Source organism: Salvelinus alpinus, chromosome 21 (genome assembly GCF_045679555.1).
Source record: "Salvelinus alpinus chromosome 21, SLU_Salpinus.1, whole genome shotgun sequence".
In the NCBI taxonomy this organism is placed as follows: domain Eukaryota; kingdom Metazoa; phylum Chordata; class Actinopteri; order Salmoniformes; family Salmonidae; genus Salvelinus; species Salvelinus alpinus.
In genome coordinates this window covers 27,142,490-27,271,643 of record NC_092106.1, presented here as the reverse complement: position 1 = coordinate 27,271,643, position 129,154 = coordinate 27,142,490, and the positions used below count along the sequence as shown (strand labels likewise).

The 129,154-nt window shown below is 42.6% G+C and overlaps 5 protein-coding genes and 1 pseudogene across 8 annotated transcripts in view; 4 read left to right on the top strand and 2 right to left on the bottom strand.

Annotated features, from left to right (window-relative positions):
• The window catches only part of LOC139548158 (collagenase 3-like), a 4,926-nt gene extending 4,883 nt beyond the window's left edge, over positions 1-43 (bottom strand). The window contains exon 1 of the mRNA XM_071357608.1: positions 1-43. This exon is cut by the window's left edge and continues 91 nt beyond it. Coding sequence (XP_071213709.1) covers positions 1-8 — 8 coding nt within the window. The 5' untranslated portion in view covers positions 9-43.
• Positions 44-27,858: 27,815 nt separating this feature from the next.
• On the top strand, positions 27,859-34,537 carry mmp20b (matrix metallopeptidase 20b (enamelysin)). Its single transcript, XM_071357607.1, has 10 exons — positions 27,859-28,048; positions 31,151-31,395; positions 32,067-32,215; positions 32,453-32,578; positions 32,707-32,868; positions 33,032-33,203; positions 33,303-33,436; positions 33,873-34,029; positions 34,148-34,251; positions 34,354-34,537. The coding sequence occupies exons 1-10, from the start codon at positions 27,908-27,910 to the stop codon at positions 34,452-34,454; spliced, it is 1,491 nt and encodes a 496-aa protein (XP_071213708.1). The 5' UTR covers positions 27,859-27,907; the 3' UTR covers positions 34,455-34,537.
• A 9,519-nt stretch (positions 34,538-44,056) lies between these two features.
• Positions 44,057-50,542, top strand: LOC139548475 (collagenase 3-like; annotated as a pseudogene).
• Positions 50,543-51,329: 787 nt separating this feature from the next.
• Positions 51,330-56,927, top strand: tbrg1 (transforming growth factor beta regulator 1). Of its 4 annotated transcripts, none has more exons than XM_071357604.1 (15): positions 51,330-51,614; positions 51,870-52,042; positions 52,250-52,307; positions 52,432-52,514; positions 52,706-52,742; positions 53,226-53,288; positions 53,637-53,873; positions 54,065-54,135; positions 54,252-54,475; positions 54,589-54,728; positions 55,002-55,148; positions 55,282-55,379; positions 55,474-55,584; positions 55,785-55,929; positions 56,123-56,927. In XM_071357604.1, the coding sequence occupies exons 1-15, from the start codon at positions 51,537-51,539 to the stop codon at positions 56,126-56,128; spliced, it is 1,671 nt and encodes a 556-aa protein (XP_071213705.1). In that variant the 5' UTR covers positions 51,330-51,536; the 3' UTR covers positions 56,129-56,927. The 4 variants fall into 4 exon arrangements, with proteins under 4 accessions (XP_071213705.1, XP_071213702.1, XP_071213703.1 ...); XM_071357601.1 differs by having other exon boundaries at positions 55,785-55,933; XM_071357602.1 differs by having other exon boundaries at positions 51,799-52,042; positions 55,785-55,933.
• Positions 56,928-58,135: 1,208 nt separating this feature from the next.
• On the bottom strand, positions 58,136-75,075 carry siae (sialic acid acetylesterase). Its single transcript, XM_071357606.1, has 10 exons — positions 74,738-75,075; positions 64,746-64,910; positions 63,856-64,013; positions 63,640-63,778; positions 63,349-63,529; positions 62,967-63,085; positions 62,736-62,869; positions 59,606-59,760; positions 59,198-59,384; positions 58,136-58,779 (listed from the first exon to the last, which is right to left on the bottom strand). The coding sequence occupies exons 1-10, from the start codon at positions 74,793-74,795 to the stop codon at positions 58,534-58,536; spliced, it is 1,542 nt and encodes a 513-aa protein (XP_071213707.1). The 5' UTR covers positions 74,796-75,075; the 3' UTR covers positions 58,136-58,533.
• Positions 75,076-96,891: 21,816 nt separating this feature from the next.
• Positions 96,892-117,661, top strand: LOC139548474 (putative per-hexamer repeat protein 5). The gene is made up of 2 exons (XM_071358179.1): positions 96,892-97,321; positions 117,651-117,661. The coding sequence occupies exons 1-2, from the start codon at positions 96,892-96,894 to the stop codon at positions 117,659-117,661; spliced, it is 441 nt and encodes a 146-aa protein (XP_071214280.1).
• The last annotated feature ends 11,493 nt before the right edge of the window (positions 117,662-129,154 follow it).

Here is a 129,154-nt window from a genome sequence, read left to right as displayed (position 1 = left end):
ATTTCCATCTTGTCTTGGTGGCGTCCAGCTCAGTGACTGACTGGGGTCCAGGAGCCAAGTCTGTATTTATACTGTGTGTTTGAGTGTTTTCTTTCCTAAGTGTCTGTGATTCATGTAAATGTACCTATCCACTTCCTCCTCAGACTGCCTAAAACTGCTGGTAGTTCAGAAAACGGAGTGCTTGTGGTTTAGTAAACTGCTTTGAACACACCTGAATAAGCAGTGATGTCACATTTTTTGACCAAATGTTCATGGCAATTTTTTTTAAAGATTCAATCAATACATATGGCAAGTGACCAGATCTCGGAACTTTTGTGACACTATTTTATGTTCTTCAAAAGATAAATATATCTCTTAATTCCTCTATAATGAAAAAAGTATATTGGGCTTTACGTAAGAAAGTTAATTAAATACTGTATCTTTAAATGGTAATGTACATACATGTCGATGAATACACATGCTATTTATAAAACTTTCAGACACCCATGACTGTGATACACTTCCATGTTATTTTGAGCAAGACAGAGGATGACAGTTGGTGGCCATAGAGAAATCAGTTAAAGGGATAATCCACTCGAAATACAACCTAACATGATTTACCACAGACCTTGGCAGAACAGGATGTGCGTACCTAGAACAGGATATGTCTTTCACATTTGGTCACTGATATAAATGTATATATTTGATTATATTGGATAAGGCTAGCCTGTGTCCCAATTTATAGCAGCAGAGTTTAAGTACTGGGGGCAGGGCAGGTCAAGGCATGCCCTGTCACTTGTATGTCTGCTGCTTCTGTGTGTCTGCATGTGTCTGTGTTGCCACATGTGGTTATCAGTCTGCTATAACAATGGAATTCCTGATCCAAGACTCCGAGCCAAGAGGGGTATTTTATGGCAATTCACAAATAACATGACAAGCAGCCTTACAACAGGCATGTAAATAACACTCTTAACTGCAATTAACTTGATGTTTCTGACAGAGTTAATGGGGATTAAAAGCTCGCCAAACATACAAAGTGCACCTCATGCAGATGCTGTTAAGATCTAATATAGGTATTTATGAACATTGGCTGACGCTATTATACCTACGGTATATCACTGTTTATCAGAGACATATGACTATGTTGAGATAGAGCATTAGCTAAACTGTTTTAGACTGTGGAAACAGAGCCACTGAGCTGAGTCATATTGAGGGGAAGTTGGCTGGGGGATTTTTGCAACTGACTAAGATGGTCACCCACATTCACAAACACAACTAACTAGAACATAAATAATACATCCAATTAAAACTGTAACATATAAAATAATATGTTTGTCACTGATGGTAGAATGATACAAAAGAGTAATTTTGCCTTTAAAAATGCTTCTTTATTGGTTAGAGGGGAACATTGGAGGCTTTAGCCCCAGAACTGCTCCCATCAGTAAGCATCATTACCTCACAAGGGCCCGATTCCGACCCGAGTTAAGCACATGTAAATGGAATGTAATTCCATTTTTATGCACTTTTCTCTCTACGCATATTATGATCTTGAACTTAAGCATGAGAATAGTGTGCTATTCACCTGCTATACGTTTTGGGTGGAGATCTAAGAAATGTAGGTGTGCTGGTGTAACCAATGTGAAATGGCTAGCTAGTTAGCGGTGGTGCGCGCTAATAGTGTTTCAATCGGTGACGTCACTCGCTCTGAGACCTTGAAGTAGTTGTTCCCCTTGCTCTGCAAAGGCCGTGGATTTTGTGGCGCGATGGGTAACGATGCTTTGAGGGTGGCTGTTGTTGATGTGTCAGAGGGTCCCTGGTTCTCCCAGCCCAGGTAGGGGCGAGGAGAGGGACGGAAGCAATACCGTTACACCGGTGGAGGTGTCTTCTGACCTTGACTTAATTGTAAGCATTTCACTGTATCGCTCAGAAAGATGGCAGGAATATGAGCATTTGTGATTTCAGACTTTTTTGTTATGATACCTGTTGTATTCGGTGCACGTGACCGAATACATTTCAACATATCAACTTTCTCACAGTAAAGATTATGAAATGCTGTGCCATTATGCAGAATTTAAATTGTACAGCCTTTTACGGATGGGCACTCTCAAATATCTTAACTTTAGGTTACCCCGACTTTCACTGTTTCTTATTTCTATCATGTTAAATACTGTATTACCCTGTTATTTCCCTTCAGTTGGTATAGCCTACATTATCATTACATTAAATTTAAAGAACTGAATGTGCCAATTTTCAGAATAAATCAAACCACCATTTTCTTTCTTTTGTGAGTAAAGGCTCTCCTGTCACGGATGTCGTTGTGGAACTGACCGGACCAAGTTGCAGCGTAGTAAGCGTACATTTTCCTTTATTTATGTAAATGTCGCCAACAAAACAAGAAACAAAGAAACGACCGTGAAGCTTACTAGGGCTATAGTGCCACTAACAAAGATAACTACCCACAAAATACAAAGGAAAAAAGGCTGCCTAAGTATGATTCCCAATCAGAGACAACGATAGACAGCTGTCCCTGATTGAGAACCATACCCGGCCAAAACATAGAAACAAACATAGAATGCCCACCCCAAATCACACCCTGGCCTAACCAAATAGAGAAATAAAACGGCTCTCTAAGGTCAGGGCGTGACATCTCCAAACAATTTTCTTCATAAATACTTTCCTAACCCTAAATAATCTACAATATGAGAGTATTTTTAAATCTACCAAATGGTGCTGAAACATAGACTAATATGCCTATATTTAGATGGCTTTCTTTAATTGATTCCTAATATTCCGTTCTCGAACTAAAAGGTACACCGTATTTAATGGGATGGCATAAGATAAATGTACTGAAAACCCTATTGAATGGAAATTCCACAAGAACGTCTCTTGGCCAGCAAGTGGGAGGTATTTTTCAGCAGTTGAATTACATTTATTCAGCAATAGCAAGGGAACCACGCCTGCAAAGCGAGGTACGCACCTTCATAAGGTATGTCTGAATATCAACTACTGAGAAGTGTGTAGGAAAGGCATTGGTAAGAAAGGCGTAATTTCCTAAGTCTGAATCAGGCCCACAGGGAAGAGCAGGAAGCTACTGTGTTGATTAGAGTGGTCAGTACCTGTAGTTGGGTTGTAGGCTATGCTGATGTTGGTGAAGACGGTCTTGTACGTAGACCAGTTGAGTATCAGCATGGGAAATTCCTATAAAACCGTTTCCTACCATAAAAAAAAATTACTTGTCTTTTCCCACTAGCACTTACTTTGCTGATACATATTTTGTTGCAGGAAAATGTACTTTATACGATTATGATGTGTTGTTTCAACTAGCTATCTTAAGATGAATGCACTAAGTCGCTCTGGATAATAATATATTTTAAATGACAAAAATGTAAAATACATGTTTTTTGGTTAGGTCATGATTCAATATGTGTTATTTCATAGTTTGGACGTCTTCACTTTTATTCTATAATGTAGAAAATAGTACAAATAAGGAAAAACCCTTGAATGAATAGGTGTGTCCAAACTTTTGACTGGTACAGTAGTTCAAGAGAAATGCAAGATTTCCATTCCTAATACAACTCCCCAACCCTTGACTATTGTTGTTACTTATTATCCCATTTGTGACAATTTTGATAATTTGTTTATGATGTTATAGAATTCCATTTCCAAAGTACACTTTGTCAATATGTACATTGTTACATCATGTATGGCGTTGAATGAGCTTCAACGCCATACAACACTCCTTACGTGGCCTCCAGCTGTTTTTAAATGCTATAAAACTAAGTGCATGCTCTTCAACCGATTGCTGCCCGCACCCTCCTGCCCGACTAGCATCACTACTCTGGACGGTTCTGACATAGAATATGTGAACAACTACAAATACCTAGGTGTCTGGTTTGACTGTAAAATCTCCTTCCAGACTCACATTAAGCATCTCCAATCCAAAATTAAATCTAGAATTGGCTTCCAATTTCGCAACAAAGCCTCCTTCACTCATGTCGCCAAACATACTCTCGGAAAACTGACTATCCTACCGATCCTTGACTTCGGCGATGTCATTTACAAAATAGCCCCCAACACTCTACTCAGCAAACTGGATGTAGTCTATCACAGTGCAATCCATTTTATCACCAAATCCCCATATACTACCCACCACTGCGACCAGTATGCTCTCGTTGGCTGGCCCTCACTACATATCCGTCGACAAACACACTGGCTCAAGGTCATCTATAAGTCTTTGCTAGGTAAAGCCCTGCCTTATCTCAGCTCACTGGTCACCATAGCAACACCCACCCGTAGCACGCGCTCCAGCAGGTATATTGCACTGGTCATCCCCAAAGCCAACAATTACTTTGGCCGCCTTTCCTTCCAGTTCTCTGCTGCCAATAACTGGAACGAATTGCAAAAATCTCTGAAGCTGGAGTCTTATATCTCCCTCCCTAACTTTAAGCATCAGCTGTCTGAGCAGTTTACTGATCACCATACTTTTTTTTTTTTGTGTGTGTTATTCACTGTACATTTGTTTATGTGTAACTCTGTTTTGTTGTTTTTGTCGCACTGCTTTGTTTTATCTTGGCCAACTTGTTCTCAACTGGCCTATCTGGTTAAACAAAGGTGAAATAATTGTTTTTAATGAAAATGTCGGTGAATTGAAATTGAGAGAGAGGGAGCACAAGACAAAGAGAGGCAGAAGACAAGAGAAGTGAAGCGAAAGAATAAGACAAGAAGTGGAGAGATAAAGAGAAAGAAAGAGACCAAAAGAGACAATTGGATTACAAGTCACTAGCTATGTCATATTACATCTTCTCTTTCCATCATAAAGAGACTCATCTATACAGAGATCAGATGACATGACCCACCACTGAATTGTAGGAAGTGGCTCCATGGTTCTCCTAGCCTTCTGATAGGCTTATGAGCTTTCACCATACTGTTTCCACCGAGCCCCACATTTCAGATCTGCAGACTATAGCAAACTAAGTCCTGCACCAGGGGAAGATTACGAGATCGCGATTAAGAGGGTGCTTTGGGGTTGTTTTGGGGTCTAGGGGAAGGAGTAGAGGGCTAGGTGGAGGGGGTAGAGGTTGTTTTGAGGTTTAGGGAAAGGGGGTAGGAGTAGAGCGCTGGGTGGAGGGGGTCTTACCTCCCAGTTGTAGGGGTAGAGGGTGTCTAGCATCCGGAGTGTAGGGGTGTGTAATCTATCTATAATGTGGAGTGTAGGGGTGTGTAATCTATCTATAATGTGGAGTGTAGGGGTGTGTAATCTATCTATAATGTGGAGTGTAGTGGTGTGTAATCTATCTATAATGTGGAGTGTAGGGGTGTGTAATCTATCTATAATGTGGAGTGTAGGGGTGTGTAATCTATCTATAATGTGGAGTGTAGGGGTGTGTAATCTATCTATAATGTGGAGTGTAGGGGTGTGTAATCTATCTATAATGTGGAATGTAGGGGTGTGTAATCTATCTATAATGTGGAGTGTAGTGGTGTGTAATCTATCTATAATGTGGAGTGTAGGGGTGTGTAATCTATCTATAATGTGGAGTGTAGGGGTGTGTAATCTATCTATAATGTGGAGTGTAGGGGTGTGTAATCTATCTATAATGTGGAGTGTAGGGGTGTGTAATCTATCTATAATGTGGAGTGTAGGGGTGTGTAATCTATCTATAATGTGGAGTGTAGGGGGGGTGTAATCTATCTATAATGTGGAGTGTAGGGGGTGTGTAATATATCTATAATGTGGAGTGTAGGGGTGTGTAATCTATCTATAATGTGGAGTGTAGGGGTGTGTAATCTATCTATAATGTGGAGTGTAGGGGTGTGTAATCTATCTATAATGTGGAGTGTAGAGGTGTGTAATCTATCTATAATGTGGAGTGTAGGGGTGTGTAATCTATTTTTAATGTGGAGTGTAGGGGTGTGAAATCTATCTATAATGTAGAGTGTAGGGGTGTGTAATCTATCTATAATGTGGAGTGTAGGGGTGTGTAATCTATCTATAATGTGGAGTGTAGAGGTGTGTAATCTATCTATAATGTGGAGTGTAGGGGTGTGTAATCTATTTTTAATGTGGAGTGTAGTGGGGGGTGTAATATATCTATAATGTGGAGTGTAGGGGTGTGTAATCTATCTATAATGTGGAGTGTAGGGGTGTGTAATATATCTATAATGTGGAGTGTAGGGGTGTGTCATCTATCTATAATGTGGAGTGTAGGGGTGTGTAATCTATCTATAATGTGGAGTGTAGGGGTGTGTCATCTATCTATAATGTGGAGTGTAGGGGTGTGTAATCTATCTATAATGTGGAGTTTAGGGGTGTGTAATATATCTATAATGTGGAATGTAGGGGTGTGTAATCTATCTTTAATGTGGAGCGTAGGGGTGTGTAATCTATCTTTAATGTGGAGTGTAGGGGTGTGTAATCTATCTTTAATGTGGAGCGTAGGGGTGTGTAATCTATCTATAATGTGGAGTGTAGGAGTGTGTAATCTATCTTTAATGTGGAGCGTAGGGGTGTGTAATCTATCTTTAATGTGGAGCGTAGGGGTGTGTAATCTATCTATAATGTGGAGTGTAGGAGTGTGTAATCTATCTTTAATGTGGAGCGTAGGGGTGTGTAATCTATCTATAATGTGGAGTGTAGGGGTGTGTAATCTATCTTTAATGTGGAGCGTAGGGGTGTGTAATCTATCTCTAATGTGGAGCGTAGGGGTGTGTAATCTATCTTTAATGTGGAGCGTAGGGGTGTGTAATCTATCTTTAATGTGGAGCGTAGGGGTGTGTAATCTATCTCTAATGTGGAGCGTAGGGGTGTGTAATCTATCTTTAATGTGGAGCGTAGGGGTGTGTAATCTATCTTTAATGTGGAGCGTAGGGGTGTGTAATCTATCTTTAATGTGGAGCGTAGGGGTGTGTAATCTATCTTTAATGTGGAGCGTAGGGGTGTGTAATCTATCTTTAATGTGGAGCGTAGGGGTGTGTAATTATCTTTAATGTGGAGCGTAGGGGTGTGTAATCTATCTTTAATGTGGAGCGTAGGGGTGTGTAATATATCTATAATGTGGAGTGTAGGGGTGTGTAATCTATTTTTAATGTGGAGTGTAGGGGGGGTGTAATATATCTATAATGTGGAGTGTAGGGGTGTGTAATCTATCTATAATGTGGAGTGTAGGGGTGTGTAATATATCTATAATGTGGAGTGTAGGGGTGTGTCATCTATCTATAATGTGGAGTGTAGGGGTGTGTAATCTATCTATAATGTGGAGTGTAGGGGTGTGTAATCTATCTATAATGTGGAGTGTAGGGGTGTGTAATCTATTTTTAATGTGGAGTGTAGGGGGGGTGTAATATATCTATAATGTGGAGTGTAGGGGTGTGTAATCTATCTATAATGTGGAGTGTAGGGGTGTGTAATATATCTATAATGTGGAGTGTAGGGGTGTGTCATCTATCTATAATGTGGAGTGTAGGGGTGTGTAATCTATCTATAATGTGGAGTGTAGGGGTGTGTCATCTATCTATAATGTGGAGTGTAGGGGTGTGTAATATATCTATAATGTGGAATGTAGGGGTGTGTAATCTATCTTTAATGTGGAGCGTAGGGGTGTGTAATCTATCTTTAATGTGGAGTGTAGGGGTGTGTAATCTATCTTTAATGTGGAGCGTAGGGGTGTGTAATCTATCTATAATGTGGAGTGTAGGAGTGTGTAATCTATCTTTAATGTGGAGCGTAGGGGTGTGTAATCTATCTTTAATGTGGAGCGTAGGGGTGTGTAATCTATCTATAATGTGGAGTGTAGGGGTGTGTAATCTATCTTTAATGTGGAGCGTAGGGGTGTGTAATCTATCTCTAATGTGGAGCGTAGGGGTGTGTAATCTATCTATAATGTGGAGTGTAGGGGTGTGTAATCTATCTATAATGTGGAGTGTAGGGGTGTGTAATCTATCTTTAATGTGGAGCGTAGGGGTGTGTAATCTATCTATAATTTGGAGTGTAGGAGTGTGTAATCTATCTTTAATGTGGAGCGTAGGGGTGTGTAATCTATCTCTAATGTGGAGCGTAGGGGTGTGTAATCTATCTTTAATGTGGAGCGTAGGGGTGTGTAATCTATCTTTAATGTGGAGCGTAGGGGTGTGTAATCTATCTTTAATGTGGAGCGTAGGGGTGTGTAATCTATCTTTAATGTGGAGCGTAGGGGTGTGTAATCTATCTTTAATGTGGAGCGTAGGGGTGTGTAATCTATCTTTAATGTGGAGCGTAGGGGTGTGTAATCTATCTTTAATGTGGAGCGTAGGGGTGTGTAATCTATCTTTAATGTGGAGCGTAGGGGTGTGTAATTATCTTTAATGTGGAGCGTAGGGGTGTGTAATCTATCTTTAATGTGGAGCGTAGGGGTGTGTAATATATCTATAATGTGGAGTGTAGGGGTGTGTAATATATCTTTAATGTGGAGCGTAGGGGTGTGTAATCTATCTATAATGTAGAGTGTAGGGGTGTGTAATCTATCTTTAATGTGGAGCGTAGGGGTGTGTAATCTATCTATAATGTGGAGTGTAGGAGTGTGTAATCTATCTATAATGTGGAGTGTAGGGGTGTGTAATATATCTTTAATGTGGAGCGTAGGGGTGTGTAATCTATCTATAATGTAGAGTGTAGGGGTGTGTAATCTATCTTTAATGTGGAGCGTAGGGGTGTGTAATCTATCTATAATGTGGAGCGTAGGAGTGTGTAATCTATCTATAATGTGGAGTGTAGGGGTGTGTAATCTATCTTTAATGTGGAGCGTAGGGGTGTGTAATCTATCTATAATGTGGAGTGTAGGGGTGTGTAATCTATCTATAATGTGGAGCGTAGGAGTGTGTAATCTATCTATAATGTGGAGTGTAGGGGTGTGAAATCTATCTATAATGTAGAGTGTAGGGGTGTGTAATATATCTATAATGTGGAGTGTAGGGGTGTGTAATCTATCTATAATGTGGAGTGTAGAGGTGTGTAATCTATCTATAATGTGGAGTGTAGGGGTGTGTAATCTATTTTTAATGTGGAGTGTAGTGGGGGGTGTAATATATCTATAATGTGGAGTGTAGGGGTGTGTAATCTATCTATAATGTGGAGTGTAGGGGTGTGTAATATATCTATAATGTGGAGTGTAGGGGTGTGTCATCTATCTATAATGTGGAGTGTAGGGGTGTGTAATCTATCTATAATGTGGAGTGTAGGGGTGTGTCATCTATCTATAATGTGGAGTGTAGGGGTGTGTAATCTATCTATAATGTGGAGTTTAGGGGTGTGTAATATATCTATAATGTGGAATGTAGGGGTGTGTAATCTATCTTTAATGTGGAGCGTAGGGGTGTGTAATCTATCTTTAATGTGGAGTGTAGGGGTGTGTAATCTATCTTTAATGTGGAGCGTAGGGGTGTGTAATCTATCTATAATGTGGAGTGTAGGAGTGTGTAATCTATCTTTAATGTGGAGCGTAGGGGTGTGTAATCTATCTTTAATGTGGAGCGTAGGGGTGTGTAATCTATCTATAATGTGGAGTGTAGGAGTGTGTAATCTATCTTTAATGTGGAGCGTAGGGGTGTGTAATCTATCTATAATGTGGAGTGTAGGGGTGTGTAATCTATCTTTAATGTGGAGCGTAGGGGTGTGTAATCTATCTCTAATGTGGAGCGTAGGGGTGTGTAATCTATCTTTAATGTGGAGCGTAGGGGTGTGTAATCTATCTTTAATGTGGAGCGTAGAGGTGTGTAATCTATCTCTAATGTGGAGCGTAGGGGTGTGTAATCTATCTTTAATGTGGAGCGTAGGGGTGTGTAATCTATCTTTAATGTGGAGCGTAGGGGTGTGTAATCTATCTTTAATGTGGAGCGTAGGGGTGTGTAATCTATCTTTAATGTGGAGCGTAGGGGTGTGTAATCTATCTTTAATGTGGAGCGTAGGGGTGTGTAATTATCTTTAATGTGGAGCGTAGGGGTGTGTAATCTATCTTTAATGTGGAGCGTAGGGGTGTGTAATATATCTATAATGTGGAGTGTAGGGGTGTGTAATCTATTTTTAATGTGGAGTGTAGGGGGGGTGTAATATATCTATAATGTGGAGTGTAGGGGTGTGTAATCTATCTATAATGTGGAGTGTAGGGGTGTGTAATATATCTATAATGTGGAGTGTAGGGGTGTGTCATCTATCTATAATGTGGAGTGTAGGGGTGTGTAATCTATCTATAATGTGGAGTGTAGGGGTGTGTAATCTATCTATAATGTGGAGTGTAGGGGTGTGTAATCTATTTTTAATGTGGAGTGTAGGGGGGGTGTAATATATCTATAATGTGGAGTGTAGGGGTGTGTAATCTATCTATAATGTGGAGTGTAGGGGTGTGTAATATATCTATAATGTGGAGTGTAGGGGTGTGTCATCTATCTATAATGTGGAGTGTAGGGGTGTGTAATCTATCTATAATGTGGAGTGTAGGGGTGTGTCATCTATCTATAATGTGGAGTGTAGGGGTGTGTAATATATCTATAATGTGGAATGTAGGGGTGTGTAATCTATCTTTAATGTGGAGCGTAGGGGTGTGTAATCTATCTTTAATGTGGAGTGTAGGGGTGTGTAATCTATCTTTAATGTGGAGCGTAGGGGTGTGTAATCTATCTATAATGTGGAGTGTAGGAGTGTGTAATCTATCTTTAATGTGGAGCGTAGGGGTGTGTAATCTATCTTTAATGTGGAGCGTAGGGGTGTGTAATCTATCTATAATGTGGAGTGTAGGGGTGTGTAATCTATCTTTAATGTGGAGCGTAGGGGTGTGTAATCTATCTCTAATGTGGAGCGTAGGGGTGTGTAATCTATCTATAATGTGGAGTGTAGGGGTGTGTAATCTATCTATAATGTGGAGTGTAGGGGTGTGTAATCTATCTTTAATGTGGAGCGTAGGGGTGTGTAATCTATCTATAATTTGGAGTGTAGGAGTGTGTAATCTATCTTTAATGTGGAGCGTAGGGGTGTGTAATCTATCTCTAATGTGGAGCGTAGGGGTGTGTAATCTATCTTTAATGTGGAGCGTAGGGGTGTGTAATCTATCTTTAATGTGGAGCGTAGGGGTGTGTAATCTATCTTTAATGTGGAGCGTAGGGGTGTGTAATCTATCTTTAATGTGGAGCGTAGGGGTGTGTAATCTATCTTTAATGTGGAGCGTAGGGGTGTGTAATCTATCTTTAATGTGGAGCGTAGGGGTGTGTAATCTATCTTTAATGTGGAGCGTAGGGGTGTGTAATCTATCTTTAATGTGGAGCGTAGGGGTGTGTAATTATCTTTAATGTGGAGCGTAGGGGTGTGTAATCTATCTTTAATGTGGAGCGTAGGGGTGTGTAATATATCTATAATGTGGAGTGTAGGGGTGTGTAATATATCTTTAATGTGGAGCGTAGGGGTGTGTAATCTATCTATAATGTAGAGTGTAGGGGTGTGTAATCTATCTTTAATGTGGAGCGTAGGGGTGTGTAATCTATCTATAATGTGGAGTGTAGGAGTGTGTAATCTATCTATAATGTGGAGTGTAGGGGTGTGTAATATATCTTTAATGTGGAGCGTAGGGGTGTGTAATCTATCTATAATGTAGAGTGTAGGGGTGTGTAATCTATCTTTAATGTGGAGCGTAGGGGTGTGTAATCTATCTATAATGTGGAGCGTAGGAGTGTGTAATCTATCTATAATGTGGAGTGTAGGGGTGTGTAATCTATCTTTAATGTGGAGCGTAGGGGTGTGTAATCTATCTATAATGTGGAGTGTAGGGGTGTGTAATCTATCTATAATGTGGAGCGTAGGAGTGTGTAATCTATCTATAATGTAGAGTGTAGGGGTGTGTAATCTATCTTTAATGTGGAGCGTAGGGGTGTGTAATCTATCTATAATGTGGAGTGTAGGGGTGTGTAATCTATCTATAATGTGGAGTGTAGGAGTGTGTAATCTATCTATAATGTGGAGTGTAGGGGTGTGTAATCTATCTATAATGTGGAGTGTAGGAGTGTGTAATCTATCTTTAATGTGGAGCGTAGGGGTGTGTAATCTATCTATAATGTGGAGCGTAGGGGTGTGTAATCTATCTATAATGTGGAGTGTAGGAGTGTGTAATCTATCTATAATGTGGAGTGTAGGAGTGTGTAATCTATCTTTAATGTGGAGCGTAGGGGTGTGTAATCTATCTATAATGTGGAGCGTAGGGGTGTGTAATCTATCTTTAATGTGGAGCGTAGGAGTGTGTAATCTATCTATAATGTAGAGTGTAGGGGTGTGTAATCTATCTATAATGTAGAGTGTAGGGGTGTGTAATCTATCTTTAATGTGGAGCGTAGGGGTGTGTAATCTATCTATAATGTGGAGTGTAGGAGTGTGTAATCTATCTATAATGTGGAGCGTAGGGGTGTGTAATCTATCTTTAATGTGGAGCGTAGGGGTGTGTAGAAGGTCAGTGAGGTATGAGGGTGCCAGTACACACGGTCTGTGGTGTGGGAGGAGCTTTTACTGTATTCAAAGTCTGTCCAGTATTTTGGCATATTTTAAGTGTTGACTGTTTCAGAACACTCAGGTATAGTAGAGGTTTATGTAGAACAGTTATCTTATTATGTTGTTCTGTTAAGAGCAGTCTGCTAGTCTAGTCCACATGATAACCATTCATTTTCTATTTCTTTCTACTAGCTGGCAGCAGTGCATAATGTAGCTGGGACAGTTGTTGCTGGCTGGTATTTCCACAACACAGTGTAAAAACATGGAGCCTATTACCACAGATAGAAGAATCTTTGCTATTACATTGACATACATAACACATAACTTTTAAATAACCATAATACTTCCTCAAATTAAGAAATGATGATGCTTTTTTTAATGTTATGTTATTTTAGTAAATCAAAGTTTTTCCCAGTTGTTAACACACGTTTGCTGAAACTACATCTCAGGTACTCAGAACTCTAAACAGAAAACAGTTAGCCAATTTTCCCAAACCGCAGACATCTTGCAAAATGAAACACAGAAATCAAAATCATCTACTCACTGCTTAAAATGAAACTCTGCTTACAAATGAGACACACAAACACACATCAAATGAGTGACAACCGAGATCTCACTAATGTGACATATTCAAAACACTACTATCAGAACCTATTTCAGTGTAAAGACTAAGATTTTGATGTAATACTGTAAATTGTTTGTGTGTACTACTTCAAAATTACTCAATACATGTCAAAGAGCATACTGTAAGCATGCATACAGTAAAATTGAAAACATACAGTAAATATAATTTGCATATGCAAAGGAAGAAAAATAGGCATATTTGTACTACTGTACGTTAGATTAATTGTACGGAATAGTTAAAGAAACTGTCAAAATACAGTAAAATCGAAATCCTGAGTCAAGAATCAAATTCTCTATTGCAAAAACAAAATCTGTCAGATGTGTTGTTTTGGTCCGGCCACAGATTTTCATCAACATCACAAGCGATATTCTCCTTGGCCAGACAGGCGGGGAAATATCTTCTGGCATGACACATCCACCCCCGACAAGACTGGAATGTCACCACAGGCCTCCTCCATTGCCTGGAGAACGGCCATACGTTCATGGGGTTTGCAATCATACACCTTCCACCACCATGCAGAAAACAACTCCTCAATGTGTCAGGATTTGGCCAGGATTGTTCCGGTTTTGGCCACTAGATGCCCCCATTGTGCTTTTTTGACCCTTTTGTTTTCCCTTGTTTCCAGTTATTATTTGCACCTGTGCCTCATTTCCCTTGAATGTATTTAAACCCTTAGTTTTCCTCAGTTCTTTGCTCTGTGTTTGTATGTTAGCACCCAGCCCCAGCGATGCTGTAAACATTTGTTACTCCTGTTGGATTCTCTTGAGGTACTCTGTTTTTGTTCTTGTTTATTTATTTTCGATTATTCTTTTGAGGTTTTTTCCCTGCGGTATCTACCACCTTGTGGATTTACCTTTTGTCTTGGAGGATTACCTTTTTTCTCTTGGAATTACTTTTGACGTTGTGGATTTATATTTTTGCCTGAAGTACTTTCCTTTTTACTTTATTAAAACACCGTCTCAAGTACTGCTGTGTCTGCCTCATCTTCTGGGTTCTGCCGACTATTAGTGGCTCAGTTTGCTAAGTGACTGTTTCTCACACCGGAGACCCGAGTTCGTAACCGGGTCCTGGCACAATGGGATTGAGAATTGAGGAATATGGTGGGAGATAGAGAATTGTAAACCTGGGATGGTCATGGAAGCAGTTGCGGACCTGACAGGCCGTTGGAAACTCACGTTGTCCCAAATTAGAACATACATTTTCTGGTCAGCATCAACTGGCCCTCTCTGCTCTGGCTGATAAAGATTATCATGTAAGGTGTTCAGGAAATGAAGGCAATGGGCAGTGTTGTATGGTCCAAGCTGCGCATATGGTGACATTTCCCCCGTGCTGTCCAGGAACCTCAATGATGGCACGTTGACCAATGATGTTCCTTCCTCTCCTCCTTGTCTTTGCTAAATTGAATCCAGCCTCATCTACGAATATAAGTTCCTGGGAGATGGGACTTACATCCAACTCCATGATTCTCTGAAATGACAGTAAATACTGTAATTGCTGTATAGTAAAGTTCACTGGCAACATCAATGAGTCTTTAATGTTTCAACAGTGTAATACTACTGCATTGCTTACTTGAACATATTCGTACCGTTTATCCTTTCAAATGGTACTCTGTAGATTTGATTCATCCGGAGATGGTGTTTCTTAAAGATGCGGGCTATGGTTAATAAGCTCACTCTGATGTTAAGGAAGATGGAAGGCCTTTCAATAAACAGTTGTTGGATTTCCCGCAGTCATATGGCATTATTTTCAACTACCATTTGTACAATGGCAGCCTCCTGTTGGTCTGTAAATAGAAGCGTTCTACCACCAAGTGGTGGTCATCTTTCAGTTCTACAAAAACAAAATAGCATGCAGTACTGTACTCTGTATTACTATGAATTTGGGAGGTAAACTACTTTGTAACATGTTTATCTTGTATACTGTATACTGTATTACTGCTAATGCATTTTCTACATTTACAAACGTACTAACACATTCTCAACTCAGTTAGTAAATATACATCATTCCCTCCTCTGGTACAATGAACACCCTCATGTTCCACGAAACCTAAAAACATATTGACTTGAAAAGAAAAGAGAAACAAAGTACATGTTTAATAACTTTGCACCACTCATTGATGCGATGTAACATAAAAGCTCTGAATGCAAGGTAAAAAAAAAAAAATGTCATGGTTGTCCTATGCTGTCATCCAGTGATTCCCCCAAACAAATTACCTACCTTCACGATGACACTTAGAGATAGTTTCTGGAAACTCTCTCGGCCACATAAATATTAGCAGCGCATCTACCCTTCATCGTGCTTTAGCAAATCTTTCTCGCTGTATCCCAATCACAACAAATACATTTTATAAATTATTAAAACCGAATTTAGAATGACTGACCCCAGGTCTTACTTTGAGTCTAGGGCTCAAATTCCAGTTTGCCAACCTAGCACAGATCATCCCTGTTAGAACACACATTTATAAACAACCTTTTATTGCCGGTCATGACTCTGGCCTGGTAAAGAAAGATCAGTATCTCAATGCATTTTCAGTTTAAATAGTTAGCAGGGCATATACCCCCCCCCCCCCCCCCTGTCCTTCACCAGGCACTTATTATTCTAGCGTGTCTTCTTCAGATATCGTTTACAGTTCATTTTCCCAACGGCACATGTAACTTTTGCTTCACATTTCATGGCCCTTGATAATGTCCCAATTTTAATATCCAAGTAGATACTTCCGTTTCCCCAACCTACACGAGTCTCTCACCTGAGCTTGTTCTCTCTCCACGCTCACTCCACACGCGCTCTCAGCACTCTGGCCCTGTTTTATGGCTCGGACTCAGATAGGAGTGGTAAAAGTCACTGTCTCTTATAGCACACCTTCGTCGCTCTTTCTTCAGCCGGTTAGGGAGAGTTTTGAGGTTGACACACACTGTCTATGGTCAAATTATTTCCACCATGCATTGAAACACGATCTGACATCACCTTCCATGATAACCTCAAAAAAACACAGATCATAACAACAGTTGAGTTCATTACATTTCTGTGCCAGGAAACTAGATAAACATTGACTATATGACGAATTATGACATGAACCTTTTCTTAATAACATCTCTAAGACAAATGTCAAATAGCATAAAATATTGTTACTGCTAAAAACATTTTCTAAATTAGTCAATACTCCCTTATTCTACTGGCGACCTCTAGGAAGAGTTAGCAGATCATGAAGATAGCAATACATATATCACAGTCCATTTGAAGTTACTGTCATCCCTAATTAACATATATTTTCCTTTCTATATGCAGCCTGAACACAGTACCACTGTATAGGTACCCCAAAAACCAGGACCTTAGGGAACTGGTAATTTACCCCTTTCAAACACGTGATTAATTTAAAAAAAACATGTTAAATCAAAAATAAACAATTTACAATTACAACTCTTTATAACTCCCTACAGAAATAATAATAATCTCCTAAAGTAATGGTACAATTTGGATAGAGAATGGTGTTTCTCATGAATTTTATGCTGAAACCCCCCTTCTATTTAATTCCCAATGAAGTTAATCATTCTTCATTAGGAATTTTAAATATTCAGGGCTTTCGTCACCATTAAAATGTTTCCTCTCCCTTTCTTCCCCTGTCCTTCGGAAACCATTTAAATACCTCTTCAAAACAATTTCATCCTCCTGCAAACCCATTTTAACTGAATTGAAAAGACTCCTTCCAATAAATCCCACAACACGGCGATAGTATCTCTCCACCGAGTCTAACGATTCACTGGTCTCCTTTTCCCCATGATTCTCCATAACCATCATACCATATCAAAAAATGTAAAGTTAATTTTAGGCTTGGTACCCCAATGCTACTTCCGCGTGATCCTTCCACCCTTTCGTCCATTCTAGAATCCCATTCCAGAATAAGACGACATCAAACGTAAATGTATTTAAAAAATAAAACCACATAAAATGTCTAAAGATTTAGACAAATCCTAAGGCCTTCTGCATTTGCAATAACTGTGTTACCTTTAGAATCCATTCCCCTGGCATTTTGCATAGAATCCTCATCCCAAAATACGTTTTCCTGTGGCAAATTTAGCCAATGTCTCATCGTAAGGAATCCGCAATATATACATGTGGTTCCATAACACTTTCTCTCACCAAGGCAGCCGCCTTAGCCATTTCATCTGCTTTACGATTACCTATGGCGATTTTATCTGTACGACTTGTATGAGCTTCACATTTCACCACTGCTAATTTACTGGTTAACTGACATTCTAATAATACATCTACCTCCAGACCATTTTTATTTGTGTTTCTGTCGCTGCTAACATGCCCCATGGTGACCACAATGTACCAAAATCATGAATTACTCCAAATGCTTACCACACACAGCGTACCCCTTTACTCTATTCCCTTCTGTGTTCACGTAACTAGAGCCATCTGTATACTATACTTTTCCTGATTCCAATGCTGTCTCTTGCAAATCAGGCCTAGGTTTTGGAGTAATCTGATCTGGGTCACATGTATGTGATTCACCCTCCCCAGGCAACGGCATTAACAACGCAGGATTCAAAGCACAAATCTTATGAAATTGTAGATTTTCCCCATTTAACGTTAACTCCCAGTTTGTCCATCTTGCACTAGTACATGTTGTGCTTTGTCAAACATGCTTTATGACCCTGTTCTGCCAAATTGTCTACCAATGTGGTGCGGTCTCGCATATGAGTTTCATCGTCTATTGACGGTAATAACAAATCCTCCTCCGGGTTCTGTACCAACACAGAACCTACAATTGGCACCCTTTTAACGATTGTTTCAATGCTAAATGATACCATGTGGGACTATTTGTAAATCCCATCGGTACTCTAATAAAAGTTAGGTAAAACGTGATCTAATACGTCTTCCATCACATAGAACCCGTAATCTCTATGAACCACAGAATTATACACAACTATGTGAAGGTTCCATTCTTGCTAACCTCAAAACAAGTAGTTGTTGCTCTTTTGAAAAAGATGCAAACTCTTGTATAGCTGCATCTCCTGCTAATGCACTAGGTTGCAGTATCTCTTTACACTCATTATCCAATGCCCGATAGTCCCACATCTAAAACAGGGAGCCATCTCCTTACGCTTTGATGTTTTTTTTCGCTACGGTTCTTAGTTTTATCCTGGCCATAGTTAGTGATTTTCTCTATGGCCCTATTAATCCCTTGCACGTCTGCGAGGTGAGCGGAGTCATATTCCACTCTCAAAACATTGTCTCGAATTAAATCTACTACCCCGCAATTACCGTTTTGATCACAGGGTTCATCCCCGTCATCAAAGCAGAAGCGCAAATTTTATCAATACACTCCTGTTCCCAGGCCTTCTGTAGTAAAGTACTGGTGTTACACTTTATGGGTTTATCGTTATGCATTTTCTGTTGATAGAATGCTTACATCAAAACGCTGGTATATTGAGCTTTTGATTCTGGTTTTATGTCCTTGTGTCAAGTCATAATTGCCTCCCTGAATTCTTTATTTGATTTGAATTCACCGTCTGCAGGAAAATGTTGTCCAATTTTATCTAATTTGCTAAATTATCTAATTTCCCATATTCCAGCCGAATTGGTAGAATGCTTGTGCGCTTTTTTTAGGGCCTCCATGGCTTTATTAAATTCCGCTATCTCTATATTACAGGGAGAAACGGGTCCGTTTATCGCCTTATCAATAGTTATTATTCCCTAAACACTCCCGACGGTGTTCAGGGTATCTTAGATTCCTTAATTCCCGTCAATTATACACAACTTCTATTAACTATTTTCTAAGATAGCACTACACACTTCCCCAGATAATAATTAATTGGACACGGCACTTAATACCTTGTATTAAAACCGATACCATAAAAGTCTGCAAATCTATTACTGGAGAATACGGATTTCTTAATGTCTTTGTGCCGTATCTCCTCCAATATCCCTATTATTGATAGCACATCAACAAAATTATTCACACTTGTCTTCCTATTTCCACATAATCTGCCATGGTTCACCACCCCAACAGGGCACACAACTAACCTTCCATTCACACTTTTATGGCCAATACAACTAGGCTCTCACCCTGTTATAGCTATGCAGGGAACCAACCCCGCTGGTATTTACCCCCCAGGACTCACCCTTCGCAGGTTGCGCGAGCTTACCTTCCGGGACTCACCCTATATTAATAGTAATCACAGGTATTAATCCACTGGGATTTACTATTGACTTTATAGTACTAGCAGGAACCAACCTACTAGGCAGTTACCCACTAGGACTTACCCTACAGGTACCAGCCTGTATGAGTTTACCTTCCGGGCCTTACCATTTACCATAAAGCTATGACCGGTCGTTACATAATGGGCCTATAGAAATAAACTTAGGCTCTCCAGGTCCGTATCCCATAATTAGTTCAGCAAACAATTCTCATCTCCCCAAGATGTCAAAATGAGTGGAAACAGATATAGGAACTAAGCCTACCTTGTTTGTTGCCAGCTCTGCTCCACTAATCTGGACTCCATGGCTTGACTATACATCGTGGTGAACCCTGCTCGCAGCGCCATCTGTTAGGTTCTTTTTTTTCAGAGTAAATAACCCACGGACACTAGAGAAGCTTTAACCAAGTTTAATTCTTCCCAAAGGTTCTGTACAGCTGTAATTCAGACATCAAAACATTTCTCACATCACAGTTATATATATCCCACTTCAGACACTCCTCCTTTTCTCCAATCCTTACATCTTATGGCTCTACAGGAAGCTAATTAAGAGGGTAACAGGATTACAAACATTTATTATTTTAAGAGAATCTGTCCTCACCTCCTGACCTCAACCCCTCTTTCATCTAATACACAGATGTCCATCTTTTCGAACAAAACATAATTGTATTGTATAACCTGATGTTATAAGACTGTCATCTGATGAAGTTGTTCAAGGTTAGTGATTAATTTTATATCTTTTGCTGGTTTTTGCGATAGCTACCTTTTGCGGTGAATAAATGCATTTGTGTGTTTGGCTATTGTGGTAAGCTAATATAATTCTATATTGTGTTTTCGCTGTAAAACACTTAAAAAATCGGAAATATTGGCCGGATTCACAAGATGTTTATCTTTCATTTGCTGTACACCATGTATTTGTTTTGTGATGAGTATTTATGTATTTCACGTTGCTCTCTGTAATTATTCTGGCTGCTTCGGTGCTATTTGTGATTGTAGCTGCAATGTAAAACTATGATTTATACCTCAAATATGCACATTTCTCGAACAAAACATAAATGTATTGTATAACATGTTATAAGACTGTCATCTGATGAAGTTGTTTCTTGGTTAGTGACTAATTCTATCTCTATTTGGTCGGTTTTGTGATAGCTACCTATGCGGTAGAAACATGGTGAAAATATGCGGTTGAGTCTTTGGCTATTGTGGTTAACTAATATAAATACATATTGTGTTTTCGCTGTAAAACATTTTAAAAATCGGAAATGATGGCTGGATTCACAAGATGTTTATCTTTCATTTGCTGTATTGGACTTGTGATTTCATGAAAATTATATTATATGATATCCCTGTCCCGTTAGGCTAGGCTATGCTAGTCAGCTTTTTTGATGAGGATGCTCCCGGATCCGGGATGGGTATCACTGAAAGGTTATTAAGACACTCCCCCTTCTCTCCAATCCTTACATCTTATGCTCAACAGGAAGAAGGTAACCAGATACTAAACCCTGATTACTCCCTTAAGGGGAACTGACCTCACCTCCTGACCTCAACCGTTCCTTCCCCTAGTCCACAGATGTCCATCTGTCTCCCCTATCTCAACCGTTACTCTACTCCCTTCCCCAACTCATTCCACAGCTATCTATCTTTCTACAGAGGCCCAGTCTCTTTGTCCTTTAAATCTATACTTCTTTCTTATCATTTATTTAATATATCAAGGCTCAAAATGTTGAATCCAAAAGCTCAGAAGTCACATAATTAGTTAAATAAAGTCCACCTGTGTGCAATCTAAGTGTCACATGATCTGTCACATGATCCCAGTAGACATACACCTGTTCTGAAAGGCCCCAGAGTCTGCAACACCACTAAGCAAGGGGCACCACCAAGCAAGCGGCACCATGAAGACCAAGGAGGTCTCCAAACAGGTCTGGAACAAAGTTGTGGAGCTGTACAGATCAGGGTTGGGTTATAAAATATCCGAAACTTTGAACATCCCACGGAGCACCATTAAATCCATTATAAGAAAATTGAAAGAATATTGCACGACAACAAACCTGCCAAGAGAGGGCCGCCCACCAAAACTCATGGACCAGGCAGGGAGGGCATTCATCAGAGAGGCAAGAAAGAGACCAAAGATAACCCTGAAGGAGCTGCAGAGCACCACAGCGGACATTGGAGTATCTGTCCATAAGACCACTATTAGCCGTACACTCCACAGAGCTGGGCTTTACGGAAGAGTGTCCAGAAAAAAAGCCATTGCTTAAACAAAAAAATAAGCAAACACGTTTGGTGTTCGCCAAAAGGCATGTGGGAGACTCCCCAAACATATGGAAGAAGGTACTCTGGTCAGATGAGACTAAAGTTGAGCTTCTTGGCCATCAAGGAAATCGCTATGTCTGTTGCAAACCCAACACCTCTCATCACTCCGAGAACACCATCCCCACAGTGAAGCATGGTGGTGGCAGCATCATGCTGTGGGTTTGGTTTTCATCGGCAGGGACTGAAAAACTGGTCAGAATTGAAGGAATGATGGATGGCGCTAAATACAGGGGAATTCTTGAGGGAAACCTTTTTTTCAGTCTTCAAGAGATTTGAGACTGGGACAGAGGTTCACCTTCCAGCAGGATAATGACCCTAAGCATACTGCTAAAGCAACACTTGAGTGGTTTCAGGGGAAACATTTAAATGTATTGGAATGGCCTAGTCAAAGCCCAGACCTCAATCCAATTGAGAATCTGTGGTATGACTTAAAGATTGCTGTAAACCAGCGGAACCAATCTAATTTATGTTTGAGCAAGTTTGCCTTGAAGAATGGGCAAAAATCCCAGTGGCTAGATGTGCCAAGCTTATAGAGATATACCCCAAGAGACTTGCAGGTGCAATTGCTGCAAAAGGTGGCTCTACAAATAATTAACTTTGTGAATAGTTATGCACGCTCAAGTTTAAATTTTTTTTGTCTTATTTCTTGTTTGTTTCACACACAAAAAACATTTTGCATCTTCAAAGTGGTAGGCATGTTGTGTAAATCAAATGATACAAACCCCCCCAAAAATTAATTTTAATTCCAGGTTATAAGGCAACAAAATAGGAAAATGCTAAGGGGGTGAGTACTTTCCCAAGCCACTGTATGGTGTTATTACTGTGTAGGCTTATCATATATTGGTCCCAGATTAAGCCTAGTCTTGGACTAAAATGTACCTTTAGTGAAGATAACTTCTTAGTCCAGGACTAGGCTTAATCACTGTCTGGAAACCAGCACATAGTGTATAGGCTTGCTTATCACATTTACTGTAAACTCCAAACATCCTGTATCACTGATACACCTGCAGCTTAGATCATTGATGTAAACATTATGAAGAGGTTCACTGGTGATCTACTAATTACTGTAGGACTATATCATGGTAAAGTTGCCAATTAACACAAACAACACACAAAAAAACACTATACTGTATATACAAAAGTATGTGGATTCGGCTATTTCAGCCACACCCGTTGCTGACAGGTGTATCAAATCGAGCACACAGCCATGCAATCTCTATTGGCGAACACTGGCAGTAGAATAGCCTTACTGAAGAGCTCAGTGACTTTCAACGTGGCACCGTCATAGGATGACACCTTTCCAACAAGTCAGTTCATCAAATTTCTGCCCTGCTAGAGCTGCCCAGGTCAACTGTAAGCACTGTTATTGTGAAGTGGAAACGTCTAGGAGCAACAAAGGCTCAGCCGCGAAGTGGTAGAACACACAAGCTCACAGGACCGGACTGTCCTCCGTTGCAACGAGTTCCAAACTGCCTCTGGAAGCAACTTCAGCACAATAACTGTTAGTCAGGTGCTTCATGAAATGGGTTTCCATGGCCGAGCAGCCGCACACAAGCCTAAGATCACCATGCGCAATGCCAATCATCGGCTGGAGTGGTGTAAAGCTTTCTGCCATTGGACTGGAGCAGTCGAAACGCATTCTCTGGAGTGATGAATCAAGCTTCACCATCTGAAAGTCCGATGGACAAATCTGGGTTTGCCAGGAGAACGCTACCTGCCCCAATGCATAGTGCCAACTGTAAAGTTTGATGGAGGAGGAATAATAGTTTGGGCTGTTTTTCATGGTTCGGGCCTCTTAGTTCCAGTGAAGGGAAATCTTAATGCTACAGCATACAATGACATTCTAGACAATTCTGTGCTTCCAACTTTGTGGCAACAGTTTGGGGAAGGCCCTTCCCTGTTTCAGCATGACAATGTCCCTGTGTACAGAGTGAGGTCCATATAGAAATGGTTTGTCAAGATCGGTGTGGAAGAACTTGACTGGCCTGTCTAGAACCCTGACCTCAACCCCATCAAATACCTTTGGGATGAATTGGAACATCGACTGTGAGCCAGGTCTAATTGCCCAACATCAGTGCCCGACCTCACAAATGCTCTTGTGGCTGAATGGAAGCAAGTCCACGCAGCAATGTTCCAACAACTAGTGGAAAGCCTTCCCAGAATAGTGGAGGCTGTTATAGCAGCAAAGGGGGGATCAACTCCATATTAATGGCCATGATTTTGGAATGAGATGTTCAACGAGCAATTGTCCACATACTTTTGGTCATGTAGTGTACAATAACACCTAACGTTTTGGGAAAGGGAAAGGGGTATACCTAGTCAGTTGTCCAACTGAAATGTGTCCTCCGCATTTAACCCAACCCCTCTGGTTTGGTGGCATTTACCTGTATTTGGAGCAGTTCATAGATCATTATACGTAAGGGAATGATCGTTGCTTTTGAAAATAACTGACTCATCAGTAATCCATTCCATTCAAAAGGTTATTTAAAACAATCTTACAATTACAATGGAGCAGCTGAGCACACAACATAACGGTATTCTGATTTAGCATTAGGCCTTCCCTTTGGAGGCAGGCACAGGGCACAGACAGAGGCACCAGGGGAGGGCAGCAAAGCACTGCTGAACAATGACAACACTGTCTGAGACATGTTCTTGTTCCAGGGTGGCCCAAACAGAATGTGTGAGGTGACAGGTGAGTCAGATGTTTTTTTGTGTCACAAAATATCATATGAAACATAATTCGTGATCAGATTATATTTGGATTAGACATGAATTTTAGTGCACCAAGACCAAGTTACACAAGACATGTAACATGTGGTTTTCAGATGTCAGATTAAAATCCCCAAATATAACAAAAGTAAATATTGTACATCTGCAATGGATATGGTTATGAAGCTACTGAGAATGGTTTGTTAGTTAATAGTCTTTTTATAAATTGTTGACATTTTGTGCCTTTGGTGTAGTTTATTGTGTTGACATTTTTGTTTTGGTGATTAAGTGGTTTTCAGTGGTTAAAAGCAAGCTCCTGTGAGTCTGGGTTGTGCAATGCAAGCAGTGTGCTTAGGGCGCCTGCATATCCTCTATGGCTCATCTGCTTTAGGCTATGGATTGTGAAAGCCCTTAGTGGCAGAAAACATTCTGATTGTGAAGACATCAGAGGCACGACTGTTTTGCTTTGTTCTTAGTTCTTACACATAAACACTACACACACACTACAGTTTAAGGTCAATGATATGCCTATAACACTGGCTTTAGAAACATAGTCATTTTATATCTGCCATCTCTCTGACAGACCATAAGAGAACTTTTACCCCTAGGGATAGATTTCCAACCTGAGAGGACTCAACATCGCTAAGAACCAGAATTCAATACAGGAACAAAGCCCCAAGAAGCCTGATGGGAGGGGCACAACATAATGAGTAATAGTTTTATGATCTTGCCTTACATTCCCTCATTAAATATAAAAAGAGATACGATTTGGAATAGAATATTTCTCATAAGGGATTTTGAATAATTTCCAATGTTTTACTCAGAGCAAATCTGGCAATGGTTTTGTTCTGGCAAACATGACTATGGGAAAGGAAAGACACTGCTCCTGCTTGTTTAATTACCCTCCTCACTCTCTCAGCGCATTTCCTCTCGACCCCAATCTGGGGGCCCACAAATGACTTCAAGCCCTCAAATGTTCCCACACAAAATGACACTTAACAGCCTAATAAACTATAAACATCAGCTTTCATTACCGTAACTCTCAAAAATAAAGATATATAGTACCAGTAAAAAGTTTGGACACACCTACTCATCCAAAAGTGTTTCTTTATTTTTACTATTTTCTACATTGTAGAATAATAGTAAAGACATTAAAACTATGAAATAACACATGTGGAATCATGTACTAAAAAAACAAGTGTTAAACAAATCAGAATATATTTTATATTTTATATTCTTGAAAGTAGCAAACCTTTGCCTTGATGACAGCTTTGCACACTCTTGGCATTCTCTCAACCAGCTTCACCTGGAACACTTTTCTAACAGTCTTGAAGGAGTTTCCACATATGCTGTGCACTTGTTGGCTGCTTTTCCTTCACTCTGAGGTCCAACTCATCCCAAACCATCTCAATTGGGTTAAGGTCGGGTGATTGTGGAGGCCAGGTCATCTGGTGCAGCACTCCAACACTCTCCTTCTTCATCAAATAGCCCTTACACAGACTGGAGGTGTGTTGTGTCATTGTCCTGTTGAAAAACAAATGATAAGTTCAAACTACATGGGACGGAGTATTGCTGCAGAATGCTGTGGTAGCCATGCTGGTTAAGTGGGCCTTGAATTCTAAATAAATCACTGACAGTGTCAACAGCAAAGCACCATCACACCTCCTCCTCAATGCATCCCAGTGGGAACCACACATGTGGAGATCATCCGTTCACCTACTCAGCGTCTCACAAAGACACGACAGTTCGAACCAAAAATCTCAAATTTGGACTCATCACAGATTTCCACCAGCCTAATGTCCATTGCTTTTGTTTCTTGGTCCAAGCAAGTCTCTTCTTCTTATTGGTGTCCTTTAGTAGTGGTTTCTTTGCAACAATTTGACCATGAAGGCCTGATTCACGCAGTCTCCTCTGAACAGTTGATGTTGAGCTGTGTCTGTTACTTGAACTCTGTGAGGTGCTATCTGAGGTGCAGTTAATTACCAAATTCTGAGGCTGGTAACTCTAATGAACGTATTCTTTGCAGCAGAGGTAACTCTGGGTCTTCCTTTCCATTGGCGGTCCTCTGAGAGCCAGTTTCATCATAGCACTTGATGGTTTTTGTGACTGCACTTGAATAAACTTTCAAAGTTCTTGAAATTTTCAGTATTGACTGACCTTGATGGACTGTCGTTTCTCTTTGCTTATTTGAGCTGTTCTTGCCATAATATGGACTTGGTCTTTTACCAAATAGGACTATATTCTGTATATCACCCCTACCTTGTCACAACACAACTGATTGGCTCAAACGCATTAAGAAGGAAATAAATTACACACAAAAGAGTATCTAAAGCTGTCATAAAGGCAAAGGGTGGCTGCTTTCAAGAATCTCACATATAAAATATATTTTGATTTGTTTAACACTTGTTTTGCTTACTACATGTGTTATTTCATAGTTTTTATGTCTTCACTATTATTCTACAATGTAGAAAATTAAAAAAAATAAAGAAAAACCCTTGAATGAGTAGGTGTGTCCAAACTTTTGGCTAGCACTGTATATATTTTAAAGTGTATGTTTCAGAACTATGAAATTCAATCATAACACAAATCATGCACTAATGCATTCTGCAGTCCTGCTACGGAGGGCAGAGAAAAATCCATGTAGAATGAGGATGCTGCCAAGCAGTGGAATGTTGCTGATGCTATAAATCTCAGCTCAGAAGCACCCAATCAGGCCTAATTGTAGCCTGAATTTGCCATGGAACCACCAGGCCTACTGCAGGCATCCTGGCTGGCAGCCATTGTCTTTATCTAAGGCCCAAAGCCAACCACAGTTGCAACAGTTACAATTACAGCCAGTTTGAGTTCCTTTTTAGATGCTCTTCATAGAAACGAGTTACATGGATTTGCTAAATTAGGACAACAGTTAACTTTTAAATGTATTTCAGGAGACACTGGAATGCGTCAGTGGACAACATAGCTATATTGGTTCTGTCAGTTCACATGCAATACAAAGTGAAGGTAGCTATCAGAAATGATGAAATTACAAATGTTTATCATTTGATTTTGGAAGAAAATAATTATTTCCGTCTACTGACAAATATATTTTGCAGATCATAGGCTAATTGTGAAAACAAAATCTGTTTCCCTCACTACTGCATCAGTTTCATAATTTCTCTGGGGTTATCTCTGGGTTAGCAACTTATTTCACTAACTGTCGACAGAAACTTGGGTCTTAGGGACTTATCCACGTCACAACATCAGCACAGAGTCATGGACATAGCTTGACAGAGAATATCATTAAGATATATCCTTTTAATATCAATTTCAGTAGTCAAAGGGAAACATATCATACAGTATTATCATACTATATAAAAACGTCAATGAAATATTACATTTGATATGATTTTTTATGCATTTTGTCTCTCCCTTTGCTCTAACTAAACCCCTCCCTATTTCCATACTGCTGTTTGAGGCTTCCATGGCTTTGGCGGAGTGAGTATGACTCATAATAACCAGTTAAAAGGCTTTCCCATTAACCAGGACTTGCTACTCTATGCAAACTAGCCCCACTTCAATCCTGTGTGGTTACCATTAGAAATGCATCTTCTGTTCTGTTGGACCTGTGTTCTGGTCTTGGTTCTGCCTGGTCCATGTTCTACAGCTCCTACATCTATTCCTGAAGAAGAGGTCACGGCACTCCTCACAGGACAGACCCAAGAGGACCTAAAGCTGGCCACAGTAAGTGTATAATTGAATGAGTTAAATTACAAAATTACAGACATTTGACAAGGACTGCATGTTACATTGTTTACTGTACGTAAAAATGCACTTTTTAAATAACATGTTAACGTTTGACTGCGGATGACTGCGGATGTGGAAAAACTATATCATCCACATGTATTGATCACATTTTTACAAATACTTTAGAACTTTGTTCTAAAGATGTATCTGTACCCATTGGATGCAGTGATCACAATATAGTGGCTATATCACAGAAAGTAAAGGCTCCAAAAGCTAGTGTATAAAATTGTGTATAAGATTTTTCAATTATTGATAAACATACACCTGTTAAGAAACTGACTCTTAGAACTGTTAAGGCTCCATGGATTGATAAGGAATTGAAAAACGTTTGGTTGAAATAAATGAGGCAAATGGAGTGGCTAAGGAGTCTGGCTGCACATCTGACAGGCTGACTTACTGCAAATTGAGAAATGTTGTGACTAAACTCAAAAATAATAATAATCTGTATTATGAAGCCAAGATCAATGATATAAACAATGACAGAAAATCATTTTGTGCAGAAAGATACATTCACCTCATACTTTCATCGAATCAGATCATCGAATCAAATCACTTCAACTTAGATGGAAAGCTACTGAGGATGGTAACTGAATCTATAGCCAGTATTAGCCACTCCTATCTGTCATATCTTTAATCTGAGCCTACAGAAAAGTGTCAGGCCTGGAGGGAAGCCAAAGTCATTCCTCTACCCAAGAATGGTAAAGCTGCCTTTACTGGTTCTAATAGCTGACATATCAGTTTGCTGCCAGCTCTTAGCAAATTGTGTTTGACCAAATACAATACTATTTCTATCTAAACAAATTAACAACAGCCTTTCAGCATGCTTATTAAGAAGGGCACTCAACATGTACTACACTCAAACAAATTACTTATTATTGGTTGAAAGAAAGTGATAACAAGAAGATTGTGGTAGCTGTACTGTTAGTTTTTAGTGCAACCTTTGATATTATTGACCATGACCTGTTGTTGAAAAAACATACGTGTTATTGCTTTTCAACCTCTGCCATATTGTGGATTCAGATCTATCTATCTATCTATCTATCTATCTATCTATCTATCTATCTATCTATCTATCTATCTATCTATCTATCTATCTATCTATCTATCTATCTATCTATCTATCTATCTATCTATCTATCTATCTATCTATCTATCTATCTATCTATATAATAGAAGAGAGAGGGTGTTCTTTAATGGAAGCTTCTCTAATTTTGAACATGTAAAATGTCGTGTTCCGCAGGGCAGCTCTCTTGGGCCTCTACTCTTTTCTATTTTTACCAATGACCTGCCACTGGCATTAAACAAAGCCTGTGTGTCCATGTATACTGAAAATTCAACCCTATACTTGTCAGCAATGACAGCTAGTGAAATCACTGCAACCCTAAACAAAGAGTTGCAGTCAGTTTTAGAATGGGTGGCCATTAATAAACTGGTCCTGAACATCTCTAAAACTAAGAGCAATGTATTTGGTATAAATCATTCCCTAGACCTCAGCTGAATCTCTCAATGAATGGTGTGGCTGTTGAGCAAGTTGAGGAGACTAAATTACTTGGTGTTACCTTAGATTGTAAACTGTCATGGTCAAAACATATTGATTCAATGGTTGTAAAGATTTCTGTCTAATGTGCTGGGGGTGTGTTGATATTATGTAACACATAATATCCTATCTCACAGTTTTGATGCATGAACCTGCAAATATTTCCTAAATGTTATCCTTACAGGCAACCTAATACATTGGACTACATTCAACATGTTATAATTAGTAAGTAAAAGTCCTGCAGGCTCTAGTTTTATCTTATCTTGATTATTGTCCAGTCATATGGTCAAGTTCTGCAAAAAAGTACCTAGTTAATCTACAGTTGGCCCAGAAGAGAGCGGTACGTTTTGCTCTTCAAAGTATTCAGAGGGCTAATATCAATACTATGCATGCCAGTCTCTCTTAGCTAAGAATTGAGGGAAGATTTACTGCATTGTTTCTTGTGTTTTTAAGAAACAATGTGTTGGAAATTCCAAATTGATTGAATATTGAACTTACACAGCACTGACACACACACTTACCCCATCAGACATGCCACCAGGGATCTGTTCACAGTACCCAGATCCAAAACAAATTCAAGGAAACGTACAATATTATACAGAACCATGATTGCATGGAACTCCCTTCCATCTCATATAGTGAGAGCAACAGCAAACCTGGTTTCAAAAAACTAATAAAGCAACACCTCAGGCACAATGCCTCTCCCCCATGTGACCTACTTTTTGTGTGTATGTACTGACGTGTAACTGATAGATGCACACACACACACACATGCACACATGTCAGCGTTTTTAAATGCATGTAAATTGTAAAGTCTTTTGTATTTTTCGTTATGTGTCGGACCCCAGTAAGACTAGCTGTCACCATTGCGGTTGGCTAATGGTGATCCTAATAAAATCCCCCCCAAAATACTGTAAAGACAATGTGTGAGATATTGAGATAATCTTTTTTTATCCTTTTTTGTTGTCGTGGGTGGGAGGCGGAGCTAAACACAATTACCTCAGAATGTACATGCCCTCACAATCAAGCACAGTATATGTTCCAAGATTGGGAAGGCAAGGCTCCAAAATAAATCTGTTTTTAATTTAGAATGTAAATGTGATATGCACTGTGGGACCATTAAACTGCAGGATAATTGTGATTATTTCAAGGTTGCGTCTGAACAAATCCTATATTTATTTTATGGATTTGAGCAAACTATACATTATTGCTGAACCACAGACGTAAAATGATGTTTGAGCATTAATGGTTCTGCTATGCCAAGTCTCACGCAACAGTTGTGCTAGAATATCAGAACTAGAAAGAATGGGGAAAATAATATGAACCCTTTGCGTCCAATTCCCTATAAAGTTTGTCCTTGGTACAGTGTTTCCACATGTCTAGTGTTTACAACAAGAAGTTGTAACAAAGTGTTTGAGTCCTTACTCAGTCAGCACAATATTGATTTAAGATGTTACGCTATATGATAGTGAGACACTACAGAAGCTTTCATCTGTTCTCAGGAGTACCTCCGGCATTATTACAACCTGAAGAAAGAGCAACCTTTGGCTCGGATCAAGAGGTACCTGCCCTCGTTCACCTCCAAGGTGAAGGACATGCAGAGCTTCTTTGGCCTCAACACCACAGGCAGTCTGGACTCTGACACCCTGGAGGTGATGAGGACCCCTCGCTGTGGGGTCTCTGATGTGGAGGACTACAGTCACAACAACCGAGTCAACCGCTGGAACAACAACGTCATCACCTACAGGTAACAGTTAGCGGTTGGGTAAAATGTGGAACAACAACGTCATCACCTACAGGTAACAGTTAGCGGTTGGGTAAAATGCGGAACAACAACGTCATCACCTACAGGTAACAGTTAGCGGTTGGGTAAAATGCGGAACAACAACGTCATCACCTACAGGTAACAGTTAGCGGTTGGGTAAAATGCGGAACAACAACGTCATCACCTACAGGTAACAGTTAGCGGTTGGGTAAAATGCGGAACAACAACGTCATCACCTACAGGTAACAGTTAGCGTTTGGGTAAAATGCGGAACAACAACGTCATCACCTACAGGTAACAGTTAGCGGTTGGGTAAAATGCGGAAGACACATTTCAGTTGAATCCATTCAGATGTACTACTGACTAGGTATCCCCCTTTCCCTATTCTTCTGAAATTAGATCCATGGCAACTGGAAGGCATGATATTATCACAGGATTTGTCTATTAGCTCACTGGAGGCTGTAGCAGGTAGACTAGTGGTTAAGAGCATTGGGCCAGTAATCAAAAGGTTGCTGGTTCAAGTCCTGAGCCGACTAGGTAAAACATCTGCCAATGTGCCTTTGAGCAAGGCACTTAACTCTAATTGCTCCTGTAAGTGGCACTGGATAAGAGTGTCTTCTACATTTTTTAAATGTAATTGTTTGATCTTGTAGCATTGGCAGGTACACCAGTGATTTGCCTCACAGCACGGTGGACTCTCTGATCGAGTCGGCGCTCAGCGTCTGGGCCAGTGCCAGCACTCTGACCTTTGTCAGGTCACGCACACAGAGGGCCGACATCATGGTGGAGTTTGCTACCTTTGGTGGGTAACACCTATAGTGATCTTTCTAGATAACACTTTACATGAAGATATACTTTATAAAGGGTTTATATACTTTGACTATTTATAGATTTACAGATACTTTATGAATCAATAATAAACATTTAACTTGCTGTTTGATGCTTCTAATACTCAGCTCCAAAACAAGGGAGTAGCAAAAACAATTGCTTTGACTCTGACATTTTGTTGTGTGTTTTCTCTAACCTCTGGGACATAAAGAGCACGGTGATGCTTACCCGTTTGATGGGTCTAAGGGCACTTTGGCACATGCCTTTGGCCCTGGAGAGGGAATTGGAGGCGATGCCCACTTTGACGATGATGAAACTTGGACGGCAGGGTCAAAGGGTATCCATTTTTATTTTACAGAATCATTTGAATTTTCTTCGATGTACTGATCAGTAGTTTACTTTTTTTTTAAACGAGAGAATGACCAAATAAACTGATTGTGCATGTTCCTGTTTGTGTGATTTCAGGGTTCAACCTGTATCTAGTGGCAGCCCATGAGTTTGGTCATTCCTTAGGCTTAAGGCACTCCCAAAACCCAGAGTCACTGATGTATCCTACATACAAATCCAGTCGCAGTTCACACAACCTGCTCTCCAAAGAGGACATAGCAATAATCAACTCACTTTACGGTAAGGAGACCATTCAACAAATTCAAATTCTGAATCTAAGATTAGATCATACAGTAATGGCCCTTTGGCACTTGTTTAAAAGTAGTGCACTATAGTGCATAGTGTATACATAGGGAATAGCAATTTCGGACACAGTCTAAATGTTTATTTTGGTGTGCCTTAGGTCCAAAAAACAGTCAGCCATATTACTACTCCAGACATGGCTGGAATCCACTTTACAACCCCTGGTTCCTGGGTTCCCACTTCCCTCTGATGATGCAGAACAAATGTTCAGCTGACCTGTCCTTTGATGCTGTCTCTACCCTGGGGGATGCCACCTTCTTTTTCAAAGACAAGTATGTCCATCCACCCTGTTGAAATGCCAATAGTATTGATGAATGAAAAGCAAACAAATCTGGGGTTCCAAATGTATTGTTTTTTCCCCCCTTCTGGAGGTATCTATGGATCAAGCACAACCAGCAATATGATATAAAAGAAGGTCCTATCAACAACTTCATGCCAAAGATTGAATCCAAAATTGATGCTGCCTTCTGGGTCCCTCGGCGATCCACTGCTTACCTGATTCATGGTACAGATATCGCCTACCATACTACCCCATCGTGGTTAACAGTGTGTAACAAATGTATAGGACTCATTTTCAGAAAATAAAGTGTATCAATCACACCTACCTTATTTGGCGGCCTATTTCAGCTGACCGGTTCTGCTCAGACACCCTGCTGCCGCTTGCTGCTACTGCTAGTATGTGTATCCTTCTTTTGCTCCCACCACCACCCCAGGCTCCACCTGTTAGGTTCTGTTTCCTACTGGGGGATTGGTATAGTCTACCGCGCTTCACTGCTTGTAAGTCCTTTTATATATTGACGCTTTGCTTGGGCAGTGAGCTACCCTGAAGGAGGAGAGCCTATATCGCCAAGACTTGCATTATTAATAATTGAATAAAAGGTTAAACATATTTCTACATGGTGTTTCCTTTCTAACTATGAGCCATCCTCTGTTTGTTCCAGAATCCATGTACTGGACGGTGAAGGGTTCCATTGTGAAAGGCAAACCTAAACCCATCGGCAACTTTGGCTTCCCACCATGGGTTCAGAAAGTAGATGCAGCGGTACACATCGTAAAAACAGGACGCACGCTGTTCTTCATTCACGACATTTACTACAGGTGAGCCTGGCATTCTGAAACATCACCAGTGTACAGTCATTAGCCTACAGTACAAAATATCATCATAGCATATTGAATATATTGCAGAGAAACTGTATTGTGGACGTTGTTTTTTCAGTTATAATGAAAACCGAAGAGTGATGGATGCTGGATACCCACAGTACATCAGTGATGATTTCCAAGGGCTCAATACTACTATCGATGCAGCTGTCTACAAAGATGGTTAGCTACTGTTACATCACGACAACAAAGACCATGCCAGCTCAATTTGAACATTTAATTTTGTAAAACTCTTTCTAATGGTTACATTTTTGTTCATCCTAGGCGTCATCTACTTCTTCGTTGGACCACACGTGTACAAGTACGATTATACCCAGAAACAAGTTGTTGGAACTGAGAAAGCAAATACTTGGCTCGGATGCTAGTGAATTCATGGGAATTTAAATGTTTTTGTCCAAAATGCAATAAAGGTTATGCAAAACTGTATGCATAATTATAACATGTTGAATTAAGTCCAATGTATTAGGTTGCCTGTAAGGATAACATTTAGTTAATATGTTCATGAATAAACTGTGAGACAAGAATGTGTTACATAATACCAACATACATTACATTAGACAGAAATGAATGGGTAAGTTTATATGGCTCATTTCATAAACATTGACTAGATCATATATTTCAGATCACACATCAGCAAGTGTGTTTGAGATTGTAATGACGATATGAAACCAGTCCAAATACATTTAAACTACGTTTTCACAATTCCTGAAATGTAATCCTAGTAAAAATTCCCTGTCTTAGGTCAATTAGGATCACTACTTTATTTTAAGAATGTGAAATGTCAGAATAATAGTAGAGAGAAGGATTTATTTCAGCTTTTATTTCTTTCATCACATTCCCAGTGGGTCAGAAGTTTACATACACTCAATTAGTATTTGGTAGCATTGCCTTTAAATTGTTTAACTTGGGTGTAACGATCGTCTGTTGAAGAAGGTGTGGACCAAAGCGCAGCGTGGTAAGTGTTCATGCTTTTTTTATTAAAACTGAACACTGAGACAAAATAACAAAAATAGTACAACACGAAACAGTTCTGTCTGGTGCAGACACAAAACAGATAACTACCCACACAAACCATGTGGGGAAAAACCTACTTACGTATGGTTCTCAATCAGAGAGAACGATAGACAGGTGCCTCTGATTGAGAACCACACCCGGCCAAACAACAAAGAAATACAAAACTTAGAAAATGAACATAGAATGCCCACCCAAATCACACCCTGACCAAACCAAAATAGAGACATAAAAAGCTCTCTACGGTCAGGGCGTGACATTGGGTCAAACGTTTCAGGTAGCCTTCCACAAACTTCCCACAATAAGTTGGGTGAATTTTGGCCTATTCCTCCTGACAGAGCTGGTGTAACCGAGTCAAGTTTGTAGGCTTCCTTGCTCTCACATGCTTTTTCAGTTCTGCCCACAATTGTTCTATAGAATTGAGGTTAGGGCTTTGTGATGGCGTCTCCAATACCTTGACTTTTTTGTCCTTAAGCCATTTTTCCACAACTTTGGAAGTATGCTTGGGGTCATTGTCCAGTTGGAAGACCCATTTGCGACCAAGCTTTAACTTCCTGACTGATGTCTTGAGATGTTGCTTCAATATATCCACATAATTTTACCTCCTCATGATGCCATCTATTTTGTGAAGTGCACCAGTCCCTAATGCAGCAAAGCACCCCCACAACATGATGTTGCCACCCCCGTGTTTCACGGTTGGGATGATGTTCTTCAGCTTGCAAGCCTCCCCCTTTTTCCTTCAAACATAATGATGGTCATTATGGCCAAACAGTTCTATTTTTGTTTCATCAGACCAGAGGACATTTCTCCAAAAAGTACAATCTTTGTCCCCATGTGCAGTTGCAAACCGTAGTCTGGCTTTTTTATGGCGGTTTTGGAGCAGTGGCTTCTTCCTTGCTGAGCGGCCTTTCAGGTTATGTCGATATAGGACTCGTTTTACTGTGGATATAGATACTTTTGTGCCTGTTTTCTCCAGCATCTTCACAAGGTCCTTTGCTGTTATTCTGGGATTGATTTGCACTAATCGCACCAAAGTCTCCTTCCTGAGCAGTATGACGGCTGCGTGTTCACATGGTGTTAATACTTGCATACTATTGTTTGTACAGATGAACGTGGTACCTTCAGGTGTATGGAAATTGCTCCCAAGGATGAACCAGACTTGTGGAGGTCTACCATTTTTTTCTGAGGTCTTGTCTGATTTCTTTTGATTTTCCCATGATGTCAAGCAAAGAGGCACTGAGTTTGAAGGTAGGCCTTGAAATACTTCCACAGGGCCACCTCCAATTGACTCAAACGATGTCAATTAGCCTATCAGAAGCTTCTAAAGCCATGACATCATTTTCTGGAATTTTCCAAGCTGTTTAAAGGCACAGTCAACTTAGTGTATGTAAACTTCTGACCCACTGGAATTGTGATACAGTGAAATAATCTGTCTGTAAACAATTGTTGAAAGAATTACTTGAGTCATGCCCAAAGTAGATGTCCTAACTGACTTGCCAAAACTATAGTTTGTTAACAAGAAATTTGTGGAGTGGTTGAAAAACTAGTTTTAATGACTCCAACCTAAGTGTATGTAAACTTCTGACTTCAACTGTACTTGATAACCAAAGTAACAATCCCAGCATTGGCAGATAGGGCCATAAGACACCCTTTAAGTCCTGTTTCATACTCTTAAGACCTATATATAGTTCAGGGCTTTCTATAGAAAAATTATTCCTACCACACACCTCATGGTAATAGTGGCAGCAACTGCAGGATTGAAGGCTTTGAAACCACGTGATTCACCACAGACCTTAAGCATGCTCCTATCTATAAAGCCATGGGCTAAAATGTAAAGAGCTTGTTCATTTAAAGATGGAGCGGCTGTGGCTCTGGATCCATGTGCTGTGTATTCTAGTGCTCACAGACCTGGTGTGGACTTTACCCATCTTTATGGAACAATGGTCAAGGCCTGAGGACATGGAACTGGCTGAGTTTTGTGTCTTCATCCACTCTTTTGAAAATCTTCTGGAAAATAGTTAAAAAACTGTATTGGAGTACATTGATTGTTTTGACTAATTCCTCAGGTATTGCAATTCTAGTTATTTTCTGTTTTTCAATGGTAAAAGTTGAGTATACTTACAGTAGGAGGTGCACTTTAGGACAACTAAAAGTTATGGCTACTTTTGATCAAGCAAAAGCTGTTTTCTGGATAGGGATGGTGCCAGGTTTCCTCCAGACGTGACGCTTGTCATTCAGGCCAAAGAGTTCAATCTTCAAATCAAATCAAATTTTATTTGTCACATACACATGGTTAGCAGATGTAGATGCGAGTGTAGCGAAATGCTTGTGCTTCTAGTTCCGACAATGCAGTAATAACCAACGAGTAATCTAACCTAACAATTCCACAACTACTACCTTATACACACAAGTGTAAAGGGATAAAGAATATGTACATAAAGATATATGAATGAGTGATGGTACAGAACGGCATAGGCAAGATGCAGTAGATGGTATAGAGTACAGTATATACATATGAGATGAGTAATGTAGGGTATATAAACATAAAGTGGCATAGTTCAAAGTGGCTAGTGATACATGTATTACATAAAGATGGCAAGATGCAGTAGATGATATAGAGTACAGTATATACATATACATATGAGATGAGTAGTGTAGGGTATGTAAACATTATATTAAGTGGCATTGTTTAAAGTGGCTAGTGATACATTTTTACATACATTTCCATCAATTCCCATTATTAAAGTGGCTGGAGTTGAGTCAGTGTGTTGGCAGCGGCCACTAAATGTTAGTGGTGGCTGTTTAACAGTCTGATGGCCTTGAGATAGAAGCTGTTTTTCAGTCTCTCGGTCCCTGCTTTGATGCACCTGTACTGACCTTGCCTTCTCGATGATAGCGGGGTGAACAGGCAGTGGCTCGGGTGGTTGTTGTCCTTGATGATCTTTATGGCCTTCCTGTGACATCGGGTGGTGTAGGTGTCCTGGAGGGCAGGTAGTTTGCCCCCGGTGATGCGTTGTGCAGACCTCACTACCCTCTGGAGAGCCTTACGGTTGTGGGCGGAGCAGTTGCCGTACCAGGCGGTGATACAGCCCGACAGGATGCTCTCGATTGTGCATCTGTAGAAGTTTGTGAGTGCTTTTGGTGACAAGCCAAATTTCTTCAGCCTCCTGAGGTTGAATAGGCGCTGCTGCGCCTTCTTCACAACGCTGTCTGTGTGGGTGGACCAATTCAGTTTGTCCGTGATGTGTACACCGAGGAACTTAAAACGTACTACCCTCTCCACTACTGTCCCGTCGATGTGGATAGGGGGGTGCTCCCTCTGCTGTTTCCTGAAGTCCACAATCATCTCCTTTGTTTTGTTGACGTTGAGTGTGAGGTTATTTTCCTGACACCACACTCCGAGGGCCCTCACCTCCTCCCTGTAGGCCGTCTCGTCGTTGTTGGTAATCAAGCCTACCACTGTAGTGTCGTCCGCAAACTTGATGATTGAGTTGGAGGCATGCATGGCCACGCAGTCGTGGGTGAACAGGCAGTACAGGAGAGGGCTCAGAACGCACCCTTGTGGGGCCCCAGTGTTGAGGATCAGCGGGGTGGAGATGTTGTTACCTACCCTCACCACCTGGGGGCGGCCCTTCAGGAAGTCCAGTACCCAGTTGCACAGGGCGGGGTTGAGACCCAGGGTCTCGAGCTTGATTACGAGTTTGGAGGGTACTATGGTGTTAAATGCTGAGCTGTAGTCGATGAACAGCATTCTCACATAGGCATTCCTCTTGTCCAGATGGGTTAGGGCAGTGTGCAGTGTGGTTGCGATTGCGTCGTCTGTGGACCTATTGGGTCGGTAAGCAAATAGGAGTGGGTCTAGGGTGTCAGGTAGGGTGGAGGTGATATGGTCCTTGACTAGTCTCTCAAAGCACTTCATGATGACGGAAGTGAGTGCTACGGGGCGGTAGTCGTTTAGCTCAGTTACCTTAACTTTTTTGGGAACAGGAACAATGGTGGCCCTCTTGAAGCATGTGGGAACAGCAGACTGGGATAAGGATTGATTGAATATGTCCTTAAACACACCAGCCAGCTGGTCTGCGCATGCTCTGAGGACGCGGCTGGGAATGCCGTCTGGGTCTGCAGCCTTGCGAGGGTTAACACGTTTAAATGTTTTACTCACCTCGGCTGCAGTGAAGGAGCCCGCAGGTTTTGGTAGCGGGCCTTGTCAGTGGCACTGTATTGTCCTCAACGCGAGCAAAAAAGTTATTTAGTCTGTCTGGGAGCAAGACATCCTGGTCTGCGACGGGGCTGGTTTTCTTTTTGTAATCCGTGATTGACTGTAGACCCTGCTACATACCTCTTGTGTCTGAGCTGTTGAATTGCGACTCTACTTTGTCTCTATACTGGCACTTAGCTTGTTTGATTGCCTTGCGGAGGGAATAGCTACACTGTTTGTATTCGGTCATGTTTCCGGTCACCTTGCCCTGGTTAAAAGCAGTGGTTCGAGCTTTCAGTTTCACGCGAATGCTGCCATCAATCCACGGCCATCAATCCATCAATCTTGGTTTCATCAGACCAGAGAATCTTGTTTCTCATGGTCTGAGAGTCTTTAGGTGCCTTTGGGCAAACTCAGAGCGGGCTGTCATGTGCCTTTTACAGAGGAGTGGCTTCCGTCTGGCCACTCTACCATAAAGGCCTGATTGGTGGAGTGCTTCAGAGATGGTTGTCCTTCTGGAAGGTTCTCCCATCTCCACAGAGGAACTCTAGAGCTCTGTCAGAGTGACCATCGGGTTCTTGGTCACCTCCCTCACCAAGGTCCTTCTCCCCTGATTGCTCAGTTTGGCCAGGTGGCCAGCTCTAGGAAGAGTCTTGGTGGTTCCAAACTTCTTCCATTGAAGAATGATGGAGGCCACTGTGTTCTTGGGGACCTTAAATGCTGTAGAACTTTTTTGGTACCCTTCACCAGATCTGTGCCTCGACGCAATCCTGCGGACAATTCCTTCAACTTCATGGCTTGGTTTTTGCTCTGACATGCACTGTCAACTGTGGGAACTTATATAGACAGGTATGTGCCTTTCCAAATAATGTCCAAACATTTTAATTTACCACATCTCAAGGATGGTAAATGGAAACAGGATGCACCTGAGCTCAATGTCGAGTCTCATAGCAAAGGGTCTGAATACTTATGTAAAAAAGCTATTTCTGTTTTTTAATTGTAATACATTTGCATAACTTTCTAAAAACCTGTTTTCACTTTGTCATTTTGGGGTATTGTGTGTAGATTGCTGAGGATAAATTTTTTTTAAATACATTTTAGAATAAGGCTGTAACGTAACAAAATGTGGAAAAAGTCAAGGTGTCTGAATACTTTCCGAAAGCACTGTCACTTCCCAAAACAGACTTTCATATGTTTTAACTGCAGGGAATTACACTGAGTGTACAAATCATTAGGATCATGACATAGACTGACCAGGTGAATCCAGGTGAAAGCTATGATCCCTTATTGATGTCACTTGTTAAATCCACTTCAATCAGTGTAGATGAATGGGAGGAAACAGGTAATGAAGGATTTTTAAACCTTGAGACAATTGAGACATGGATTGTGTATGTGTGCCATTCAGAGGGTGAATGGGCAAGACTAAAGATTTAAGTGCCTTTGAACGGGGTATGGTAGTAGGTGCCAGGCGCACCGGTTTGAGTGTGTCAAGAACTGCATCGCTTCTGGATTTTTCACGCTCAACAGTTTCCCGTGTGTATCAAGAATGGTCCACCACCCAAAGGACATCCAGCCAACTTGACACAACTGTGGGAAGCGTTGGAGTCAACATGGGCCAGCATCCCTGTGGAATTCTTTCGACACCATGTAGAGTCCACGCCCCGATAAATTGAGGCTGTTCTGAGGGTAAAGGGGGTGCAACTCAATATTAGGAATCTGTTCCTAATGTTTTGTACATTCAGTGTATAAGAGGAATTACATAACACACAAAATTAACAAAGTTATCATAACTTCACAGTTTTGTTTCATCACTGAATTGCAACAATCAATACCTGCCAATAGATGACCAACTCACTGGATATAACTAGTCATATTTCGTTCAGGTTGCTTCATGCTTTTCTGTGTTTTCTGTGTGCCAATGACCAGCAGGATTGCTCAGTACACCCCTGACCTTACAAGGGAAGAGGTGGATACCTCATTCCGTTTGGCCCTGAAAATCTGGAGTGACGCGGCCCCACTGAAATTCATCAATGTCAACCACGACAAGGCAGACATTGTCCTCTCCTTCGCAAGAAAGAGTATTCTGACCCTAAATCAGTCTCTGTTCAGTTCAGTGTAGTTTCTAATAGAGGTGGTAGAGAATGTGTGTGGCTGCATGTGAGATTTTAATTGCGCTATAATTATATACTTACTGGAGCCAGTTTCCAGGTACATGACTGTTAGTACATCTCTCTCCATCTATCCATCGTAGCTCATGGAAACTTCTTTCCCTTTGATGGCCCAACAGGTGTTCTGGCTCACGCCTTCAAGCCAAGGGAGTGCATGGGTGGAGACGTGCACTTTGACAAGGATGAAATCTGGACAATGGGGCATTGCAACCTAGGTAGGGCCACTGCTCCAAGCATAACATGAGGATCTGAATTGTTTTTATAAAACACAATAATATAGGATTTCAAATATGATTATAGACAAATAAACATTTTCTCATTGGATGTTGTTTTAGGTTACAACCTGTTCACCATGAGTCAGGCCACTACCTTGGTCTCTCCCATTCCAAAGACCCCTCATCTCTCATGTACCCCAACTACAAGTATTACAATGGAGCACAGTACACACTGCCATGAGGTGACGCGCTGGGACTCCAGCAGTTGAGTTGAAATCACCATAGTTATCACATGGTCCATTTTTGGTGGATTTCTATCTAAACATGGGAGACTTTGATTTTATTTCCAAGGCAAGACAGTCAGAAAACAGGATCCACCTAACCTTCCTAAGAAGTGCGATCCCAACTTCTCTGTTGATGCAGTGGCAGTGTTCGGGAAGGAGATAGTTCTCTTTAAAAAACATGTAAAGGAGTTTTGAATTATGCAATATGATTTCTGTAGTATAAATTCTTATTTGCCCCAACACAGCGGTTTGTTTCCCTCCAGGTACATGTGGTTGAGGACAACATGGAAGACATACTGGAACTGTCTGAGAGAGGGCCCCAGCAGCACATACCTTCCCAGCATCAACTCTCCTGTGGGTGCGGCCGATGACATCTCTGCCAAAGGCGTTGCATATGTCTTCACTGGTAATGTGCAGTCGGATCGCCTCAAAGGCCTCACTTAGGCCTCGCAGCATGACAAGGCTAGATTTGAAACAGAAAACTGTTTCAAAGAACAACTGGACCTAAATTATAGCCCTATGTCAAAAATGTCGCACCTCATGCAAGAAACTCACAAAGCTTATTGCCATCTGGCAGTTCTTGTGGTATGGTTCTCATCGTGTTCCAAAGGCAGTGGCGGTGCTCTGTGTTTCAGGTCCTAAGTACTGGGTGGTTTGACAGCTTAAGATGAAAAGCCACTTTGGCTCCATATATGACTATGGATTCCCAGTCAGAGTAAGGAACATTGACGCTGCTGTTCATATCAGTGAATATGGAAAAAACGTATTCTTCATAGGACACGATTACTACAGGTAAACACAGTCTCTAACAAAATGTTTTTGGGTAAATGACAAACATAAAGTGAATGGTAATTACAGTATAATACAGTATTCTGGTGCAGAAAATATAATGTTTCCAAACGTCCACTGTTTTGGTAAGAGCAGTATGTCTTGACTGTTGCAGTGTTTGATGAATAGGCATTCCAGCTCCTGAGAGGCAAAGACTGCCATCTAGTGTTTAACAATGAGACATGTTAGAAAGCAACTGCACATAAGCAATCCATCATTTATAAGTTCAATGTTTATTTTTTATACAATGTATAGATACGATGAACACAGACGTTCATCAGACTGGCCAGGTATTGGGAGGAGTGTTGATGCTGCATTTGAGTTACAAGGTAGCCTATAAAACAGTTTGCCATGTCATCTTGCCTTCAATTGCATACATTTTGATATCATGACACATTTGTGTTATTTTGATTACTAGGCCCACTTTAACAAAACATTATCATGTTTTCTCATCAACAGGTACTATCTACCTCTTCAGTGGAAAAAAAGCATACAACTATGACTGCAGACAGAACCGGGAGCTGAGTCGAATCCTAGCAAATGCATGGCTGGGCTGCTAACATATCTGTCAAAGACACTAGACGTAACCCTACACTCCTTCATGAAAAGGAATACTACTTACAGACATTTTACATTTAAGTCATTTAGCAGACGCTCTTATCCAGAGCACCTCACCTTGCATGAACCAAGATAACTCATCAGTTGAATGTTGATGACAGTGTTGCAAGATGTTAAATTACATCATCAAGCAACCATCTTCAAGGCCAGTTCACTTAAATCCCAGTGGTATCTTTCTGTATGTGTACAGAACATAAAATACAAATGTATTAATTGTATTATAATGTAGTAATATGTTACAATTTTGAATTGTATTTCAATAAAAAAGGTATTTAGAAGTTTGAATGTTAATAGATGTGCTTCCATTGACTGATCAAAGATATTCAAACTAACCACTGTATTATCCTGACAATGTGTACCTACAGTATGCCTAAACCTCACCCTAACAATCACCCCAAACTCTACGCACCACCTCCAAAAATGTTATCAGGAGGACGATCCCTCTTCCTTGAGAATAGGGGCTTGTCCTAACGTTTACAGCAATGTTCAACAGCACAAAGCCGACTTTGGCATCTCACTCATGTTCTGATTGGAACCATGTACACCACAGGTTGTTAGGGATCATATAAAAGAGAGTGTGGACAGGGCAGGGTGATAGAGAAAGAGAGGGTCTCCCCTCTCTGCATTACCACAGGTTTGTAAATTATGGGTCTTCCTATGGGTTCCGCGGTCCTGTTTCTGGCCTGTTTGGGTCTGTGTCAGGCTGCCCTCACCAGCACTCCAGAGGTCCAAACATCACCAGAGGACGACGAGACAGTTGCTGGGGTAATTTAGCATCACATGGCTCAGTGTGTTGCTACCCGTATTGTCAGTATTATCTCAGAATGAGGCGAGAAAATACTTGTTAGCCTACTTGTTATGCTTGTACTGTTTTGCATGAGAGTCCTAATAGGCATGATAGTTTAAAATGTTGTCTCTAATCCTCCTCCTACAACAGGTCTCAATACTACACAGATGTGGGGTTGACGAAATCAACTTCCCGGATTATTATCAAGCCTGACATTCACAAGAGCCTGGAGGCCATGTAGGCGTTCTTTGCCTGGAAGCCACTGGGGTTCTGGACAAAAACACTCTGGAGGTGATGAAAGAGTCCAGGTGTGGAGTGTCTGACATCAGCAGATATGGACACTTCCACAGGAAACCAAAATGGGAGAAGAGCACTGTCACCTACAGGTATAGTAAAAGCTCTTTAAGTGCATTAAGTTTGACAGCTAAAATCAAGGAAAATAATATGGTATTCATGGATAATTGTTGATCATCTGCTGAAATGTCAAATCCGTTGTTACCCAGCCTGGGTCATTGTGCAGTGCCTAGGTTGCACTGCACTGCAGGAGTAAAATGGGTCCCTTTAACTTGTCAGGTAATGTCAATGAGTGAGTGCTGAATGACTTGTGTTTAACAGAATCACTCAGTATACACCAGACCTGAGGCAGAGTGATGTAGATGCAACTATAGCCCAGGCCTTCCAAATCTACAGTGATGTAATCCCTCAAGACTTCAAACAGATCTACACTGCCGACATCATGATCCTCTTCAAGGGTTGATGTGAGTATGGACTATCACAATGGTATGGATTCAATACCATCTCTATACACTACTGACAAAATATCTTAAATCTCGCTTCTCCAAACACAGATCATGGGGACTTCTATCCTTTTGATGGCCGAATGGTGTCTTAGCCCTTGCCAACTCCCCTGGACGGGACACACACTTTGATGATGACGAAACCTGGACAATGAGCTAGAGGGGTGACCATCTGAACACACAACAATATTTAAAACATAGTGTTGCCCGATTCACTTATTCAACAGACTCACGTGTAATGTTGTCCTCAGGAGTGAATCTGCAGTTGGTGGCGGCCCATGAGTTTGGTCACGCTCTGGGACTTGACCACTCCAGGGACAGGAGAGCTCTGATGTTCCCCACCTATCAGTATGTAAATACCAATGGATACACACTGCCTGGTGATGACAGACGTGGGGTCCAAGCCCTCAATGGTAATCAATCAATTTCTATAGAATAATTATGTTCACTACATGTGTTTTTTATTACTATCTTTATGGATTTTGTGCGGTGTGTGTTATCTTAAAGGTACCCGTACACCTCATATCAAGCCTACACCCAAGCCCGAACCCAAACCAGGACCAGAGCCAGAACCCGAGGAGCCAACAGAGAACCCCAAGCCAGACTCCAGACCCAAACCCAAAGACGAGCAGTGCAACCGGGACCTGGTGTTTGACGCAGCCTCCTCGATCAGGGGAGAACTGTACTTCTTCAAAAATGAGTGAGTTGGATCCTTGCAAACATTTCCAATGCAAGACAATTTTATCATTATCTTGTAAGAAAAGGCCTGTATGATTGCAACCTGTGTTTCAAGCTGATTCTCTGTCATTATAGGTACTACTGGCTGAAGAGCACGGCTGTCCAAGGAATTAGGCTGACTAAAGTGAGCTCGAGATGGGCTCAGATGAATGAAGTCCCAGCTAAATGCTGCCTATGAAGTCCCAGCTAAATATGTGGTATATCTGTTTGAAGGTACAGTAATGACAGGAATGTCAAAAGCACCAAAAAATTACAGCTAAATTTGATTTGTGTACTCCCACTCCCAAACTCTCTCTTCTACAAACAGTATTTCCTTCCTCCTCCATTCCTGCCATTATTGAAAGAGATCGTGATACCTCACATCTCAAAATAGGGCTACTTAATGTTAGATCCCTCACTTCAAAGGCAGTTATAGTCAATGAACTTGTCACGTTCTGACCATAGTTCTTGTGTGTTTTGCTTGTTTTAGTGTTGGTCAGGACGTGAGCTGGGTGGGCATTCTATGTTGTGTGTCTAGTTTGTCTGTTTCTATGTTTGGCCTAATATGGTTCTCAATCAGAGGCAGGTGTTTTGTGTTGTCTCTGATTGGGAATCATATATAGGTGGCTTGTTTTGTGTTGGGGTTTGTGGGTGGTTGTTTCCTGTCTTTGTGTTTTCTCTGCACCAGATAGGGCTGTATCGGTTTGCCACATTTGTTATTTTGTATCGTGTTTATCGTTTTATTAAACATGTTGAGCACTGGCTACGCTGCGTGTTGGTCCGATCCCTGATCCCTCTTCTCGTGAAGAGAGGGAAGGCTGCCGTTACAGAACTAATCACTAATCATAATCTTGATGTGATTGGCCTGACTGAAACATGGCTTAAGCCTGATGAATTTACTGTGTTAAATGAGGCCTCACCTCCTGGTTACACTAGTGACCATATCCCCCGTGCATCCCGCAAAGGCGGAGGTGTTGCTAACATTTACGATAGCAAAATTCAATTTACAAAACGTTTTTGTCTTTTGAGAAAAAGTCATGAAATCTATGAAGCCTACTCAATCCCTTTTTATAGCTACTGTTTACAGGCCTCCTGGGCCATATACAGCGTTCCTCACTGAGTTCCCTGAATTCCTATCGGACCTTGTAGTCATAGCAGATAATATTCAAATTTTGGGTGATTTTAATATTCATATGGAAAAGTCCAAAAGGCTTTCGGAGCCATCATTGACTCAGTGGGTTTTGTCCAACATGTCTCTGGACCTACTTACTCACTGTCACAGTCATACTCTGAACCTAGTTTTGTCCCATGGAATAAATGTTGTAGATCTTTTTTCCTCATAATCCTGGACTATCGGACCACCATTTTATTACGTTTGCAATCGCAACAAATAATCTGCTCAGACCCTAACCAAGGAGCATCAGAAGTCGTGCTATAAATTCTCAGACAACACAAAGATTCCTTGATGCCCTTCCAGACTCCCTCTGCCTACCCAAGGACGTCAGAGGACAAAAATCAGTTAACCACCTAACTGAGGAACTCAATTTAACCTTGCTCAATACCCTAGATGCAGTTGCACCCCTAAAAACTAAAAACATTTGTCATAAGAAACTAGCTCCCTGGTATACAGAAAATACCCGAGCTCTGAAGCAAGCTTCCAGAAAATTGGAACGGAAATGGCGCCACACCAAACTGAAAGTCTTCCGACTAGCTTGGAAAGACAGTACTGTGCAGTATCGAAGAGCCCTCATTGCTGCTCGATCATCCAATTTTTCCAACTTAATTGAGGAAAATAAAAACAATCCGCTATTTATTTTTGATACTGTCGCAAAGCTAACTAAAAAGCAGCATTCCCCAAGTGAGGATGGCTTTCACTTCAGCAGTAATAAATTCATGAACTTCTTTGAGGAAAAGATCATGATCATTAGAAAGCAAATTACGGACTCCTCTTTAAATCTGCGTATTTCTCCAAAGCTCAGCTGTCCTGAGTCTGCACAACTCTAGGATCAAGAGAGACACTCAAGTGTTTAAGTACTATATCTCTTGACACAATGATGAAAATTATCATGGCCTCTAAACCTTCAAGCTGCATACTGGACCCTATTCCAACTAAACTACTGAAAGAGCTGCTTCCTGTGCTTGGCCCTCCTATGTTGAACATAATAAACGGCTCTCTATCCACCGGATGTGTACCAAACTCACTAAAACTGGCAGTAATAAAGCCTCTTTTGAAAAAGCCAAACCTTGACCCAGAAAATATAAACAACTATCGGCCTATATCGAATCTTCCATTCCTCTCAATTTCTTTTGAAAAAGCTGTTGCGCAGCAACTCACTGCCTTCCTGAAGACAAACAATGTATACGAAATGCTTCAGTCTGGTTTTAGACCCCATCATAGCACTGAGACTGCACTTTTGAAGGTGGTAAATGACCTTTTAATGGCGTCAGACCGAGGCTCTGCATCTGTCCTCGTGCACCTAGACCTTAGTGCTGCCTTTGATACCATCGATCACCACATTCTTTTGGAGAGATTGGAAACCCAAATTGGTCTACACGGACAAGTTCTGGCCTGGTTTAGATCTTATCTGTCGGAAAGATATCAGTTTGTCTCTGTGAATGGTTTGTCCTCTGACAAATCAACTGTACATTTCGGTGTTCCTCAAGGTTCCGTTTTAGGACCACTATTGTTTTCACTATATATTTTACCTCTTGGGGATGTCATTCGAAAACATAATGTTAACTTTCACTGCTACGCGGATGACACACAGCTGTACATTTCAATGAAACATGGTGAAGCCCCAAAATTGCCCTCGCTAGAAGCCTGTGTTTCAGACATAAGGAAGTGGATGGCTGCAAACTTTCTACTTTTAAACTCGGACAAAACAGAGATGCCAGAATTTCTAAGCAAACAGCTGGAGGCAGGGCTTTCTCCTATAGAGCTCCATTTTTATGGAATGGTCTGCCTACCCATGTGAGAGACGCAGACTCGGTCTCAACTTTTAAGTCTTTACTGAAGACTCATCTCTTCAGTGGGTCATATGATTGAGTGTAGTCTGGCCCAGGAGTGTGAAGGTGAACGGAAAGGCTCTGGAGCAACGAACCACCCTTGCTGTCTCTCCCCTCTCTCCACTGGGATTCTCTGCCTCTAACCCTATTACAGGGGCTGAGTCACTGGCTTACTGGTGCTCTTTCATGCCATCCCTAGGAGGGGTGCGTCAATTGAGTGGGTTGAGTCACTGACGTGATCTTCCTGTCTGGGTTGGCGCCCCCCCTTGGGTTGTGCCGTGGCGGAGATCTTTGTGGGCTATACTCGGCCTTGTCTCAGGATGGTAAGTTGGTGGTTGAAGATATCCCTCTAGTGGTGTGGGGGCTGTGCTTTGGCAAAGTGGGTGGGGTTATATCCTTCCTGTTTGGCCCTGTCCGGGGCTATCATCTGATGGGGCCACAGTGTCTCCTCACCCCTCCTGTCTCAGCCTCCAGTATTTATGCTGCAGTAGTTTATGTGTCGGGGTGCTAGGGTCAGTTTGTTATATCTGGAGTACTTCTCCTGTCTTATACGGTGTCCTGTGTGAATTTAAGTATGCTCTCTCTAATTCTCTCTTTCTTTCGCTCTCTCGGAGGACCTGAGCCCTAGGACCATGCCTCAGGACTACCTGGCATGATGACTCCTTGCTGTCCACCTGGCCGTGCTGCTGCTCCAGTTTCAACTGTTTTGCCTGCGGCTATGGAACCCTGACCTGTTCACCGGACGTGCTACCTGTCCCAGACCTGCTGTTTTCAACTCTCTAGAGACAGCAGGAGGGGTAGAGATACTCTTAATGATCGGCTATGAAAAGCCAACTGACATTTACTCCTGAGGTGCTGACTTGCTGCACCCTCGACAACTATTGTGATTATTATTATTTGACCATGCTGGTCATCTATGAACATTTGAACATCTTGGCCATGTGCTGTTATAATCTCCACCCGGCACAGCCAGAAGAGGACTGGCCACCCCTTTTAGCCTGGTTCCTCTCTAGGTTTTTTCCTAGGTTTTGGCTTTTCTAGGGAGTTTTTCCTAGCCACCGTGCTTCTACACCTGCATTGCTTTGCTGTTTGGGGTTTTAGGCTGGGTCTCTGTACAGCACTTTGAGTTATCAGCTGATGTAAGAAGGGCTATATAAATAAATTTGATTTGATTTGGTCTCATATTTCCACATGTGACAAATACAGTGCCTTGCAAAAGTATTCATCCCCCTTGGCATTTTTTCCGATGTTGTTGCATTACAACCTGTAATTTAAATGGATTTATATTTGATTTTCATGTAATGGACATACACAAAATAGTCCAAATTAGTGAAGGAAAAGTGGTGCGTGCATATGTATTCACCCCTTTGCTATGAAGCCCCTAAATAAGATCTGGTGCAACCAATTACCTTCAGAAGTCACATTATTAATTAAATAAAATCCACCTGTGTGGATTATAAAATGCAAATGCAAATTAATTACTTAAAAATCATACAATGTGATTTTCTGGATTTTTGTTTTAGGTTCCGTCTCTCACAGTTGAAGTGTACTTATGATAAAAATTACAGACCTCTACATGCTTTGTAAGTAGGAAAACCTGCAAAATCGGCAGTGTATTAAATACTTGTTCTCCCCACTGTACATGAGTTTATAAAGCCTTCAGCACAACATTTGCTCTGGACAAAACTTTTGCTGATGAAGCCAATGTTTCTTCCTATAGGTTACCTTTATTTCTCAGATGGTCCAAGGCAGAGTGAGTACTATCTGGCGTACAAACGGGTGATTGGTGTTCTTCTGAACTACGGCTGGCTGGATTTCTACTAAGATACTACTACTACTACTAACTATTGATAATACGATTTAGTTAATACGATTTAGTTATGAACATTCTATATGTTCCTGCAAAAAAATTACAAACTGCAGTATTTCGCTAATTTTCTATCTCTGTAAATAATTGCAAAACTGTTGTAGGCTTACTACTATGTTTCTTGCTTGTCTATCACTACAAAACAAGGGAAAGCTATTATAGAGTGTATGTCTACTTTGATATTCATCCATAAATATGAATATGTGTATGGGCTCATGTATGGGCTCATCTCTAATTTTGACTCCCTGTCAAAATAAAATTGAAATGCAATAAATAAGTGATTGCTGTATTTGATTTATATCAAATGACGTGCATATAACTGTTGGGTATGTGTATAATAGATCAAGGGTTGTTCGTCTATTTCTTCATTATTGTCAAACTCCTGTCAGCATAGCCTAGGGATTCAAATAAAAGTCAGATGTTGTATAAGTCGACATGTTTACTGTACCTTCTGGCATTGGCAGGACTGCTGGCACTTGTTTGTTTCTCATTTGATCATATCTGCTGTCAGAGAGCAAGATTCGAGACGTTCATTGATAAAACAGTTATCATTAAATAAATGCAATTGATACAAATATTGTTTAGTATTATTGTGAACGTAGCTCATACTCAGTTCCAACTACAGATACAGCATACTTGAGCACATCAGCTGTTGACAACAGGCTGCATTAAGAACTACATTTCCCCAAAAAAAAAAAAAGCAATCTAATGACAGGAAAGGCATGGTGCTCGTTTTAATTCCTCCGAAGCGTAGTTTCCGTCAGTTTTCTGAAATAGTTCAGGCGATAAAAACAAGTCGACTGCACAACGCGTTGTTGGATTTTTTCAAATCTTTCATCATAGTAATTGTTGAGATTAGAAACAAACATTAACAAACATACTCTCCGGAAAACGTGTTTGTTTGCTAGCGTCAAGCTTTTGCTGCAACGTGTAAGTTATGTAAACAATGCAATGGAGACAAGCGAAGAAGTGCTTCAGGGTTCTCCGATGATTCACGGAAAAGAGCAAGCACGAATTGACAGGAGTGGGGTAAGTTTTTGCAAAATATAACGAATACTCGTACAGACGTTCATTCGCGTAAACTGCCGCGTTATCTACGCGTTATCTGCGATCATTGATAGCTAACTCGCTGGTAGTAGCTGCTCATGCGCCGTCGCCGATCTATGACGAGCTCATTTCCAAAACATCCTCATGCCTCTTCTTATTTTCCCAGGGAGTAACTATGTTCTACAAAATCATCTAGATGACCAGAGTTCTTGGATGTGTGTTTTCGTTTCGTTCCAGCCCTCAACGAGCAGAAACCAGACCACAGGAACTCCTCTCTCACCTATGGACCCACTGAACACACTGTCCAACTTTGAGTCAGAGATGGAGCCAGACGGACAGGGAAACTACTCTCTCTTCCCTGCCTTGGACAACATGGCCAGCCTGGCAGGAGCTGCCGAGGCTCTAGAGAGGTAAACAATACCAAATTAACAGCATCTACACACACACGTCCTTATTCTGTTGTATGTGGGAGGACAAATAGGCTGCCACTACACAGGAAAGATAATGTTGGGTCTTTCTGCTAGTATTATATGAGGATAAGTCTCTTACATTAATATTTATTTGCTTTGTCTTAAACTGTCTACCTAAATATGAATGTCTATTCATTCTTTTTCCAGTGAACCAGCTAATGATGTTGCAGACAAGCCCAATCTCACATGGCTTGATGCTGCGCAGGTATAGTATTTTTTTTAACACAGCACTGTCTGTAGGCTACTGTATGTACCATGTTGACATTTAAAATCAGATTGCTGTCTGTCAGTGAAATGCAGCAGCAATACAACAGTCTGCTCTTTCCCAGATTGTACTGGAGGCAGCTGGACGCCCAATGCACATCAAGGAGATCAAACAGCAAATCATTGACAGGGGATTGGTTCAGTCCAAGTACAGTACAACATTATCAATTCTATAGATATAGAATGCATTTTAAAGAAAGACAAAATGCGTCAACTGCATCCATTTAAACAAATGTATTTTAAACTTTAAAAAACATTCCTGATAGATCAACAGCATGATATTCCCAGTAATCATTCCTCAACTGCCCATAACCACATTTATATTCTATTTCTGGACAGTGCGAAGTCGAGCCTTGAGGCTGTCATGTACCGTGAGGTAAGACTAATGAGACACTTCAATGGCCGTGATAGGTCCAAAGCTTATAGCATCTCCATTTTCTTTGCTGTATTTCAATGGACTCCACACCAAGGCCACTATAAATGAAGTAGTTCACTTTATTTTCGTTATTTGTGCTGTACATTATCGAAGTGGATATTTCAGTATTAAAACATTTTTTTTTTTTTTGCTTTCTGCATATCATTTCACTCTGTTGCTTTTCCCTTCCTTTTGTTATTGAAAGAAAGGCCGTTAGTTGAACGTAGGACAGGTTTGCACATCAATGGCCTGTGCCTTGAACCAGAGAGAATGCAATGGTGCTCTAGTGTGCCAGGATTAGAACATTCATCATGATGCTCTTAAGTAGCAGATAACACAGGCTAGATCTTAGTCATTCAAGGTTACAACAGTGAGACCTACCCTTAAGACAATTGTCAGTTCCCCAACACCTAGCCCTGGCCTTAGTATCCCACTATGTTGCAGACACAGAAAGGCAGCAGGAGATTCAAGAGGATTGAGAACAGAAATGGAGTCTTTGCACTGTTGGTAAGTTATCATTATGCAAAGGATGTCAGAAGAAATCCCTTTAGTTCAATTCTATCACTGCTGATCTGACAAATATAGACATTTAGGAGAGTGCAGTGGAAGATCAATGTGTTTGGATAATTAACATTATAATTTGTTCCCTTTATATAGTCATTGTAGCCATGTTACTTTGCTCTGTCACAGTTTTCATTTTGCGTTGTATAAGTTACTGTTCCAGATATACCTCATCTACATAACATTGTCATTGTATGCACAATCATATGTGGATCGTGGCCTACATTGCCACTAGTATTTGAATGTGGCGTTATGATGCAATGCCCACTGAGTTTGGTCTCTCTCCATCCACAGACAGATGATGAGGGGCAGCAGGCTCTACAGTCCTTCACCACCCAGTCTTTCATGGGGTCTCCCCCCCAGTCAACCTTCTCCAGCTCTGGCTCTGCAGCCTCTCTGCCTCCCTTCCCCTCCCCCACGGGTCTCTCTGAGACCAGGCCCAAGACCAAGAAAGGCCCACGCAAGAACCAGAACGAAAAGTACAGACTAAAGTACCTCAGACTACGCAAAGCAGCACTGTCCATGATTTTTGTGAGTACTCTACATACTAAAGACAATCACTTGAATGAGTATTATTCAAGTTATTTCTGTAACACAATGTGTTCAGATGCTACATGTGTCCCCCATAACACTTAGATGTATGGAAGAGAAATGTTGGAGATGTGTAGTAGACTATGGTATTATAGGCTGAGGGCTGAAGTCACTAACTGAATATCCCACAGGAGAATGCGGCTCTCTGTGATGAAGTTGCACACTTAGAGGAGAAGTTTGTGCGAGCAAAAGAGGAGCGCAGGTGAATTTAACTGTGTTATATTGATGCATTTAAAAAAAAAAAAATTGGACACTGATAGGTACTTTGAAAACAGTTTTTGTTGTCTAATCGGGCATCTCTTGTGCTTTGTTTTCCAGGTTCTTACTGAAATCGCTGTTGCAGTACCAGTCTGTGTCAGAGGGGGAGCTGCTCACCGCTGCTACTACCAGCTCTCACACCCCTGTGACCTTCAGTTCCGTCCCAACGGGGGCGTCAGTCCTGCCTGTGGGTCATAACCTGGCCTCTGGGACCTCTGGGGCAGAGGAGGGCCTTCCTAAGAAGCCTAAGAAGGAACGAGGCAGGGAGAATGGAAAAGAGGATGGTGGGTAGAGCCATGTTCGTATCAGCCTACCTGTAGATAAGACAGATTCTTATGTCTAGTAATGATGGGTAGCACAGTATTTTCTTTGACTCCATAAAATACATTTCCCTCAGGTCCAAAAAGAATGTCAAAAAAGCGTAAGCTTGCTGACGCGGGGTCTCGTAAGCTGGTTCAGCCCATCGCTCTGGACTCCTCAGGACGTCCTGTCTTCCCCATAGTACTGGGGGGTCTGACTGTGTACAGTCTAGGGGAGGTCTGTGTCTCAACTCATACTTATGACTCACATTTGCTCTTTATAAAAACTGTCCAACTTATCTTACATTGTTCTCCTTTCCTTGTCTCCTCACTTGCATAACCATTCTGTTGAAAGTACTGAACAGATTTCCACCATATTGCCCTCCCTTATCATGTTGGTCAGGATCAGTGTCCATGAAAGGAGACCAGGAGAGGCTATTTAAGACTGTTGGGACACAGCCCATGACTTCTCAGATCAGTGGCTAGAGAATGATGTCCTTCTCTGTTCCAGATTATCACAGACAGGATGCTGTTCCATGACCAGTGTGCCATCTACCCAGTGGGTTTCTGTAGCACACGCTTCTTCGCCAGCATGAAGAGCCCTGATCAGCAGTGCCTCTACACCTGCCAGATTAAGGACGGGGGTGGTGGCCCACAGGTACACTCGCACTAATGGAGCTATAAAACATTATGAAGTCATGTGCTAAGTAAGTCAATTAGGTGCTGTGAGACAGCTTATGTTTTTGTGAGGAGTGTTTTCCTTATCAAACCATCCCCCCCCCCCCTCCCAGTTTGAGATAGTGCCTGAGGAAGACCCTCAGAATGCCATAGCTGCCTCCTCTGCCCTCACCTGCCATTCCAACCTGCTGAAGGCCATTGGTGCTCTAAGGTACCTGCTTGCTGTACAGACTGGCTTATAGAATCAGTGGATGCATTTCATTGTATGATTTTTCTCTCATTATCTTACATCTATACCCCTACAGATCTAAACCGGTGGCACCCATCGTGCCTTCAGGAGCAGACTTCTTTGGCTTCTCCCACCCCACCATCCAGAACCTGATCCAGAGCTGCCCAGGAGCACGCAAGTGCAGCAAGTGCGTCTCTAGTACTCAAGTATAATGTCATCTACCTCACAGGAAATTAATTGAACATTGCACATTATCTTTGTGGAGATTGCAATTGGTGCATTTCCTTTTTTAGATGAACTGACCTTTAATATTCTCTCTCATATCTGCTAAAGTACATGTAGCTGAACGACTTATGTGTTGCTTATTGGTGTGATATGTCCCTGTAGTTATCAGTGGATCCGTTTTGAGGTGTGTCGTCCAGGCGACGGCCAGGTTCCACACAGCCTGTCTGAGGACGATGCCTCGGTCAGCTTTGAGGCCTACCAGAAACACCAGGGCTTTGATGACACCATCAGGGGGGAGAACAATCTAGTAGGTGAGGCCGAGCAGTTTGCCACACTTTCTCTACCTACCTGTACACCCCCTAACCTCATAATTTAGCATATAATGGCCTTTGTTTATTATTCTTGTTGTCTGCTAGCAGAAATAGAAAGCAATGATATTATGGGTCAACTATCCAGTCAAGATCTGATTTCAACCACTCAATCCCATCTTCTTTCCCCAGGCATGACTCCACAATCCCCTGGTTCCTCTCACCAGCATCTTCTAAACTCACCCACCCTGCAACCTTCTACATCTTACTTCAGCCACTGATCCGTTCCTCCTCAACCTCCAGACCAGTGAAGTAGTGGTAAAGAAAAAACTGGTAAACGATGATCGCCTTTGCGGTTAATAAAGTAACGCTCCATATATTTTCAATGCATTTATTTGTGATAGGTGGGTAAATGCTTGTGCAAAATAAATTAAATGGCATTTACCCTCCACTACACCACTGCTCTAGAAAGCCTGGTGACACCTGTGTGGAGGTTCTCAATAGGACCAGTTGCGTCTGTACTGACATTGACAGTTCTAGAAGGAACCAAGAAGAGGAGACTACAGAATCATGTTCTCTTACATTTAAACGATCAATGTACGTTGTTGTTATCATGTGAAAGAAAGTTGATCTGACCGCCCTCTGCAGGTCTCTTTGTGTAGATGATCAAGTTTGCCCCTGTATGTACCACTGTAGTTAGTACTATAAAATGGGTGGTTTGAGCCCTGAATGCTGATTGGTATACCACGGGTATGACAAAACATTTATTTTTACAGTTCTAATTACATTGGTAACCAGTTTATAATAACAATAAGGCCCCTTGGGGGTTTGTGATATATGGCCAATATACCAAGGCTAAGAGCTGTATCCAATCCTTAATTGTGGTATATTGGCCATATACCACACCCCCTCCTGCCTTATTGCTTAACTATAGTTGATTTGGTGGACAATGTAAAATGGACTACACCTGGCATTTCAATAAAAACATTTTATTTCATTTTACTATCATCAAATGATAGAACAAGGTAATATGGTATCATTCAAAAACAAATTTCCCACCCATTTGGGTTGACTAATCCATTTCTAGGAGAGGGGGGTTCTCGTCTCACTGCTTGTCTGGCCAGCGGTTGAGAGTGAAGGGAGGTGGAGGTAGAACCCCATCAGCACTGTAAACAGGACATGCCTTAAAGTCACAAGGCCAGTCCCTCCATGCGTAGCGCAGGCCGGATACATTGTTCATGGAACAGTAATTCGTGGACACTTGGATGGCGCTAACACCCCACTGCAGTATGGGAGCTGGGTGGAAAAGCCTGCATGACAACAAAGAATTCAGACCCAGTTGATCCAGCTCATCCTGTTCATATTCGGTAGAAACACTACACCATAACATAATTAATACACATTACAAGTACAGCATCAAACTTGAAAGATATCTTTGGATTGAGCGACCTCTCTGGTTATAGATAATGTTGAGATACTGGTCATTCACCAAGACCCGGCTCGGGAAAGGCCCCTGGAATGAGACGACCTCCTCCAAATAAGCCACAGCTCTTGCCCCTAGAGACAGTCTATAGGCCACGTCCTGCTTGTCCCGGGGATGGATACTGGAACAAAGTCACTGGTAAACATCTTGTTCCACATTCTAATACCCTCATTAGCATACCACTTAGAATGATTCAACACATGCATCCTAAGTGGTATGTTAGTACGTAGCCTTGTATTCTCACAGTATTCATATGTGAACTGCTTAAAGCTTTTAGAAGAGTAATAATGGGCCTCTGTAGATATTCAATCAATTTGATGTTATTTTAATGGACAAAAAAAGTGCTTTTCTAAGTGACCCCAAACCTTTGAACGGTAGTATATACATATTTGTGGCTTGAGTGACAGACTCTCTGCTCATGGGTAACGGCTAGGCCCCTAGAATGAGACGCCTTCCTCCCCATAAGCCACAGTTCTCACTCCTAGAGACAGTCTGTAGGCCACGTTCTGCTTGTCTCGGGCATGGATACGGGAACAAAGTCACTGGTAAACCTCGTTGCACATTCTAATACCCTCATTAGCATACCACATTGTTGCTATCATGTGAAAGAAACAGTTAATCTGGTCTCTTTGTGTAGAGCACCTTCAAGCTGACCCCTGTAGCACTGTGTAGATAGAACTATAATTGATTTGGTGGACAATGTAGATGGACCACACCTGGCATTTCAATAAAAACCCACTAACTTGTTTATTTGATGATCAATGATAGTAAAATGAAATAAGGCAATAGTGATTGGCAACCATTGCTCATATTGTATCATTCAAAACACATTTCCCACTGCGTAAATAAACGTAGAATACAATATGAAAAATTATAGAATGATTCAGCTTCAGTGCAATTGTAAACAAGCCAAAGAGGTTATTGGTTTTTGTAGATAACTACATAATTATGTTCAAGACAATTCAAAGATACACACACTGAAAGACTGCAATCAGCTTCACACTGATGACTCAAGAGGAAATGTAAGCATTTCATTTCCAGTCTTGACACAAGTGCATCTTGTTAACCACCACACCATATTTGGGTGGAATAATCCATTCCTAGCAGAGGGGTTCTCATCTCACTGCTTGTCTGGCCAGCGGTTGAGAGTGAAGGGAGGTGCAGGTAGAACACCATCAGCACTGTAAACAGGACATGCCTTAAAGTCACAAGGCCAGTCCCTCCATGCGTAGCGCAGGCCGGCTACATTATTCATGGAACAGTAATTCGTGGACACTTGGACGGCGCTAAGGCCCCACTGCAGTATGGGAGCTGGGACCCACAGTGACAGAGAGTCACAGGGTGCCCTCACCACTGAGCAGCAAATCTGAGGAAGAAACAGTCTGGTTAAGAAATGGTTTCCCCTGACACTTTTTTAGCAAGGTGGAAAAGCCTACATGATAACATGCCAAGCTGCTGACAATGACAAAGAAAGAATTCAGACCCAGTTCATCCAGCCCAACCTGATCATGGTCAGTAGAAACACTAATAATGTTGTACTGTCACATACACCGGATAGGTGCAGTCAAATGTGTTGTTTTACAGGGTCTTCCATAGTAGTGTGGTGCCTCTGGGGCAAATGAGAGTTTATTGTCTTGCTCAAGGGCAGATCAACAGATTTTTCACATTGCCGGATCGGGTATTCAAACAGGCAACATTTTGGTTACCAGCCAAGCACTCTAACCACTAGGCTAAATGCTACCCCATACTTTAGAACACATTACAACTACAGCCATCACACTTACCTGAAAGATATCTTTGGATTGAGTGACAGACACTCTCTGGTCATAGGTTACGTTGATATACTGGTCATTGACCAGGACCCGGCTAGGGAAAGGCCCCTGGAATGAGACACCCTCCTCCCCATAAGCCACAGCTCTCGCCCCTAGAGACAGTCTATAGGCCACGTCCTGCTTGTCCCGGGGATGGATACTGGAACAAAGTCACTGGTAAACATCTTGTTCCACATTATAATACCCTCATTAGCATACCACTTAGAATGATTCAATACATGCATCCTAAGTGGTATGTTAGTTTCCATATTGGAACGTAGCCTTGTATTCTCACAGTATTCATATGTGAACTGCTTAAAGCTTTTAGAAGAGTACAGGCCTATCAAATACTGTGGTATCCATTCTATGATTGTTACTTACCTGCCAAAAGGAGACATTTCATCTCCTAAGTCCATAGCAACAGCCATGAATGTGTTCTTCATACGCAGGTTGGGAGCAAAGCCATAGTCTGCAGTCTGGTGCCAGCGTATGTTTGGAAATCCCTCACTTAAGGAGGCCTTTCTATACGTAGAGACCTCAGGACAAATATAGACAAAATCAACATAACAGCGTAAGCAACAGTGGATAACATCCTGGAGTGATACATTGTCAAGATTCCTACTATGCTAGATAGCGGCAAGAAAAAGTATGTGAACCCTTGGATTTAATAACTGGTTAACCCTCCTTTGGCAGCAATAACCTCAACCAAACGTTTTCTGTAGTTGCGGATCAGACCTGCACAACGGTCAGGAGGAATTTTGGACCATTCCTCTTTACAAAACCGTTTCAGTTCAGCAATATTCTTGGGATGTCTGGTGTGAACTGCTCTCTTGCCAAAGCATCTCAAGCGGGTTGAAGTCAGGCCACTTCTTTTAAAACCATTCTGTTGATTTATTTATGTTTTGGGTTATGGTCCTGCTGCGTCACCCGACTTCTGTTGCGCTTCAATTGGTGAACATTCTCCTGAAAAATGTCTTGATAAACTTGGAAATTCATTTTCCCGTCGATGATAGCAAGCTGTCCAGGCCCTGAGGCAGCAAAGCAGCCCCAAACCATGATGCTCCCTCCACCATACTTTACAGTTGGGATGAGGTTTTGATGTTGGTGTGATATGCCTTTTTTTTTCTCCACACATAGTATTGTGTGGTCCTTCCAAACAACTCAACTGTAGTTTCATCTGTCCACAGAATATTTTGCCAGTAGCGCTGTGGAACATCCAGGTGCACTTTTGCAATCTTCAGACGTGCAGCAATGTTTTTTTTGGACAGGAGTGGCTTCTTCCATGGTGTCCTCCCATGAACACCCTTCTTATTTGGTGTTTTACGTATTGTAGACTCGTCAACAGAAATGTTAGCATGTTCCAGATATTTCTGTAAGTCTTTAGCTGAAACTCTAGGATTCTTAACCTCATTGAGCGTTCTGCACTGTGCTCTTGAAGTCATCTTTGCAGGTTGGCCACTCTTAGGGAGAATAGATAGCAACTGTGCTGAACTTTCTCCATTCATAGACAATTAGTCTTACTGTGGACTGATGAACATCAAGGCTTTTAAAGATACTTTTGTAACCCTTTCCAACTTTATGAAAGTCAACAATTCTTAATCTTAGGTCTTCTAAGATCTCTTTTGTTCGAGGCATGGGTCACATCAGGCAATGCTTCTTATGAATAGCAAACTCAGCTCTAACCAACATCTCCAATCTCGTCTCATTGATTGGACTCCAGGTTAGCGGAGTCCTGACTCCAATTAGCTTGGAGAAGTCATTAGCCTAGGGTGTCACATACTTTTTCAATCTTTCTAGACGTAGAGACCTGAGGACAAATATATAGACACAATCAATGTAACAGCATAAGCAGCAGTTGATAACATCCTGATATGATACATTGACAAAGCAATGTAGTGATTGCTACTATGCTAGATAAAGGGAGATGTATTTTTTTGCTGAGATTCAGGACCCTGTCCTTTAAAGATAATTCGTAAAAATCCAAATAACTTCACAGATCTTCATTGTAAAGGGTTTAAACACTGTTTCTCATGCTTGTTCAATGATCCATAAACAATTAAATGAACATGCACCTGTGGAACGGTCGTTAAGACACTAACAGCTTACAGAAGGTAGGCAATTAAGGTCACTGTTATGAAAACTTAGGACATTTGAGGCCTTTCTACGGACTCTGAAACCACCAAAAGAAAGATGCCCAAGGTCCCTGCGGGAATGTGCCTTAGGCATGCTGCAAGGAGGCATGAGGACTGCAGATGTGGCCTGGGCAATAAATTGCAATGTCTGTACTGTGACAGCTGATCGTCCTCGCAGTGGCAGACCACGTGTAACAACACCTGCACAGGATCGGTACATCCGAACATCACACCTGCGGGACAGGTACAGGATGGCAACAACTGCCAGAGTTACACCAGGAACGCACAATCACTCCATCAGTGCTTTCAAACTATCCGCAATAGGCTGAGAGGCTGGACTGAGGGCTTGTAGGCCTGTTGTAAGGCAGGTCCTCACCAGACATCACCGGCAACAACGTCACCTATGGGCACAAACCCACAGTCGCTGGACCAGACATGACTGGCAAGAAGTGCTCTTCACTGACGAGTCGCGGTTTTGTCTCACCAGGGGTGATGGTCGGATTCGTGTTTATCGTCGAAGGAATGAGCCTTACACCGAGGCCTGTACTCTGGAGCGGGATCGATTTGGAGGTGGAGGGTCCGTCATGGTCTAGGGCAGTGTCTCACAGCATCATCGGACTGAGCTTGTTGTCATTGCAGGCAATCTCAACGCTGTGCGTTATAGGGAAGACATCGTCCTGCCTCATGTGGTACCCTTCCTGTAGGCTCATCCTGACATGACAATGCCACCAGCCATACTGCTCGTTCTGTGCATGATTTCCTGCAAGACACAGTGTTCTGCCATGGCCAGCGAAGAGCCCGGCTCTTAAACCCATTGAGCACGTCTGGGACCTGTTGGATCGGAGGATGAGGGCCATTGCCATTCCCCCCAGAAATGTCTGGTAACTTGCAGGTGCCTTGGTGGAAGAGTGGGGTAACATCTCATAGCAATAACTGGCAAATCTGGTGCAGTCCATGTGCAGTCCATGAGGAGGAGATGCACTGCAGTACTTAATGCAGCTGGTGGCCACACCAGATACTGACTTACTTTTGATTTTGACCCCCCCTTTGTTCAGGGACACATTATTCCATTTATGTTAGTCATAACCTGTTCAGTTTTTCTCAGTTGTTGAATCTTTTGTTCATACAAATATTTACACATGTTAAATTTACTGAAAATAAACAGTTGACAGTGAGAAGACGTTTCTTTTTTTGCTGAGTTTACATTCACAGGGGATTAGGTGTTGTCACGATAAGGGCCTTATCACACAGCACTGAATGTTCTGTAAACACCAGCCAAGAGGCTTGTAGGACGTCTCAACATCAGCTGCTGCAGAATCACAGATATGTTATCAGCTCAGTCTCAGTCTCAAACTATAACCATAACATTTAGTCAGTACCTGTACAAATCCAAAGGGGAAATCTGGTGCAGTCTGTCCCCCTGAGCTCTGGTGGAAAGCCATCCTCCAGTCATCAATCATGGAGGGAAAGGAACAGGAGTATTTCTTCTGATTGTAGTCTGTGTTGGCCTCACCTATCACAGGGGTCAGGTCAGACATGTCTTCAGTTTCTATGCTGTTACTGTATGCTAAAAGATGGGAGAAAACAGATGTGACCCCAAGCTGTTTTACCTTGGTACCAGATAGCTCCTTTGATGGTCATGTTGAGAAGTGGATGGATCATGGCATTCCACAAAATAGAGTTAGTCCACACAGACAAATACATTGAAGGTGTATATGGCATGGGGAATCTGGATGAAAAGAACAAGACATAGGCCAACTGATATCAAGTACCATAGGTGAGAGGATATTTTAAGGTGCATGCTACCTGCATATTTCTGTAACAATGTTCACATTAACTTAGTCCAAAAGAAACAAGACAAAAATATTCACTAGTCTGCCCATCTACAATCCTTAAGAAGATGTCTATAATTGCTGATGTAAGATGTAAAGTAGCATACCTACCGAACATCTCAATTGCAAGAGTAAAGCTCCAGGGTCCCTGTACACTTACCCGTTAATCCTATCCAGGTCACAGTGTTGGAGTGCTCGTGGGGAGGACCATGCCTCTACAGGTGTGCCTCCCCAGCAGGACGTCACTAGGCCGATGGGGTACTTCAGCACCTTGTACAAGTGGCGCCCAAACATCCAGCACACTGCAGAGTAGTGCTTGAAATCCCCACCACCCAGCAACTCTGTTCAGGAGGTTTAAGATTAATTCCCATTATCAACTAGATGTATTAATACCATTTGCATGACATTTCACATCTAATTGAGCTAATAGACTGTATGAGCCTGTCCATACTTGCTGTGGGGACAGACCAGGGCACCTCCACTCCAGCCAGGTCAGTCAGCTCAGTAAAGCTCTGCTCCAAGGCAGCCATAAAGATCCGCACCTGGGGGAACTTGGAGGCCAGCGCTAGCTCCTCTGATGCATTGAACACCTTGGAAGACAAGACATAATAATGGTTATTATTACAACTATGCAAACTCAGACTTACTTGAACATTGCAGAGTATACCTGAGAAGTTGTGAAAGCCATGTTGCTCTGTCCCCCACACAGCCAGACATCCCCAAACAGCACATCTGTGAGAGTGATACTGTGGTTGTTCTGGAGGACTGCAGTCAAGTTGTAGGGGCCGCCAGCTTCCATTGGGACAAGGGCCACCTTCCATATCCCTGGGAAGAGATCCAAAACCATGGATCAGTGAAGGTTACGCTAATGTCTTAATATACAGTGCATTTGGAAAGTATTCAGAACCCTTCCTACATTGTTACAGCCTTATTCTAAAATGGATGAAATAAAAACAATTCCTCATCTACACACAATACCCCAAAATGACAAAACAAAAAACAGCAATACCTTAGCATATTCGGAATCCCTTTTTCCTGCATTTTGTTACGTTACAGCCTTATTCTAAAATGGATTACATTAAGGGGGGGGGGGGGGGAAACAATCTACACACAATACCCCATAATGACAAAGCAAATTACATTTGCAAACATTTCTAAAAACCTGTTTTCGCTTTGTCATTATTTTTATTTAATCCATTTTAGAATAAAGGCTATAACGTAACAAAATGTGGAAAAAGTAAAGGTGTCTGAATACTTTCCAAATACACTGTACAGTACATTGCACGGCAGAAAAAAAGTGGGACACTGAGCACAATTAACTTCAAACAACGTGCTTTTTTTGTCCCTCACACTTCCGCAGCTTTTTCCCTCATTCTGACAGACGTCAGTCACCTTCACAGTACGAAAATAACATTTGTTAGAAAAATACCTTGACAAGAGCTTAGGGTTTTATCAACTCTTCTTGAAATTACAGTTCTGCTTACTTCATCCTCAACTTCATGACATGACTGGATAGGCACGCTAAACTAAAGGCATTGTTGGGATCAGATAACTCACCGGCAGCCACACTGACAGCAGGTGCATTGTTAGTGACTGGTCCTCCTGATAGAAAGACTGTGACCTCAGCATCATCGGGTCCATAGCCCCACAACACAGCCCTCTCTGGGGCCTTCTGCAGAACCATGTGATCGCCATAATAGGAGGCAAAGCGGAACCCACCGTCTGGAAACAAAAACAATATTAAATCTACTGTATTAGAACATATTTATCCAAGTCAATTAAACAAACAATCATTACACATATTCAAAGTTACTCTTTCAATGTTTTGACAGTATGCATGAAGCCCAATAAAATATAATCTTGACACATTTACCTGTTCAGTTGCCTTGACAGTAAAATGCATCATTCAATGTACAGTGCATTCAAAAATTATTCAGACCCCTTGGCTTTTTGCTACATTTTTTTTGTTGCCTTATTCTAAAATGTATTAAATAAAAACAAAATTCCTCAACCTACACACAATACCCCATAATGACAAAGCGAAAACAGGTTTAGAAAAACACCTTATTTACGTAAGTATTCAGACCTTTTGCTATGAGACTCGAAATTGAGCTCAGGTGCATCCTTTCCATTGATTATCCTTAAGATGTTACCACAACTTGGAGTCCACCTGTGGTAAATTCAACTGACTGGACATGATTTGGAAAGGCACACACGTCGATATAAGGTCCTACAGCTGACAGTGCATGTCAGAGAAAGAAATGAGGTCAAAGGAATTGTCTGTAGAGCTCCGAGACAGGATTGTGTCAAAGCACAGATCTGGGGAAGGGTATCAAAACATTTCTGCAGCATTGAAAGTCCCCAAGAACACAGTTCATCATTCTTAAATGGAAGAAGTTTGGAACCACCAAGACTTCCTAGAGCTGGCTGCCCGGCCAAAGTGAGCAATCGGGGGAGAAGGGCCTTGGTCAGGGAGGTGACAAAGAACCAGATCGTCACTGACAGAGCTCCAGGGTTCCTCTGTGGAGATGAGAAACTTCCAGAAGGACAACCATCTGTGCAACACTCCACCAATCAGGCCTTTATGGTAGAGTGGCCAGACGGAACCATTCCTCAGTAAAAAAAAAGGCACATGACAGCCTGCTTGGAGTTTGCCCAAAGGCACCTAAAGGACTCTCAGACCATGAGAAACGAGATTCTCTGGTCTGATGAAACCAAGATGGAAACCAAGATTGAAGTCTTTGGCCTGAATGCCAAGTGTCACATCTGGAGGAAACCTGGCACCATCCTTACGGTGAAGCATGGTGGCAGCATGCTGTGGGGATGGTTTTTCAGCGGCATGGCCTGGGAGACTAGTCAGGATCGAGGGAAAGATGAACGGAGCAAAGTACAGAGAGATCCTTGATGAAAACTGGGGTGAAGGTTCACCTTCCAACAGGACATCGACCTTAAGCACACAGCCAAGACAACACAGGAGTGGCTTCAGGACAAAAGTGGCTTCAGGACAAGTCCCTGAATGTCCTTGAGTGGCCCAGCCAGAGCCTGGACTTAAACATCGAGAGACCTGAAAATAGCTACGCAGCGACGCTTCCCATCCAACCTGACAAAGCTAGAGGGGATCTGCAGAGAAGAATGGGAGAAACTCCCCAAATACAGGTGTGCCAAGCTTGCAGCATCATACCCAACAAGTCGAGGCTGTAATCACTGTCAAAGTAAAGGGTCTGAATATTTACAGTACCAGTCAAAAGTTTGTACACACACCTAATAATTCCAGGGTTTCTTTATTTTTACTATTTTCTACATTGTAGATCAATAGTGAAGTCAAACTATGAAATAACATATGGAATCATGTAGTAACCAAAAAAAAAAGAAAGTGTTCAACAAATCAAAATATATATTTGAGATTCTTCAAAGTAGCCACCCTTTGCCTTGATGACAGTTTTACATACTCTTGACATTCTCTCAACCAGCTCATGGAGGTAGTCACCTGGAATACATTTCAATTAACAGGTGTGCCTCGTTAAAAAGTTAATTTGTTGAATTCTTTCCTTCTTAATGCATTTGAGCCAATCCGTTGTGCTGTGACATACAGAAGATAGCCCTATTTGGTAAAAGACCAAGTCCAAATTATGGCAAGAACAGCTGAAATAAGCAAAGGGAAATGACAGTCCATCATTACTGGCTCTAATGAGGACCGCCAAAGGAAAGGAAGACCCAGAGTTACCTCTGCGGGCAGAGGATAAGTTCATTAGAGATAACTGCACCTCAGATTGCAGCCCCCCTCAAAAAAAAATCTGAGTTCAAGTAACAGACACATCTCAACAGCAACTGTTCAGAGGAGACTGCGTGAATCAGGCCGTCATGGTCGAATTGCTGCAAAGAAACGACTACTAAAGGACAACAATAAGAAGAGACTTTCTTGGGCCAAGGAACATGAGCAATGGACATTGGACCGGTGGAAATATGTCCTTTGGTTTGATGAGTCAATTTTAGATTTTTGGCCGTATCTTTGTGAGACGCAGGGTAGGTGAACGGATGATATCTGCGTGTTTGATTCCCACCGTGAAGCATGGAGGAGGTGGTGTGATGGTGCTTTGCTGGTAACACGGTCTGTGATTTATTTAGAATTCAAGGCACACTTAACCAGCATCGCTACCACAGCATTACACCATCCCATCTGATTTGCGCTTAGTCCCAACTATAATTTGTTTTTCAACAGGACAATGACCCCAAAACACACCTCCAGGCTGTGTAAGGGCTATTTCACCAAGGAGATAATGAAGTGCTGCATCAGATGACCTGGCCTCCACAATCACCCAACCTCAACCCAATTGAGATGGTTTGGAATGAGTTGGACCGCAGAGCGAAGGAAATGCAGCCAACAAGTGCTCAACATGTGGGAACTCCTTCAAGACTATTGGAAAAGCATTCTTCTTGAAGCTGGTTGAGAGAATGCCAAGAGTGTGCAAAGCTGTTAAAGGCAAAGGGTGGCTACTTTGAAGAATCTAAAATGTAGATTTGTTGAACACTTTTTTGGTTACTACATTAATTTATATTTTTGATGTCTTTCTTCACTTTTGATCTACAATGTAGAAAATAGTAAAAAAAAATTAAGAAACCCTTGAATGAGGTGTCAACTTTTGACTGGTACTGTGTGTAAATGTGACAGTTTGATTTTTTTTATACATTTGCAAAAATGTCTAAAAACCCGTTTTTGCTTTGTCATTATGAGGTATTTTGTGTAAATCGATGAGGGGGAAAAACAATTTAGTACATTTTAGAATAAGGCTGTAACTTAACAAAATGTGGAAAAAGTCAAGGGGTCTGAATACTTCCCAAATGCAGTGTAGCTACAAACAATGATACAATCTATCAAAGATCTAGCCTACAGTTGCCACAACATTTTAGAAGGAATAAATAGTCATAGCTACAGTTCGTGACTGATTCATGTTGTTGACAGCTCATGCTGCACATTCTGGCAATCCTATTAAATTACTAGAGAGGCTATGTCATAAACTCTCAAAGTTCCAAAATAGCAGCCATCTTGGTCAGGGAGAGATCCAAAACCAGTCTAATTGGAATGAATGGCAGTAGAGGCAATGCATTTCCTGCTTTTACTTATGCAGGAAAATAAAAGGCATGTGATGTATCCAAAATGTAAATGGAATTATAGTCAACCTGAAATAGTGTCAAATATATATTCAGTTTATACAGGTTTTTATCAATTATTTGTAGTAAGTTCTCCGATTTTGTTTTCTTGGAAAGCTCAGCGCTATTATACGATAGAATATAAGTGCATTTACATGGCAATTAAACATACACAAACTCAGCAAAAAGAGAAAATGTCCCTTTTTCAGGACCCTGTCTTTCAAAGATATTTGGATTTTTACGAATTAACTTCACAGATCTTCATTGTAAAGGGTTTAAACACCGTTTCCCATGCTTTTTCAATGAACATGCACCTGTGGAACGGTCGTTAAGACGATTACAGACGGTAGGCAATTAAGGTCACAGTTATGAAAACTTAGGATACTAAAAAAAGAGGCCTTTCTACTGACTCTGAAAAACACCAAACGAAAGATGCACAGGGTCCCTGCTCATCTGTGTGAACGTGCCTTAGGCATGCTGCAAGGAGGCATGAGGACTGCAGATGTGGCCAGAGCAATAAATTGCAATGTCCATACTGTGAGACGCCTAAGACAGCGCTACAGGGAGACGGGACGAACAGCTGATCGTCCTCGCAGTGGCAGACCACGTAACAACTAGAGGTCGACCGATTAATCAGAATGGCCGATTTCAAGTTTTCATAACACTCGGAAATTGGTATTTTTGGACACCGTTATTTAACTAGGCAAGTCAGTTAAGAACACATTCTTATTTTCAATGACGGCCTAGGTGGGTTAACTGCCTTGTTCAGGGGCAGAATGACAGCTTTTTACCTTGTCAGCTCAGGGATTCAATCTTGCAACCTTACAGTTAACTAGTCCAACGCTCTAACCACCTGATTACATTGCACTCCACGAGGAGCCTGCCTGTTACGCGAATGCAGTAAGAAGCCAAGGTAAGTTGATAGCTAGCATTAAACTTATAAAAAAAAACAATCATAATCACTAGTTAACTACACATGGTTGATGATATTACTAGTTTATCTAGCGTGTCCTGCGTTGCATATAATCGTTACGGTGCGCATTCGCGAAAAAGGACTGTCGTTGCTCCAACGTGTACCTAACCATAAACATAACCATAACATCTTAAAATCAATACACAAGTACATATTTTTAAATCTGCATATTTAGTTAATATTGCCTGCTAACATGAATTTATTTTAACTAGGGAAAATGGTGTCACTTCTCTTGCAACAGAGTCAGGGTATATGCAGCAGTTTGGGCCGCCTAGCTCATTGCAAACTGTGAAGACTGTCTTTGTTAGGAAGAAATAGCCAACTTCGCCAAACGGGGGATGATTTAACGAAAGCACATTTGCGAAAAAAAAGCACAATCGTTGCACGACTGTACCTAACCATAAACATCAATGCCTTTCTTAAAATCAAAACACAGAAGTATATATTTTTAAACCTGCATATTTAGCTAAAAGAAATCCAGGTTAGCAGGCAATATTAACCAGGTGAAATTGTGTCACTTCTCTTGCGTTCATTGCACGCAGAGTCAGGGTATATGCAACAGTTTGGGATGCCTAATTTGCCAGAATTTTACGTAATTATGACATAACATTGAAGGCTGTGCAATGTAACAGGAATATTTAGACTGATGGATGCCACCCGTTAGATAAAATAGGTAACGGTTCCGTATTTCACTGAAAGAATAAACGTTTTGTTTGAGACGATAGTTTCCGGATTCGACCATATTAATGACCTAAGGCTCGTATTTCTGTGTGTTATGTTATAATTAAGTCTATGATTTGATAGAGCAGCCTGACTGAGCGATGGTAGGCACCAGCAGGCTCGTAAGCATTCATTCAAACAGCACTTTTGTGCGTTCTGCCAGCAGCTCTTCGCAATGCATCAAGCTGTTTATGACTTCAAGTCTATCAACTCCCGAGATTAGGCTGGTGTAACCGATGTGAAATGGCTAGCTAGTTAGCGGGGTGCGCACTAATAGCGTTTCAAACGTCACTCGCTCTGAGACTTGGAGTAGTTGTTCCCCTTGCTCTGCATGGGCCGCGGCTTTTGTGGAGCGATGCGTCGAGGGTGGCTGTTGTCGATGTGTTCCTGGTTCGAGCCCAGGTAGGAGCGAGGAGAGGGACGGAAGCTATACTGTTACACTGGCAATACTAAAGTGCTTATAAGAACATTCAATAGTCAAAGGTATATGAAAAACAAATCGTATAGAGAGAAATAGTCCTATAATTCCTATAATAACTACAACCTAAAACTTCTTACCTGGGAATATTGAAGACTCATGTTAAAAGGAACCACCAGCTTTCATATGTTCTGAGCAAGGAACTTAAACGTTAGCTTTTTTACATGGCACATATTGCACTTTTACTTTCTTCTCCAACACTTTGTTTTTGCATTATTTAAACCAAATTGAACATGTTTCATTATTTATTTGAGGCTAAATAGATTTTATTGATGTATTATATTAACTTAGTGTTAATTCAGTATTGTTGTAATTGTCATTATTACAAATAGATAAAAATCTCTTCAATAGAATAAAATACAAATATTATTTATTAAAATCGGTATCGGCTTTTTTGGTCCTCCAATAATCGGTATTGGCGTTGAAAAAAAAAATCTGAATCGGTTGACCTCTAGTAACAACACCTGCACAGGATCGGTACATCCGAACATCACACCTGCGGGACAGGTACAGGATGGCAACAACAACTGCCCGAGTTACACCAGGAACGCACAATCCTCCATCAGTGCTCAGAGACTCTCCGCAATAGGCTGAGAGAGGCTGGACTGAGGGCTTGTAGGCCTGTTGTAAGGCAGGTCCTCACCAGACATCACCGGCAAAACAACGTCGCCTATGGGCACAAACCCACAGTCGCTGAACCAGACAGGACTGGAAAGAAGTGCTCTTCACTGACGAGTCGCAGTTGTCTCACCAGGGGTGGTGGTCGGATTCGTGTTTATCGTCAAAGGAATGAGCGTTACACAGAGGCCTGTACTCTGGAGCGGGATCGATTTGGAGGTGGAGGGTCCGTCATGGTCTAGTGCGGAGTCTCACAGCATCATCGGACTGAGCTTTTTGTCATTGCAGGCCATCTCAATGCTGTGCGTTACAGGGAAGACATTCTCCTCCTTCCTGCAGGCTCATCCTGACACGACCCTCCAGCATGACAATGCCACCAGCCATACTGCTCGTTCTGTGCGTGATTTCCTGCAAGACAAGAATGTCAGTGTTCTGCCATAGCCAGCAAAGAGCCCAGATCTCAATCCCATTGAGCACATCTGGAACCTGTTGGATCGGAGGGTGAGGGCCAGGGCCATTCCCGGCCAGAAATGTCCGGGAACTTGAAGGTGCCATGGTGGAAGAGAGGGGTAACATCTCACAGCAAGAACTGGCAAATCTTGAGAGAGGAGATGCACTGCAGTACTTAATGCAGCTGGTGGCCACACCAGATACTGACTTACTTTTGACCCCCCTTTGATCAGGGACACATTCATCAATTTAAGTGGAACTTGTTCAGTTTATGTCTCAGGTTATTGAATCTTATGTTCATAATAATATTTACACATGTTATGTTTGCTGAAAATAAACGCAGTTGACAGTGAGAGGATATTTATTTTTTCGCTGAGTTTACATATATACACAGCGCTGTGAAAAAGTATGACCCCTTTCTGATTTTCTCTATTTGTTCATATTTTTGATACTGAATGTTATAAGATCTTAAACTAAAACCTAATATTAGATCAAGGGAACCAGAGTATACAAAAAATAAAAAATAAAATACTTAATGTAAAATTAACAAACTCATGCAACACCCAATTCTCTTATGAAAAAGTAATTGCCCCCTTACACACAATAACTGGTTGTGCCACCTTCAGCTGCAATGACCGCAACCAAATTCTTCCTCCTCGCTGTGGAGGAATTTTGTCCCACTTCATTCATAACTGCTTTAGCTCAGCGACTTGTGGGTTTTCAAGCATGAACTGTTAGTTTCAAGTCCTGCCACAACATCAAATTGGGATTAGGTCTGGACTTTGACTAGGCCATTCCAAAACTTCAAATGTGTTGCTTTTTAATCATTCTCATTTAGACTGGATTGTTTGTTTTGGATCATTGTCTTGCTGCATGACCCAGCTGCGCTTCAGTTTCAGCTCACATATGGATGTCCTGACATCCTCCTGTAGAATTCTCTTATACAGAGCAGAATTAATGGTTCCTTCTATTAAAGGCAAGTCGTCCAGATCCCGAGGAAGCAAAGCATCCCCAAACCATCACACTACCACGCTTGACAGTTGGTATAAGGTTCTTACTGTGGAATGCAGTTTGGTTTTCGCCAGACATAATGGAACCCATGTCATCCAAAAAGTTGACTCAGGTTTGCCAAAAAGCACCTGGATGATCATCAAAACTCTTGAAAGAATGATCTATGACAGATGGACACAATGGACACTTCATTAAGTCAGGACTCGTATTTGACTTAGCCATGCCTCCTTGCCTGTCCAACATTTCCTCATCTCCCACCCCTTCTAACGCGACTAGCCCCGACGCTCCTCCCTCTTTTTCCCCTGCCTTGCTACGAAGCTTCTCCCTGCAGGCGGTCACTGAGTCCGAGGTGCTAAAGGAGCTCTTTAAACTTGACCCCCAAAAAACATCTGGGTCAGATGGTTTAGACCCTTTTTTCTTTAAGGTTGCTGCCCCTATCATCTCCAAGCCTGCCTCTCCTCTCTGGGGAGGTTCCCATTGCTTGGAAGGCAGCCACAGTTCATCCTTTATTTAAAGGGGGAGATAAAAGAGTGCAGTGTATAAACTCAGAACATCTGCTGTCTCAGCCATTGCCTGTCAGCAAGGAAGTACACCAAGGCTCGATCCTAGGCCCCACACTCGTCTCAATTTACATCAACATAGCTCAAGCAGTAGGAAGATCTCTCATCCATTTATATGCAAATTATACAGTCTTATACTCAGCTGGCCCCTCCCCGGATTTTGTGTTAAACGCTCTACAACAAAGCTTTCCCTGCCCTTAACCAAATTACCGTTTGTTTTGGAGGTGTTCAGAACAAGGTTAAGTAAGAAGAATGCCCCTCTCCCCACAGGTGTGATTACTACCTTGGAGGGTTTAGAGCTTGAGGTAGTCCCCTCAATCAAGTACTTGGGAGTATGGCTAGACAGCACACCATCTGCCTCGCAGCACATATCAAAGCTGCAGGCTAAAGTTAAATCTAGACTTGGTTTCCTCTATTGTAAATCGTTCCTCTTTCACCCCAGCTGCCAAACTAACAATGATTCAGTTAACCATCCTACCCATGCTAGATTACAGAGACAATTAATAGATCGGCAGGTAAGGGTGCTCTCGAGCAGCTAGATGTTCTTTACCATTCGGCCATCACATTTGCCACCAATGCTCCTTATAGGACACATCACTGCACTCTATACTCTTCTGTAAACTGGGCATCTCTGTATTCCTGTCGCAAGACCCACTGGTTGATGCTTATTTATAAATCTCTCTTAGGCCTCACTCCCCCCTATCTGAGATATCTACTGCAGCCTTCATCCTCCACATACAACACCCGTTCTGCCAGTCACATTCTGTTAAAGGTCCCCAAAGCACACGCATCCCTGGGTCACTCGTCTTTTCAGTTCGCTGCAGCTAGAACGAGCTGCAACAAACACTCAAACTGGACAGTTTTATCTCAATCTCTTCATTCAAAGACTCAATCATGAACACTCTTACTGACAGTTGTGTCTGCTTTGTGTGATGTATTGTGGTCTCTACCTTCTTGCCCTTTGTGCTGTTGTCTGTGCCCAATAATGTTTGTACCATGTTTTGCACTGCTACCATGTTGTGTTGCTACCATATTGTTGTCATGTTGTGTTGTCATGTGTTGCTGCCTTGCTATGTTGTTGTCTTAGGTCTCTCTCTATGTAGTGTTGTCTCGTCGTAATATGTGTAATCCCAGCCCCCGTAGGAGGCATTTTGCATTTCGGTAGGCCGTCATTGTAAATAAGAATGTGTTCTTAACTGACTTAAATAAAAAGGTAAAACAAATAATAAATAAGTCAAAATTATAACTTTTTGGATGACATGGGTCCCTATCATCAACTGATTTGAGACAGTGCATGGCTGTGGATTGACTGCATTGTTTGAATGGAATGTTGGCATATTGGCAGTTAATTTGAAAAAGTGTATGGAATTATTCCTCTAAAACTGTCTGGCTAGGTAGTTAACACACATACAGTGCACACATTCTTCACATTCATTGTTTTACACATTATCTTATCACAGCACTGGCAAAGCAAGGTTGACCAACTCCCTGACCAACATGGCTGACCTTCGGACCATCATAAGAAGGTTCTAGTATTCTAATTCCATGGGTAGCAATTAAAACATGTATTAAACAAGAAATTAACACTCACCAGAGGCATATAAGGATCCTAAAATAGTGAGAAAACACAAACATATCTTCAGACACATTGTTAAACTTGACTTGCTACTGTTGCTAACGTTAGCTAGGCTACACTACAATCCAAACAAGGAAGTAGTTGCCTTTTAAACGCTAAATGTCACGTGATTCTTCTTCATATTTCATCTGGAACATTATAACGCTGTTTCTAACAATCTACTGAAGGTCAGTGTGATACGTATCAGTCTGTCGCTCACACATGTTCACATTGATAATAATCAAGCTCGCTACAGTACTATTTATCATAGTTCGGCAACTTTTGTTTTGATTTGTGAACGGAAAAAATGCAAAGACTACAGCTGCTGCAAAGGACAAACAGTGCGACAGTGAAAACGTTATGTTAGTAGCCTACAGATTCATTGGTCCACATCCAACTCTGGCTGACCGAGACAGTTGTTGAATCCTCCGGTAAGTGCCTCAGTAGCGTGTGAGTGCATCAGACAAATGTTGCATGAAAATAAAAAATGTAATTGTATGAGCATCATGGCATATTTTTAAGCATATTATTATGTTGGTTATCTTAAAAAATGGAAGATCTTGAATGAAGAGGGGGAGTAGGGTAGCTATAGCAGGTTATTACTGTTGCATTCATTATTGGTTGACGCCACATGTTTCTTCCAGTTCATATTTAAATAGTGCGACTATGATTATTGCACAGTAAAACAGACTTAATAAGTCAAAAGTGACAAATGAGAAACACAATATTAATGTGTTTATGTAAGATTTTTTTAACACGTTGGCCTTTTGTGAAGACATGAACAGGCCATGATTTACTGGCATGCATATAATTAAAATAAACTTCCCATTCAGCAGAAATTTGTGATAGATGATGGGAAGATAATTGAAAAGATTGCCTTGGATGGCGCAATAACTAACGAGAGAATTACACTTCATATGTTCAGCTCCATGAAAAGGCTACACACAGGAGTGATTCGTTTATGTTTGTGGTCATTTCACAAACTGATACATTTTAAAGGAGTTGTTCTCCAGAGAGAGGTGCTAGTTATACTACATGTTTATGTCTTAATTGTTCTCTTGGCACGTCTGCTTCACAAACAACTTGGATATCTGCTGAAGATGTTTTTTTCTGCTAGCGTTAATTCATTTGTTTACTTTAAAGTCCCTGTATGTCGTTAGAGTTCTTCATGCTTGGCCATTCCCCAACAGACATCTCTGATAATTGGACTTGCTGTCATATCAAGCTACAAGCTTGTCAGCACACCTGCAAACCACTTCTAACAGTAGAGTTACAAAACGTGCCATTCAAATACTGTATAGTTTACCATAAACAACACACTGTAAAAATTAGGATATTGTTTTTCATTGTGTATTTAGACGTACAGTATCTCCTCAGAGGATTATAAATGTCTGAGAAACTGTGTGTTCTCTTAGATGTTAGTATATTTATATGAATAATTGGATTTTCATTAACAGACAGTGCTTTGAATGCATTTCTTTGTCTGAGCCGGACTATAATATGGCTATGCAGACTAATCTTGTTTTTCTAATCCCACACACTTAGAGATTTTGCAGCGCTAGCACACACATCTGTGTGTAGGAGGTATGTGCACACTCAGAATGCCTGTGTTGTACTGTACCATAAAGTGCTAGTAATATGCAGACAAAATACACGTCCTTTCAGACATGCTTTTTCATACATTTCTACGTGCCTTTCTTACAAGAGAAAAGGCCAAGTGCACAGCTGCAGACAGTTCCTCTTAATTCTATTTTGTACACCAACATCTTTTGTTTTTCATAAAAATGCCTAAGACCCTGGAAACAATAATTGTATACAGCAGTGGAGGCTCCTCAGAGGAGAAAGGGGAGGACCATCCTCTGTGAATTTCATAAAATAAAAAGTGAAACGTTTAAAAAGTGATCATTTTTAGATACAACTATACTAAATATATTCACAATTGATTAAAACACAATGTTTTGCAATGAAGGTCTACAGTAGCCTCAGCAGCACTCTGTAGGGTAGCACCATGGTGTAGCCAGTGGACAGCTAGCGTCCATCCTCCTCTGGGTACATTTTCTTCAATACAAAACCTAGGAGGCTCATGGTTCTCACCCCCTTCCATAGACTTACACAGTAATTATGACAACTTCCAGAGGACGTCTTCCAACCTTCCAGAGCTCCTGCAGCATGAACTGACATGTCATCCACCCAATCAAAGGATCAGAGAATGAATTTCATACTGAAAGCATTTCATACTGAAGAATAAGCTCCAGCTAGCACTCCATTTTTTTCTTGACACTTATTTCACCAGGTAAGTTGACTGAGAACACATTGTCATTTACAGCAACAACCTGGGGAAGAGTTACAGGGGAGAGGGAAGAATTAACCATTTTAAGCTGGGGATGATTAGGTGACCATGATGGTATGAGGGCCAGATTGGGAATTTAGCCAGAACACCAGGGTTAACACCCCTACTCTTACAATAAGTGCCATGGGATCTTTAGTGACCACAGAGAGTCAGGACACCCGTTTAACGTCCCATCCGAAAGACAGCACCATACACAGGGCAATGTATTGGTATATTTTGATATTTATTTATTTTACACCGGCAGGCCCCGGTGGCAATACATTTGTGAAACGTACCTTTACTTGGATAGTTCCAGCGTTGGATAGTCATAGCCAGCTAGCTAACATAGCATCCCTCTGTTTGAGCTGGGTGCCTCCTACTGGCCCTCCAACATGACTTCCAGCAGCATCTGGTTTCCCATCCAGGGACCAACCAGGACCAACCCTGCTTAGCTTCAGAAGCAAGCCAGCAGTGGGATTCAGGGTGGTATGCTGCTGGCATAAAATATGGTGAGTAGTTGACTCAAAACGAGAGACAAAGAAAATTATTGAACAGTTTAAATTAATTTATTCAAAAATGAAAGACATAGCTAGCAAATGCAGCTAGCTAGTTTAGTCAACTCAAACACCCAGCTCAAACAGAGGGATGCTATGTTAGCTAGCTGGCTATAACTATCCAATACTGGAACTATCTGTCAGGACGCGGTGCGAGAAACAGTCACTAAATCGGCAGAACCCAGAAGATGAGGCAGACACAGCAGTACTAGAGATGGTGGTTTAATAAAAAATAGATATCTTCCAAAAGACAAAGAAAATCCACAAAGTGGTAAAAACAGCAAGGGAAAAATAAACCTCAAAAGACTAATACAAAATACAAAAGAACAAAACCAGAGAACCTCTGGAAAATCCAACAAGAGAAAAACATATGTTCACAACAAGGCTTGGGCTGGGGCTGGGTGCTAACATACAAACACTGAGCAAGGAACTAAGGAACACACAGGGATTAAATACTAACAAGGGAACGACATACAGGTGCAAACAATAATTAGGGCAAGAAAAACAAAAGGTACAAAAAAGGTGCAAGGGGGACATCTAGTGAACAAAACCAAACAGTCCTGGCCAAAACCTGACAGAATCCCCCCCCTAGGAACGGCTCCTGACGTTCCTACCAGCCTTCTCAGGGTGGAGGACCCTGAACTGACGAATGAGGTCAGGGTCCAGTATGTCCTTGGCAGGAACCCAGGAGCGCTCCTCGGGACCGTAGCCTTCCCAGTCCACCAGATACTGCCAGGACCGCTGCACACGGCGGGAATCCAGTATCCGGTGGACGGTATAAGCCGACTGGCCTCCGATGACACAGGGCGGAGGGGGAGGTCTGCCTGCCGGGATAAGGGGAGAAAAAACAACAGGTTTTAATAAAGAAATGTGAAATGTGGGATTGATTTTAAGGGATCTGGGTAAGTGCAGGCGAAAAGTAACGGGATTGACTCTCCTGGCAATCTTAAAGGGACCGATGAATCTCTGGGACAGCTTGCGAGACTCCACCCTTAGCGGTAAGTCTTTTGTTGAGAGCCATACTCTCTGGCCGGGGTACAGGGTAGGACCGGGACGGCGACGTCTGTTGGCTTGTCGCTGGTACTGCTGTGAGGAACGCAGAAGATTAAGACGGGCCTTCTTCCACGTAAGCCGACAGCGTCTGATGAACCTCGAGGCTGAAGGCACTCTGACTTCTGCCTCCTGGTCCGGGAACAATAGAGGCGCATAGCCAAACTGACACTCATGCGGAGACATACCAGTGGAGGAGGAGCACAAGGTGTTGTGCGCGTACTCGGCCCAAACAATGAAGGATGACCATGTGGACGGGTTGTTGGAAACCATACATCTGAGGGTGGTTTCCAGCTCCTGGTTCATCCTCTCAGTTTGGCCGTTGGACTCCGGATGGTACCCTGAAGATAAACTGGCCGTGGCCCCTATGAGTTGGCAGAAGGCCTTCCAAAACCTTGAGGCGAACTGGGGACCTCTGTCGGAAACCATATCTTGCGGGATACCAAAGACTCGGAACACATGGTTAATCACCAACTCAGCTGTTTCCTTGGCAGAAGGTAACTTAGTCAAGGGAACGAACCTGGCCGCCTTAGAAAACCTGTCGATGATGACTAGGATAGTAGTATTACCATGGGACGGAGGAAGGCCAGTAATAAAGTCCAATGAGATATGGGACCAGGGTCGGTGGGGAATAGATAGAGGGTGAAGGAGTCCTTGAGGGCGGAGGTGAGAAGATTTGCCCTGGCAGCACACGGAACAGGCCTTGACGAAAGTGGCAACGTCTTCTTTTATGGTAGGCCACCAGAACTTACGCTGGATGAACTCCAAGGTGCGACCTACGCCCGGGTGACAGGTGAGGCGAGAGGAGTGCCCCCACAGAAGGACTTGGGACCTTGCTGCCTTGGGAACAAACAACCGATTAGCAGGACCTCCTCCAGGGCCCGGTTCGATGGCTTGGGCTTGTTTCACGGTATCCTCCACTTGCCACGAGATCGGAGCCACGATCTTAGCGGCTGGAAGGACAGTCATGTCAGTATCTTCTCGAATGGCAGGAGAGTAGATTCGTGACAAGGCGTCCGGTTTGAGATTCTTCGACCCGGGTCTATAGGTGAGAATAAACTGGAATCGGCTGAAGAAAAGAGACCATCGAGCTTGTCTGGAGTTCAACCGCTTCGCCTGCTGGATATACTCCAGATTTTTGTGGTCCGTAAGCACTTGAAACGGTTGAGAAGCCCCCTCGAGCCAGTGTCTCCATTCCTTCAATGCCATCTTAACCGCTAGGAGCTCACGATCCCCCACATCGTAATTCCTCTCGGCCGGGGTAAGCCGGTGAGAGAAGAAGGCGCAAGGATGAAGCCTCTTGTCTTCACCCCTCTGAGACAGGACAGCTCCAACACCAACCTCTGATGCGTCTACCTCCACCACAAAAGGTTCATCCGCCGTCGGTAGTGTCAGGATGGGAGCAGAGAGGATGCGCTGCTTGAGTCCTTGGAAGGCCGTCTCAGCTTCTCTTCCCCACAGAAACCTTGTGTTGCCACCCTTGGTTAACGCTGAGAGAGGGGCTGCCACCGAACTGAAGTTCTTGATGAACTTGCGGTAGAAGTTAGTGAAGCCCAGGAAACGCTGAACTTCCTTAACGGACTTAGGGGTGGGCCAATCTGCTACCGCCCCTACCTTCTTGGGATCCATCTGGACTCGACCGGGTTCCACTACAAATCCCAGGAATTGTACTCGAGAGGAATGGAATTCACACTTTTCAGGCTTAACGTACAAATGGCTGTCTAGAAGGCGTTTGAGCACTTGTCTGACATGCTTAGTGTGTTCTTGAAGGGAGCTCGAAAAGATGAGGATGTCATCCAAGTAAACAAACACGAAAATGTTAAGCATATCCCTAAGCACATCGTTTATGAGCGCTTGGAACACAGCCGGGGCGTTGGTCAGGCCGAAGGGCATCACCAAGTATTCGTAGTGACCAGTAGGCGTGTTGAAAGCGGTCTTCCACTCGTCACCGGGTTTGATCCGCACAAGATGGTATGCGTTCCGCAGGTCAAGCTTAGTGAAGACCACTGCTTCCTGGAGCAGCTCAAAGGCTGTGGCCATAAGGGGTAGCGGGTAGCGGTTACGGACGGTTATGGCATTAAGTCCCCGGTAGTCGATGCAAGGACGTAATCCCCCGTCTTTTTTGGCCACAAAGAAAAACCCTGCTCCCGCCGGCGAGGTGGATGGACGCATGAGGCCTGCTGCCAGAGAGTCCTTGATGTAGGTATCCATAGCAGCTCGTTCGGGAGGAGATAGGGAAAAGATCCGACCCCTGGGGGGGCATGTGCCCGGAAACAGGTCGATGGGGCAATCGTAAGGTCTATGGGGTGGTAGTTTGGTGGCCCTCTGTTTGCTAAATACCGGTTTGAGGTCATGGTAACACTCGGGAACTCGGGACAGGTCGATGGATTCTAGAGACTCGGGAGGGGAACTCGGGGAACTTGGGAAGATACAAGTGGCTTGGCACGTAGGACCCCACTGCTTGATAGTGCCCACAGACCAGTCGATGTGAGGGTTATGGCTGTGAAGCCAGGGGTATCCAAGGACGAGAGGGAACTCAGAACACGAGGTCAGATGAAAGTTCATCACTTCCTGGTGTTGGGAAACTGAAAGTCGCAAGGGGGTAGTGACACGAGTGACAAGTCCAGATCCCAAAGGGCTTCCTTCCAACGTAGTAACCCTTATGGGGTCACTTAGAGGTTCAGAGGGAACGCCATTTTCCTTCGCCCAGACACCATCCATGAAGTTACCTGCGGCTCCAGAGTCTACCAAGGCTTGAAGGGGAAGCTCGTGGTTGTCCCAGGAAAGGGTAACTGGAATGAGCAGGCGGGAGTTGGATGGATGAGAGGAGGTTATGTTTCCCGTTACCGTCCTCCCAGGCCTGCACGGGAGAGTGCGTTTTCCCTGGAGCCCGGGACACGTGGAGAGGAAATGGCCCGGTTTTCCACAATATAGACAGCATCGCTCCCTCATCCGGCGGTCTCTCTCAGCCTGGGAGATGCGTCCAACCTGCATGGGTTCCGGTGGAGTCAGCGAGGATAAAGGTGGAGACTCGGAGCTGGGACCGATAGGAGCTAGGGTGAGAGATCTACGGTTGAGCTCTCTCTCTCTCAGACGCAGGTCTATGCGTGAAGCCAACTTGATCAGGGACTCGAGGTTGTCTGGTGGTTCCCGAGTGGCCAGTTCATCTTGGATGGTGTCGGAAAGACCCTTCAAAAAGCACACTGTGAGCGGCTCGTCGTTCCAGCCACTCGCTGCTGCCACCGTGTGGAACTGGATGGCATAGTCCGTCACGCTGCGCCGACCTTGGCGGAGAGTCAGGAGCTGTTTGGCTGAGTCAGGACCGCTGGTAGGACCTTGAAACACTCGCTTGAATTCTTCAGCAAAGGTAGAGTAGCTGGCACAGCAGGGACTTTGGGCATCCCACACAGCAGTAGCCCAGGCTAGGGCTTTTTCCGACAGCAGGGTGATGATATATGCTATCTTGGACCGGTCGGTGGGAAACGACGAGGGTTGCAGCTCGAAGGAGAGAGAACATTGGGTGAAAAACCCCTTACAAACCCTCGGATCACCTGAGAACCGTTGGGGAGGCGGCAGACGAGGTTCAGCCAGGGGGTTAACTGCCACGGGCACTTGAATCTGATGAACTGGAGCAGAAGCGGTTGCAGGAGAAAGTTGATCAGAAATCTGCTTTATGGAAGTCATCATCTCCGACAGAAGTTGAGAATGTCCAGCCAGTAAGGCCTCTTGCTGAACCAGAGCAGCTTCGTGACGTTGGACAGTCCCCTCGTGGTGGGACAGCATGGGAAAAAAGTCCTGGGTACTGGCTGCCTCTGGGTTCATATTAATGGCTCAGTGTTTCTGTCAGGACCCGGTGCGAGAAACAGTCACTAAATCGGCAGAACCCAGAAGATGAGGCAGACACAGCAGTACTAGAGATGGTGGTTTAATAAAAAATAGATATCTTCCAAAAGACAAAGAAAATCCACAAAGTGGTAAAAACAGCAAGGGAAAAATAAACCTCAAAAGACTAATACAAAATACAAAAGAACAAAACCAGAGAACCTCTGGAAAATCCAACAAGAGAAAAACATATGTTCACAACAAGGCTTGGGCTGGGGCTGGGTGCTAACATACAAACACTGAGCAAGGAACTAAGGAACACACAGGGATTAAATACTAACAAGGGAACGACATACAGGTGCAAACAATAATTAGGGCAAGAAAAACAAAAGGTACAAAAAAGGTGAAAGGGGGACATCTAGTGAACAAAACCAAACAGTCCTGGCCAAAACCTGACACTATCCAAGTAAAGGTAAGTTTTACTAATTTATTGCCACCGGGGCCCGCCGGTGAAACTGCTAAACTGCTTACTGACTGTACTGCATGATTGCAGCGGGTTTAGTAACGCGTTAGTTCTATTAGCTATGTTGACTATGATGTTACTTTAGCTAATATGGTGACAATGATGTAGACTGTAGTGGTCAGTGGTTATTATATGGTTTGGCTTGTAAAGTTTTACATTCCACCGATTCTGTTGAAAAACGTTAATTAAGCTGAAGCACACGGAACGGGGATAAACATGAATTTATCCAATAGAATTTGGTCAATAGATACTCTCGTTTGCAACTGTTGGACTAAGGATTACACCCTAGATCAGCTAGATGCAGGAAATAGTGTGCAAGGCGGTATTGAATGTGTCACTGTCTGTCACCTTAAAATTCTCTTGACCTGTGTGCACCTACGTTGTAAACTTTCATTCATAGGCTAGGTTGTAGCAACCTCATGATGGGTATATGGAAAATTTGAGTATCATGTAGGAGCCTAAATCTATTGATGTTGCATTGAACAGGGTGAATGGAATATGAATGACAGTCATCCAATATGCTGTAATAGAAATAAGGCTATGTTCATAAAAATACGAATCTTCCTCCCTCATCTTAAACGGCACCAACCGTTGAATGGAATTTCCATTCAATACTGTATCTCTGGCAGATACACTTTATCTGATAATAGGACATTATCAGTCCTGACATCTGCGCTCTGCAGGCAAACGCTGTCAGATACCATATGGACAACAAATGCACTTCCTCCTCTAGCATATCTGATACTTACTGCAAGACTGTTAAACATACCTTCCTATTATAATTACCCTTTGTCTAATGATACATGTCGCTATGGCCAGTCAATGACTGATGAACACCTGAGTATCACTTATGTCACACAAATTAATAACCTTAATTAGTGATATATGGAAAACACGTGTAAAGGGAATTTTCAGGTGAACCAAAAGGAGAGCAGTTGTTGATGATAATATCAATCAAAAATCAATCCGGTTTATTACAAGAATTCAGAACACCTCCAGAACAGAAGCAAAGAAAATATCTTTGTCCCCGGTTCGCCAGCACAGCCCAGTGCGGCGAGGTGGAATAGGCCGCACTTGGCTACGGGGAGCATTCAGCCAGGTAAGGTTGGGCAGGTTCGGTGCTCAAGACCTGCAGTGCGCCTCCATGGTCCGGTCTATCCGGTGCCACCTCCACGCACCAGCCCTCCGGTGGCAGCCCCCCGCACCAGGCTGTCTCTCTGTCTCCTCGCTACAGGTGCTCCCGCCTGCTCAGCGCTGCCAGAGTCTCCCGTCTGTCCAGCGCTGCCAGAGTCTCCCGTCTGTCCAGCGCTGTCTGAGCCGCCAGTCTGTCTGAGCCGCCCGTCTGTCCAGCGCCGTCTGAGCCGCCCGTCTGTCCAGCACCGTCTGAGCCGCCCGTCTGTCCAGTGCCGTCTGAGCCACCCGTCTGTCCAGCGCCGTCTGAGCCGCCCGTCTGTCCTGAGCCGTCAGAGTCGCCCGTCTGTCCAGCGCCGTCTGAGCCGCCCGTCTGTCCTGAGCCGTCAGAGTCGCCCGTCTGTCCTGAGCCGTCAGAGCCGCCTGTCTGTCAGGAGCCGTCCGTCAGTCAGGAGCCGCCAGAGCCGTCCGTCAGTCAGGAGCCGCCAGAGCCGTCCGTCAGTCAGGAGCCGCGAGAGCCATCCGTCAGTCAGGAGCCGCGAGAGCCGTCAGTCAGGAGCCGCCAGAGCCGTCCGTCAGTCAGGAGCCGCCAGAGCCGTCCGTCAGTCAGGAGCCGCCAGAGCCGTCCGTCAGTCAGGAGCCGCCAGAGCCGTCCGTCAGTCAGGAGCCGCCGGAGCCGTCCGTCAGTCAGGAGCCGCCGGAGCCGTCAGTCAGGAGCCGCCGGAGCCGTGCGTCAGTCAGGAGCCGCCGGAGCCGTCAGTCAGGAGCCGCCGGAGCCGTCCGTCAGTCAGGAGCCGCCGGAGCCGTCAGTCAGGAGCCGCCGGAGCCGTCCGTCAGTCAGGAGCCGCCGGAGCCGTCCGTCAGTCCGGAGCCACCCCTCAGTCCGGAGCCGCCCCTCAGTCCGGAGCCGCCCCTCAGTCCAGAGCTGCCCCTCAGTCCGGAGCCGCCCCTCCGTCCGGAGCCGCCCCTCAGTCCGGAGGCGCCCCTCAGTCCAGAGGCGCCCCTCAGTCCAGAGGCGCTCCTCAGCCCTGTGGGGCCCTTTAGGAGGGTTGCCAGTCCTAGGTCGGCGGCGAGGGTCGTCGCTCTAAAGACGCTACTGAAGCGGAGTAAGACTATGGTGGGGTCCACGTCCCGCGCCAGAGCAGCCACCGCGGACAGATGCCCACCCAGACCCTCCCCTATAGGTTCAGATTTTGCGGCCGGAGTCCGCACCTTGGGGGGGGGGGCTACTGTCACGTTCTGACCTTAGTTCTTTTGTTTTTTCTTTGTTTTAGTATGGTCAGGGCGTGAGTTGGGTGGGTTATCTATGTTCGTTTTTCTATGTTGGTTTTTTCGTTTGGCCTGGTATGATTCTCAATCACAGGCAGGTGTCGTTAGGTAGCCTTTTTACACCTGGGTTTCGTGGGTGGTTATTTTCCGTGTCAGTGTTTGTTCCACACGGAACTGTTTCGGTTTGTATTTCACGTATTGTTTATTGTTTTGTTTCTGTGTTCGTTCGTTATTAAAGAAAATTAACACGTACAACGCTGCGCATTGGTCCTCCTCTCTTTCTCCAGACGAAGATCGTTACAATGTATTTATTGATTTTAATATCTGATTAACTCATGCAATTACAGCTTCATCCAGAACAAAAACATTCAAGTAACACCAGTGTAATGAGTATATATGACTCTATGCACACCAATTTGGTATTGCATGAAGTTGGTTTAATTTTCTAATTCCACAGGCCAAACATTCATATCTCAATCAAGAAAAGTGCATCACAAGACATCTCAAAAGCAGTGCACTGGTTGCTGGAGGATCTGAAGGAGTCAAAGAGGAACACAAAAAATACAAATTTATTGCAGGAAAGTTTGCAGGTGTTAGTCATGCAGTAAATCAACTTAAAGAGATACGTCGGGATTTTGGCATTGAGGCCCTTAATCTACTTCCCCAGTCAGATTAACTCTTGGCTACTTTTTTTATGTCTCTGCGTGCAGTTTGAAGGAAGTTGCTAACTAGCACAAGTGCAATTGATAACTAGCGTTGCTAGCAGATACACAAAGACATCCGGTTATTCCACTAACGCTAGTTAGCATTGGCTTGTGAAATTACCTCTAACTTCCTTCATAGTGGGCATAGAGACATACAAATGGTATCCATGAGTTAAGATGAATGTAAACCTTAAATCTGTCTCATAACCTCATACACCCATGTGTTTCGTCTCCTTAACGTTGGTGGCAGCTCAGTTTTAGTGTTACAAAACACTTTATTTTAACAGTGTATGATCCCTTATTGACTTTTTGAATCCACTTCAATCAGTGGAGATAGATGAAGTGGAGGATACTGGTTAAAGAAGGATTTTAAATTTTTAAATTTAACCTTTAACTAAATGTACATTTATTTTTTAATTTAAATGTATTTAAGCCTCGACAATGGAGTCATGGATTGTGTATGTGTGCCATTGAGGTGCCTTTGAACGGGGTATGGTAGTAGGTGGCAGGCACACTGGTTTGAGTGTGTCAAGAACTGCAAAGCTGCTGGGCTTTTCACTCTCAAAAGTTTCTCTTGTGTATCAAGATTGGTCCACCACCCAAAGGACATCCAGCCAACTTGACAACTGTGGGAAGCATTGGTGTCAAGATGTACCAGAATCCCTTTGGAACGCTTTCAACACCTTGTAGAGTCCATGCCCGATGACTTGAGGCTGTTCTGAGGGCAAAAGGGAGTGCAACTCAATATTAGGAAGGTGTTTCGAATGTTTCATACACTCTACGTATATTACACAGTAAATACAAAACATTAACAATTTTATACTAACCAATCAATTTATTGTTAACTGAGGATTAAGCTGCCTTTACAGCCACAACCTACAACCGTAAGACTTTGTAGATATTAACTGTTTACACCATGCACTCATTCGCTTTGTAGCAATGAGTAACTCACATTTACAGATGAAAGCACACGCACATATCAAAGTCGGGTGTATGGAAACAAGTTCCTCCTGCAAGGTGGGCTATGGAGGCTAGCAAGATGGCCCCGACAGCGATGGTCGCCTCACTTCGAGTTCTTAGGAATCTATGCATTATTTTGGTTTTTATTTATTATTTCTTACAATGTTACCCCAGGAAATCTTAAGTCTTTTTACATACAGCCGGGAAGAACTATTGGATATAAGAGCAACGTCAACTTACCAACATTACGATCAGGAATACGACTTTCCCGAAGTGGATCCTCTGTTTGGTCCATCACCCAGGACAATGGATCTAATCTCAGTAGCCGACCTAAAACAACGGCGCAGCAGATGGGACAGATGGAGCGGCCTCCTGGTCAGGCTCTGTAGACGTGCACATCGCACACCACTCCTGAGTATACTACTCGTCAATGTCCAGTCTCTTGACAACAAGGTAGACGAAATTCGAGCAAGGGTTGCCTTCCAGAGAGACATCAGAGATTGTAACATTCTCTGTTTCATGGAAACATGGCTCTCTCGGGATATGTTGTCGGAATTGGTTCAGCCACCGGGCTTCTCCATGCATCGCACCGACAGAGATAAACACCTCTCTGGGAAGAGGAAGGGCGGGGGTGTATGCTTCATGATTAACAACTTATGGTGTAATCATAACATACAAGGAACTCAAGTACTTCTGCTCACCCGACCTAGAATTCCTTACAATCAAATGCCAGCCATTTTACCTACCAAGAGAATTCTCGTCAGTTATAGTCACAGCTGTGTACATTCTATCAAGGCACAAGGCGAGTTTTAAAGGCAGACACAGGAGGAAGATGGTTGGAGTCTTACAATGTTTAATAATCCAAAGGGGTAGGCAAGAGAATGGTCATGGACAGGCAAAAAAGGTCAAAACCAGATCAGAGTCCAGGAGGTACAGAGTGGCAGACAGGCTCGTGGTCAAGGCAGGCAGAATGGTCAGGCAGGCGGGTACAGAGTCCAGAAACAGGCAAGGATCAAAACCGGGAGGACTAGACAAAGTAGAATAGGAAAAGGACTACAGGAAAATCATACTGGTTGACTTGACTAAAAATACAAGACGAACTGGCACAGAGAGACAGGAAACACAGGGATAAATACACTGGGGAAAATAAGCGACACCTGGAGGTGGTGGTGACAATCACAGGAACAGGTGAAACAGATCAGGGCTTGACACATTCCCCCTCAAGCAGACACCAAGACGGCCCTCAAGGAACTTCACTGTACTCTATGTAAACTGGAAACCAAATATCCTGAGGCTGCATTTATTGTAGCTGGGGTTTTAACAAAGCAAATTTGAGAACAAGGCTACCTAAATTCTATCACCATATTGTATGCACCACACGCATGGGCAATACACTCGACCACTGCTACTCTAACTTCCGCGATGCATACAAAGCCCTCCCCCGCCCTCCCTTCGGCAAATCCGACCACGACGCCATCTTGCTCCTACCGTCTTATAGGCAGAAACTCAAACAGGATGTACCAGTGACGAGAACCATTCAATGTTGGTCTGACCAATCGGAAGCCACACTTCAAAATTGTTTTTATCACGCGGACTGGAATATGTTCCTGTCAGCCTCAGACAACAACATCAACCTATACACTACCTCGGTGAGTGTGTTTATAAAGAAGTGCATTGGAGATGTTGGTGCATTGGAGACCGTGTATGGATGGCGGCATTCGCGCAAAACTGAAAGCACGAACCACTGCGTTTAACCATGGAAAGAGTTCTGGGAATGTGGCTGAAAATAATCAGTGTAGTTATTCAATCCGCAAGGCAATCAAACAAGCGACATGCCGGTACAGGGACAAGGTGGAGTCACAATTCAACGGCTCAGACACGAGACGTATGTGGCAGGGTCTACAGGAAATCACGGACTACAAAAAGAAAACCAGCCATGTCACGGACACTGACGTCATTCTTACAGACAAACGAAACACCTTCTATGCCCACTTTGAGGATAATACAGTGCCACCGCCGTGGCCCGCTGACAAGGACTGTGCCCCCCCCCCCTCCTTCTCCGTGGCCGAAGTGAGTAAATCATTTAAATGTGTTAACACTTGCAAGGCTGCTGGCCCAGACGGCATCTATAGCCTCGTTCTCAGAGCATGCGCAGACCAACTGGCTGGTGTGTTTACGGACATATTAAAACGCTCTCTATCCCAGTCTGTTGTCCCCACATGCTTCAAGATGGCTACCATTGTTCCTATACCCAAGAAGGCAAAGATAACTGAACTAAATGACTACTGCCCCGTAGCTCTCACTTCTGTCATCATGAAGTGCTTTGAGAGACTAGTCAAGGATCATATCACCTCTACCTTACCGGCCACCCAAGACCTACTTCGGTTTGCATACCGCCCCAATAGGTCCACAGATGACGCAATCGCCATCACACTGCACACTAACATATTCCATCTGGACAAAAGTAATACCTATGTAAGAATGCTGTTCATTGACTACAGCTCAGCATTCAACACCATAGAACCCCCAAGCTGATCATCAAGCTGGAGGCCTTAAGTCTCAACCCTGCCCTGTGCAATTGGGTCCTGGACTTTGTGACGGGCTGCCCTCAGGTGGTGAAGGTAGGAAACAACATCTCCATTTTGCTGACCCTCAACACTGGGGCACCACAAGGGTGCGTGCTCTGCCCCCTCCTGTACTCCTTGTTCACCCACGACTGCGTGGCCATGCATGCCTCCAACTCAATCATCAAGTTTGCAGACAACACAAAAGTAGTGAGCTTGATTACCAACAACGACGAGACAGCCTACAGGGAGGAGGTAAGGGCACTCGGAGTGTGGTGTCAGGAAAACATCCTCTCTCTCAACTTCAACAAAAAAAAGGAGATGATCGTGGACTTCAGGAAACAGCAGAGGGAGCACCCCCCATCCCCATCGAAAGGACAGAAGTGGAGAAGGTGGAAAGTTTTAATTTCCTCTATGTACACATCACAGACAAACTGAATGGTCCACCCACACAGAAAGTGTAGTGAAGAAGGTGCAACAGTGCCTCTTCAACCTCAGGAGGCTGAAGAAATGTGGCTTGTCACCCAAAACCCTGACCAGCTTTTACAGATGCACAATCGAGAGCATCCTGTTGGGCTGTATCACAGCCTAGTACGGCAACTGCACTACCCTCAACCAAAAGGCTCTCCAGAGGGTGGTGCGGTCTGCACAACGTATCACTGGGGGCGAACTACCTCTCCATGACACCTACAGCACCCGATGTCACAGGAAGGCCAAAAAGATCATCAAGGACAACAACCACCCGAACCACTGCCTGTTCACACCGCTGCCATCCAGAAGGTAAGGTCAGTACAGTTGCATCAAAGCTGGGACCGAGAGACTGAAAAACAGCTTCTATCTCAAGGCCATCAGACTGCTAAACAGCAATCACTAACTCAGAGAGGCTGCTGCCTACATTGAGACCCAATCTCTGGCCACTTTAATACATGGATCACTAGTCACTTTAAACAATACAACTTGAAATAAAGCCACTTTAATAGTGTTTACATATCTTGCATTACTCATATCACATGTATATACTGTATTTTATACCATCTATTGCACCTTGCCTATGCCGCTCGGCCATCGCTCATCCATATACTTAGCAAAAAAACTCAGCAAAAGAAGAAACGTCCTCTCACTGTCAACTGCGTTTGTTTTCAGACAACTTAACAAGTTTAAATATTTGTATGAACATAACAAGATTCAACAACTGAGACATAAACTGAACAAGTTCCACGGACATGTGACTAACATACATGGAATAATGTGTCCCTGAACAAAGGAGGGGTCAAAATCACAAGTAACAGTAAGTATCTGGTGTGGCCACCAGCTGCATTAAGTACTGCAGTGCATCTTCTCCTCATGGACTGGACCAGATTTGCCAGTTCTTGCTGTGAGATGTTACCCCACTCTACCACCAAGGCACCTGCAACTCTCCGAACATTTATGGGGGAAATGGCACTAGCCCTCACCCTAAAATCCAACAGGTCCCAGATGTGCTCAATGGGATTGAGATCTGGGCTCTTTGCTGGCCATGGCAGAACACTGACATTCCTGTCTTGCAGGAAATCACGCACAGAACGAGCAGTATGGCTGGTGGCATTGTCATGCTGGAGGGTCATGTCAGGATGAGCCTGCAGGAAGGGTACCACATGAGGCAGGACGATGTTTTCCCTGTAACGCACAGCGTTGAGATTGCCTGCAATGACAACAAGCTTAGTCAGATGATGCTGTGAGACACCGCCCTAGACCATGACGGACCCTCCACCTCCAAACTGATCCCGCTCCAGAGTACAGGCCTCGGTGTAACACTCATTCCTTCGACGATAAACGCGAATCTGACCATCACCCCTGGTGAGACAAAACCGGTACTCGTCAGTGAAGAGCACTTCTTGCCAGTCCTGTCTGGTCCAGCGACGGTGGGTTTGTGCCCGTAGGCGACGTTGTTGCCGGTGATGTCTGGTGAGGACCTGCCTTACAACAGGCCTACAAGCCCTCAGTCCAGCCTCTCTCAGCCTATTGAGGAGAGTCTCTGAGCACTGATGGAGGGATTGTGCGTTCCTGGTGTAACTCGGCAGTTGTTGTTGCCACCCTGTACCTGTCCCGCAGGTGTGATGTTCGGATGTACCGATCCTGTGCAGGTGTTGTTACACGTGGTCTGTCACTGCGAGAACAATCAGCAGTCCGGCCTGTAGCGCTGTCTTCTCACAGTACGGACATTGCAATTTATTGCCCAGGCCACATCTGCAGTCCTCATGCCTCCTTGCACCATGCACATTCACGCAGATGAGCAGGGACCCTGGGCATCTTTCTTTTTGAGTTTTTCAGGGTCAGTAGAAAGGCCTCTTTTTAGTGTCCTAAATTTTCATAACTGTGACCTTAATTGCCTACCTTCTTTAAGCCGTTAGTGTCTTAACGACCGTTCCACAGGTGCATGTTCATGAATTGTTTATCGTTCTTTGAACAAGCATGAGAAACAGTGTTTAAACCCTTTACAATGAAGATCTATGAAGTTATTTGGATTTTTACAAATTATCTTTGAAAGACACAGTCCTGAAAAAGGGACGTTTATTTTTATGCTGAGATCATGTACATATTCCCATTCACCTCTTTAGATTTGTGTGTATTAGGAGTTGTTGGGGAATTATTAGATTACTTGTTAGATATTACTACACTGTCGGAACTAGAAGCACAAGCATTTCTCTTCAGACGCATTAACATCTGTTAACCATGTGTATGTGACCAATACAATTTGATGTGAATTTGATTTGGACGTTCCTCCTCTCATCATCCTACCATCTCCATGTGTGCACTGCAAAATAGAAGACATGTTAATAATAAATTCAACATCACAAGAAGCATCATGAATCAACCGAAAATGGGCCAGATGATGAGGAACCTTGCAGAGGAGATGGACCACTGGCGTGACCTTAATACGGCAGGATAAAATATTTGCTGTACATTATTCATATCTGCCATTGTCATTTCCTAAATGAATAAAATTTATGATAACCAAAAACGTATCTGAGTAAATTATTACTGACCTCTGTCACACACACAGCAACAAAACGAATAATCACATGCTGATGCTAACGCTTCTCTCCCCATGTCTGAGAGAGAGAAATAATTCACTATTTTCTACCTCAAACAGATGTCCTGCAAAGCGTTGTTTATCAGGTCTATCATGTTCTTGTGTATCTGTTTTGTTTGGACCGAGTAGGGGTAGATGTACAGTACCAGTCAAAAGTTTGGACACACATACTCATTCAAGGGGTTTTCTTTATTTTTTACGATTTTCTACATTGTTGAATAATAGTGAAGACATTAAACTATGTGGCTCAGTTGGTAGAGCATGGCGCATGCAACGCCAGGGTTGTGGGTTCATTCCCCACGGGGGGACCAGGATGAATATGTATGAACTTTCCAATTTGTAAGTCGCTCTGGATAAGAGCGTCTGCTAAATGACTTAAATGTAAATGTAATAACATATGGAATCATGTAGTAACCAAAAAAGTGTTAAACAAATCAAAATGTTATATTTTAGATTCTTCAAAGTAGCCACCCTTTGCCTTGATGACAGCTTTGCACACTTGGCATTCTCTTAACCAGCTTCATGAGGTAGTCACCTGGAATACATTTCATTTAACATGTGTGCCTTGTTAAAAGTTAATTTGTGGAATTTCTTTGAGCCAATCAGTTGTGTTGTGACAAGGTAGGTGTGGTATACAGAAGATTGTCCTATTTGGTAAAAGACCAAGTCCATATTATGGCAAGAACAGCTCAAATAAGCAAAGAAAAATGACAGTTCATCATTACTTTAAGACATGAAGGTCAGTCAATCCGGAAAATAACTTTGAAAGTTTATTCAAGTGCAGTCGCAAAAACCATCAAGCGCTATGATGAAACTGGCTCTCATGAGGACCCCCACAGGAAAGGAAGACCCCGAGTTACCTCAGCTGCAGAGGATAAGTTCATTCGAGTTACCAGCCTCAGAAATTGCAGCCCAAATAAATGCTTCACAGAGTTCAAGTAACAGACACATCTCAACATCAACTGTTAAGAGGAGACAGTATGAATCAGGCATTCATGGTCTAATTGCTGCAAAGAAATCACTAATGAAGGATACCAATAATAAGAAGATACTTTCTTGGGCTCAGAAACACGAGCAATGGACATTAGACTGGTGGAAATCTGTCCTTTGGGCTGATGTGTCCAAATATGAGATTTTTGGTTCCAACTGCCTTGTCTTTTTGCAACGCAGAGTAGGTGAACGGATGATCTCCGCATGTGTGGTTCCCATCGTGAAGCATGAAGAAGGAGGTGTGATGGTGTGGGGGTGCTTTGCTGGTGACACTGTCTGTGATTTATTTAGAATTCAAGGCGCACTTAACCAGCATGGGTACCACAGCATTCTGCACCGATACGTTATCTCATCTGGTTTGCGCTTCGTGGGACTATCATTTGTTTTTCAAAAGGACAATGACCCAACACACCTCCAGGCTGTGTAAGGACTATTTTACCAAGAAGGTGAGGGATGGAGTGCTGCATCAGATGACCTGGCATCCACAATCACCCGACTTCAACCCAATGGAGATGGTTTGGGATGAGTTGGACCGCAGAGTGAAGGAAAAGCAGCCAACAAGTGCTCAGCATATGTGGGAACTCCAACACTGTTGAAAAAGCATTCCAGGTGAAGCTAGGTGAGAGAATGCCAAGAGTGTGCAAAGCTGTCATCAAGGAAAAGGGTGGCTACTTTGAAGAATCTCAAATGTATTTAGTTTTGTTTAACAATGTTTTGGTTACTACATGATTCCATGTGTTTTTTCATAGTTTTGATGTCTTCCTTATTCTACAATATAGAAAATAGTAAAAGAAAGAAACCCCTTGAATGAGTAGGTGTGTCCAAACTTTTGACTGGTACTGTACATTGAGGCCTTCCTGGTTGCCCATCTTTGACACATCTGGCAACCTCCTGTCAGTAGTTCCTAAGATCTTTGGATGGCCCCCAGTGCACCATGTGCCTTATGTCATAAACCTGTATCCCAAGTTTAAAAGCCACTGTAGCAATAACACAGTGGATGGTGTGGTCTTGCCTTGCAAATGTACACACTATCCTCTGCTGGTGTAAAGTACTACAGAAAAATACTTAAGTAGTTTTGGGGGGTATCTGTACTCTACGATTTACATTTTTGACCTTTTTACACCAATACATTTCACTGACACTCGAAAGTACTTGTTATATTTCGAATGCTCAGCCAGGACATACATATGGCCCAATAACACACCTGTCAATATAACGCGTTGTCATCCCTACTGCCTCTGATCTGGCAGACTCACTAAACACAAATACTGCATTTGTATCTTATGTCTGAGTGTTGGAGTGTGCCCCTGGCTGTCCGTAAAATCACATTTTCAGAGTCAATTGTTCCGTGTGTTTGGCTTAATATAAGGAAATTGATGTATAGCATTTACTTTGTAATCAAGTATGCCAATTGAGTAATGTACTGTATGTCACACCCTGATCTGTTTCACCTGTCTTTGTGATTGTCTCCACCCACCTCCAGGTGTCACCCGTTTTCCCCATTAGTCCCTGGGTATTTATTCCGGTGTTCCCTGTTTTCTGTTGCCAGTTCGTCATGTCAAGTAAACCATCGTGGTTTTCTGTGCTCTTGCTTTTTCTTATCTCTCTTTTGCTAGTCCTCCTGGATTTGACCCTTGCCTGCCTTGACTCTGAACCCGCCTGCCTGACCATACTGCCTGCCCTGACCTCGAGCCTGCCTGCCACTCAGTACCTCCTGGACACTGACCTTGTTTATGACCTTTTGCCTGTCCATTCTCTTGCCTGCCCCTTGGATTATATCAAATATCAGAGACTCAAACCATCTGCCTCCCGTGTCTGCGTCTGGGTCTCGCCTTGTGCCCTTATACTTTCACCAGCTTGCCGTAAACACGGGTCACAGATGTGACAGTCCTGCACACATTAAATAACTATTTTCAAAAATGTATACATCAACAGCATTGTAACTTATTAAAACAAAAGTGTGTTTATTGTAACTAATACTCTAATTAGACATATTTACACATTTTAGGTTAATAAATGACATGCTTTGCATTAAAGGGATACTTCGGGATTTTGGCAATGAGGCCCTTGACCTACTTCCCCAGAGTCAGATGAAGGTCTTCTGAAACATGACATGGTGTGTTGTAACACCACAATATGCAAAATGCATATACATGAAGCTATGCAAATATAGAAACAAGATAACAATATGAATGTCAAAAGTTGGATGCAATAACATGTGGCGTGGTAGGCCAGTGCTAGAATAGACTAAATGGTCAGTGGTTATTTAGTGTAGCATATAGCATGTGAGGTAAGCATCGAACAATATAAAATCTCCTAAAGCTAGTAGGCAAACAAACCAGCAGTATTAACAAAAAACTGCTTTAATTTGCATGAAAACAAGTGCACAAATGGTGCAAACAATGATATGTCAATAAACGATTACATTTAGCTCCAAGAAAACTGATCAGTGAATCAAGATGTCTGTTTAACTTGGACAACAAACATACAGTGTTTTGGTTTTTCCCTAGCACTACACAACTGATTCAAATAATCTACTAATCATCAAGCTTTGATAATTTTAATCAGCTGTGTAGTATAGGTCAATAAAACTAAATGTGCAACCTTTGGGAAACACTCTGCTACACAAAACAAATGTTCTTGTTGAGTGAATTCCTCTTCTGTTTCCTTGTTCAATGTAATAACATTTTGTACTCGCGTTGTCATTGACGCATACTTTCTTGGATTGTTTTTCAGAGTTTCACCTGATCATTTGGTGTGCTCTTTCTTGTCTGAGTGTCACGATCGTCGTAATGAGCGGACCAAGGCGCAGCGTGATTGAAGTTCCACATCTTTATTACGGTGAAACTTTAAATAAAAACAATAAACCAATAACGAAACGTGAAAGTAGTGGTGCACATGCACAAACACAAAACAATATCCCACAACCCAGGTGGGAACAATGGAGAACTTAGATATGATCCCCAATTAGAGACAACGATAATTCAGCTGCCTCTAATTGGGAACCATACCAAGCACACCAACATAGAAATAGGTTAACTAGAACACCCCCCTACTCACGCTCTGACGTAAACACCATAGAGAACCGAGGGCTCTCTATGATCAGGGCGTGGCAGTACCCCCCCAAAGGTGCGGACTCCAGCCGCAAAACCTGAAACCAAATGGGGAGGGTAGAGGGCGTGACTAGTGTCGGTGGCGGCTCCGGTGCGGGTCGTAGCCCCCACCCAGACCCCGGATCCGGCCATGGTGCCGGGCTGAACGCCGTGCCTGGACTGGGCATCTGCGCAGAGGGCCCTGGCCATGTAGCTGGGTTAGACGCCGCACCCGGACTGGGCACCGGCTCCGAGGAAGGCTCCGGCCATGGAGCTGGGTTGGACGCCGCGCCCGGACAGGGCACCGGCGCCGAGGAAGGCTCCTGCCCTGGAGCGGGACTGGACGCCGTACCTGGACTGGGCATCGGAGCAGAGGAAGGCTCCGGCCTTGGAACTGGACTGGACACCGTGCCTGGTCTGGGCATCGGCGTAGAGGAAAGCTCCTGCCCTGGAGCGGGACTGGACACCGTGCCTGGACTGGGCATCGGCGCAGAGGAAGGCTCCTTTCCTGGAGCGGGACTGGACAACGTGCCTGGACTGGGCATCGGCGCAGAGGAAGACTCCGGGCTGGGGAGACGCACTGGAGGCCTGGTGCATGGAGCCGGCACAGGTGGCACCGGACTGGTGACACGCACTTCAGGGAGAGTGCGGGGAGCTGGCACAGGACGTACCGGACTGGGGAGACGCACGGGAGGCCTGGTGCGTGGAGCCGGCACAGGACGTACCGGACTGGGGAGACGCACGGGAGGCCTGGTGCGTGGAGCCGGCACAGGTGGCACGCACTTCAGGGAGAGTGCGGGGAGCTGGCACAGGACGTACCGGACTGGGGAGATGCACTGGAGGCCTGGTGCGTGGAGCCGGCACAGGACGTACCGGACTGGGGAGACGCACTGGAGGCCTGGTGCGTGGAGCCGGCACAGGTGGCACGCACTTCAGGGAGAGTGCGGGGAGCTGGCACAGGACGTACCAGACTGGGGAGGCGCACTGGAGGCCTGGTGCGTGGAGCCGACACAGGTGGCACCAAACTGGTGACACGCACTTCAGGGCGAGTGCGGGGAGCTGGCACCGGACGTACCGGGCTGGGGAGATGCACTGGAGAATGCAGAATTCAGCAGAATGATTTAGCATCAAATGCGCAGATGCTACACTACATGACTGTTTTGCTAGCACAAACTGGAATATGTTCCGGGATTCATCCAATGGCATTGAGAAATACACCACCTCAGTCATCGGCTTCATCAATAAGTGGATCGATGACGTCAGTGACTGTACGTACATATCCAAAACAGAAGCCATGGATTAGAGGCAACATCCGCAGAGCTGGTTAGGCTGTTTTCATGTGACTGTGTTGCTGGCAACAATTTATTACGCTTTTTTTGAACGCTTTTTTTTGTCATGTTTAATGACCCCGGCCAAATTCAATAGGTGTTGAGCTTTCGTAAATTCATTATTCTGCGTGAGAGTGCTCTGAAATCAGAGTAGATAACTAGAATTAACAATGTCCATTGAAACACACAGCGACTATACCACTTAGCTATGAATGATGTGAATAATCAAGTCAATAAACGTTGGGTAGTTAGTTAGATAGCAGATAGTTAATATACTGCCTAACTAGCTAACATACAGTACCAGTACATACTGCTGTGTCACGCCCTGATCTGTTTCACCTGTCCTTGTGATTGTCTCCACCCCTTCCAGGTGTCGCTTATTTTCCCTGGTGTATTTATCCCTGTGTTTCCTGTCTCTCTGTGTCAGTTCGTCTTGTATGTGCAAGTCAACCAGAGTGGTTTTTCCTGTGCTCCTGCTTTTCTACTCTCTTTTACTAGTCTTCCCAGTTTTGACCATTCCCGCCTGCCTGACCATTCTGCCTGCCCTGACCTCGAGCCTGCCTGCCATTCTGTACCTCTGGAACTCTGAACTGGTTTTGACCTTTTGCCTGTTCACGACCATTCTCTTGCCTACCCCTTTTGGATTGTTAATAAACATCTTGGACTCTAACCATCTGCATCTGGGTCTCGCCTTGTGCCCTTATACTGCTGTAATGTTATGCGGTCCGTAAGGATAGTGTAGCTAACACATTGTCTGCCTACATAACGTGTAACTTATTTGAGAAGTCATTACTTTCTTACATTGCTCAACATTTTCTTAACATTTGTCATAATTATTTATAGTAATGAATTGTATCCGGTCTTGTCTGACTTCGGCTGCATATTTTCCCGCCATTTTCTTCAAATCTGAGAAAGTTATGGGCCCTAAAAGCACTTAAATAGTGTCCACTGCATGTATACTTTGTATTTAGGTGAATTTAGTGTGACTTTTGGCATACTAACTTTATCCATACTATGACCAATAAGCATACTATATACTCAATTCACTTCACAAATAGTATGGTTAGTGCGGTTAGCATGAATATTCATACACAGCTACAGTGACATACACTCTGAATTACCAAAAATTCTAAATCCCATATCACAGTCAGACCAACCCAAGCTGTACTGTGCAAGTAGGGTAATAGTAGGCCTTCTACTGAAATCAAATTTTATTTGTCACAGGTCTCTGACTTCCTTCCTGTAGGCTGACTCATCGTTGTCGGTGATCAGGCCTAACACTGTTGTGTCTTACCTGAAACCTGATACATACAAATATACAATATGACGTATTTGGCTCCTACAGTCATCCATAACAATTCCAGTTGAAAACAGTCTTCTTTTCAGTTTCATTATTTCTTCAAGCACAAAGGAAAATATCCAGTAATAAATGAGATAGATTAGTGTATGACATCTAATTGAAAAGGAGAATTTAATTAAAATCAATATGAGATCTCTTCAGTGGCATCAGTGACCTCAAACTGCGTTCTCCCATCCAAGGAGAATTGTATAACTTTGAAGCAAGATTTATAGCAATTCTTGTTTCACATCCAGCATTAGTTTAATGTGTTGAATACAGATATCTTGTGACATCAGTCTGAAGTGTTTACGTGTGTTCAAGATAAATGGTATCATGATTGCATGCCTTGACATTTTTGAACCAGATGCATAACTTAAAACCTGCCCATGGACTACCATACGCAGTGTGTAGCAGCAGTTCTCCCATGCTCCAATTTTGCATTTTCCTTTCAACTGTACAGACTGCCTAACTCAAACGATATGACAGTAGGCCTACATTCCATGTGAATAATGTGGAAACAGTCCCCACTACAGGCCAGAAGTCAAATCAGCCAAATCAGTGTTCATATTAGATCGCTGACATTGGTTTGAAAATAGCCGTTCCTCCTCTAGCGGCCCATGGAATAGACTAGAATGTTCCTTCACATTTTACAGCTAATTTCACATGGATGAGATGCAAATGCATTTGTGGCTTCATGCGCGAACCCAGGATTAATGAGCAACGTCGCAGGTTTAATAACACAGTGGCTCTAATACATTGTGTGATAAATGAAAGCCTCCCTTTAGTTTCTCCACCATCTCCATACAGCATGCCATGCCTGGTATGTATCTGTAGCAGGTGAAACACTGCACTGCCTCATGTTGAAGACAGCCTATCGGTGGACTGGACACATTAGCGTCAGTCAAACACACTGCTGGTTTGATAAATGGCCTCAACATGGATACGCACCTCGATAAGCTATAAGGCTGAAATATAGCTACACTATCAACAGACTGGGGGTAAAGCGGGGCTGTTTATATTTAAAGGGGGATATTTTTGTAATGTTTATTCAGAACCAAACATAGATTTAGCATTTACACTAGTAAGACTAGAGGAACAGTCGTCTCTATCCAGCTCAAAAGTCCATCAACAAGAGTTGTTGGACATGCAAGGAGCAAACTAAAAACTGTGGTTGTCATTGCATGCATGTTAAAGGGAATTCAGAAGGTAAATTAAAATAATTTATTTACACTACATGACCAAAAGTATGTGGACATCTGCTCGTCGAACATATCATTCCAAAATCATGGACATTAATATGGAGTTGGTCCTCCCTTTGCTGCTATAACAGTCTCCACTCTTCTGGGAAGGCTTTCCACTAGATGTTGAAACATTGCTGCGGGGACTTGCTTCCATTCAGCTTCAAGAGCATTAGTGAGGTTGGGCAATTAGGCCTGGCTCGCAGTCGGCGTTCCAATTCATCCCAAAGGTGTTTGATGTGGTTGAGGTTAGGGCTCTTTGCAGGCCAGTCAAGTTCTTCCACACAATCTCGACAAACTATTTCTGTATAGACCTCGCTTTGTGCACGGGAGCATTGTCATGCTGAGACAGGAAATGGCCTTCCTCAAACTGTTGCCACAACGTGGAAGCACAGAATCGTCTAGAAAGTCATTGTGCACTGTAGCATTAAGATTTTCCTTCACTGGAACTAAGGGGCCTAGCCTGAACCATGAAACACAGCCCCAGACCATTATTCCTCCTCCACCAAACTTTACAGTTGGCACTATTCATTGGGGCAGGTAGATTCTTCATTGTAAGACTCCAACCATCTGCCTCCTGTGTCTGCCAGATGGTGAAGCGTGATTAATCACTCCAGAGAACGTGTTTCCACTGCTCCAGAGTCCAAAGGCGGCGAGCTTTATACCACTCCAGCCGACGCTTGGCATTGCGCATGGTGATCTTAGGCTTGTGTGCAGTTGCTCAGCTATGGAAACCCATTTCAGGAAGCATCCGAAAAACAGTTATTGTGCTGACGTTGCTTCCAGAGGCATTTTGGAGTGAGTGTTGCAACTGAGGACAGAGGATTTGCATGCGTTGCATGCTTCAGCAGGATTTGTATGCGCTACGCGTTTCAGCACTCGTGGTCCCTTTCTGTGAGCTTGTGTGGCCTACTACTTCCCAGCTGAGCTGTTGTTGGTCCTAGACATTTCCACTTCACAATAACAGCACAGATTACCGGGGCAGCTCTAGCAGGGCAGAAATTTGACGAACTGACTTGTTGGAATGATGGCATCCTATGACGGTGCCACTTTGAAAGTCACTGAGCTCTTCAGTAAGGCCATTCTACTGCCAATGTTTGTCTATGGGGATTGCATGGCTGTGTGCTAGATTTTATATAGATTTTATACACCTGTCAGCAACGGGTGTAGCTGAAATATCCAAACCCACTAATTTGAAGGGGTGTCCACATACTTTTGTTTATATAGTGTATCTAGAGGAACTTATTCATCTGTAAAATCCAAAAGTTATCATAGACTGCGACTTGCCAAAGGCAAAATTATTTACTGCTGGCGAATTAACAAAGAACAGTGTTCACCACATCCCCTTTAGGACCATGTATTTCAATAAAGTTCCACTGAGGATTATGACTATATTGTCACATCCTGATCAGTTTCACCTGTCCTCGTTATTGTCTCCACCCCCCCAGGTGTCGGTTGTTTTCCCCAGTATATTTATCCCTGAGTTTCCTGTCTCTCTGTGCCAGTTCGTCTTGTATGTTTCCAAGTCAACCAGCGGTTTTCCTGTTATCCTGCTTTTTGCAATCTCCTTTTTCTTGTCCTCTCGGTTTTGACCCTTGCTTGTTTCTGGACTTTGTACCCGCCTACCTGACCATTCTGCCTGCGTTGACCACGAGCCTGTCTGCCACTCTGTACCTCCTGGACTCGGATCTGATTTGGACTTTTTTGCCTGTCTACGACCATTCTCTTGCCTGATTATTAAACATTGTAAGACTACAACCATCTGCCTCCTGTGTCTGCATTTGGGTCTGGCCTAGTGCCTTGATATATACAGTGGGCTCCAAAATTACTGGCACCCCTGACTGGCAATGCACAAACAATGGTTAAACAAATATAAACAATATAATTATAGAGATAAACTCAAAATACCAACATGTGAGAAATACTGTACTTTATTAACGTTTCAATGGAACCAACCAAAATCATTCAATTATTTAATACAAAATAAATGTAACCAAAATCAAGGTTTCATAATTATTGGCACTCCTCATTTAGTACTTAGTGCAACCACCTCTGGCAAGGTTAACAGCATGGAGTCTTTTCCTGTAATGTATGACGAGGTTAAGGAACACATTTGGAGGGATTTTGGACCATTCCTCTATGCAGATCCTTTCAAGATCCTTCACATTCTTGGGTTTGCGCTTATCAACTGCCCTCTTCCAATGTAATGTACTTGAGCTCATGAGGGTTATATGGGCACTGTTGAGACTTTACATAGGCAAGAAAAAAGTGTACTTCAAAGGCACCAGTGTATTGAGAGTCCACCCTTACAGCAAGCTCTGATGGTTGGATTACTTATAGGTCTAAGAAGTAGCTCAAGTAGGGTAGAACTAATGCATCTCTATCAAGAAGGATTTATTAATAAGGGTTATTTTTCTCAACACTACAGTCTGAAAGTGTTTTAAGTTCAGAGCTAAACTATATTTTGAAATCCTTGATCATCTATGCATCTCAACGTTATGGGCATTAGACATACTGTATGTCATCAAAAGGAAATCCCTCAGGAATTACAACTCTATTCTTTCATCATTGAGTCTAAAAAAAGAAACATCTCTTTACCCCATGTATTATTAATAGACTGCATCAAAGCCAGTGGCAATTAGGTTTGGTGGTGGATTTACTGCTACTATTCCTCTAATTTATTTTAAAATCACAATGTCCCTTTGCTGGATGATAAATGATTCAGTGCTTTAAAATATAAAACAAGCCTAGGGGTATTAATAAAATAAATAGCTGTGCAAACAGCTGAAGCAGCCTCTTTTCTTTCTGTTGCACCGCATTAAACATGCAGGGGACACATAGTACTCACATCAGTGAATTATGCGAGAGTGGGCATGGAAAGGCATATTATATTTGTATTTGAGCAGAGAGAGGTGCGTCAGGCTACTGTAGATCTCAGAGGACTCTAGAAGTACCTTAGACCAGCAGATGGCGCTGTAACAACAGTAAATAGGTATTACTGTACTGTGCTATACCGCCTTAGTCTAGGTGGGATGGGGGATGGATTCTAATCAAAGCAAAGGCAGATTAACACTGAAGGAGCTGCTGTCTTTGCATCCCAGTTTAACTGACGCCTCTCAACAGAAACCGAGTTTCAGAGTGCAAGAGACTACAAGAGCCAAATAAATACATATATATTTGTCACATGCACCGAATACAACTTACCGTGAAATGCTTACTTACAAGCCCTTAACCAACAATGCAGAGTAAGAAAATATTTGCTAACTAAAATAAAATAAGTAACATAGTAAAATAACAATAACGAGGCTATATACAGGGGGTACCAGTATCAAGTCAATGTTCGGGGGTACGGGTTAGTTAAGGTAAATTGAGGTAATATGTACATGTAGGTGGTGGTAAAGTGACAATGCATAGATAATAAACAGCGAGTAGCAGCAGTGTGAAAAAGGGGGTCAATGAAAATAGTCCGAGTAGCCTTTTGATTAACGGTTCATCAGTCTTATGGCTTGGGGGTATTTGAAGGGCAGACACAATGCTATTCAAGCTATTGGACTAGTTTTAAATAAGCATCATGAATATTTAACCTTACCCTGTCTTTGTGTAAAGGAATTAAAACAAATGCCAGCAATTCAGCTTATAAATGGTTCCCAGAACACCTGTTGTTAGCTAGTTTATGTTTTTAATTTCACCTTTATTTAACCAGGTAGGCTAGTTGAGAACAAGTTCTCATTTGCACCTGCGACCTGGCCAAGATAAAGCATAGCAGTTCGACATATACAACAACACAGAGTTACACATGGAATAAATAAAACATACAGTCAATAATACAGTAGAAAAAAAGGGGGAAAAAGTCTGCATACAGTGAGTGCAAATGAGGTAAGATAAGGGAGTTAAGGCAATAAATAGGCCATGGTGGCGAAGTAATTACAATATAGCAATTAAACACTGGAAAGGTAGATGTGCAGAAGATGAATGTGCAAGTAGAGATACTGGAGTGCAAAGGAGCAAGATTAATAAATAAATACAGTATGGGGATGAGGTAGTTGGATGGGCTGTTTACAGATTGGCTATATACAGGTGCAGAGATCTGTGAGCTGCTCTGACAGCTGGTGCTTAAAGCTAGTGAGGGAGATATGACCCTCCAGCTTCAGTGATTTTTGCAGTTCGTTCCAGTCATTGGCAGCAGAGAACTGGAAGGAGTTGCGGCCAAAGTATGAATTGGCTTTGGGGGTGACCAGTGAGATGTACCTGCTGGAGCCCGTGCTACGAGTGGGTGCTGCTATGGTGACCAGTGAGCTGAGATAAGGCGGGGCTTTACCTAGCAGAGACTTGTAGATAACCTGGAGCCAGTGGGTTTGGCGGCAAGAGTGAAACGAGGGTCAGCCAACGACAGCGTGCAAGTCGCAGTGGTGGATAGTATATGGGGCTTTAGTGACAAAACGGATGGCACTGTGATAGACTGCATCCAATTTGTTGAGTAGAGTGTTGAAGGCTCGTCAAAGACGAGGATAGGTAGGATGGTCAGTTTTACGAGGGTATGTTAGGCAGCATGAGTGAAGGATGCTTTGTTGCGAAATAGGAAACCGATTGTAGATTTAATTTTGGATTGGAAATGCTTAATGTGAGTTTGGAAGGACAGTTTACAGTCGTTATCCACATATTCTAAGTCAGAGCCGTCCAGAGTAGTGATGCTGGACGGGTGGGCAGGTGCGGGCAGTGATCGGTTGAAGAGCATGCATTTAGTTAAACTTGAATTTATGAGCAGTTGAAGGCCACGGAAGGAGAGTTGTATGGCATTGAAGCTCGCCTGGAGGTTATTTTCTTATGGCTGCAATCCCGGTAACGGGATCGATATGACAACAGCCAGTGAAAGTGCAGGGCGCCAAATTCAAACAACAGAAATCTCATAATTAAAATTCCTCAAACATACATGTGTCTTATATCATTTTAAAGGTAATCTTGTTGTTAATCCCACCAGTGTCCGATTTCAAATATGCTTTTCAGCGAAAGCACTACAAACGATTATGTTAGGTCACCAACCACAATAAGCACAGCCATTTTTCCAGCGAAAGATAGCAGTCACAAAAAGCAGAAATAGAGATAAAATTAATCACTAACCTTTGATGATCATCAGATGACACTCATAGGACTTCATGTTACACAATACATGCATGTTTTGTTTGATAAAGTTCATATTTTTTATAAAAAAATCTGAGTTTACATTGGCGCGTTACATTCACTAGTTCCAAAAACATCAAGTGATTTTGCATAGCCACATCGTTTCAAGAGAAATACTCATCATAAATGTAGATGATAATACAAGTTATACCCATGGAATTATAGATATACCTCTCCTTAATGCAGCCGCTGAGTCAGATTTAAAAAAACTTTACGGAAAAAGCTAACCATGCAATAATCTGAGACGGCGCTCAGAACAATGGCCAAATTAGCCGCCATGTTGGAGTCAACAGAAACCAGAAAATACATGATAAATGTTTCCTTACCTTTGATGAACTTCATCAGAATGCAGTCCTAGGAATCCCAGGTCCACAATAAATGCTTGATTTGTTCGATGTCCGTTATTTATGTCCAATTAGCTACTTTGGTTAGCGCGTTTGGTAAACAATTTCAAAATCACAAAGCGCGTCCACCATAGCGTGACGAAATGTCCAAAAGTCCCGTAACAGTCAGTAGAAACATGTCAAACGATGTATTGAATCAATCTTAAGAATGTTGTTAACATACATCTTGAATAACGTTCCAACCGGAGATTTACATTGACTTCAGTTGAGCGATGGAACGGAGCTGCCTCCCACGTGAACGCGCATGGTCAATGCGTGGTCACCTCATGGCTTTGGTTACTCATTCCTGTCTCCTTCGGCCCCCCCTTCACAGCAGAGTCATCAGACAAAGTTCTATTGACTGTTGACATCTAGTGGAAGCCGTAAGAAGTGAAAACTCATCCATATCTCGCTGTAATTTCAATGAGAGCTTGGTTGAAAAACTACCAGCCTCAGAAAAATTCCAAACAGGAAGTGGAACTTCTCAGGTTTTTGCCTGCCATATGAGTTCTGTTATACTCACAGACATAATTCAAACAGTTTTAGAAACTTCAGAGTGTTTTTTATCCAATACTAATAATAATATGCATATATTAGCAACTATGACTGAGGAGCAGGCCGTCTACTCTGGGCACCTCTGTGCACCTTTCATCCAAGCTACTCAATACTGCCCCTGCAGCCATAAGAAGTTAACACAGTGTCCAACGAAGGGCCAGAGTATACAGAATGGTGTCGTCTACGTAGAGGTGGATCAGAGAATCACCAGCAGCAAGAGTGACATCATTGATGTATACAGAGAAGATAGTCGGCCCGAGAATTGAACCCTGTGGCACCCCCATAGAGACTGCCAGAGGTCCGGACAACAGGCCCTCCGATTTGACACACTGAACTCTATCTGAGAAGTAGTTGGTAAACCAGGCGAGGCAATCATTTGAGAAACCAAGGCTGTTGAGTCTGCCAATAAGAATGTGGTGATTGACAGAGTCGAAAGCCATGGCCAGATTGATGAATACAGCTGCACAGTAATGTCTCTTATCGATGGCGGTTATGATATCATTTAGGACCTTGAGCGTGGCTGAGGTGATCCCATGACCAGCTCGGAAGCCAGATTGCATAGCGGAGAAGGTACGGTGGGATTCGAAATGGTCGGTGATCTGTTTGTTATCTTGGCTTTCGAAGACCTTAGAAAAGCTGGGTAGGATAGATATAGGTCTGTAGCAGTTTGGGTCTAGAGTGTCTCCCCCTTTGAAGAGGGGGATGACCGCGGCAGCTTTCCAATCTTTGGGAATCTCAGACGATACGAAAGAGAGGTTGAACAGGCTAGTGATAGGGGTTGCAACAATTTCGGCAGATAATTTTAGAAAGAGAGGGTCCAGATTGTCTAGCCCGGCTGATTTGTAGGGGTTCAGATTTTGCAGCTCTTTCAGAACATCAGCTATCTGGATTTGGGTGAAGGAGAAATCGGTTTTTTTTTGGGCGAGTTGCTGTGGGGAGTGCAGGGCAGTTGACCGGGTAGGGGTAGCCAGGTGGATAGCATGGCCAGCCGTAGAAAAATGCTTATTAAAATTCTCAATTATAGAGGATTTATAGGTGGTGACAGTTTCCTACCATCAGTGCAGTGGGCAACTGGGAGGAGGTGCTCTTATTCTCCATGTTTTACAGTTTCCCACAACTGTTTTGAGTTGGTGCTACAGGATGCAAATTTCTGTTTGAAAAAGCTAGCCTTAGCTTTCCTAACTGCCTGTGTATATTGGTTCCTAACTTCCCTGAAAAGTTGCATATCACGGGGGCTATTCGATGCTAATGCAGAACGCCACAGGATGTTTTTGTGCTGGTCAAGGGCAGTCAGGTCTGGAGAGAACCAAGGGCTATATCTGTTCCTGGTTCTACATTTTTTGAAAGGGGCATGCTTATTTAAGATGGTGAGGAAGGCACTTTTAAAGAATGACCAGGCATCCTCTACTGACGAGATGAGGTCAATATCCTTCCAGGATACCCGGGCCAGGTCGATTAGAAAGGCCTGCTCTCTGAAGTGTTTTAGGGAGCGTTTGACAGTGATGAGGGATGGTCGTTTGACCGCGGACCCATTACGGATGCAGGCAATAAGGCAGTGATTGCTGAGATCTTGGTTGAAAACAGCAGAGGTGTATTTGGAGGGCAAGTTGGTTACAATGATATCTATAACGGTGCCCGTGTTTATAGATTTGGGGTTGTACCTGGTAGGTTCATTGATCATTTGTGTGAGATTCAGGGAATCTAGCTTAGATTGTAGGATGGCCGGGGTGTTAAGCATGTCCCGGTTTAGGTCACCTAGCAGCACGAGCTCTGTAGATAGATGGGGGGGCAATCAGTTCACATATGGTGTCCAGGGCACAGCTGGGGGCAGAGGGTGGCCTATAGCAAGCGGCAACGATGAGAGGCTTGTTTCTGGAAAGGTGGATTTTTAAAAGCTCGAATTGTTTGGGTACAGAACTGGATAGTAAGACAAAACTCTGCAGGCTGTAGATTGCAACTCCGCCCCCTTTGGCAGTTCTATCTTGTCGGAAAATGTTATAGTTAGGGATGGAAATTACAGGGTTTTTGGTAGTCTTCCTGAGCCAGGATTCAGACACGGCTAGGACATCTGGGTTGGCAGAGTGTGCCAGGGCAGTGAATAAAACAAACTTAAGGAGCAGGCTTCTAATGTTAACATGAATGAAACCAAGGCTTTTACGGTTACAGAAGTCAACAAATGATAGCGCCTGGGGAATGTGAGTGGAGCTAGGCACTGCAGGGCCTGGGTTAACCTCCACATCACCAGAGGAACAGAGGAGAAGTAGGATAAGGGTACGGCTAAAGGCTAAAAGAACTGAACGCCTAATACGTTCAGAACAGAGAGTAAAAGGAACAGATTTCTGGGAGCGGAAAAAAAGATTCAAGGCATAATGTACAGACAAAGGTATGGTAGGATGTGAATGCAGTGAGGGTAAACCTGTGCATAGAGTGACGATGAAAGAGATATTGTCTCTAGGAATATCATTTAAACCAGGTGATGTCACCGAATGTGTTGGAGGTGGAATGAAAGTGTTTCATAAGGCGTATTGAGCAGGGCTAGAGGCTCTACAGTCAAATAAGGCAATAAATACTAACCAAAACAGCAATGGACAAGGCATATTGACGTTAGGGAGAGGCATGCGTAGCCGAGTAATCATGGGAGTCCAGCGAATGGCTTCAGACAGCTAGAGGGCCGCAGCTAGCAGAAGGGCCTTAGAAGGACATCGCGACGGAAGAAAGTCTGTTGTGGCCCCCTCGTGCTGAATATGTTGGCAGATGGATCAGCAGGGCTCCGTGTGGTAAACCAGGCCAATTGGCAAAATAGGTATAGTGGCCAAAGAATTTGTCCGATGGATCTCTTAAGCTAACAGTCCAGTGTGCTCTAGACAGCTAACGTTAGCGGGCCAGTTTGAGTACCCCCTCGAGCAGATTTTGTCAGTAGTCCAGTTGTGAAGGATCAGCGGGGTTCCGTGCCCCGTACCGGCAGTAGAAGGGGGTCCGGGCCAGTTGGCAAAAAGGGTATTATAGCCCAGGAGTGGCTGTTGGGCTTCTTCTGCTAGCCGGGATATGAGCCTAGCTCCAGGCTAATTGGTGCTAGCTTCGGGACAGGGACGTCACGTTAAACCAGGAATAGTCACTTTGGTTGCAGCTAGCTAGCTGTGGTGATCCAGGTGAAAAGGTTCAGAGCTTGCGGTAGGAAGCCGGGATATGGAGAGATGATAGGTCCGGTATGCTCTGTTTTGAATCGCGTTGTACAAACTGGCGAGAGCTTTCCGAGCTAAAGGTTAGCTGATGATCGCTAGCAGTGGTTATCTGACTAATTAGCTAGTTAGCTGGCTAGTTTCTGTTGGGGAGTAACTGTTCGGAGGTGGATAAGAATACTTTAGAAGAGACAGATCCACACTACATTGGGTGAGGCGGGTTGCAGGAGAATATTTTGAAGTTGAGATTTAGAAAAATACAAAAGATATATAGAGATATATACATGGCACACGACTGTTTTTGTGACAGAATTATAACTCTATCACTCACATGTATTTATAAAGACCTTCTTACATCAGCTGATGTCACAAACCCAGCCTAAAACCCCAAACAGCAACCAATGGAGGTGTAGAAGCACGGTGGCTAGGAAAAACTCCCTAGAAAAGCCAGAACCTAGGAAGAAACCTAGAGAGGAACCAGGCTATGAGGGGTGGCCAGTCCTCTTCTGGCTGTGCCGGATGGAGATTATAACAGAACATGGCCAAGATGTTCAAATGGTCATAGATGACCAGCAGGGTAAAATAATAATAATCACAGTGGTTGTCGAGGGTGCAACAGGTCAGCACCTCAGGAGTAAATGTCAGTTGGCTTTTCATAGCCGATCATTCAGAGAATCTCTACTGCTCCTGCTGTCTCTAGAGAGTTGAAAACAGCAGATCTGGGACAGGTAGCACGCCCGGTGAACAGGTCAGGGTTCCATAGCCGCAGGCAGAACAGTTGATACTGGAGCAGCAGCACGGCCAGGTGGACTGGGGACAGCAAGGAGTCATCAGGCCAGGTAGTCCTGAGGCATGGTCCTAGGGCTCAGGTCCTCCGAGAGAGAGAAAGAAAGAGAGAGAGAAAGAGAGAAAAAGAAAGAGAATTAGAGAGAGCATACTTAAATTCACATCGGATAAGGCAGGAGAAATACTCCAGATATAACAGACTGACCCTAGCCCCCCGACACATAAACTACTGCAGCATAAATACTGGAGGCTGAGACAGGAGGGGTCGGGAGACACTGTGGCCCCGTCCGACGATACCCCCGGACAGGGCCTAACAGGAAGGATATAACCCCACCCACTTTGCCAAAGCACAGCCCCCACACCGCTAGAGGGATATCTTCAACCACCAACTTACCATCCTGAGACAATGTCGAATATAGCCCACAAAGATCTCCGCCACGGCACAACCCAAGGGGGGGCGCCAACCCGGACAAGAAGATCACGTCAGTGACTCAACCCATTCAAGTGATGCACCCTTCCTAGGGACGGCATGGAAGAGTACCAGAAAGCCAGTGACTCAGCCCCTGTAATAGGGTTAGAGGCAGAGAATCCCAGTGGAGAGAGGGGAACCGGCCAGGCAAAGACAGCAAGGGCGGTTCGTTGTTCCAGTGCCTTTCCGTTCACCTTCACGCTCCTGGGCCAGACAACACTCAATCATAGGACCTACTGAAGAGATGAGTCTTCAATAAAGACTTAGAGTTTGAGACCGAGTCTACGTCTCTCACATGGATAGGCAGACCATTCCATAAAAATGGAGCTCTATAGGAGAAAGCCCTGACTCCAGCTGTTTGCTTAGAAATTGTAGGGACAGTAAGGAGGCCTGCGTCTTGTGACGGTAGCGTACGTGTTGATATGTACAGCAGGACCAAATCGGAAAATAGGTAGGAGCAAGCCCATGTAATGCTTTGTAGGTTAGCAGTAAAACCTTGAAATCAGCCCTTGACTTATTGAACATTCCTAGGCCGAATCCAAGGCAATCAAATTCCTCATTCACCTAACATGCACAGAGGAAGCCTGCAGAATCGAAGCATTTATAAGGAGTCATGTATCCATTACTGTGAGTGTGGTTGCCTTGTTGACAAGTCAGGTGACAGGTTGAGGAGCTTTGAAATTATATTTGTGTACATAGACTTCACAGCGTGCCGTTGTGCACCTGCAGAGACTTGAGGGCTGGAAGAATAATTGCTTCACACTCCTAACCTTTGTTGGAATTAAGGCAATAAAAGTATGAGGCACCGTAAAGTTCATGCACCGCCTGGAATTAGCCCGTATTCCAATTTTGCTTCGGATCCTGACTCCTGCTGTTTAGAGTCAGGCAGGGTCATATCCACCTCTCTCTCTCTCTCTCTCTCTCTCTTGTGCATGACACAAGTACTTTTTCCAACAATTGTTTACAGATAGATTATTTCATTTATAATTCACGGTATAACAATTCCAGTGGGTCAGAAGTTTACATACACTAAGTTGACTGAGCCTTTAAATAGCTTGGAAAATTCCAGAAAATTATGTCAATGCTTTAGAAGCTTCTGATAGACTAATTGACATCATTTGAGCCAATTGGAAGTGTATTTCAAGGCCTACCTTCAAACAGTGCCTCTTTGCTTGACATCATGGGAAAATCAAAAGAAATCAGCCAAGACCTCATTAAAAAAATTGTAGACCTCCGCAAGTCTGGTTCATCCTTGGAAGCAATTTCCAAACGCCTGAAGGTACCCCGTTCATCTGTACAAACAATAGTATGCAAGTATAAACACCATGGGACCACGCAGCCGGCATACCGCTCAGGAAGGAGATGCGTTCTGTCTTCTAGAGATGAACGTACTTTGTTGTGAAAAGTGCAAATCAATCCCAGAACAACAGCAAAGGACCTTGTGAAGATGCTGGAGGAAACAGGTACAAAAGTATCTATATCCAGAGTAAAACGAGTCCTATATCGACATAACCTGAAAGGTCGCTCAGCAAGGAAGAAGCCACTGCTCCAAAACCGCCATAAAAAAGTCAGACTACGGTTTGCAACTGCACATGATCAGATTGTACTTTTTGGAGAGATGTCCTTTGGTCTGATGAAACAAAAATAGAACTGTTTGGCCATAATGACCACTGTTATGTTTGGAGTAAAAAGGGGGAAGCTTGCAAGCCGAAGAACACCATCCCATCTATGAAGCACGGGGGTGGCAGCATCATGTTGTGGGGGTGCTTTGCTGCAAGAGAAACTGGTGCACTTCATAAAATAGATGGCATCATGAGGAGGTAAAATGATGTGGATATATGGAAGCAACATCTCAAGACATCAGTCAGGAAGTTAAAGCTTGGTCGCAAATGGGTCTTCCAAATGGACAATGACCCAAAGCATACTTCCAAAGTTGTAGCAAAATAGCTTAAGGACAACAAAGTCAAGGTATTGGAGTGGACATCACAAAGCCCTGACCTCAATCCTATAGAAAATGTGTGAGTAGAACTGAAAAAGCATGTGCGAGCAAGGAGGCCTACAAACCTGACTCAGTTACACCAGCTCTGTCAGAAGGAATGGGCTAAAATTCATCCAACTAATTGTGGGAAGCTTGTGGAAGGCTACCCAAAATGTTTGACCCAAGTTAAACAATTTAAAGGCAATGCTACCAAATACTAATTGAGTGTATGTAAACTTCTGACCCACTGGGAATGTGATGAAAGAAATAAAAGCTGAAATAAATCATTCTCTCTACTATTATTCTGACATTTCACATTCTTAAAATAAAGTGGTTATCCTAACTGACCTAAGTGTAACGACGGGTGAGTGAAATGAGTGAGAAGTCAACTGCAGAGAGCGAAATGTACGGGAAAACGCTTTAATGTCCTTCAAAAACGTAAAAGGTCCAAACATGGGTGAATGCCCAAAACACTGGCGCTAAACAAACCCCAAACCTTGTTACAAACACCGGACAGCGAAAAACCCAAAACAAGACACGATACATCACCAAACGTAACAACCAATAAGCCCGCACAAACACTAGCGGGCAAAACTAAACTAAATAGCACCCTTCCCAAAACCCCAACAAGGAACAGGTGAAAACAATTAGACAGACATAAACGAAAAGGAAAAAGGGATCGGTGGCAGCTAGTAGACCGGCGACGACGACCGCCGAGCGCCACCCGAACAGGAAGGGGAGCCACCTTCGGTGGTATTCGTGACACTAAGACAGGGAATTTTTACTAGGATTAAATGTCAGGAATTGTGTAAAATGGAGTTTAAATGTATTTGGCTAAGGTGTATGTAAACTTCTGACTTCAACTATGAATATATATATATATATATATACAGTGCTTCATGAAAGTATTCAGACCCCTTGACTTTTTCCACATATTGTTGGGTTACAGTCTAATTCTAAAATTGATTAAATGTTTTTTTCCCTCCGCAATCTACACACAATACCCCGTAATTACAATGCAAAAACGGTTCTTTTTTTAATTTTAGCAAAATAAATAAATGGAAATATCACGTTTACATAAGTATTCAGACCCTTTACTCAGTACTTTGTTCAAGCACATTTGCCAGCGATTCCAGCCTCCAGTCTTCTTGGGTATGATGCTAAAAGCTTGGCACACCTATATTTGGGGAGTTTCTCCCATTCTTCTCTGCAGATCCCCTCAAGGTCTCTCAGGTTGGATGGGGGGGCGTTGCTGCACAGCTATTTTCAGGTCTTTCCAGAGATGTTTGCTCGGGCTCAAGTCCGGGCTCTGGCTGGGCCACTCAAGTACATTCAGAGACTTGTCCAGAAGGCTATAGGCTTGGCACATCTAGACACTGGGACTTTTCCCCATTCTTCAAGGCAAAACTGGTCCAACTCCTTCAAGTTGGATGGGTTCTGCTGGTGTACAGAAATCTTTAAGTCATACCACAGCTTCTCAATTGGATTGAGGTCTGGGCTTTGACTAGGTCATTCCAAGACATTTTAATGTTTCCTCTTAATAAACCACTCAAGTGTTGCTTTAGCAGTATGCTTAGGGTCATTGTCTTGCTGGAAGGTGAACCTCCATCCCAGTCTCAAATCTCTGGAAGACAAACAGGTTTCCCTCAAGAATTTACCTGAATTTAGCACCATCCATCATTCCTTCAATTCTGACCAGTTTCCCAGTCCCTGCCGATGAAAAACATCCCCACAGTGAAGCATGGTGGTGGCAGCATCATGCTGTGGGATGGTGTTCTCGGGGTGATGAGAGGTGTTGGGTTTGCGCCAGACGTAGTGTTTTCCTTAATGGCCAAAATGCTACATTTTAGTCTCGTCTGACCAGAGTACCTTCTTCCATATGTTTGGGGAGTCTCCCACATGCCTTTTGGTGAACACCAAACGTGTTTGCTTATTTTTTTCTTTAAGCAATGGCTTTTTTCTGGCCACTCTTCCGTAAAGCCCAACTCTGTGGCGTGTACGGCTCAAAGTGGTCCTATGGACAGATACTCCAATATCCGGTGTGGAGCTTTGCAGCTCCTTCAGGGTTATCTTTGGTCTCTTTGTTGCCTCTCTGATGAATGCCCTCCTTCCCTGGTCTGTGAGTTTTGGTGGGTGGTCCTCTCCTGGAAGGTTTGTTGTGGTGCCATATTCTTACATTTTTTTAATAATGGATTTAATGGTGCTCCGTGGGATGTTCAAAGTTTCAGATATTTTTTTATAACTCAACCCTGATCTGTACAGCTCCACAACTTTGTACCTGGCAAGTTTGGAGAGCTCCTTGGTCTTCATAGTGCCGCTTGCTTGGTGGTGCCCCTTGCTTAGTGGTGTTGCAGACTCTGGGGCCTTTCAGAACAGGTGTATATATACTGAGATCATGTGACACTTAGATTGCACACAGGTGGACTTTATTTAATTAATTATGTGACTTCTGAAGGTAATAGGTTGCGCCAGATCTTATTCAGGGCTTCATAGCTAAGTTGGTGAACGTATATGCACGTACCACTTTTCAGGCAATTCTTTTTTGAATTTTTTGAAACAAGTTATTTTTTATTTTCACTTCACCAATTTTGACTATTTTGTGTACATCCATTACACTTATATTACAGGTTGTAATGCAACAAAATAGGAAAAACACCAAAGGGGGATGAATACTTTTGCAAGGCACTGTAGTTGTCTTTTGGCTCCAAACGGGCTGTCATGTGTCTTTAACTGAGGAGTGGCTTCCGTATGGCCACTATACCATAAGGCCTGATTGGTGGAGTGCTGCAGAGAAGGTTGTCCTTCTGGAAGGTTCTCCCATCTCCACAGAATAACTATTTTTCGCTTTGTCATTATGAGGGATTGTTTGCAAATTGCTGAGGATTTTATTTTATTTGATACATTTTAATATAAGGCTATAACTTTAAAAAAGTAGAAAAAGTCAAGGGGTCTGAATACTTTCCGAAGGCACTGTATACAGTATAATGCTCAAGGGGTTCCATGAGCAATTTTCTTTAAATTCAATTACACCTGTGTAAAGTGTGATGCTGCAGTGGGAAGAAAAAAGCCCTCAAATTGAATTTATAGGACACTTCTCAACATTGATAAAGTCCCATAAGATTACATGATGCCCGGTGTCATGTAACGTGGTCAAAATTTCTTGAAGCAGAAAGTGCAGAAATATGTCTCTTGAAGATAAGGCAATTTAGAATTTGCTGTTTTGTTTTCATGGTTATACTTCGGGGATATGTGTTAGATAACGTGCAATAATCCTCAGTGTATGGTATAGGCTCAAACCTGGGACCCTATATTGTGTCCACAACAAAGCATAGCAAGTGCCAAAGACACGACACAAGCATAGGCAAGTTCCTCCACTATTCACCAATTGACAGGCTCTTTTCCAAACACAATACTTCCCCAAATCTCACCTAAAAGCTTAGGTCAATACATGGAGGGATGATGGCATAAACCCTGTTTATTTTAGAACTTATCTTCTATCTCACCAATGTATTGTGGAGCCAACAGAGCAAATAATTAGCTCATGTGGTAATTAGGAGATTAGTTGGAGGCAAAACACACTCTGTGGATGGGCCTCACACAGAGAGTGGGCAAGACTGCAGCAGAACATACTGTATCAAATCAAATCAAATTGTGTTTGTCACATGCGCCAAGTACAACAGGTGTATAGGTACAGTACTGCAGTCTTCTGTTTGAGGGGTCTATTGGAGCTCCTGTGCAGTGACTGAAATAGTGGGTCTGGTCATTCAGATACAGATAAAATGTGATTCAGAGTAGCAAGGCATAAGGAAGCTGAAATGAATCTAAATTAAATGAAGTTTTATGGAGACTCAGACAATTATTAACACTACATACTCTACTCAATATTAATGTTGTTTTCTTTCCTCCTGGAATTGTCTGTCAAATACCTGACGCATCAACCTCAACCCAACCAATTAAACCAGAGGATTGGGACTAAACAGTGGAGGAGGACTGCCAATCAATATAGTGCAATCTATTATTCAGTGGCAAACTTGACTCTGTTTCCTGCAATTGCTGATTCTAGTTTACACTAGAAACTGCGTCTAGAAATGTGTAGTTGACAGTGCAGTGTTCATCATTTTCTTCAAATCGGACAAAAATAATACAAAAATGTTTATTTCGGTCACGTATCAAAGACATGCATGCATGTTAATGAGTTTTTATTTGTATTATTCATTGCACACTATATTTCAGCTCATGGTATATCCTAATGAGTATTCCCCCAAAGCATTTTCTGAGCAATCCTCCATGATCAAACAATCTGTTTATTTTGCAGAGAATACTCTATGGTATGTAAGGTTACTCAACTAAGTATCCTCTTGTGTTAATACCCTCCTAATTTTCTCATTTTGTTAGCTGGGAAGTGAACAAGCTGAATCAAAGGTAGAGAATGCTCTCCTTTTGGTCTCAGGGAAACGAGTGCTCATGGCTTTCAATCTTCGGATTTGCATTCTGTGAGCTTGCCAACTCCAAACTCCAGTCAACCACTGGAAACGTGATTAATGTGCTGACTGAATGGCAGCTCTCCGTGTTACGAGAGCTAAAGCACTATCTAATGAGCACAGTATAGTGCCAGAGTGGATCCAGTTCAACCCCAGAAGGGATACTATCTCACCACCCGGACCCAACTCTCAAGTAGCCCCAATTTACAGTGAAGACATGACAAGCTTTGGAAGTCATGAACGGAAAGTACCCAGGCTCTACTTCATCTAATTATCAATAAAGTTGTTCACAGAGGTATTCATACATTAGCCCAGCTAAGCGTTACAGTCTCTGTACGTAAACAAATCTACCAGTAAATAACTGTTCTCAAGGACTCCATAGAAGTTATAGCAGTGAGAAAATCTCAGATCATTCTCTGTTATCACTGGTAAAGGGGATACCTAGTCAGTTGTACAACTGAATGCATTCAACTGAAATATGTCTTCCGCGTTTAACCCAACCCCCCTGAATCAGAGAGGGGCGGGGGGCTGCCATAATCGACATCCACATCTTCGGCGCCCAGGGAACAGTAGGTTAACTGCCTTGCTCAGGGGCAGAACAAAAGATTTACCTTGTCAGCTCAGGGATTCAATCCAGCAACCTTTCGGTTACTGGTCCAACGCTCTAACCACGAGGCTACCTGCTGCTGGATGCACTGTATTTGCAAACATTGTCATTAGCACCACAGAGTTTAAATCAACCCGTACTCAAATCAAGGATTTATGAATCCAAGCCTTTTAAATCTCCCATTACCTTCTAAAATGGAATGATGCAGGGATGAAAACAGGCTGTTAAAAAAAAGGGGAAAAAAGGAGACAAGCTTTGCGAATATGACAGCGAGAGAATCCCTGTAGATATGCTCGACATACTGCTGGCACTTTATCTTGGTTATGTCTGACAGCGCTATCATGTAGGCAAATAAAATAACACAAACAGTGATAAGGCCATCATAAATCAAACTAAGGGGAATAGGCTTGTTGATCCCCATCTAATGGCTGCTATTCAGCTCATGAGGCAGGCACTGCTAACTGTGGAAGCTACAGTTGTTCCATTTCTCAGCAGAACACCCATCATCCCTGTCGTCGTGATATTACTGTACAGTCAGATGAAAGCTAACATTAATTCAAGTTACGTTAACATTATCGTCATTGTTTAGAGATACCAGGGCTGTGGACGTCAGCATCTCAGTATGCTAAGAGGATTAATGGTTGTTATGTACATTCTCAGATGTTATTGTTCATATAAAACTTGAGGCTAGTGCATATGCACACCATTTACAGACACACAGTTCCCAAGGGTTAGTATTGAAAACACCATTATATGAGCCTGACACAATTACCGAGGCCCGTTCAAGCTCCCTATGTGTGAACGATAAGCAGATTAACTAAAAGGAAAGGCAGGCCTGGAGAGCGGGTGCTCATTCTGATACTGTGTCAGAGTCCATTTGCTATGTGACCTGCCGAGATTTATATAAAAAGAGGTTAATAACCAAAAGGGTGAAAATTAATTAGGAGATTTTGACAGATTTTAGAGAGGTCAGTAAAGAGGCAAAGGTGATAACCATTGTACCTCTCAGAGAAGATCTGAGTAGGAAGTGGGAAGCACAGCATAAAAAATGCATCGCCATTTAAATTGTTACCAGCCATTTATATAAGAGGAATTTGTTTTGGATGGCTCACTTGCCAGTCAAACCATCATGGAATACATAAAAAAAAGTCAAGGTTATGAGTAACCGTGCTTCTTCACCATAGGATTTTACAGATGTTTCACAGATGCTGACAGAAACAGACAAACAGGCCAATTTAAAACAACAGCCCACCCTCAGATTGGTTTGGATAATGTGACAGAGTCCAGGTAGTGTAAAGAGACAGTAGGTCATGGAAACGCATGATTCAGACCTCAGACTTTCACGCAGAACGGAATGGTGTGGAGAATAGAACGATGGGGGTTATTTCTCTCTGGGGCCACCTGATACCATCAGTTTCTGTAGGTAGACTGGCAGCCTTTTGGGGATTGGTTGGACTAATGCAGGCTAGGTGATGATCAGGTACATGGAGATCATTCCCAGCATGCCTGGCATGGCGTCCCTCCCGCCCTCCTTCCCTCCCTGGTTTTCTATGAGAGGAATTCACGCAATCTTTTACTCAAGTAGCTGTGGTTAAAGTGTAAAATGATATCACAACAAAGCATGTGTATTGTGAACTGTATTGGCAAATTAAAACAATTTTAAAAGCAAGGAATGCTTTATAAATCAGTGTTGTGTCATTTCAAGTAATTTACAATAACCTTTCTTTAGAGTGTGGTTAATGTATCCATATTATACTACTGCATGGTTTTGCCAAATATACTTTATCACTTGTATGATTGTAAATATACTGACCAAAAATAGAACAACAATTTCATATAGGGAAATCAGTCAATTGAAATAAATAAATTAGGCCCTAATCGATGGATTTCACATGACTGGGCAAGGACGCAGCCATGGCTCACCCACTGAGTAGCCAGGCCCAGCCAATCAGAATTAGTTTTTCCCACAAAAGGGCTTTATTACAGACAGAAATACTACTCAGTTTCATCAGCTGTCCGGGTGGCTGGTCTCAGATAATCCTGCCGGTGAAGAAGCTGGATTTGGAGGTGCTGGGCTGGCGTGGTTACACATGGTCTGCGGTTGTGAGACTGGTTGGACATACTGCCAAATTCTCTAAAACGATGTTGGAGGCGGCTTATGGTAGAGAAATTAACATGAAATTATCTGGCAACAGCTCTGGTGGACATTCCTGAAGTGAGCAAAACTTGAGACATCTGTGGCCTTGGTTGTGTGACAAAACTGCACATTTTAGAGTGGCATTTTACTGTCCCCAACACAAGGTGCACCTGTGTAATGATCATGCTGTTTAATTAGCTTATTGATATGCCACACCTGTCAGGTGGATGGATTATCTTGGCAAAGGAGAAATGATCACAGCAGGGATGTAAACAAATTTCTTAACAAGATTTGAGAGAAATAAGCTTTTTGTGCATATGGAACATTTCTGGGATATTTTATTTCAGCTCATGAAACATGGGACCAAGACTTTACATGTTGCGTTCATATTTTTGTTCAGTATAGATAGATGCCACTCTATATCCGACATCAGAATTGTAAGTAATTTCCCTATTGATTAGACTGCAAAATAAAATGTGTGGATGCCAAAGAAACCAGTCATGTTCATGGGGAATAAAAAGGGTCCACTCATGATTAAGTATTTATTAAAATATGCTCATCATCATACATCATGTCTTGATATTACCCCATCAAATAACCATCATGTCTCTGAGTGCTGTGCATTCATCTCCTCCTCCCTTAATCCCTAAAATACATACCCGACTTTCTCCTCAGGGCTCACTCACTGGCATAAACAACTAGGAGTGAGGGAATGAGGGAGTGAGGAAAGAATTGCTGAGGTTTTCAATTGACTTCTGTATACTATACACACAATTTGCACATACACCCTATACCTACACTCATCTGTTTGTGCAGTGTTGCCTTGCTTCATATTAGCCTTCAGTGCATAATAGGCTATCACACAGGGTCAGACAGGCAATCAGTTAGAGACAACACAATCAGTACAGCAGTCCCTGTCATGTCCTTCAGCCTCGTTACAGCCTCGTTACAGCCTGGTTACACTGACTGGGAGGCTGGGACTCCGGAGTTGAAGTAATCAGCGTTTCAGTATAGAGTGCTGCTGGTGCTGCAGGCAGTTATTAATGCAAATGGTTGTGTACAAAGATGGGCCAGACTTGCAAGATATCTTTGTGAGATATGCAATTCCATTGGGGGGGAAGAATCCCAAATGTAAGTGCTTTGAAAAGGAACAGTGTGGAGTGTGCAGGTGATTATGTTGAGATGCAAGGGGTTACAATTTGTGAATGTACATGTGCTACTGCCACTGAACAGTAGTGTATACTTATGAGAATACTTGTAAAGTACATTTTTGAGAGACCTGTCAGAGTACAGTATTTTGGTAAATTGCCTTATGTTTCAAATCCCAGGGGAAACGTCAAGGAAGGTTAAAATGAGAAGTTATGTGTTTCGCTGTCCAATATGGGAAGTAGAGCACAGAGAGGCCTTGGTCCCGCTCCAGCCATCTCTACTCACCTTGAAAGCAAAGCACAAACTATATTACTGTCCAAACGGCAAAAATACCTCTTAATTATTTAACAGATTTTCAGTGATTCACCTCCCACATGGTTTTTATCCAAATGGGAGCAGTGGTAAGACATTAAATAAACATGCGAATCGTAGAACAGCCAGATTAACATTAATATTTTCAGATATGAATATTCATATACAAAATCCAGAGAGTAATATCTCTCCATGGCACATATGCTTTGTAATTAATACAGACCGTATGCCCTTGTCAGGTGCTGAAATGTATGGCTAGAAGACCTTTTGATTACATTGGGAAATGTCCAGTTACACGAACTGCAAATACAGATGTAGGATCTTAATTTGACCAGTATTGTTGCAGCAGGATTTTAATGTTTAGTTCATAATGTTGCTTGATTGGTAGTTAGGCTATTAACTGTGACTACATCAAGCTTGTGACTCTACAAACTTGTTGGATGCATTTGCTGTTCATTTTGGTTGTGTTTCAGATTATTTTCAGATTATTATTACCTCTCACCATTACCAATAACAGGTTAGCATCTTTCACCCTCTGTAACCTTCTCGCTCATCATTATTCGCGATTCATTCAGGATGTTCCATAGTCATGGTAGCATCCACATTAGTATCCACAAGTGTTTAGAAACATATTCTAATCTTATTTACAATGAAAGTGACACAATACATTATTTACCATTAATTTCTATTGGGCACAAAATAATCTGAAACAACCAAAATGAACTGCAAATGCATTCAACAAGTTTGTACAGTCACAAGCTTGGTGTAGTCATTTTGTGTTAGGAATATGGGACCAAATACTAAACTTTTGACCCATACCTTTTAGAAAAAAAGTATTACATGTTAAACAAAATCTCTTTCTGTGAGCAATTGTATTAGTATAAGATAATATAATTTCCCAATTTTTTGGAGCATATAATAGAGCTCGGTATTTGAATTATTTATTTTATAGTCATTATTGCTAATCTTTTTCAAGGGTGTCTATAATTTCGGACACCACTGCATGTAAAACAAATATTTATGATTTTTTTTGTGTGTGTTTTGTGTAACATCCTTGGTCATGAAGTGTTTGGTCATGAAATTACCAATTTGAGATTGGACCCATTGCTATTAAATGGACTCATTAGCCAATTAGAAATGAGATCTATGGAAGGAATTCAATTAGTAAGTTATGATGAAGTCAACAGGAAAAGTCAAGCTCAGTATTATATTTGATCAATGCATAGAGTCTGTTGTTAGTGCATTTAATTGGGCATAATGGAGATTATAATGTAATCTGAAATAACCATCGACAGAATTAACACCCATCTGATGCAGTAGAGGTACACTCGGCAGACTGTTCAATGTGTGACTACTTCTTTCCTATTTCATATCTGATCAGACACACATTTCATCATCTCAGTTCAGATACATTTCAACACAGTACTCTCTTGTCAAGCATGACCGGTCAGATGGAATAAGACAAAAACATTGTTCCAGACACCAGACAAGACATTTGAAAGGCTCTGTGAAAAGTTTGGAAGGCAACCTTTCAATCACGCCCATTGAAACATTGAACACTTTCCACGGTTTGTTATCAGAGCCGACCGGACCATGGATGAAACTGACAGTGGTTTAAATCCTCCACTTCACTCTCCGGTTGTGGCATGTCACAGCTCAATACATCTACTGATTAAGGACACTTTATTTTGTTCTGCATCATTTTTCTTATCATGGAAAAGGAGTTACTCAGGCAACCTGGAGCATCAAGACCTTTAAAAGGACAATAACAGGTTGAAGGGAGTACGTATTCTGTGTGGCCCAATTAAAAAAAATAACTATACATACAAAATATATATATATATTTTACTAGGTAAGTCAGTTAAGAACACATTTTTATTTTCAATGACAGCCTATGAGCAGTGGGTTAACTGCCTTGTTCAGGGGCAGAATGACAGATTTTTCACCTTGGGGATTCGATCTTGCAACCTTCCGGTTACTAGTCCAACGCTCTAACCACTAGGCTAACCGGTGCCCCATATATATATTTTTGACCTCTCAAGCATTGGCAGCGATGAATGGTCAATGCAATTCACACAATTCTCCAACTTGTTAATTACAGTTAGAGAAGAAATCCCAACTGTAGCAAGATTAACTTTTCCTATTTTTATTATTTTGGCAGATCTGTGTCCATAACATATCCGCTGTGCAATCTTAATCTCTGAAAACTTTTCATGAGCTCCACATAAAAAAAACATAAGAAATGTCAACAAAAGGAGCTATTTAGCAGGCCACAGTTTGCATTTGAGCTTGTGAAAGCTGAAGCTTCCGACAGAGATCACAGAACACACTATCTCTCTCAGCTGGAGGACCCAGTGTTGTCAAAGTCCTTATTCCATATTGGCACAGGAAGGCTCATCCTTTGTGCCTTGGACAAATAATACACCTCTTGTTAAGAATTTACATATAATCAATGAGGGCTGTTCATCCATATATTGCTTAGAAATGTCTGGAGAGTGAGATAGCACTCTCATTTGAAAATGACATATGAATGTATGGCTGAAAATGACCATTAAATACTTGAAAGATAACTTGAAATGTACAGTTTAAAATCATCAATTTACTATAGTGGTAGATTTGTGTGAACAAGTTACTGTATAGGATATGGACAGACAGGTTGAAAGTAGTCCCCAGTATTTACGACGGATGTTCCCTAATCCATTGGTGGAACAATCAAGACTTTTTTATCTGTTCCTCCACAGACCCCTTCTTTTGTAACACCTAATATAATGTGGATACCAAGTGACATGTACAACAGGCCACGATCAGGCAAGACAGGAATTATTGTAAAATGGTCTTTAGAATCTTATCATCTAACCCATCATTGTTTAGTCAGGATTATCTGCTTTGACACTAACCTTTTTAAAGTTCACAAAAACCATACAAACCGTTTCCTATGAAGCTGTGGCTGCGAATAACAATTTGCTTCACACAAGCCTTTCCACTGAGTGCCTATATTAACTTACATTCTGTGGCTGCAAATTAAAACCACTGGACGGTTTAGCTTCAAACTAATGACCAATGATGATACACTCCACTGCTCTCAAATCTTGCCTGGGCTTTCAAATTTCATAAATATCCTCAAAAGGTTACCGTTGACACGTTGGCAACTTGACGTATAGTGGCTGTCATTTGTTTCAGAAATCAAATGGCTTTTTACAAAACAGCAGACCTAATCATTTTCAAAATAAAAGCCACAAATGAATTCCCTGTCCACCACATAAAATGACAAATGCATGTTCCCTGTCTCATCCTCATTGGGTTTCAAAAGGTTAAGGGCAATATGAGAAGCATGAAATGCCAACGCTACTAGCCAACAACTGTAGAGCCATGGATAGAGATATGATCCTGTATATAGCCCTTTATCACATTTATCTGGCATGTATGCTATAAATGATCCCCTGCAATCTATGAAATACATATTATTACCCTATTTACAAACAGTATTCAAAGATATGATTTTTGTATGATGTTATCATGGTGTGTACCATGGCATTGTTGAATACTCCTTTCTGATTGGCTTAAAGGGCATTCTAGATCGTGCATTATTTCCCTAAACCATACCCCCTCAGGGCTTATTGCTTCAATAACTCACACTATATTTGCACGGTAGAATTCAATAGCTATAGTTCATTTTACAAGTTATGTTTGAGCTGCTTTTGAAAGCAAATGACAAATTGAAAACAGTATTGCTATTGTTGAATTCAGTTTTCATAATAGCAAGCTAGGACTGATGGTTTGGATAGCTAAATTAGCAAGTCTGGTTATTTGGTTACCACGGCAACAACTGTAGCTATCTAGTAAACTTTCTAGCTTCTTCAGTGGATGTTGAACACATTTCTACTGGCAAATGAAAACATTTTTAGTAGCAAATGTTTTCATTTGTAGACATGGTATAACAGGGATAATCAACTCAGGACTCTAATAGGGTGACCAGACGTCCCCGTTTTCCGGGGACAGTCCCCGTTTTTAGTGGCCTGTCCCCTGCTGGAGCTGTCCAAGGAAATGTCCCCGTTTTTATCTGTGCGTTAAAAACAGACTGCAAAGTGAAATAATATTTTACGTGGCAAGAAAGACCGGGCAGCAGAGTCTACCGGTTGACGTCTCAATCGCGTTGTGCTTGTTTTGTCCAGCAGAGGGGGCTGGTAGCTATATCAGCTTCATTCACTCTTCTTCTTCTTCTTCTAACTACTTGCTCGCGCTAGTTTTAGAGAAAACTGCTGTGGAAAACTCGTCCAGAAGCTAGCAAGCGTCAAGTGAATCCATAACATCACCACAAACGTCTTTTCAAGCCAGGTAAGTTACACTCGTTTGAGATACTAGCTAATGATGTTATGTCACAACTTATTATATAGATAAATGCTCTGCTTTATAAGGTTTTAAATAGGTTATGCTAGCTAACATTAGCTATGTCGACTAAGTTATCTAGCTAGGTTAGCCAGCTACTGTCATGGTAGCTAGGTTAAAAAACGTTCACATGTAAACATGCAGTGGACGGGCTAACATTTGCATAATGTTTTCTTTTAGAGAGTGGAGAGAAACGAGAGGAGGAAGACTGGATAGGAAGAAGAGTGAAAGAGATAGAGGAGTAAAGATATGATTACAGAGCCTGACAATTTATTATTCCAAACAATGTTTTTGAGATAAAATACAAAAATGAGGCAAGCAATGGGAATCTGTTAACCAAAGTATTTGATCTAATAGTGTACTATTTATTATTAAAGATTGGAGAAGAAGAAGGAAAAATTAAGGGAGTAAAAAGAGTGAAGCGAGGAGAGTGTGGAAGAGTGAGGTGGAAAGGTAAAGAGAAGGAAAGGAAGAAAGATCAGGAAGACGATTGGAGGAGAAGAAAAAGTTGAGAGTAAGAAGAGTGACACAAGGAGAGTGAAGAAGAGCAGACAGAGGAGGTACAATGGCTCTTTCCAAGAAACGGAAATGCCATTTTAATGACAACATGATGAGAGAATGTCCATTTATACTCTCAGGTCAAGACAATAGAATGGTTAACTGCACCCTTTGTAATTCCTCTTTTTCAATTGGCAGCGGGGGAAGAACGGCAGTGGTAAAACATCAACAGACAAAAAAGCATAAAGCCTCTCTGATTGCCCGTGTTGGTATGCCCTCTGTCACCACATTCTTCAAGAAGGTAGAGCCTTTCCAAGAAGAATATGATTTAGCTGTGCAGGAGGGTGTATTTGCATACCACACTATGCGACACAATCATAGTTACAGATCTATGGACTGCACAGCACAACTGACACGAAAGCTTTATGAGCCGAAGTTTACATGTGCTAGGACAAAATGTGACGCCACAGTGAGTAACGTGTTAGCACCATGGTCAACTACTTTGGTAACACAGGACCTAGACCAGGTTGAATGTGTTTCCCTGTCCATTGATGCGTCCAATCATGGACATGTAAAGCTACTGCCAATAGTAGTCAGATATTGTAAGATATATGGTGGCAACACATCTGTGGAAACAAAACTGCTTGATTTTGTTGAATTGAAAGGAGAAACAGCAGAGGAGATTGCAGCTGAGGTCCTGGTGGTCATCCAAAAATGTAACCTGCAAAACAAAGTCGTGGCATTCTCTGCCGACAACACAAATACCAACTTTGGAGGACTGAATAGGCTGGGGAGGGTCAATGTTCATATCAAAGTTAAAAATGCTCCGCAGCGGGAGGTGATTGGCTTAGGTTGTCCTGCCCATATCGTTCATAACACGGCCAGAACAGCTTTGGATATGATTCCCCTTGATGTTGAGTACCTGCTCACAAAGATATTTTCATATTTTCACCGTCAGAGTAGAAAGACTGAAGAGCTTTTGTGAGTTTGTTGGCCAGGAGTAACATAACATTTAAGGACACAGCCATGTTTGCTGGCTGTACATGTTCCCTGCTCTAGAAAGAGTGCTGAAAAGGTATGTGCCATTGAAATCCTTTTTTCTTTCTGAAGACAAATGCCCTGTTGTCCTGCGAACAATGTTCGAAGATCCACTGACTGAACTTTGGCTGGACTTTGTCCTTGGAAACTTGACCATATTCAGTGACACGATCAAGATGCTTGAAGGCCAGGACCGCTGTGCTGTGGAGTCAGCTGCAATTCTGAGAAACATTGAGGCAAAATTGACTGCAAGACGTGATGACAACTTCATTCCAGTTTTGGTCAGAGGACTTTTGAGAGAGCTAGAGGGAAATGGTGCAATGTCTAAAGAGAGCTTTCTCAAAACATCCCAATCATTCTTCACTACGGCTGTGAACTACTTGCAGGCATTGGGAAAGCACACAGATAATCTAAAAGATTTACATTGTCTCCTTTTAAAAAGGCAACCTCAGCGTGAAGAGATCCAGAAGGTAGCAGCCACACTGCAGGAAAAATGCCCCAACGTGACCATCAATGAGGATGCATTGTTTGACGAGGCTACTGGCCTGCAAGAGTTCCTAAAGGGGGGGATCACTTGAAGAATGGAAAACATCGGAGACACCGCTTAGTCAGAGATGGAGCACGGTGGTTACCCACTTCAAAGAGAACGACATCGCACACACTAACCTGGCTAGATTAGCGTCTGTTGTCATGTGCTTACCTGGAAGTAATGCACCAGTCAAATGTTCTCCCAAATGAATGATATATGGACAGCAGCAAGACATAGGTTCACTGTTCCTACCATCAAGGCCATGCTTATTGTGAAGACAAACTTCAACCTCCCCTGCCAGGAGTTCATGGAGAACCTGGCCAAAGACAGAACAATCCTGAATAAGATACATTCTTCTGAGAAATATACAGATTAGGTTGGTATAAGTGGTAACTACATAATATAATCTCATATCGTCTTATTTCTTTATTATGTTGTTAAGTATTTCACATAGACTATTGTCTGTTTTTTCAATTTTTCTCATGTTCTCTTCTGCTCTTATTCTACCCAGACTACCAGGACCAGGAATGGCTGTTCAGATTGGACAGTTCTGTCTTGTCTGTAGTGTTTCTGTAATATAGTGGTTTTCTCTATCACAGTGTGCCTGTTAGACATGAAACCGGAATTGTCCCCTTTTTTATTTCATAGATAATAAAATTGGATAGTTTAATGATATAGTGATTGCCGAACTGGAAATGTCCACGGTTTTAATTTCAGAAATCTGGTCACCTTACTCTATGCGTTCTCTGCGCGTCGTGGAAC

Bases quoted from the DNA above. Each gene is read 5' to 3' on its own strand.
- mmp20b (XM_071357607.1), top strand. From the start codon at position 27,908: ATGCATCTTCTGTTCTGTTGGACCTGTGTTCTGGTCTTGGTTCTGCCT. The intron at 31,396-32,066 runs GTAACAGTTAGC...TTGATCTTGTAG, and splicing joins AACAACGTCATCACCTACAG to CATTGGCAGGTACACCAGTG. The intron at 32,579-32,706 runs GTATCCATTTTT...GTGTGATTTCAG, and splicing joins TTGGACGGCAGGGTCAAAGG to GGTTCAACCTGTATCTAGTG.
- tbrg1 (XM_071357601.1), top strand. From the start codon at position 51,537: ATGGAGACAAGCGAAGAAGTGCTTCAGGGTTCTCCGATGATTCACGGA. The intron at 52,043-52,249 runs GTAAACAATACC...TTCTTTTTCCAG, and splicing joins GCTGCCGAGGCTCTAGAGAG to TGAACCAGCTAATGATGTTG. The intron at 52,743-53,225 runs GTAAGACTAATG...ACTATGTTGCAG, and splicing joins AGGCTGTCATGTACCGTGAG to ACACAGAAAGGCAGCAGGAG.
- siae (XM_071357606.1), bottom strand. From the start codon at position 74,795: ATGTGTCTGAAGATATGTTTGTGTTTTCTCACTATTTTAGGATCCTTA. The intron at 63,779-63,855 runs GTATACTCTGCA...TTGTCTTCCAAG, and splicing joins TGGCTTTCACAACTTCTCAG to GTGTTCAATGCATCAGAGGA. The intron at 59,385-59,605 runs GTAAGTAACAAT...ACTTTGTTCCAG, and splicing joins GAAATGTCTCCTTTTGGCAG to TATCCATCCCCGGGACAAGC.
- LOC139548474 (XM_071358179.1), top strand. From the start codon at position 96,892: ATGGGGAGGGTAGAGGGCGTGACTAGTGTCGGTGGCGGCTCCGGTGCG.